Below are 144,179 nucleotides of genomic sequence, written 5' to 3'. Positions count from 1 at the left end.
TTTGTATTCCTCTTTCCAATTAAAAAATGGACAATAATAATTTGCTGGAGTTCAGGCTCAAACTATAAAAACAGACAAACAAGAGAGAGAAGAACTTTAAATTACCCTCAGGATCTCATCCAACTTTAATAACCATCAAATGCTACTTTGTTGCCCTGAGCTGAGACTCCCAGGCAGAGCTGTTCATCTGTGTGCTCAAACAACCTGAGATGTCAACACCTAATGACAATAACGTTGAATAATCATTTAGATATGCTCTGAACCCCTGCAGAAATGTACTTCCTAAACTTTAGATAATAGTGTTTGTAATTCTATAATTGTTTCTCTATCAACAGCAGCAGACACATTCTAGACTACAGTGGAGCAGACATGAATTAATACACAAGCTTTAAGCTGTGGTTAAAAGTCTGTCTCCTGCTCTTCCAGACCATTGTAAAGATTAGATGCAATTTATCATCACACAAAAATGCAATGTACAGAAAGTGCTTTGAAAGTGATATTTGGCTCATTGGATGAATTACTGTGATACTCAAAGCTGTCCAGCTTTTACTTCATTGTTGGCCATTTTTCACCACTTTGGTTCAACGAAAATATCTCAATAACCTTGGGATGGACTGCCATGAAATTGGTACAGCCATGGTACCCAGGAGTTGAAGGGAAGTTGGTATCCTATTCCAACTTGAAACTTTTAAAAATCTGAACAAGTCAAATTCATGTTACTCTTTCCCAGTTAACTTTCACACCCTGTACCTTGATAACAAAAAAACTAAACTCCACCATTTTACATCCTCAAATACTCGTATGGAAAAGTAATTGTATATAGAGTGTGCTCCATTCCCTTCATGTAATAAAAGGCTATGGGGATGCAGTTTGGAGGGCCAACAATCTAAATGGAATCTGGTAGTTCCCCCTTAAACGTTTTCCTCGCAGGCCTTACTCTCCATGGAGCGGCTGATACGGATCAGACAGAATTGAGGATAAAGTTCAGCAATGAGGGAGAATTCTTTTTGTTATACTCTCTCAGTCGCAGTTGATGGCCATTCTCTCATACATGGTTGGCTGCCGTTTACTGGGGCGTATTGCCTCCAATGTCTAATACTATTCACCGATGACAAAGCTGGTATAGTTAATTTGACTCATCACTCACCTTGACTGACAGTATCGCGTCTGTCACATCTGAACCAAATACAGAATGGGTTTGGGATGATTAAGAGACAGGCAGAAATGTACGGCAAAAGCTAAAGGCAAAAGGTTCATGAATCGGGGCGGGTCCCTCTCCTCCCTAGAGTTGTTAGGCTTGTCAGAATCATTCAGGGCTGACTGAACAGGACTACCAGGTTAAAGCCCAGGAGGACCCAGTGGACCAGAGCTCTCTGTATGAAGGGAATGAGTTAGCATTTTTCTCACTTGGAAAGTGAAATGAATGACTTGTAAGAGACACAAAACAACCACAAAGTGATGCATAATAACCACAGGAGACATAATTACTATTTGGCATTAAAGGTGGAGTCAGCGATTCTGGAGAAAGCTTGTTGTCAAAATCACTTTTAGTCAAAATCAGTTGATATTTCCTCACCATCTGCTACCCTACTGTCTGTGCGCTGTAATAAAAAAATCCAGTGTTAATACACACCCTAGTCTCCGTAAACTTGTATGTAAACAAAGGGGGCTCTACGTAGCTAGTAACATATCAGTTTACAGAGCCTAGGCTGTGTATTTACTATGGATCTTTTTCACAGTACGAACAGGTAGTGGATCGTGAGGAGATATTCACCGATTCGCACAAACAGTTTTTTTGAGGACAAGAATTTGAATCACTGACTCCACCTTTAATGTGTTCCACAAACAATGTTACCAGCAATAATGTACAGTTCATCGCTGCAGAAAACAAGGGCTTGAAATGTGATTCAATATTTTACTCATTACAAATGTGCCCCACTCTGACCCCCATACAACAGATTTGAAGTTTGCCTCTGTTCTTGAAGTGGGAAAACATTGAATGCAAGGCTGCCTCCACTTTGCAAGGTAAGGTCACGTTCCCCTGATGTCCAAACGGGGAAGACATTCATTTGTTTTCTGAACTCTAACCCCCTCTATAATACATGCTTAACCTTTCCTCTTCTGGGGAAAAACATAAATCTATCAAAAAAGGGCTTCACATTAGACCATTTCATTTTTCTGTGTGTTCTAATGGACCCCATTTCAAACATAAATGTCACACTCACACAGAAGCACACACAAGCAAATCATAATCATTGATTTGAAAGAAAAAAATCAAATCCGTTATGACATATTGTCAATTTCTTCTGCTTTTTCTTTCACTTGGTGTGTCCGTCAAAAATGGAAACAGAGGCTGGGTTATATCATTGTCCCCTGGTTAGCACTCTGCTCTAGCTCTGAGGCAATGATCCATGACACAAATGATTCATGAGAGCGTGACATGTAATGTTTTATATTGCTGCAATGAAACTTTTATAAATGTCACCCAAAAAGAAAGAGAGAGAAAAAAACGGCAGGATTTCCAGGCAGAGCAGTGCTATTTATAGATGTAGATACTAGAGTGAGGGCTGGGATTGGGTGAACCTGGGCAAATTATTGATAGGAGATTTTGCTGTAATACAAAAGAGCCGCTTTATGTAAAAAGGTATTTCCAAGTAGAAGGATATCAGGAGTCACACGCAGGGTCAAACACCCAATGTAACACATGAGTTGTATCTAATTTAAATAATAAATTCAATTTGTAAAGCACTTTTCAATGTTAAAAAACAATCCCGAAGTGCCAAGTGGAGTTAATATGGACTAAATACAGTATGGCCTGTTTTTTAATGTGAGTGCAGAAAGCTGTTCTGTCACAAGAAAAGATGGTGGTAGGTGGGGGGAAGAGTAGCAGAGGTGTCAGTTCAGCAGAAGCTAGGATGTGGCAAGGTCACCGCGTCAAACATAATGTGTGCGCCCAGTAAACACTCAGGTGCAAACAGACCAATGCTGAAAAATTCATCTTCTATCAGCCATTTTTAACCAGCTGTTGGCACATTAAACCTACCACAAAACGTATTCAACTCATTACTCATAAGGCCACAATATTATTTTTTAACCAAAAAATGATTAATAATGTGACACAAAATACCTCCGACCATAATGATTATGTATTTGCATGTGGTCTCCTTTTCCGAAGTATCAGGCTAGCCCCCTAGTTCACTGGCACTCTACTGTAATGAGACGCACTGTTGACTCTCATATGGTTAAGGTAAACCGTGGCACTTGTTTATGACAACTTATTGTATCTGCATGGCACACCTGTCCTTAATGCCCCAGGTCACAGCAGCACTAGTAATTACAAACCTGATTTTACAAGGAAAGAACATTCCGATTATCTCCACACCGTGTTCGGAGAATGAGGCCCTACTGTCTCCACGATACATTTTTTGTCTATTTCAATATTTCACTCACAACTGAAAAAAGCAGCTTGCTTGTACTGATTAGAGGCAAATAAAAACAAACCTGCCGCCATAATAACTTAATTGGTTGCCTGATCAAAATTACATTGCACATGTTACTAGTTCTGTTTTGCAGTGTGGCGGCTTCCATGCGGCTGGCTTGAGACTAAACCACCAGGCAGGCATTTGAATATTGGGGTCTAATGAAGAAGTTTGATTAAAATCAGCGGGTTATCAGAGTTGTAGCATGGCTAAAAAGTGTCCTACATTCATAAAACTATCATAATAAAGAATTATGAAGAGGCCTCGATCCTCTTAGGTGCAGGCAGTGCTACAGAATGTCAGCAGCAACGACAGACAACACACAAGCCATTACATATTCATACATCAACAACATTTCGAGGAACCTCTGCTCAGCAGGAAACAGAAAATTCAAAGCTCCTGCGTCTCCAAATTTAGTTCTAAAATAAAATCAAGGAGTCTGACAAGGGGAAACATTCTACATCTATAAAAAGGTTTAATTATGCCGGGGTAAAAAATTGTTCAATGTCTGAAAAACCTTTTAAAAGCTCTAATTTACTCCGTTTAGGCCTGCAAACAAAAAGGGTAAATGTTAATATCGGTCACAGGCATTTTCCAATGTGACAATGAGAAAACATTGCGCCAGTCAAGAAGCAAGAAATGAAACACTAATTTACTTGGGGTGGTATGGAATCAATTGATGAAAGGCAGATGTTGACTCTATAAACACTGTGGTCTCACCCACATCAACCAACACCGTTTGAATAATTCAGAGCTGTGGGCCACTGAAACTGATTTGAAATATTAATGAAATAACACAAGTTTCTGAATCCAAGCAATTAACTTGAGTCCTCTCATCTCTCTGGAGTGGCTCACCCATGTGGGAGGGTGAATATAACCACGTGCTACATTTGAGATGTTCAGATGTTAGGAAAAAGAAAGTGAACTGCAAACGAATTGGACTGAGGTGGGGTTTATATTGGAGTTTACTTTAGTTAATTATTACTTTGAAAAAAACATAGATTTCACACTATTGGTGCTGAAAAGAACCTCAGTGGCATTAGTTTTGTACATAGACTTTAGAAGGAAAAGTGTAACCGCTCACCTGTTTACCATTATGAACATGTCTTACCCTTAAATACATCACGTGCCCTTTTTTAATGACAAATTTATTCGCCGGAATTCAACTCACACTGTTTATCCAGTGTTCCTCGAAAAGTGAGATTATGTAACTTTTGCAACACGACGGCCACACATTGCAATTACAGCATAGTACAGAAATTAATCTCCCTTCATTTTCAAAGATTCCAAAATACATCATGTTTATCAGTGAAATTGAAGTAGTACAGAGAGAGGGAAGACAAAAACCAGAAGGGCAGAAGACCTAACTTGTAACCATTACGTCATCACACGCCTCTTGCTGAGTGACACAGGTCAAACATGTGCACTCTGGTGAACTACCATCATCAGTGGACAGGACAACTGAATTGCCAGAGAGTTTGGTAAGTTGAGGATCCAGTTTGCACCACTCACCTGAAAACTAGTGTTGAAGGAAAGCTTGTCAAACACGTTTCTCGTTTTGCTAGTAGAGCCACGGTGAAAGATGTAGTAGTTTGTTGCCTCACTGTCAGTGAATGTTGCATCTGATATTGGTTTATGACAGATCAACAAACAGCTTGTACATTCTGCTCCATATCGCTGTTATTGTTGCTCCGAATTTGACTTCTGACCATCATTTGTCATCCAGGTAAAATGATAAAGGGGAAAGCTCATTTGATCACATAATTTATGAGCGAGAGGCCATGTTTTTTATCCTCTTGAGTATCTGATAAACAAAGGCATTTGGCAGGGATGCAAAAGGTGAAAAAGAACACAATTAAACAGATGGTAAAGCTCTCCAATTTTAATCGACAGGTCTCGACTTTGACACATACGACCGAACCGTTTGACTTCGCGCTGGCAAATTGTCCAATCACTACCCACCATACACAGACAAAAGGCTAAATATAAGAGCATCTCCACTCAAAGTCTCTACTGCGAAAAAAAAATAGCAGCTCACTGGATGTAGAAGGCTTTGTTATCAGATTGCTCTCCAAGAGGAACTTGGCCACAGTTTCACCCAAAGGCTGCACTTTTAACATTTAGCCATGACAAAAGCTCATGATTTGTCAGCCAGGGTGATTTCGGGGAAAAAGAAAGAATATTTTTCTTAATACTTTTCCCCTCTTGCAAACTATGACAGGCATCAGTTAGTGTTGGAGAACTTCTGCCTCGACACGAGGGCCTTTGTAAGCATTTTTCTCTTTGACACAAACTGCCAGTCAAGTAGGGGTCACCTTAAGATCCCTTTAAGAAGCCTCTGGACTCCCCACCGGGCTGCACAGCATCCTGCCCTCCTTGAAATCAGCTCCAAATGTCAACTTGTAGCAGAAAATAGAGATAGTCGGGGAAACTAGACCTTTTTTTCCTGTGGTACACACTACTGAAAATGATTAAAAAGTTAGTGAATCCAGACATCCGGTAATGATTAACTCCTCTGGACATCAGTTGTTTTTTGGTAAGCTGCCTTTTTGCTGAGTCCTGAAAAACCTTGCTTTGGGGGGCAGGCAGTGCCAGTCATTTTACAAGGGCTGATCCTCCTCCTCCTAAGCGGATTGGGGGGGGGGATGTTTTTTGACGTTTTTGCCACGTTCGGTCAGTGATAAGGATGACCCGGTCATCTCACAGCAAGCTTCTATACAACACAGTCTTTTCTACAGAGGAACACACTCTGTCCTTAGCGAATGTCCTATGACAGCAAATTCAGTATGCATTTTCTTTTTTTCTTTTAAATATGTGGCTTTTCTGTGTTGCCGCTATAAAGGCTACTGATAAGAGATGAAAGAAGGAGTTAAGCCTCAGGAAAAGCGTACTGTGAGGCTCCGAGACAAACAATATTTAAGCAAAGAAAGCCAAGGTGAGCTGAGGCATATCTCCAGCCAAACTGACAGTTTCTCTTTTTTTCTCCCTTTTTCTTAGCTTTCATCTACAACAGTTACTAATTTGGAAAGCTCGGCAGCCTACATAGCACTCTGTGTGAGGTGTCACAAATGGAACAAACTGCCAGCCTCGCTCAAATGTTGAGCTGTTCTAAGCAACAATATTGTGAAATCAATTGGTCAAGTAAGTTGTTCTGAGAACAAGTATGTAGAGCAACGGAACACGGGCATAAAAAACTATTTGATGTGGTCTGCATTCAGAAGTCAGAGAGCATGCTTCTTTATACTGAAGATGAGATTTTAATTTGAAAGCAAAGCAGAGGAGACAGAGCCTTTCAATGCTCTGCACTACGTTCTGAGAGGAAGTGGCACTAATAATGGCCTTGAGTTGGGGCGTCTGTCAACTCTGCATTCTCCAAAAAACGAAATTCATTCTTTACAAAAAGGGGGACGTGACTCGTACTCTTTTGAATGTGGCCAGCACTATCTTATCATTTGTTAGATTTTTTTTTCACCAATGAAAGGGTGCCAATTTGTGGAGCCAGGAGAGGAATTTTAAGTTTGGCAGAAATCACATCTGCTTCGGCCACAGCAAACCTCTACAGTCCTGATCTAGACCCCATGAAGGATTGTGATTCACACCATGAAAGCACAATAGAAAAGGAGCATTGATTTAACATATTGTGCAGAGTGGTGTTAAAGGTGCTCTGGGGAACGTTTGTGTTCATTCTTGCACCCCCTTTGGTCAAAAGAGGTAGTGTTTTTACTAGGCCAGCTGTAGTTCCTGCGTGCTACCCATGACAAAGGCATTAGGAAAAACCATATAAAAATAGTATTCTTTGCACCCATGCGGTCTCGTTTGCTGTTAGATGTCATTTATCATCAAAGAAAGGTTAGACTGATTCAGAAATATTTATCGCAAATAAAGCACCTGGGCGAGCGCTTGATATCTTTTTTGCAGGGCCGGACAATAACTTTACTTTAATTTTTCAGTTGAGGGTTTCATAACTGTAGGTTGGGGCTCTGTGCTTAAGACACAACAAACAAAAAAATTAATAAAATTATTAATTAGTTAATAGATTAACAACGTATCAGAAAGAGAAAAATAGACTCCAAATTTAACAGCTGTAACAATAAGCGTGACCTAGAAAATGCATTCATTATGAAATAATGTTCTGTATAAACACTTGCAGCTGTGCCACGTGACTACAGTCAAGTTAACCTGATGAATGAGTAGAATTTCACAGAAAGCCTGTGTCCTTGGTGGGCGCAGCTTGTGTTAGTCTTTGGCCGCGCTGATTGATAGTGGCGGATGCTAATTCCATGGCAAATGATGCTATTATTCAGGGGCTCAAATTAAATTACTTCATCCATTGGATCTGCTTAACATTTTTCCCTGTGGAGAGTTTAGCAACCAGTGTAATCTCCCCTACTTACTTACGAGTCCCGTTTGTCATGCCCAGTCTTTCTGTCTCTCTCCCTCCAAGATGTTTTCATCGCAGTGTTTGAATCATTATGCCCGGACACACTCATGTAAAGACCTGGGGGCTGCCCAGTAATGTCGAAGGCTTCAAAGCAATTCAGTTTTTTTTTGACAAGGACACCTGTGTAACCTTGTAGTCATATCACTCAGCACTTTTAGAGAACGTCACCAAAAAAACAGGGTGAATTTCAAGGGTTTAATGATAGATTTAAGCTTAGTTTTTTTCCCACATTTTGCATCAAATCGATTTGTGAACATAACCCTTTTCTATCAAATATGTCCCATTATTCTTATATTATAACCTACGTAGAGATGTGTAAACATGATGGCAGTTTTACACTTTGATCTGAGGTCTGAATAATTAACAAATTCAATACCACAGCAGTCTTTCTAGTTTAGACAAAGTATAATTTCCATAAGGCTTATCACATAAAACAAGTCTTTAATTGAATGGAGTAATTAGTTTGCATGCATGTAGTGATGATGTAATACTTTCCCTGTACTAGTACATATTGACCACGCTGCTTAACGAGACTGTAAGGGATGCTGACGTTTTTTTTACCAGGGAATACATTTTGCTGACAGGATGGTAGACTATCTGTACCAGGTTTAGCAGTGTTCCTAGTTTCAATAAGGCCCTTCTAGTATGTAACAGCTACTGTCAAATACTGATGTCAATGGATGTATACAGGTACTATAAATATAGTTTTTCTGAGTATCAACATCACTCCAGTGTAAAGCACTTTGATTTGGGCAACACATTCATTAAGTGAACCAAGGGAAACATTGCAAATACATGTTTGAAATGAGGATGAAAAGCAGTGCCCTGCAGAGATGATGATGCATTTCAGAGGACAGGTTCTGAGCCCTTTGATGGCTGATACAGAAAAACACCAGTTAAGGGCCATTACTGCATGAAGCCAATTTTCCAACAAGAGCTTTGACATTGAGATCCCGGCGTGAACTCCCATACAATCCTCCCAGGCTCTGTGATATAGAGATACAACTTAAAAATACAGCAGTTGGAGAAGTCCCCGCATGGCCTCTGGCAGCTGAGTTGAATTTGTGAGGTAAAAATTGCTGAGCAATGTTTGCATTAAAAGGGCTTTACTGCATTAGCCCCCGGAATAGGTTAAAATGCGTTCACAGACAAATGTATCCGTGCCTTGACTGAGAGGATGATCCTCTCTAAATCTGTGGTGGAACATGATATTTAAAAAATAAATAAATAAATAAAAGAGCAGCAACGCAAACTCGCAGCAAGCAAACGGAATAATTCACACAATTGATGCAATACAGCAAGCCAATAAAAAAAAATTATCCTTCTTCAGTGAAAACGAAGATTCAAGTTACTATTGATAGATTTGTACCTTCTTTATCATTTTCTTTCCATGAAGTAATGATCTTTTTTAAACCTTGATGAGTCATTTAGAGCAATGGCAGCAGCACCGGAAAGTAAAAGGTATTTATCAGGGGAAAACTTAAAAAAATAACTCAAACTCAACTTTAAAGCATACATCGATCAGAAAGTAATTAAGTGAAGGAAAAAAAATCATTTGGAACAGAGACTGTCAATAGGGCAAACTCCACCGAGTGGTCTGATGGAACTTTCCAGATAGAGCTAGTAATAAGAGACATATTATGAAAAACTGACGATTAAAGGGGGTATTCAACATCGATGGAAAGACTCCACCATTAAAGCTTAACACTTGCTAGTTAACCGCCTACATCTGTTCACACAAAAGGGAGGCCTTACTTTTGGGTAACTAATAGTCCAAAGTAATGTGTCAATTATAAAGCTGTTCCAGTGTTAGTGTTGTATTATAACAATGGCTCAAAAGACCACAGTATGTGTTATGTGAAAGCAGGCTATGCAGCAGAGAAGTACCTACGCTATGATAAATCTGCACTACATTAACTGCTCAGCACCAAACATTAAGACGGAACACTCGCAGGTGGTGACCAAAAACATCCTCCAAATCAATGCTTATGTTACATGTTTGCTGGGTTGTAAAATAGACAAATAAAGCAATCAAATATTCACAGCGTGTAACGAAAAATATCTATTACTATATAGGTTTAAGATGTAATGTTATGTAATAGATTACATAACTCTGCCCATTTGATAAATACAAATCATGTAAAGTAGATATATATATAGATATATTTATACTATATAAAAAATAATTTAAAATAAAGAAATCAAAATCAAAAATCCCTCATAGCACAGAAACAAAATATTGGTATAGTTATTGAGTTCCATAAAACAAGACGTCTCACCAGTAAAAAACAAAATCACAAACAAAATATAATGAAAAAAAAACCCGGTGACAGGATTTGGCATTAATGTTTGTATTACTGTCACAGTTCCTTTAGCAGTTGTTGCTTCCCAGCAGCTTAATGCTTGAGGGAGTGGCTGCTCATCCACCACCGCTTTAACCTGCGAGGTCTATTTGTGAGACTATCCGAGAGTGATGAACCAGAACGTTTGAATATAGCCACAGAAGAAGCAGCCGTCTTTCGCTTCCAAATGGGAAATCCCAGAGCTAGCGGCCGCCTGTCAGTTCCATCAACGCTGGGGGATAATCCCGGAGAAGAGACGGCATTTTTATTGGCCTGTGTCTCGCTGAAGCGCAAAGACCACCAGTCTAATATGTGAGTGATGCCTCTCTCTCTCTCTCTTGCCTTCTCTCTATTTGAGGCCGTTTCCTTTACTTACAGCTCTCACTTTTTTTCTTCCTTTTTTTTTATCTTGTCTGACCTCAGGTAGACAGAAAAGTGTCATATGAAAAAGAAGTGTCTTATTCCAGGGAGATCTTACAGCTTGCTGCATAGTATTCTTACGCCAGTTTTTCATTTAAAGTATGAACACAACTTAATATCGTCAGTGACAACAAATGCATTACATGGTTTATATCTGACGTTTTCAAACTTAACCCTCAACCTCCTTTATTTTCAAGCATATTCAACTATGGGTTACACACATGCAGGTGGGGGAGGCAACAGAGACAAGAAAATAAAGATGTATTTACTGAAAATACTACTGAATTGTTTGCTGAGAGTCGATATAATACAAACAAATCAGATGCTAAAATGTCTGAAAGTCATAAAACAAGCATGTACAATTTATTTTTCTGGCTTACTATATGTATAACTGCTTTACATTCTGTGTAAGACAACTTAGGCTACCTTAAGAGAGTGTTCTCATACTATGCCTCCACATTGCCTTCTGTGCCAAAAATAAATAAATCTTTCTTCCCGCTTCTGACTGACTGACCACCCACCAGTGTTGAAACAATGCTTGTGAGAGATGAGGTGTGCAGTCAACCTCAAGCCGAAACTGACAAATTGAAGCAAGAGTGTAGTTGGCAACGAGTTAGTGGGCTTTTTATGAAGCTTATTCATGTGAGTTTATCTCTGAAGCAGTACATTGTACAGTGGCAGAGCCGAGCGTATGATTAATTAAGATTAAAAAGACTGTGTTTTGCACAAGAGCAATAGCGGGGAAGCATTTGCAATCCAGCTAAAGAACAACAACACAAAAAGCAACATAACACTTGTCCACACTAATGAGCTCATTTCACATAAAGTGTTGCCATTGATCACAGTTCAATTCCAGTCATTGATATAATAGAATAATAGAGGGAAAGGCAGTGTTCAGTGGGTGTTTAACTCATTCCATTATGTGACAGTGGTTATTAGCCATCTGTGGGCCAGCTACGCCAAACGCTGTTTTGCTTCCTCTTGTACTTTACAATCCTCTAAAAGTCGGTTTCGACACATCAACATGGCTGATTTTCAAATGAGCTGGAAATTGGACTTCTTAATGTTCAACAGCTGGTTCTTTCATTCGCAGCTAATGTTGACTAATTAGGTAGCCAGTTAGCGGCTAAGGCACATGCAGCAAAAGTACCTGGGATGGCAGTGATCTCCACCGCCCACTTCCCAAAACCTCATTACCTCATCTTAACCAGTCGGTAACTGTCAGCAAAGTGTCTGACAGCACTAATAAACACAACAGAACCCCTCAGTGGAGAACATTCTCTCCTCATTCGCTCTGGAAGTTGGAAACTTACAGAAAGACACGAAAAAATTATACAAGAATTAAAATCAAAATTGGAAATCTGTCACTGCATGTTTCATTTCTCCGAGTAAAACGCACAGGCAAAATATCTACCTGCTGTTTATTCTTTCTTGTTTTATTACATTTTATTTCACTCCAGTATATAGTTTGGTTAGTTCAATGGCTTTCATTAAAGCACTTTTAGCTTATAGCTGAGAATTTATACATAAATAGTTATCAAAGGATAAAGGTGGCAATATTCTACATTTATCTAGTAAATGAAAGATCGAAATAAACAAAGAATTGTATTGTCTCTATCTAATGCCTGGCATAAAGTAGCTTATACCTCAATATTTCTTTGCACCATATATTATTAGTTAATACAAATATATTAATGAGCCACATTGGTGACATGTTTGTTATTTCTTTATTCTTAGTTTAATTTTGACTCAATCTCACATGCACCTTCCTGCTGCTGTTTATGCTGCACTAACTCCAGTTTGAGGAACTTTTGTTGAAATCTACGGTGTCCAGCTGTTTCAGGAAATTACTTTTTAAGCATTTCTAATGAATCGAGCTTCACATTTGTGAGCCGTTTTATTAAAGATTCAAGTTTTGAGTCAGAACAAATGTGCTTTGAGCTAAGTGTAACAGACAACTGTGGAAGTCAACAAGTTTAAAAGGCACGGACTCATTTGTTGACAAGTGTGACATTTTTAGCATCTTGTTTCCCTCATTTCGGATTCATTTAAATGATGCGGGTTTCTGCAAGAGTCAACATACTGTATAAAAACCACCACATTTGCAGAAATGCTATTTTACCAACCAAGCAAAAAACAATTTTTTTTTTCCCTGCCATTTCTTCCGTCGCATTCTTAATGGATTTTTAATGGGTGTTTAAGGGGATCCAAAAAAAGGTTGTACTGGTCTTGCTTGAGTCACGGTGAACAGATGGCATTCCAGTTCCGGAGAAAAAGGGGGAGAAATCAAAAGAGTGTATTGATCCAGCAGCTTAATTAAACAAGACTGAGTGTCAGTGCTTGGACTGCATAGGTACTGAACTTCACAGCATCTGGTAAGAACCCTATAGCAGAGACGACACAAAGGCACCAATGCATAAGGAACCAGGAGACAATACAGCCTCTGTAGACAGCCTTTTAAAAAAACATGTGCATCATTGTATATATGGAGAAGAAGAAGACGGAGAAACAAGGTGTAGGACAATACTACCTTCATAAGCTCCCAGAGGATTGTGGGATATCTCTTAACTGCAGTACTATCCTAGGCTGCTATGGTGCTACTTGTTTTTGTGCATGTTTATTTTGTGGCTTGATTTCCTTTTAAAATCTGAAGTCAGCACTGAAAAAATCCTGTCCAACACACTCCGTAAACTGACAAATAGAAATAAAAAAGAGCTGCCATTTTCAACCATGTTTAGGGTCAGCCTTTAACACAAAAAATTCTTATAACGTTGTTGTGAAGTGAAGTCAGTGTTTTAAAAAGAGCGCACACACACCTACACACACCTGAGCAGGCCAATATTGAGCTCTGGGCTCTTCTGCAGAGGGCGGGGGAGGGGGGGGGGCTGTCGGAGAGAGACTGATGGAGGCTGGCAGACAGGCGTTTAGGGAGGAGTCCGTCTGTTCCACGGTGGGGCAGAGCCAGCCACCATCCATCTCCATTACACACATCCACATGCCACTGGGCAGGGAACATCTCCTCTGAGAATGGCCAGAGTGGGGGGGGGGGGGGGTGTGTGGTGAAAGGGGGGTGCATAGGAGAGGGGAGGGAATGTCTGTCTGTCAACCTCCTGTTATTGTCTGCGTCTCCTGGTCCAGCTTATACATGTCGCATGTGTGTGAATGACTTGACAGAGAAAAGAGGAGCCGTCAGAGGCGGGACGTAATTTGAATTCACCCCCTGCTGTGGCATGCTCGCCTGTCCGTCACCTATGTGTATCATATCAACATGTTTTTTTATTGATTTCTTTCCGATACAGTTTTTGACGACACACACTAAGGGGCACTTTACACGGTGAAAACGTGAGTTTTCCCGTTTTTGGTTTAAAAAAAAAAAACCCGTTCAGACACAATTTATCTGACATCTTCACCCGTACACAAAGTTTTCAGAGGAAACGGGCCGAAATCGCTGAAGTAGCAGCCATGCCAAGCCAATAGTCAGCGGTGACACAGCCTAGTAGATAGCTCTTCCGGTACAATTTGATGCATAAAACCTTACTGTAACCGAAAATTAATGCCACTAACGTTCATAAAGCGGTTGGTGTAAGCTTGGGGTTACAAATATTGTAAAAGACAAGCTTTCTGTCCTCTTATTTCACCGCATTGAACTCGGAAAAACAGCAGACTTGCTGATAGTGAAGGGGCTTCGTGAGCGGATATTTTCCTGTTAGGCGTACTTCAAAATAAAAGTCAACTCACGTGTGTCCAGCGAAATGCTATGAATGTTTAGCCAGTGAAATGCTTTTACTGTGAAGCCGTAGCCTTAATGCTCCTTTTGTTGAACAGTAGCCTAACTTAACCGCTGCACGCTGATAGTGTTTTTTTAATGTAGAGCCGTGTCCCTGGCATATAGAAGTGACACACGTTTATTTAGCTAGAAAAACAGGCAGAGCACAACTCTTTCCCTATTTGCTTGTAGGAGCGATTGGTGGTACGATAACAAATGCATCAGCAACAGCACAACGTCCATGAGCACAACGAATACAGCTCGGTGATCCGCCATTGTTGTTGTTGTTTTCCAACTGGCGCACGTGGACCGACAAAGACGGCGCATGCCTATTTATATCCAAACGCAATGCGCATGTGTGAGGGTGGAGCCGTGACGTCAGCGTTATCAGGGGAAATGGGGCCTATCCGAAAAGTCCAATCTCCTAACCTATAAGCCTCCTTTCCTATGCCTTAACCCCTAAACGTCATCGGGGTTAAGGAGAGATGAAAGGTGCTTCCTATCGAACATAGGAAAGGACAGCGCTGTTTCAAATGAATTCGACTCCACTTTTCCTAACCGACGTCATTGCGCGACGGCGAGTATTGCTGACGTGAGTCTAGCATGAAACTACACTATTCTCCGAAAATGGACTACAACAAGCGCTCGTTTGATCCATGCATTCTTTTCATATTGATTTTAATCAGGTTGTCGCCAACAGAGTGAGAATCACTCCCATATCCCAATTCACATGTGGAATAAAAAGAGGCTACACTTATGTTGATGTTGAAATGAACTGCCCCCAGTAACTTCATTAAATGTGAAGTTGGTATTTTCTTTTCTTATGGTGTAAATTATGTGCTACGAAAATAACTATTATGATGTTGGTCTTTTATGAGTTCTTTATTATCTTAATGGGGGAGAGGGGAGGGGGGTATTTTGTTTTAGCCGAGTTAAATCTTCCTCTCTTCTCTTCTCCTCTCCTCTCTTCTGTTTTACCTCTCGTTTGTATTCGTGTAGAGTCGGTAAACTCCGGCGGTGGCCTGTTGCTTTAAATCTTGACGCCGTAAAGGATTATGGGATACCACTATCTACGTTCCTTTAGCAAAGGTTGGTCAGGAGTAACCTATGCTAAAGGAGGGTTAAAGGATGAATCCATGGACATATAAAGAAATGGACACCGTATTGAAACATGGCGCCCATTCATTCCTATGAAAGCTGCTCATAGGCGCAGAGAAGCAACAAGGAAGTATAATCCGGAAATTCCATACGGCCCAAAGCATGACGTAGCATCGACGTAGCTGCATTATGGACCTATCAAGAAAGAGGGCGGCAAGCGTAGCGGACTGGAGGCGGGAGTAGAATCATTCTCGTTCTGTAGCATCTAGCCTGGCGAAAACAAACTGAAAGCCGTTAAAAGCCGTTGGGCTAATAAAACGCTTGAGGTGGCGTTTTGAAATGAGAAAACTTCAGTTTTAATAGTATATGGTCTAAAGATAAGTATGAGCCTATGATTGATATCCAGAAAAATTTTGCAGAGACACAATCTTGTTCGCCGCTTGTACTGTGTGGACAGGGAAATCTGCCTACGGGCCGTATGAAAATAAGCTCCACCCCTCACCATGCAATACTAATGGGTTGGCCACATGTCCATGCTGGTTGCTCGGAGAAGGCACAGTCCTGGGGGCCTGGATGAATCGAGGCTCCTTTCCTATGCATTTTGGTTATTCGGATTCACCTATCTGCCGAGCACTTCCGGGTCATCTCGATAGGAAAGGAAATTTCCTATGCAAAAAAGAGTTTTCGGATAGGCCCCTGGTTTCGGTGTTTACAGGAAACCAAAACCGTTAAGTTTTCCAAAAAATCCTCCCTCGGAGGTGATCTCAAAAATCTGCGGTTCATGCCTGCGTTTGCGTTTGCGTTTGCTGTTTTCCTGTAAATGATATAGTGCAACCGCAGAAATTTTTCTGCGTATGCACCGTTTTGCGTGGCCGTGTAAAGTGCCCCTAACTTTATTTATTTCTACTCCTCACTAGCTTATCCCCGCTCTGGTCCTGGTGACTTCACTGGATACATTGTGAGACTATTTAACTTTCCTCTGACTGACACATAAAAACTTTATGTCATAAAGTCATAAAACCCACCCTTGCTCCATTCAATGCCCTCAGGGGTTTTACTGCTACAGCCTCGCTTGGTCCAGTGTGGTGGCTATGGTTAGCTATTACGTCTTATTTATATATTGTTGTTTTATTACATCAGAATGTCACAGACAAACATCTCATTAGCGCACAAGTAAAACAAGAAGTTGTCAGATCAGTTCACCAGGAAAAAACATGTTCCTTAACATGTCCTCCAAAGAAATTAACAAAATAGTTTGTTTGCAATGAGAAATCCTAGTTATGGTTTGGCCAAGGCGGACGGATGTTTTCATCCCTAAGGCTGAAAAATCCAACATTGACTGTTTTTAGGAGACAAGATGTGACCAGTGCTTTGCTGTGTCAAAGCCACAGGCTTTACGGATATAACCATCCACCCTGACCTCCTCATTAAGACATTTCAGTGCTATAACAATGTCACTTACTTCCACCTTTGCTTCTTACCGAAGAGAGATTATTCCCATTGCCTGAACAAGACATCCTGACCAGGAAAATGTAACAATGGGTCATTTCACGCGTTCAAACTACCAGAGTTCTTGTTTTGCTCATGATGGCAGTGTGTTTCTTAAACATATCACAGTCGATAATGTGAAATATGTGCAAATTAGGTGTCAGTCAGCTCAACTCCACAGTGAGTCAACACATTGTCACAGACAATGTGCAAAGCTATAAATAGTCATTGAGGCGGTAATAAAGGTGTCAAAATAATATCAACTCAAGGTCTATAACATGAAAAAGCTAGTGAAGCTATTATCCTTCATTATAAAAGACTTTAATTAAAAATGTAAATATTCCATCATATTAATGTAATCAAACATATGTCTATAATGCACAGTCCTACCTATGTTTTGCCTGTGTTCCGGTAAGTGTGAGGAACAAAGACATAGCAAAACGCTGTCAGACGGAAGGAAAAAGTGACAAAACCTAAATTGACCACAACGACATGGATCACTGAGCCAGCAGGGAGAAAAACGTACAATCTACCTGCTACAGTTCACCTTTTAAAAAAAAAATCTAAATTTGCCTACAACTATATTAACCTGACTATCTCCTGCCAGTTTGGAGGTACACTTGATGTGTTAAGGGCAATATGATTTGGACGATGTTAATAAGCACGGACATTAATGGCTGAATAGGAATATGGTTGCTGTGGCAACAAGAGCCAGAGGACTTCACTGATGGGGGAATTATCAATCACATTAATCAAGTTTCCCTGAACAAGACTAATTATGGCAAAGCTCTTACGAGTGTTCTCATATCCATACTCACAAAGCGACTGCTGCCGCTGTTGAGGTATCAGAAAATAATACCTTGAACCAAAAAAATTATAATTTGTATGCATGAGTTCATAGAAAATGCTGTAATTTTAATGTTGAGCCACTTCAAAAGGAATATAATTTTAGTCGTTTGGCTGCTAGCATTAGCCTAAACTCTATAATATATAATAGATATAATATGCCCAGCCCATTTAACACAACTTGTTACATTTATATTAACTCACAAAAAAAACGAAAATATGATTTTATTTCTGAGCTCTTCCAGATATTTAAATGAAAAACAATCCATTCTTTGAGTGGAAATAGTGTCACACAAACATAGACAGTCAAAATTAAATTGCCTATTCAAGACGGCAAGTTGCATTGATGTTTGGTTGTTGCATTGATAGGGTTGGCTCTTTCACCATTGAATCGATATATGATGTCACATCCCTCATTTAACGATGAATCTGACGTTAAAGAAGAGATACACACTGTTGGTCACCTTCCTTTTATATTTGCTTGTGTTTGTGGTTTGGGAAAAAAAGGCTACAACAGCTTGAGTCATGACTGGACGATTGCCGTTCCAGAGCAATCCTTTTATGTCTTTCTCAATCCGACCATCTCTTTTTCTCTCCTTTCTTTCTTTCTCCCCTTCACAGATAACCACAGTATGAGAGCTAGATTTCCCCCCAGACACACAGGTGAAGGAAGAGGGTCTGATGTTAAAAATGGAGGCGTGCCAGCTGGTGTGTAATCACTGTTTTGGGCTGCCTCTCGGTCATTAATCAAAGTCAACACGCTCTCTGGCAGGAGATGGGATCCTCCAGCCTCGTTCCATCCCCCACACACACTCACACAGTCTCTCGACCACACAAGGGGGCTGCCCATCATGAGGGGAGATCGGAGACAGGCGCTAATCACACAGCCTACAGTTAAAAAGGCTGCGCACCTGAAGAAGTATTTACTGAAATGAGTTTGATTTTAAAAGCCAGTAAGTATTTTAAAGCACAGAGCTTTGCCAGAGGCCAGACTGTCACTTTAACTCTGCAGTCGTGGAGTGTCACACAGACATGACTTTGTTTGCAAAAGTTGTTTCGATCGATGTATTTGCAATTTAAATACCTCTACCCAAACATCAGTTTTCTGTTTGCACTATTTGTGGGTTTTATCTTTAATCTTGCCCAATGGGCCACTAATAAAGGGGGGGAATAAGATAGGGTTGCACTGAAGGTCAAATTTAGAGTTAATTTGCAATTAATTTGGGTTATCCTATTCTTATTCTTATTCTCCTATGATAGTGGCAACTCTGTCTTTCACAAATTATGTTCACACTCTAATTTGTTTTGCCTGTTACATAATTCTTTTTTTCAAATACAAAAAAAATTATAAAAACATTTCATGAGCTGTGATACAAGAATCTTCAGGGATTTTGAATGTAAAATGAATCCAGGGATAAAGTAAAACATGAACAGCCTCATAAAAAAGCACAACGCAAATGTCAACCAAATACAGTCCAAAATCAGTCCAAAAATAATGACTAATGTAATTTGTGAGACACATGGGCGGTTGTTTCTGGAATCAAGGTATTTAGGATTTTCAGCTGGGGATTATCAACTGGTATTAAGAAGCTCTCTGTGTGTGTTCTTGCTTGTGGTTGTGAGCCTTTTTTTGCGAGTTTTTACATTTTTTGCAAATCTATTTTCTACAGATGAAGATTTAAAGAGACAAACTATTCCACACTGCATTGTATAATAACTTTGCATCCTTTTCCTCTGGCGCTCCACAAGACCCTATTTCCTCCTCAGTCATTTCTGATTCACATCATAATTCACTTCTTATTGAAACCAGAAACTTATCAGCCACTTTAAATCCAGCGCATCTGGGGTTCGGGAACCTGCGACCCCTACAAAAGCTTTGGGATGGAATGCCGCGCAATATAATTCAGTCTGGCTCCCGAGTCATCATTCATGATTTATTTTCATTAGGCAAGGCGCTGCTGTTGTGCAGTTCATTTCTCTCGCAATAAACGCACCCGCCAGCCGAGCAATCCAGCTTCGTAAAACGCCACAAGCATCTTCCTGAGCAGCGGTTGGGAAAAATCCAGCCAACGGGCATCAGTAGTTGTGTTTCGCCACCCCTCTCATCCAACCACCCACCCACCCATTACTTCCAACAGTTGTAAAGTATGAAGTGCATTAGTGTGATAACACCTCTATTACTTTTGACAATATTTGCTGCTCCTCTGGTGGCAACCCGCTGTTTGGTTGTTAGTCACACACACGTATCAACTTTGAACTTGAAGCACAACTTCAAAAGGCGCTCAGATCTGAGCTGAACCGTCAGCCATTAGAGAAGAAACAACATATTAGCCTTGCCGTGTTTGATGGCTCCTTTTTCCAGCTTTGAATGACAGGTGTGAAATTAGACTAAGCTGATCCGGAACGGTTCTCCAAAGATTCAACCTCAGGTCGACCTCAGCATATAGGTTTTATATTTTTTTGCATCCTCGTTTTTTGAAAGTTCTCACTGCTCTCTTTAGAAATCCAGCTCGAACCTCAAACACAGACCTGTATGTCGTTTAGCACAATTTTATAAAGACCAAATTACACAGTTTTAAACCAGAGTATAGAGACATTTTCAGGGTTTTTTATAAATTACTATTATATGTCTATAGAAATATCTTTCACTTTGCAGTATCTTATTGGATACAGCAATGGATACTTCAGGTAGTCACTACATCCGCCCAGTTAATTAGTAAGATTTAGAGATGCTGGTGGATTTTGTTATAGTGTCTGACAGGGACAGGCTAGCTCTTTCCCCCTGTTTCCAGATTTCATGGATCATAACTGATCATTGCTGAATTGCTGAATTGATTTAGTTCTGTATTACTTCTCAATCAATTTGGGAGAATGTGCATGTGTGGAAAACGTTTCATTCATATTTTTAGCCTACATGTTACACATTTAAGGTCTAGGGTCTTGTTCTGACTATAGCCAAGTGCTGCATGTAAGACTCACCACTACCCTGAGGTAAAACTCAATAGTCTGAGAGCATTCCCTATACAACTGTGAAGCTGTGACAGTGCAAGGTGTATATCATGTGGATCAAATGACAGCATATGGCGCATGATGGAAGTCAAACAAACCTGAATATACAGCAGATTCCGAATGACAGCTAAACGGTAAGCAATGTTGTCCTACGTCAAAAAAGAAGCATGCCCACATGTTCTCCTGCCGAGGCTTAACACAGATTTTGGCAACTCAAGTCAGTACAGAGTAGACCCGGGGGAAATGAGCTGGGATGCCAAGGAAGCAGCGCTGCGTTTAAAGAAGTCACTCACAAAACATGGGCACACAGAAGTGACTAAATAAAATCAGTGGCCGATGGGTTTCCAGGGAGAAATACGGATATAATAGACTTACTAGTCAGTATGACACTCACAGCATAAACAACACTGTTTAATGTCAAGCTTTTTCCTTAGAGTTCTGATATCAAACATGCCAAATGTGTTATTGTTAGAATGTGTCGGTATACTGTACAACTTCAACTTCCTCAACCCTTCTCTGTATCGCTGTTTGCAGCTGTGGAGTGCTAAGTTTACTTCCACCGTCCACAAACATGAAAATACCGTAAGGCAGTGTGTGGGGGAGAGTTTGGTCGAGATAATTGTGTTTGCTGCTCGCTGCCTCTAGGGAGCCCGGGGGGGAGCACACCACAGTCAGTGCAGCTATCTGAGCAGCGAAGGGCATTTCGGACATCAAAACAGCTTATTTAGCCTGAGTCTCTCCAGCCTGTTGTTGTCAGGTGGGAAACTAGAGGAGGTACTTTTTATTAGCCCATTATTTAAGCAGTGGCAAACAGGAACCATATGGTGCAGAAGAAATAAAGTTGATTGGCTATGTAGAATTAAAATAACAAATTTACCCTCCATAATTCCTTTATTTTTAAACAACAAATCTCCCGATGAGACCACAATGGAAAAAATGAATAATGTCTGTACTATGAGAAGCCACAGTTAAATCTATTGAGCCTATGGACATTATTCAGTTGGTCATGTTCATTCAGTATCTGGTTGGCTTCTATTAGACCATAAAATACATTTTCCAGTGGACTCAATTTTGCTGTACAATTTCACATGACTTTGTGTAGGCCAATTCAAAAAGCTCCATTCAATGTGGGGATCTACATTAAAATGTCATACTGTAAAGGCACTCTTAAGAATTTCTATGGCTCAGGCAGGGCATTGCTTCTGCAGAAATAGGCTATTTTGCGCCGGAACCCTCTGCATCTGTAGCCAGAGGGGACTTTTGAGAAGTGACAATAGAGTGGCTGGCCAGGGTCATGTGCCATTATAGTATTTTTGAGTGAAATTGCTACATCAATGAGGGCAGGTAGGTTGGAACTGGAGAGGCTTACCAAATGTGCTCCTGTATTCTCTGAAATTCAGGAGAGGGTTTTTTTTTTTCTTTTCTTGCTTCTTCCTACAGCGGTGGAAACAGACAGCGTGTGATTACGCAGCAGGAGAATTGGGAGTGGGAGTGTTGCAGTAACTGGGTTTACAATGGAAAGATCCATTGATTTCTTCCTGTGAATCTCATCTTAGTCTTGTCGGCCCAAGTGGGAGCTCTCTCTGCGCTCAAGTTCAGGACAAAGGCTGCATGCAGCGCTAGCTCGCGAGCAATTCAAAAGATAATGCCGGCAATGTTTTATACATGACTCAAAAAATGCCTTGAAAAGACTGAAGCAAATGCATTGATCCTGCTCACAAGTAGTTTGTGTGTAGCCAAAATGGATAAAGCCAAGTCCTGTGCGCCATTAAGTTCCATTATTGTCCAAAAACTATTGAAAACGTGACAGTAAACTTTATTAAAAGGCATATTAAAAAGAATTTGAAATATTCAGATGATTTAATTACATTAAAAGTTTAGGGACCAGGAATATCATTAGAATTTGCCCTCAAGAGACCTTCAATGTCTGCAGGAAATTACATGAGAAATAATCAAATAGTTGTCTTAAAGCCAGAAAATCAGCAAAGGGATCAGCAATGTCAGAAGGCTTTATCCTTCTTGAAGCATGAAATTATATTCAAAATGTCATGGCAACCTATGCGAAAGTTGTTGAAATTTTCACTCTGGACCAATTGGCCGACTACTTTACTAACAAAATGTCATATTGACCCAAATCATGTGGTGGTTTCAACACTACCGAAACTACAGTACCTTTTGTAAAGGCATTTCAGAAATGTGTTTATGCTTAAAGCAACAAAAAGAAACGTACATCTGTTGTTCCTTCAGTAAAAAGTTTTGAAGATCTCCCTTTCTTTTTTTGAATTTTCCTTATCTCCGTCTCACTGACTAATTTATCCAGTTCCCTGATTATCAGCACTCACTCAAAATCATTCGAGGCCTCACACACACACACACACACTTGCTCCAGTGCTTATCAAGGCAAACCTCCATTAAAGAGGCTTTGAGCTGAGACGCTGGAGCACAACTTTTGAATTGTTTAGTTGCCAGCAGCCTCCTTGGTCTCGCAGGTAAATACCTTGAGTAGATCAAGGGTGAGCCTGACCATGCTTGCTGTCTGTCCAAGTCCTTTGGCAATGTCTATTATCCCGGTTTCATCAGGTCAAAAGTACCGTTGAGATCAAAACAATCTTTGATGTCTAAGATGGTCTTTTGATGTCACGAAAAAATCTGGATGACCGATGGTTAACCAAGCAGGTCTTTAAAACCTGTGAACTTTTTTTTTGCAATTGTCTAGGGACTCTGTGTCTCTTTTTGTAGCTCCTCGTTTTTATGGAAACCTGTCAAGGAGCTGTCATTCCCAATTTTAAAAATGTAACTTCATAAAAAGGACAGCTGAAGGTTGCAGCTTGAGAATCTTGAGGAACTGGTTCAGATATCATCATATATTCGGAAATTTGTGTTTGTGCTTTGAGACAAAATGCATGTCTAAAATGAAAATAAAAATGTTCCTGAGCTTGAACTTTATTGGCAAACACATCATGATCTAAACATTCTCATTCAGATTGAATCAGTAGCATCTCATGGTGAAAGGAAAGGAAACACAATTCGTACTTATTTCGTTCCACAAGGAGACCTTGTTTGTGGGAGACTTTCGATCGTGGCTGCATTTATTTAGTTTAGCCAGCACATGAATTGAAACCATAATGAGCAGCAATTGATATCAGTGCCACTCAGCCTGACTCTGTATCAACATGCTGTAACCTCATTATGACCTTTCCAAATAAATCCACTATCTACTGAGGCTGGCGAAGGTCGAGGATTTTACACAACAGAGGGCCATGTTTTTATTTCATTTCTCAATTACGGGACTGGGTGAGCGCCTGCAAAGGGGACATGATAGCAATGATCAAACGCAAGCAAAGACACATTCAACTTCCCGCGCCCTTTCAACTCATTTGTCCTCTCTTTTACTGTCGGCTATAAAATGTCTAGACTCTATAGCAAGGGTCGTAACGCACAGAGACATATGCATGCTCAAGGAGATAAGGCTAGAGAAATATTAAAAGTTGTTTGAAGAACTTGCACTACATTAAAGAGCTTTCGAAAGCGGCGATTAGCACATTTGAGAATGAAAACAAAGGAAAAATCAACCATCTGCTAAGCCTCTTAATTACTGTTAGCACCTCCTATCAAGCTTTCTGTCATTTCGCTTTTAGTATGCTCACAGCAGGGCCCGATTTAATGGTTGAAATTCAAAGTAATTATTTGAAACAATTACTTCTTACTTCTCAAATAGGTACAGTTCAAGCAGGGGATTTAGCCAGCGTAGATGGCAACTATGGCTAGCAGATTGTATCAGCTGTTGCTAGAGGTAACCGTAGCCCCAGGAGTTGGATAAAAGTGCTGATTTTCCTTAAATGTTTCCAGCGGGCTCATTTTAAAAATTCCAACCCTGCAAAAGTTTCTTAGATATCCATTCAAGATATACAAGATATCACTTTAAAGGACTGGGGCCTAAGCAAAGTTAGCATCCTAACCGAGTGATGATCCATAAAGGTAACTAGTTCAGCTAATTAATCCTCGTATTAGATCTTCGATGAGATATCCAATTTTTCCCTGGATCTTTTGCCGTTTATACTTTCCCTCAGTCAGAGCCAAGTAAAGCAAGTTGTACAAGGAAATACAGTGATCATCAGAACAGAGAGGACGCAGAGAATGACAATGAGGAGAATTCATGCAGCTCCAGGCAAGATATTTCATAATACTGTATATCAAAAGCATGTCATTCATATACTCAGTAGTAGGACATTGACAGTGGCCACAAAGTACTGTCTCACAGGCCCTTATAAAAGTTATACATCACCGTTAAACAAAATTATCGGACTTTGGGCATCTCATGCTACTCTGGTGTTTATTTCTAAATCATTTATTCATATAGCAAATTATAATTCTCTCTCTCTCTTGCTAACCGAAACCAGAGGTCCAAGGCGAACGACAGTAGACATTTTCTGTCATGAATAAACCATTCCATGGCCTCTTTTAACACCACTATTAAGCAATGTACTGTTATAATCCGTGTAGCCAATATGCCCTCGCATACCACTGCGGGAAATGTGTTTTACAGAGTCACCCAAGGGTCAAGTTGAAACACACACACACATTCACACTCCTCTGGGTTTGGTGTCATATCATATACAATTATGTTTCAAATGTGAAACGTTAAAGGGCATAAAAAACACTAATAACTATCTTCAACAATACTGATATTTCCCTTTTGAAAATCAGCAGGGTATCTTTTATTAAAGGTTTCTTTGGGAGCACAGTGGCATTACCCCTGACCAAATTAATGCACAACCACACTTTGCATTCTTTTCATTTTTCAGCATTACACGAAGCAGTCTGAATTAAAAAAAAGCAAAACCCCACAATTGACACCATGAAATGGGCTTATTTATTTTACTCTAACTGGCTTGTGGACATTATTTTTCTGTCAGTTGAATTAAGTAGAAAAACGATTAAACGTTAAAAATAAATGTACAAATATGATATGGTTGTCAGAGTGCTGACATACTATGCTAAATCAATGGATTCTGGATGTGCTTTTATAGTTGCCATTTGGGGACACAAGCAGAGTTTTTGGCAGGCTCTGGAATATCAAATGAAAAGATTTTCCAACACCTATTACACAATGTATCTGAAATGCATGTTTTTACATTTTAAAACAACTCAAACGGAGTTCAAGCGGAATATGTGGCATACACATCGATGAACAGCGCATGCAATACAACTTACAGCAGATCAATGTTGTAAAGCAAGGAAGCAGAAAGTGGTGTGTTTTTTTTGTGCTTCAAATGCTCCAATATCAAAATGTAGAAATAACAAAAAACTGAAATAAGGAAGACAAATACTGCTATCACTCTCTACTTACTGCTCTGTCTTCTGTTTCTCTCTCCTCAGCTCAGTGAGTATCTATCATTTTTGTCTCGCAAGGCTCCTGCCTCTTGTTTTTCACTCTGCAAACTTTTTCTATCGGCTCACTAGATCTGAATGCAACAAGAGATGAGGTTGCAGTGCTACTTATATAAATACACTTTTATACTGTACGTCTTGGGAGATTCATGAAGACGTTGGGCTCAGAAGTGTGCTGAAGTTTATAAACAGATCAAACCCCACAGAAGGGCAGCACATTCAAAAGACTGCCAAGGAATAAAAGCCTTGAGAAGTAGCTCTGTCAGCCAGAGAACCATGCATGTGAGGCGCACGTACGCAATTAAATATTATATATATATTTCTTGTGGCAGCTCGTGCGTCATGTTATACACTGTCAACCAAGCCCATACCACTCCCGCCACATCTCCTTAAAAAAGTCCTTTAGGTGACGTGTGCCCACAGCTGCATCTAGTGATAAAAACCTGCCTTACTCTCCACCTGCATCGGTTGTGCTGGATGCACCCCGTGGGGCAGTATTGTCTATGTTAATTTACACTGGGGGATTATCATAATGCGCCCCGGGTGTCAGTTAACATGTTGCTGTGGATATCGTGCTGTTACGCCGAATTCACTCAGCAGGGAAGCATCCCCGAAAGCTGAATCACACCAGACGGACCAAACTGACTGCGTTTTGTTTATTGACAGAACCAAAGCTGAGAGTACGTGCCAGAAAGTGTGTTCAATCAAAGCAGACTGAAAAAGTAATGACAGAGTCGGACAAGCACCGATCACGCTGAGACACTTGCATCATGTCTATCCTCACATACACACACAAGCCTACGTACAATACACAGTCCTTATACAGCCCCTCCCCCCCCCACCCAGCACACCCCACTGCTGTGCATGTCTCCGAGTGATTAATGGCGGTTCATTGTACCTCATGCTCACCTGCACTCAGCTGTTTGATTGATGGCCGTGTGTGTCTGACAGATGGACAGATGTGGCATGGTAGAGCAAGCCGGCGGGGAGCGACTCGGTCCTGCAGCCATCAGCAGCCACTTCCTACCTATCCAGCACAAAGAGAGAGAGAGAGAGAGAGAGAGAGAGAATGGGGAGGAAAGAGGAATGATTTTTGCCATTTTCAGAGTGTGAATGTCTCAGATTTGGGTTTTTTCTTAAGCTGTAAACTGGTCAAAACAGCAACCGGGTGACATTTGGTGGAAATATCACAGAGAAAACATGAAACAAAAAGTGACAGGTGACCAGGTGTGCGTGCACTCCGAGGGCAGGTCTTTAACTATTAAGCTTTTTGACAGAAATATACTTGCCTTTATGCTTCCTGGTGGCTCGGCTTGATGGATGGATGCAGTGCTTACTGCAACATCCTAGTTTGAAAAAACAGATTCAAGAAGAAGATGAGATCTGATAGAATTTTTTTAGAAAGGCAGGCCTTCAGTTTGTACAGGCCGACAGGCAAATAAATCCATCAAGCAAGGCAGACACTGAGGTCAAAAACCAGTAGAGGCAGCACTGGAGAGTTACAGAAAAGGATGGAAGCTAGATCAACAAATAGACAAACTAGGCAGGATGCTTCCTAGCAACCTAAGCATGTTTAGTATGTTATGTGGAAAGTTGTTGATAGACATTGTTGTCCCTTGTGCCATGCCCATCCAAAGTTGGCAGTCGATAGTTTGGGGTGTGTGTGTGTGTGTGTGTGTGTGTGTGTGTGTGTGTGTGTGTGTGTGTGTGTGTGTGTGTGTGTGTGTGTGTGTGTGTGTGTGTGTGTGTGTGTGTGTGTGTGTGTGTGTGTGTGTGTGTGTGTGTGTGTGTTGAGATGTGTCCAATTCAAAGTAATTTTAGAAAGTGTAAAAAGACTTTAGCAGGGTGATAAGTAGCTCTTTAGACTCTGGATCCACCCTTGTCATTGAATTCACCACTGTACTCAGTTGAAATATAAGCAGAAATATTATAAAAGTCAGGGCCATGCAATTACTTTTGATATCCAACAGATATTCGTAAAATAAAATAAATTGAATGCAGATTAAATAAAGAAAGCATCTAATAGTATTACAATTTCAACCCACTCCTAACATAAGCAGACTTGATATTTATTTTAAACCAGTCTCATAAAGTGGTATATGACACCTTCTTGCTACCATCCATCCATAGCAGTAAAGCTCAGTGTGCTGAATCTGAGCTACAAGACAGAAGCAGAGAGGGGCTGGTGCTGCTGAAGTGAATGCGCTGGTTTTCTGCAGGGGCGGGCAGACACAGCCATAAATCATACGTCTACTAATGGCAGTTCCAAATGAGCCCTCTCATCAGACAAGACAAGTGCCTTGCTTTGTGTGCTACTTCGGGCTCCACTATAACATCTGTGCGCTCTCGGGCAACTGTGCGTGAGATGTGTGTCGCCCTTGTATTCATTAAGAATCGTCTACTGAGCCCTAACGGTTCAATTTGGCGTAATTTAGAGCGTATCTGAAAAGCAAGCTGTGACAAACAATCAAGAGCAGGGTATTTTCAGACAGTCCAACATTTGGGGTTTGTTGTCATTTCTACAAAAAAAAAATCACATTATCAACTTGAAAGTAAAACTTTTAAAAATGTTATTTTATTTTGATTAAAAACTTGTCACGCAGTGTGTTGGCTTTCAAATTAAAAAATGTTTTGATTTAAGAATAAAGCAAAGATATATAGTTCTACAGGTCATTGTAACAGTCGTGTAACTTTCTCATGGGATCTTTGTAAAATATTGATGTCTTAAGACAATAACTAGAGAGAATATATACCGACATGACCATAAAAAATACGTTTTTAAGTGCCCAGTCAGAGAGAGGGTGAGGGCTTTTAAGTGCACACATGCCAAGATGAGGATAATCCAGGGGCTGATGCGACACCTCATACTGTACTCTGCAGCCTGTGAGACCATGACACAATTTGATGTGTAACCCCAATGGGGGTCAGTGTCTCTTTTTTTGCGGGCCAAAACCCCTGAATGTTGGGGCTTTTGTTACACTTGGCAAGCGTATAAAGGAGTTTGAGAGGGGTATGCTGGTGCTGTATGAAGATAGGGGACTGAATGGAGGAGGATGTAATTACTATACCTGTCTATGCAACAATGGCTAACCACCTTTGTCACCCCTCACTCCACTTGAAAAAAGCCAGACAGCAAGTGCTGTTGGACTATGGGAGCACAAAAGCCGCCCTTGCTTTGCGACTCGCAAATCAGTGTCTCGCATTCGATCTCAGACAAGAGAAACGGCATGTCACACAGTCCTCTTTAAGAAGAAGATGTGTGTGTCTGGATGTGAATGTCTACTTTTCCAGCAGCACTAGTAGTTTTTTTACTCTCTATTTAACCCTTGGGTATCCTTAACTTTTACTACGCCTTGGTTACCTTAGAGGACAAAAACGTCCTCTCCCTATAAACTGCCATAAAAACATTATACATTAATATTTTTTTCTACTTTTTTTTTTACAAACCTTTTATCTCACTTGACCTCTTCACATACATATCAAATATTCATTCATTTGTAATTGCTTTTAACCCTTTACATGCAAGTTTATGTGATGACGTGAGCCATTTTTATTTAAAAAAAACACAATAATTGAAAAATTTCTCATATAATAGATGCAAAGTGGATTTTTTTAAGTGGGATAATTAGACTCTAGGATATGTTAATGATTTGCAATAAAACTGCTTTTGATATATGTTTAGTATTTGTGCAGTCACAGATGCAAATAAATACTCCCTCTCATGACCTTAGAGGACAAAAACGTCCTCTCCCTATAAACTGCCATAAAAACATTATACATTAATATTTTTTTCTACTTTTTTTTTACAAACCTTTTATCCCACTTGACCTCTTCACATACATATCAAATATTCATTCATTTGTAATTGCTTTTAACCCTTTACATGCATGCTTATGTGATGACGTGAGCCATTTTTATTTAAAAAAAACACAATAATTGAAAAATTTCTCATATAATAGATGCAAAGTGGATTTTTTTGAGTGGGATAATTAGACTCTAGGATATGTTAATGATTTGCAATAAAACTGCTTTTGATATATGTTTAGTATTTGTGCAGTCACAGATGCAAATAAATACTCCCTCTCATGACCTTAGAGGACAAAAACGTCCTCTCCCTATAAACTGCCATAAAAACATTATACATTAATATTTTTTTCTACTTTTTTTTTTTAAAACCTTTTATCCCACTTGACCTCTTCACATACATATCAAATATTCATTCATTTGTAATTGCTTTTAACCCTTTACATGCATGCTTATGTGATGACGTGAGCCATTTTTATTAAAAAAAAACACAATAATTGAAAAATTTCTCATATAATAGATGCAAAGTGGATTTTTTTGAGTGGGATAATTAGACTCTAGGATATGTTAATGATTTGCAATAAAACTGCTTTTGATATATGTTTAGTATTTGTGCAGTCACAGATGCAAATAAATACTCACACTCATCCTCTCCCTATAAACTGCCCTAAAAACATTATACAGTAATATTTTTTTCTACTTTTTTTTTTAAAACCTTTTATCCCACTTGACCTCTTTACATAAATATCAAATATTCATTCATTGTTAGTTGCTTTTGACCTTTTAATTCCAGTTTCTTTGATGATGTCAACAAAGTAACAAAGTAAACCTGCAGCCACCTGAAAACCCACAAATTGCACATTACAGCTGCACACATATGCATGCGCACAAAGACACACACACATACACACACAGTAATTTCACAACACACACACAGACACAACCCTAAGGTATCCATATGGATCCACACTTTCCATTAATTTCTCATATTTCTTATGTTTAGGCCTGCAACTCTAAAAAATTACAAAATAGTACAAAAATGGTTTTAGGGAGCATATTTGATCCTCAAAAAAAACTGGAGAAAATAAATGATTGAGCTAGATAAGGCTACAAAAGCTATTTTGGTGTCTTAAGTGTTGGATTATTGCCTAATATCATCAAATTTACATGTGTTTGTCATCATGGCTATGGTTTGAAAAAATAAAGTTTAAATTGGGCCATTTTTTCCATACACGTTTGAGTTTGTAAAGTTTGGCTGTGTGTACACAAACACACACACTATATTTTCTCAATACACACATATGCACCTCACACTAGCATCCCTACCAACACACTCACACCATTTAGGTTGAATTTTTTTTTTCTATTGCACTGTGGGGGGCAGGACCGAAAACCTGGAAAATGCTTGTAATTCAACCCTATGCCAAATATAGGGAAATGGCTCAAAATTTTGATGGTGTTGAAAATGATCAATTTTGATGCTTTGTGTCTAGGATGAAAGCATAAAATCATTGAAAAAAATATTTTATGCTGTAATGACAGCAGGATCAAATTGGTGAAAAAAGGCCATTTTGAATGGGAGTCAATAGGGGACAAAAACGTCCTTAGGGAGCTGAGAGGAACAAAAAAGTGTACAGCCTTTATAATAGATGGTACAAAGTTGCTGAGTAGAAATAAACAAAATATTTGAAAAAAAAAAATCCCTGGCCAAAAATATTTCAGCTAACATAAGCACAGCCAAAGTTATACACAAAAAAGAGCGTAAAAAAAGTGCGAAAGGACAAAAACGTCCCCAAGAGCACCAAAGGGTTAAGTACATTGTTGCATAAAAAAAAAAAAAAATTTAAAATGATAGATGACCAAGTAAAGGAAGGAGTGATACGCTGTAGCAGGCATAAAAGTTGCAGACATGCAAACATAAAAATAACTGGGTAATAAAAATCACAACTACTTCAAGGGAGGGACGAATATATAAATTGTCTGGTAAAGGCGAAGATGAGTCATAACCCCTTTAACATCCCATGTTCCCTTTCTCTTTTCCCTATAGACACTTTTAAAATACATTTTATCTCACACTATCTGTATCAGCCTTTTTGCCACACTTAATTTAAGCTACTGAGTGCGGTGCAGTATTGAAATCCTAAATGTTTTTAAAGCTGTACCATTACACCATTACACACTTATACATTCGGAAAGTATATGCATAGCAGTACCAGATGTATTTTATCAAACAGGTTGATAATCAGAGACAACTTTCCATTGCAGCTTTGCTTTTGCCTCCTCAAGCGACATAAAATGAAGTGCTCCCCCTCAAGGTCATTGCTGGTCACTGCAGCCGTAATCTAGTGTCAGTTCATATACAGTATGTTTACATCATTTACTACCCTTCTCCCTCTCTGCTTTATGTTGCATGAGAAGGGCCAGTTGCTACATTCCTCCCACCACCTCTGAACAGCTTGTTTGAAATGATGTCATAAGTCCTCTGGGTTATCATGCATGCAGTGTGAGCAACCTGCCCACTGCAGCCAATTACAGAGGAGAGACACTGTCAATGCAGACAGTGATTAAGCAACATGATAAGAGGGAAGAGTGGAGGGATATGGCCGATGGTGGTGGTGATTATGGGCATGGTAGGGAATGTTGATATGTCGTGTAATATCAGGGATAAAATGAAACAGGACGGTGGAAAATGACATACAATCTTACTGTGGGCTTTGATCTGCTCTACATTGTTCTGTGTTTGAACAAGGGGTGGTGAAAAAAAATCGATTCCTGTAAAAATTGCGATTCCTATCTTTGTAGAATCATCATTTTAATTACACATTATTGCAAGCTGTTCATAAAAAGTTATGACCTGTGACCCCAAGAGTTGAAATTGAATCAAATCGAAGGATAACAAAAGATTCACAGCCCTAGTTTGAGCCTTATATTGGTTAAAAAGCTATAGACAGCCTGAAGTCTTAAAATCCGAGCACTGGAAGGTTGTCAGTCTATGCAGGTGGAATTCAAACAGCACGCCGCCGCTTCACTCACTCCTTGAAGAAGGAGCAGGTGCAGACGCTGTGGCTTGGCAGGTAAAAAATCCACTTGTCTTGTAAACAACAAGAGTGTTGGGCTGCTTCCAGGAACCTCTGTGTTTTTACTAAATTATCAAACCATCAGAGTCTGTTGGAAGCGTACCTGCTGGCAAACATAGAGCGGGGTTTTTCCATTTCCTTATGGTCAAACTGTATCCAGGTTAAATTTTCTAAAGCCTCAGCTTATTCTACTAATGTATTCAGAGTTGATTATTGGTAATACAAAGCCACAGTGTACTGTACATCAAACAAGTGACATTTCAATAAGCTCTTATCATTGAGCCTCTTGCTGACTGCAGCTCTTCCCCCGTAAAATCTATTTTATCGCCGCTTTGACTCATTACATGATTGATTTCTTAATGTACAAGTTTCTCCCACACAAGGAAAGAGAGTGATATAGCACTCTCTGTCCAAATGTACTTCATTTTAAATGCATTTTTTTACAGACCTGATTTAGCTGAATACATATTAAAAGGTGCTGTAAGCGGAATAGTCAGTTTAGCTAACTTCCTGTCACTAACTGCAGTTAGCAGTCCCCTCCCTCGTCCCCAAGTCACCACATTAATGCACTGCGGTCTTCAAACAGCGAGTGATCTAGCATCATCTAAGATAAGTAAGTGTGATAAAACATCAAAACAGATATTGGGAAGGATTTTTACCTGCCCCGCCATTGTAGGCACATACACATTCACCCATCTGTCGCTCTGCGCGTGCACCGGCAGTGAGACGGGTGCCGGTTTGTGGCGTTGTGATTGGATATCAGTTTCGGGATCCCCGATTACATGCAGAGCAGGTGACTGAGAGATCGGCTTTATGAAACGTGCACACTATGAAAATAATCACTGTATGAATAAATAGCTATTTAACACTTATATTAACATAAATAAATCGCTTGCTTCACCTTTAACTTACATTTGAGCATTTGTTATCCATAATTTGGATACTGAGCAGCACAGTAGTCGGACAAATGTTGTTTTCTCTGTACCACTGACATCGAAATTACCCTTAAAAACTGCTGTAATTAATATCTTTATATGAATCATTGGTGAAATTACAATGAAGGTTGCTCATAGTGTTGAACCCACACATACTTATCACTCAACTCTGCAGCTCTCATCAACTCTACGGTGCTTTTTAGACTTTAAAAAACAAAAGAGTCATACATTTCCCTTAGGAGACTGGTGGAGACCAAAACAGAGCTAACCAGGCAACTGTGACAACACCCAAAGAAAAATTAGGATTTTATATAAGTCACAACAGTTCCCTTAGTAGTTTAGTAGGTGTTCTGCTTAGCTTACCTCTATCGCGAGCCAGCAATCCACATCAGGGAAACGGTGGATCATGGGCAAAGTTGAGGTAGAGCAGCAACCACCACAGCTGATTCACCTGTCAATGAAAGAAATAAACAAAACTTCAAAAAAATATCATCTTTAAAATGCATGGCAAATATAAGAAAAAGTGGGGCAAGCACTGATAATTAATGATAAACTAATCTTTTCTCAATGCCTTTCCTTCAGAAGTGCACCATAAACAAAATGTGCCAATATAAACCAAAGTACTCAAATGTTGACTTGAAAAAGGCTGTGAAAGAACCGTATAAATAAGACGTACACCTATAAGAATATAATTGGCAAAAGTACTTGACAGTTTTCGATTCTCTGCATGGAAACATTTCAGTCTGCGGCAACAAAGTGTTGATGGTTGATAAAACAACTTTTCAGAACCAAACTTCCTGTGCAAATTGCTGACTTATATATTTGACACGTTGTGGAGTTTCAAGCAACATCTCTATCTGGCTGTCTTGACTGCAGCTTGTTAGCGTCCTTTCAGCCGATAGGGGATTCAGCGTAGTTGCTCAAGGGCACTTCAGCAGGCAGGAAACTCTCCTCAATAGATACTTGAGTGTGTACTTCTTTATTTCAAGGGTCAGTTTACCCACTGGGCCGACTATTTTGCCATTTTAGCAACTTAAAAAAGTGTCAAGCAAGAACCGTTTTTTTTTTTCTTTCTTCTCCGGCCTTCCACATTTTTAGTGTGACAGCTGCTGACTTGGCACATTGTGCATCAGGCTCTTAAGCACAATCTTAGCTAGGACAGCCAGCGCTGACGTTGCACAGACACAAAGGACACACAGTGGATCTGTGTGGCCCTTTGTGATTGGCCAAAAGATATCAAGTGGAAGGACCAAAGCAAAAAGCAATTTTCACAGAGCTGAGGCGAATATATTGAGGTCAAGTGAACTTCATTTCCCCCCCCCCCCCACATTCACTTTACATGAAGTCTGGTCTCTAACACCTTGATTATGTCTGAACAGCGGCCCCATAACAGCTGGCAGCACTGTCCTGAATACTGATTTCCTGGGCTCTCATGATGTTTTCATGAAGCAGTTATGTTGCATGTGACAGCGGTGGAGACGTCTCAGAGGGAGATGACAGAATACATCTTTCACTCCATTGTTTTGACTAAAATGTGAAAAACGCAGTGAAGAGTTTTGTTTAGCATTAGGCAGTTAGCATTAAGTGTCTTGCCTGAGGACCCTCAGTCAACCCCTGGTTTTTCAAAATAACCCAATAATTGTTCATATTCTGACCAGTAAGAGATCATTTTTGTTAAGTGTTCAGCTATCCTTGAAGAGCACTGAAGAGCCCTCACACCCAAACACATTCAGAGGCAGAGCGACGGAGAGAGAGAGCAAAGGGTAAAATGGGCTTGGATGCATGATTTTACAGGCGCCGCTTCGGGGGGGGTGGGTGTGTGTGTGTGTGTGTGTGTGTGTGTGTGTGTGTGTGTGTGTGTGTGTGTGTGTGTGTGTGTGTGTGTGTGTGTGTGTGTGTGTGTGTGTTTGCGTGCGTGCGTGCGATTCTGCAAAAAGGCATCTCACTCTCTGGCTTTATTGAGCGGGTCCTTTCTGCCTCGGCTGCAATGACCATCAGATCAGCCATCCCTTGCTTCACAGTTTATGAACTTCAAAGCTGCGGCGCTACAAGCCAACAGATGATGGACGGTGGGCGTGTAAAAAGAGAGATAGCAGCAGAGCCCCAGAGCCAAAGCTGTTTAATTTCAAATGAGGGGGGGATGACAAGGCATCCTGCTGCCAGTTGAAAAGTACGGGTGGCGGATTACATAGTGCATAAATCACAGCAATAGCACAATGACGAGCAAGGCCCCGTGATGGTCTCTAAGTGGTAAGTATAGGAGATTCAAGTATACATTTATAGGGAAGAGCAGCAGAGCTTGTTTGCTTTCTTGGATTACTTTTGGCTGGTGAGTTGAAGCAGCCCAAATATGAAGAGAGTGTTATTATTTAGTGGTGGGGGGGGATATAAATTAGATGAAATGGTGAAATTTTTTAGATATTTCCAAGATGGAAATATGCCTAGAAGGGAATATTAAGAGTTTTGCGGAGAAATGCTTCTTGGACCTTTTGCAAAGATGAGGATGAGAAGAAAGTACTGTATATACGAGTTGTTCGTTGTACAGCATGGACTGCAATAAGTGTTTAAAATTAGTTTCCATTCTTATTTCTTATTTACAAAGGTGAAATTACTTGTAAGTGTTGAAGCAGTAACACAAACAGTAACATTTGAAACCTGTCGATTAAGAGATTAGGGGAAAGTTTTTTAATATAACATGATGCATGATGGGAGATTTAAAAAAAAAAACATCAACCCCCCCCGAACCACTACGATAATACAACTGGGCAACTTAAGGGATAAAGACAACAGAAGGCTTTATAAATACAACCAATACACACTTCCGACGATTCAAAGTCAGGCATCTGGACATCAAATATTTTGAATGTGTCTGCTTTTTTTGCTAATTTCAGCCAGACAATTGGAACTGGGGGCCTGTTGCACACGCGTGAAACAGCTTGTGTCGTGTGCGTAATGAATTTAATGAGTTTGGTCTTTGTGGAGAAAGATGACCTTCTGAAATGACAATGCCAGCTGAAAAGACTCTGCACTCCGCTCAAACAAAATAACAGCAAAATGTCGCCTCCGAGGTGCAGCAAGCTGATGATAGGTTTGATGTGCGACTCTCTTTGATTTCTGCTGGGCCTGATTTAAGGAGATATACTCTCTCTCACACACACACACACACACACACACACACACACACACACACACACACACACACACACACACACACACACACACACACACACACACACACACACACACACACACACACACACACACACACACACACACACACACACACACACACACACACACACAACTAGATACACAAGATGACACAACTGCACACAGACACAAACAACCACCCAAGCGCACAGATTGGCTCGTATAAAAATATATACAGTATATATTTAATGCAGAGGAGTTTCCATTATCAGCAATTCACTCCCTGCTCTGAAAAAGCAGAACATCTACAGTATACATCACGCCTGAAATAAAGTGATGCAAGGAGCAAAAGGTCCCCTCATATTCCTCTCAGCGATGCGTGTGTTTGCAGTGCTCATCAACATTATGAGCTCATCTGCACAGCCATATTGCACTTTGGTACATTGGCTGACTGTGCTATTATGTTTTAACAGAGTATTAAATAGCCAACAGATGTTTCGATGTCCAGCAGTGCAATACAAGTCCACTAGAATTATGGCAGCCATCTCAGGCTTATATAAAATGGTCCAGAACTAGTGGTTGACCCCTATTTCCAATAGTGACAGTCGTAATCATAGCTTGGCAAAAATCTGTCAAGTTTTTTTTTAGATTTCATGAGCGCTGTGCATGATGCTGTAGTAAGAGGGATACTCTCTTTAGAAAGAGTATGGATGGTGGCTTTGATTATTCCCTTTCCAAAGCCTAAAATACAAGAGTAAAACGGTGCATGTGCTCTTTTCATCAGTTTGTTCTGCCCTAAAGCAAACTACCTACAGTCGCAACCCATTTTTACTGCCTAGGCCTGGGAAATTAACAACATTGTTTTAAGAGGTTACAGGTAACATGAAAAATAAAAATACATCCATGACATGACATGCCATGACATCCAATGAGCATAATGTTCCCTTAACTCATTAGTCCTTTGTCTTAACGCCTACTTGAGAATACAAACAGGGCAGCATAACTCATAAAGTCATAAAGTGTGATCTTACATTTTTCCAACAAAACTGTGATGCGATTAAAGACACTTTTTTGCAAGCAAATTGTTATGTCATGATTATATCCATTAACATTTTCCTGACAAAATGCACCTTTTTCTCGACAGAAGCGTCTTGTGCACTGAGTTGTACCTGTTTTTCTTCTTCTTCAGGTGATGATCTCGACCCTCTGTGACGGCTCTCCTCACCCACATGTTCTGTAACAACAAAAAGTAGACCTGATCACACTTAACGTCAAATTTTTCTAAGAGTTGATTTCCCTTTTTATGTCCGCCCCACACTGTCTCACAATTGACTTTTGATTTGCTCATTTCACATTTGCCCCTGCTGCACTATAAACTGGGACTTACAATTGGATTGTTCAGACATAATGGCTTTGTGGGGGTTGTCCGCTGGAATGGGTCCCAAAACATCACAATGAGGGGAACACAGGTAACGTATTGATCCGGATGAGAGCAGACTCTACAGATTGCAAAAGTCTATCAAGCTCCAAGCATAGAAGTGCGCCATTCAAGGGAAGGGAGACACTTCAGGAAGCTTTTTGTGCTGAAACATTTATCGATTTGATGTATTCATACAGGCAGTCATTGATTTTAACGAAGCTTCTTAAATTGCACATTGTTGGAATTTGCTATTTTTCTCCTATTCCTCCGCAGGTCTATCGCAAAAAAAAAAAAACTACAGTAGATTAACTTCAGGGAACCATCTGAAGAACATGTTATCAAATCATATCACTTCTGTACCTAAAAGTTGAGGGACTTCAAAGTCACTAAAGTAGCCAAGCTAGCATTACTCCTTTGTTTTGGTTTTGTTAATGTATAATGTATATGTGAGAGTATGTAAGTAAATATGTGTCTGTGTGTGATATAGGCTACTAAATATTTTTGTGTAGACATCATCTCTTTTTAATAGTTCTTAGTTTGCAAACAGACTGCTGGTTGTGCTGATGTGTTTTGATCCATAAATGAATGAATAATGGATTTATTTAATCACAGACTCAATACTTCATCACAACTTTAATTAACTTAAACATCACAACATTATGTGATTTTTCTCAAAACAGAATCGTCGGAAATTAGAGAACTTGGTGATAATATGAAAACTTGAACTTGAAAGGTTACATGTGTTAAAGTAATCCTGAGATTGATAGACAATAGAGCACGAACAAGCTTGAAAGTATTTTGACCTTCGCTGATAGCCTTCTTACAGTACAAGAAGACGAGCTAGTGCGGCGAATGGAAAATGAGCACACTGACTTGGCCTATTGTATCCCTCTGTTACGTGATATGAGCCCCTCCCTGCACGCCTTTTTAAAGTCTAAAAAACTATAAGATTAGAGGATTTGACAGAGCTGAACAGACTATACCTAGATGCAACAAATTGTTCCTTCTGCGGCTCCTCCATTTCTTCTCCTTCTTTTTTTATATATTTTTTTTTCTCTTTACAATCTTGTTTCTGCTGCTGTAAATAAATCCAATTTTTTGAGACCTTGAAGTGTCTGCGAAACCCCGGGAAGCAACAGATGAAGAGGCTTGTCTTTTGATGCATCTTCTCAGATGGCCCCTTCCACCTATTTTAACAATAGACTATATTTAGGCTGCTGTAAATTGCTACACTTGTGGGCACAGATAAGCTTTGCAGTTGAGGATTAAAACATGGAGGGTCACACACACACACACACACACACACACACACACACACACACACACACACACACACACACACACACACACACACACACACACACACACACACACACACACACACACACACACACACACACACACACACACACACACACACACACCGAAGCCGTGACGATATGATTACTGCCGCAGCCACCTGAACCTGAACTTTATTATGTTGTTGAGTGGCAGGAGAGATATATGGTGTAAACTCTATAAAACATACATCTCTCGCGCTGTGCGTCTACTTCACCCCCCTCAGGGATCAATAACTCTTCAGCACCGTCAGTCGTTTTCCCTCTGCCAATCAACGTCAAGAGCTGCAACTAACTTCTCTCGCTTTTTTTTCTCCCCTCCTTTTGATTTGCCTTGCTGTTGCTTTTGATTTTTTTGACAGAAATTCTCGGCCTTCATCTGCTGCTCTCACAGTCAGGCAGACACCACTCGTCCAACGGCCCACTTCCATTCATCATGCATTATAATGATTTGCTATTTCAGCTTGAATTCACTGCTCAACTGGAGTACCATGATTCTAGCTGAACATTTTTAAGCTCTGCATGGCATAGGCATTCACATTTTTGGTTTTCCTCAGGCCTGGTTAAGCAGGGTTCACACTGCTCAATGGAAGTTTAAGACTTTTTAAAGGCCTATTTTACAGAAAAACAAAACTCATCAGTTACTTGGGTTAGGGACAATCTTGCATAAAACAAGAATTCTTTGATCCAGTAAAAAGGTAAAAAGATCTAGCCTACATCTTATCTCAGGTCTTTCAAAATACACAACTAAAAAGCATTGATGGTTTGTTTTTACAGTCAAAAATATTGTTTTAATTCAGTGTCACTATTATCAAGTCTAATTTTGAGAAGCAGCAGGCAGTAAAAGTGATAACAACCACTGTGGTTAAAAAGAAAATAGAATAGAAAACCACTGTAAGCTGTGAGCCATGCTGTGGGCAGGCAGAGCTAGCTTCAAGCAGCTAGCTACTCAATGGAAAGCATTTACAGCTAGCTAAGGAGCCAGATATGTTTCTCAAAAGTTGAAAGAGAACAGAAATTAGAGTTAATATTGGACTTACATTCCTCAGGTGGCCAGAAACACGACCCAAAACGAAGGTTAATGTTGCTCTGTGTCTGCTCCTAGTGTGAATCTATGGCAACTTGTGTTTATTACAAACACTGTACCCCCCCCCCCCCCCTTTTTTTGTGAAGCGAACCTTAAAAGGCGCTATATAAATTCAAATTATTATTATTATAATTATTATTTTATCATGTGGCTCTCTTCCCTTGTTGTGTTTTTCTAAAGTATTTTCAAAATAAAAAAGGTGATGTTTGGGCAGAGACTGTGCATTATAGAGAGTGGGATACGTTTAATCAAAGACCGAAAATACAATCTGAAATAATATATATCGCCTTATAACTTTTGATAGGTAAGTATAAACTTCTCCATATTCAAGGGTTTGAGGCATGATCTGACCTATTTTCAAAATAAAACACCTCATGGTCAGACAGAATATATGATGGGGAAATACAATTTGTAGCAGGCTGAAAATATTGACTGAAATAAAACTGACCAGACAAAGATTGTGCATTATCAAGTGTGGGACACATATTGGGGCATATAAAAGAATACAGTGTGAAATAATATGCGTTTCCCTCATAACTTTTGGTAAAGGAAAGTAGAAACTTCTCCACATTCAACAAGGGCATTAGGCATGATATGAATTATTATTTTCAAAATAAAACACCTGATGATCAGACAGAGACTTTGCATCACAGGCTCTAGCCACCCTGTGTACCCTCGTTCTTGCATCATCAAGGGTCCACATCCAGCATTTTCAATTTCTCACATCCTCTCTCTCGCTCTCATCTCCACTGTCACTCTATCTCTCCTGTGTGCACTTCACTGAGGCAGGAGAACTTAAAAACAACAACAACAACAACAGCAGCAGTGCAGTTGCCTCGCTATGGGACCGACATCAAAGTGTTTTAGGTGTCTGACAGCTCCCTAATGACTTCTCCCGGCTTCCCATATCCTCCTGCCGTCTGTCTGCCATAGCACGTCGTATAACGACCCAGCCCGGCACGGATCAGTCTCTCTCGGTTTGGAACACATTGGTGCATGATTTGAGTGTGTGTGCGTAAAGGTGTGACTGTGTCGAAATCATACTTTGGATTAATCTGGGCCATGTGTGCATGCTCGCACAAAACAGCATTAAACAGCAAGTTGGACGGAAGATGAAAAAGACACGAAAGCCAATAAAGAGCAGCAACAGAAGCCAAAAGATTATCAAACCCACTCAAAATCCATATCTGTGATTTTCAATATTTTTTTCCTGTCAGAAAGAGGCACTCAGAACAACATTTTTGAAAAACTCTCTTTGGTATTGGCCTGCCAATTTCAGTCAAATCCTACCTCTGCTCAGCCTCTTTCTTCAACTTGAATTGACTTGTTTTTCTTTGCTCAGCATTTCACATCTTGAAATCTACAATTGAATCACACCGTCAGACACACACACTTTTAACACCTTGTGACAGAGTTCTTTCACCTCAATTAAAAGCCATCAAACCTTGACCTTTGGGCGACCTTGCTGTCCCACGTAATAAGCTGCTGATTTGGGAATATGATCCAATACTTATATTTGGTGGGCTGAGTCCAGTCCATACTGATGCGCCTTCATGTCTGCTTTAATTAAGCTTGTGACCTGTTGAACCTCGATATTTAATGCAAAAAGTGGGAGTTGAGGGTAAACTTTTTACTTGTAGCTTACTGATTTCCAGACTAAAAATCCTGTACTGATGTAGTAGTAGGGCATCCCATCTGGGTACTTTTCATCATGCTGCATCTGCCCACACGTTTTGGGACATCCTAGATCTTCTTCGACCATATTAAATAGCAGTGAAGGGGTATTGGAACGCAGCCACTGTCTATTCCTCGTGCAACCTCACCCCTTCCTGCCACTCATAGACCAACTTCTTCATCTGTGTCGAGCTTCCTTCACAATCCCGTTACGCTCTCAGTGTGGGGCCCCTTTATCCGCGTTCACACTTCCAGCTTCTGTTTTGCTGAGCCCGGCCAGATAACCGGCAACCTTGCCTTTTGCTCCTTTTTCACCTTTATCTCCTCTGTCTCTTTCCCCCAAATTCCACTCGGCCATTATTTGCACTATTTTTCCTTTCTTCTCTCTATCACTCTATTCCCCCTTCGAACACCTCATTACCCCTTATCTAGTTTTCTTATTCTCTCTCCCATCTCTCATTGCCTCCCTCCCCCGCTAATCTCCCTTTTTTTACTGCCTGCCTCTCTGCATTCTGATCCTTCCATTCTCCTCCTTTTTTATATAATTGTACTGACGTCAATCAAACCTTGCATTGTGTCCCTATCAGGTGCGCTCATTTCAAATGCGGAGAAGGTGTTGTTTGAAAATGGACTGACGACCATGCAGAGATGGCACATTAGGCCATTGTTTTTCGATGAGCACTCACGGCTTGCGACAAGGCTATAGGCTTAGAAAGGATATTATAATGCGACATTGAACTAGGCCCCGCCATTAGCACAGCGCAGAGTGCATTTATAGATAAGGGCACTAGATAAGCGAGGGCTTTCGGCTTCAAGTGCCTTGCAGGGCAGTTTCTTCATTTACATTACCGGTAACTGTATTCGTCCTCGCCAATAGGTGCAAATTGCTTTGGCCGAATCAAGCCCTGAATCTCATGAGCCAGCACTTATAAGCTGTTATAATAGTCACGATATGGGGCACACAAGCAGCTGGTGGTGCCAGTTCTCCATCAAAATCACTGTTAGGTGGAAGAAACAAATGGATTATGTGTCTACAACTTATAATTATTGGGAACATCTGGGAGAACTGGGATCTTTGTGCCGGAAGCTGCAGCTACGACTGGGGATAGGGGCCCCATTGAGGGGTCGAGAAATTCATCTAAGGGGTCTGGCGAGTGTTAATTGGTACGGGAATTCCAGTTATGTGAGGCATTACGTTTGTTTCATATTGGAGAGGCAAACCTAGAACACCCCCGCCTTCCTGTATTGACGACATGCCTTACTCTGTTCATGTGATAACAAAGTAAAGCATCCAAACACAACAGCTGGTCAAACTCCCATCAGCTGCTAGAAGCCACAAGACAAGGCCCAAGGCACCAATAAACAAAAAGAGTAAACGGTGTAGTAAGATTTTTTTGGTCAATCAACACTGAAAATGGGTTCCAACCCTGTGTGGAATAGCATTAGAGTGACAGCGTGAGATGTACCTTTAATCAGTCAATGTGTACGTGTAGCAGCTGCTCTGTCAACGTGAACTCCTCAAGAGAGCTCTGTCACAATCTCCTATAACCTCAACTTCCCCTTCCCTGTTTAGTTACATAATGAGCCATCACAAGGCTGCCATTAAAAAGATGTAATCTTGGTGCTCCTTAGTTAAAACCGGCCTCTGAGCGCAGTATATTTATCTATCCCTCAGCTATGTTTTGTTCCCTTTTATTGTCAATGGGCTTAGGGGTCAGACACAAAGTAAGCCCTGGAAAAAAGCATTCTAAAAGATGCCATTGAGGCCAGAGAAGAACAGCAAAAGGGTCTCTTTAGTGTGGTGTTTTAACTGGAGAATGGATTACTGGCGCTGCATTGCCCTCTGCAGGCGGTGAGGAGTGACTGCATGGAGTGTGGGTGTAAATTTAGGCAACAGCTGATGCTCTGTGTACTACTCCCCATAGGCTCACACACAGTACACAAGCGCACTCAATTACCTATTACCTCTTCCAACTCATTTTAAAGACAGATGCACCAACCGCAAGCCACAACACAACTGCTTCATTACTGGGCTCTTTTGTTTTAGCCCGCAGGGTTTCGTGACGGGCCTTTATTTAAAAAGAACAAAAACATGTTACGCCTAACAATATAATAAAGATACTGCTGGTTATTTTTTCAGATAGCATAACACACAAACCCTCACACAAACAAACAAACAGAGGAGAACAAAGTAGGCTTCAGCACTGGCCTTGTTACCCATTACCCACAATCCCTAGAGTCTATGTAAGCAAGATAAAAGGCACAGGGGGGTTATACCTTTTATAATAGGTCCATGGTTTATCATCATAATGTGGCCTATCTTGCTCTCTCCTTCAGATGTTGGATGTGTGTCTTCTTCACTGTCTACTGCCTATATATATATATATATTGTTGTAATGGCACAGAGAGTGGGAGCCTCCTGCAGGGAGCAGCTTCCTGCAGTGAGCATTGTCGCTGCATTTATAGAGAGACAGTGTGCTGTACGATTGATGAAAACACATCAGCATCCAAACAGCTTTGGGGATATTTTTCGAACACATGCCAGGGAGAAAGTTGGGTCCAGATTTGACTAAATATTGACATTTGTAGGTTTATTCAAAGATGCAGAGTATAGAGCTAAAAATAAAAGTACTTTTGAATGAGCTTTTTATATCTAGGCCTACATAGAAGCAGGTCATGGTGGCCGCAATGGTGTGCTGCCATGTTTCTAAAGTAGCACAGAATGGAAAAACTTATACTATACTTTTAGTGGGTGTCCTGGGGAAATGCACCTCTTGGAAGACGGAGAAAAAGTTCCATTGAATAAATAACTGACTACATCTTCACCTCACCACTTGATATTGTGGAAAGACTTGAGGCACAGGAGGATGATGCCATCTTTAGTAGCCTAACTAGCTTCTTGTCCTTGAAGACCACTGTAGCTTCTGTAATTATTCGAAGGGGAGGGGTTAGCAAAGGAGTGTTGCAATCTAAACACTTCCACCACTTGATGCCACTAAATATTCCGATAATACACACTGCACCTTTAAGTGTGCATTAACCCCAAAAATGTTGCACATTACTAACAAGATCACAACATCCACATACTGACATTTGTTTTATTGCAGTGGGGTTTGATCTCAGCATGCAGACTGTGTGCATTAGGCCACGTGTGTCCTTGAGTGAGACACTGAATTGCCTCTGTGCTGCTTATCTATTATAAGCTGCCCGCGTATCTACTGTGGGAGCTTTCAGTCAAGGTGTGGCACAGAGCGTGTGCAGACACCAGCTTCATTTGGGTGCTTAGGGGGGCTTGAGCGCTGCCGATAGTTTCGCTCCCATGCCTGAATTTCCAATGATAAACTCTATCATAGATCAGATTGTGCAGCGTGAGCGAGCGGTGTTTGTGTCATAAAGTGACCACAAAGTAAAGCCAGAAAAAGTACTCAGATCGTTAACTGAAGTAAAAGTACCAATGCCACTATGTCCTTGATTTTAAACTCCATCTGAGTAAAAGCACAGTATTTTCAGTTTTTGTTATTGTGACAAATACGTCACGTCACAGCGATATTTACCTAACTTGTTATATATACATTTTATTAAGAAATACGGTCAGACTAGGTTAAAGGTAATACAGGACACCCTATTAAAGCATTAGAATTGTTAAATGGGTTTTAACTCACCGTTAGTAACAAAAAACAAGCTTTTAAAATGTGCTAATTTCTCCAATTGTATGCACCTGTCACACTGCAATCTTTGGGAAGTCTCCTCCTGTCACAGTCACTCACATGGCTGTCACATGACAACCACACCAGGATGTTTAGTATATGTCACTAAGGGACTTAATGAGTAAAAATCTAGTATAAACCTATATGAGGAACATTTTAGGACATTCAAAGTGTGTGACGTGGATGTCACCATGGGTCCTTATGGGTTTTAAAGTATCAAAAGTAGGCCTACTTGTTCTGCAGACATTAGTAGATGACATACAGAATACATTTTGCTGTTTAAGCTGGCCGAGTTGCAGCAATAGTTAAAACATGTTTTATTTACAGTAAGGTGGTTAACTCCAAACCATGATGTGGGTAATAAAGAAAATGAAGCAAATAAAAGTTGATTCTGACTTCAGTTCAGTCTCTCACAGATGGAGCTAAATAATTTCTAACTCCTGACGCTAAATCAATTACACTTACACAACTGCAATCAAACCCCAACATTATATAACTTGCATGACTTATTGAATTGAACAAGCTGCGTGTGATTTCCCCTGGCTTACACTTGTTAGACTTGTTAAACATTTTCAGACTAATGATGTAATAAAAGCATATACATCGACACTACTGCTCATTAGGGTTGAAGTAATGTGAGTGCAAAAAAAAGAAAAGAAGTGAGATAATTTAATCTACTTGTCCTTAAATAAAGTTTTTTAAAAAGGGGATATTCCACCTCAGTTGCAGATGAAATTTCAACTCAGTTATTATGTTCAGTGGATGTATTTCATTTTAGTCAATATTTTTCCTGGCAAACAGGACAACTGGACAAAAAATATCTCATCGGAGTTCACTGCCCTATTATTCGCTGCTGGCTATTGCCCCGCGATTTTACACAAACGTGATTCAACCTTTTCCTTGGTCATATAAGAGTTTTATGTTTTGCTGTTTTAAAACAGGCTCAGTGCCTTCTGCCTTGGGTCATTCCTGGGGAGAAAAAATAAAAGCTCCTGTGAACATTAAGTGATGCGTTTTATGTTGTTCTGCAGCAGCAGTTTTATTTGGAATAAAACATTTTAAAAAATGAATAAAAATAAAGGTGCTGTATTGGCTGTGAAAATCTGCCTCCTCCTCCTCCTTTTTTCATACTCAGTGGGAAGCACTTTTAAATTTCATCTCACCTTGTCAAAATAAAAGTACAATGAATAGCCTATATAGGCCTAGGATTCATTGCAGGAATGATATAGTATGACCTATATTGGGATTCAGTAGAACATGTGCTTTATCCTCAAAGGAGAAACATCTTTTTCCACTACCAGACTACAGCATGTACGAGAGAGTACAGACAATCTAGCACCTCCATTACAAGTCAAGTCACAGAGCTAAGCCTCTGATTTTACATACATACATAATAAATTGCCCGGCAATCTGGGAAAAGACCCGGAAGGTTGGTTTTGAAATTCACTGAAATAATCTGATTTCTCAAACCACATGGACAAATAAATATTGCCTGTTGGATGAAAATTAAACAGTTTTAACCCCGCTGTTTTGAAAATAGCTTGTTGTCAACATTTCTCTCATTCACATTTCTCATGTAATGCATATATTGTTTCATTTATCCAATGTTGTTTTTATATTCCATTTACCCTGCAGTCCTGACATGTACGGGCATGTTTGCATAGTCCTAATTGTCCTTTATCTGAATGGAGCGTCCATGGATGGAGGACCCCATATATTGTATAACCCATTGAAAACAACACAACTGACTTACAATGACAGATCAGGTTGAGTTCTGGCATCTGTAAAGGCTATAACACATAACGTCCATGCTCAGCAAACGACATGTATACAATCATCTGCTTTTGTTATGTTATGTTTTCCTTTCATACGTCTGAGAGCCTTTGAAAAGTGAGCGACAACCCTTCAGTGTTTCTTTATGGTCAACAGAATCAACTTGATGTCAAATTGATATGATTCCTGCGCGGCTTACAATGGAGTTTGACAGCAGAACATTTGCATGCGATCAAACTTGGCTCCTGCATTTGCACAACAAAGCTGAGAGACATCCATTGTGCAGGAGAGGGAGGGATAGATACAATTTCTCTTCGATGGACTAAAATAAAATGCAGACTCTTTTTATAGTCCTCCAGCTTTCACAACTTTGGGTCTTTTTTGTTATTCTTTATAATCATACATAGCATGCTCTCTTTAAACATTAATTGGTTGAGAATCTAAAGCAGTTTGAGTTTGTGAGGGTTAAAAGGGTGCAAATTACAACACTTCATCCTAAAATGGCTCCTGGTAATGGACTGGTCGGAAACAGATTGATGATAGTGGTGGTGGACGGATGGTTTTAAAGCAGCTGCTTAAGGGCACCAGCACATCTGCCGTCCCTCAACCCCCTGCAGGGACCCTAGCTTCATTGCATGAGTTTTTTAGCTCCAGCCTCATAACATCACTCATTTAAACGAAGGCCCTGTCTGTGTCCCACAAACAGGCAAAAGCAGTAATGAGACAGCACCATTGTTGCAATCCTGTGTTTGCAAGTGACATGGTCTGTAGAGGCTGCCAACAGATGTTTGACAATGTCTGAATGAGGACACTATAACAATTTTTTTAGAGGGAGGCTGATTGCTGAAGCCCATTGCCAAATTGTCACATTTAAAGGCTACATTTTCTCTTTTTTAGCACCATGGCAGACATTTCTCTCCCCGAATGAAGAAGTACAATGGAAGATGAGGCCTGCCAACTCTCTTTAGCGCTTTGCAAATGTGTATTTTCCATGTCGATGATGGATTGAACTGGCTGGCCATTCCTTTAAAGAATTGCTGTATTTCTCTTTTTTTGTTGTTATTCGTCATTTTGGAGCAGGTGTGGGTTTTTTTCCCCCAGCTCATTTTTTGCATGAAGATGTCAGTCATTTCATTTCACACAGCCTAATTCCAAGATGAGAAATGTTTTCTCCCCCTCGGGCAGTTTCATTTGTATTAGTGACAGATCACCAGCGTATAGTGTGTGATCGGAAACAAAAGAGTTCAGGGGCTCTGTGTGGGGTTTCATTACTGCTTTGGGGCTCATTCAAGGTGGTTCCATGATTCTGACGTGACTGTGATGTTAGGGGGTTTATTTTTGAGCCAAACAAAAAAAAAATCTGTTTTGTAGCTCTGTAATAAGCAGAAATAGGATTTGAGTGCAAGCCCCCCCCCCCCCCACACACACACACACACAAACACAAGCTTATTAAATGATTTGATATTTTCCTCTCTCGTTTTGATTTATTGCCTTGGTGAGCTGTGTGACGAACCTGCTCGCTCAAAAGGTTGTTTGGGTTCAGCTCGCCTGTCACTGTCGATTGATGAAAGCCCAGGTTATAGGCTAGGCTACGGATTGACTATCTCACAGCACAATAGGCTACCATGCTAGAAACAACAGCAGAAGTGGCAAATTGTCAACAGAAGAATTATTTTCTATTTAAAACTTGTCTAGGATAACAAAGCACTATATTAGATGCCCTGTAGAGTTGCTTCACCAACCAAAATCACTGCAAGAAATTGCAAATTATTGTTAAAAAGCTGTTTTAAAATGATTTTGTATATTCTACACTGTTCCTGTACACTTGCTTGTGAATTAACCTCTATTATAAATGTTAAGACCTAAAACATTTCTATTGTAAGCTAGTATAGGTGTATCTGTGGCCAACATTGACTGTATGCATTTGCTTGCCTTTTTTGCAGTTTTAAAGTTCCCAAATCAATGTCTTTGTTTAATTATACCAGTTTTTACAAAGTGTCTAAAGCAGACCGTCCATAATGACAGTGCCAGGCTGTAACTATAATGGTAATCCCCGCACCTGACTAGATAATTGCAGTAACTGTGTAAGAGCCATTAGCAGAACTACTGAATTAACATCAGCAGTGACAAAAAGACACAGGTGCAGGGTGATGCCCAAAAATAACACACTATGAACACAGAAAAACAACACAAATTGAGTCTAATCAGTCAAGAGCATATTCAAAAACATATTTAATGTGCTGTTATAAAATTCGAACAGAGTAGAAAAAATATTTTTTTTAAGACATCTAGCTCATTAAGAATAGAGGGAGATTTGAAATATAATATTGTGGATTTAAAGTGATATTTTGATATTTGCTACACATGTGTTCTGACCCAATACTGGCTGTTCTGATGTAGTGATACATTTTCCTCCCCCCATCATCCCAACAAAAACTTTTCCAACACATTTAGACTTAACTGGGGCAATAGTATCCACGTTGTTGTATTGTTTTGTTCCAGATCTGTATTTGTTTGAGCTATTTTTGGAATTTGTCAGAGGGAAAACAGGTGCTGAAGACCCGAGTCAGAAAAGCTGGTAGAATAACAACAGTGCTGTGCTCGCACCTCAAGAGCAGCTTGATTCCTTCCCCACAAGAGTAAATATCACTTTAAAAACAGCTACACAGTGTAAACAGCGGAATGCGTACACAATCTGTAGCCCTATAGACAAATAAGGACAAATACATTTTTTATATTTTACAATAAACATTAAACAAAAAGACACCGTACTTTAAGATGCTGCTGGGAACAGACAGGTAATGCCCCCCTATTACAGGTTACATGGCCATAAAAACTTTAACAGTATCTAGGTGAAATGTCAAGACATTCATTAATAAAACTGAACCATTGACAATCATGATGTAGTGTAACACTCTTCCGTGTGCAGTACAGCGTAGTGTAGTAAGATGTAACCACTTGTTCTCTTCATTGTACACCACTGTTATAAAAAGGGAAATTTTTCCAACTTAAGATAACGTTTTAAGAACTGGGCTGTGAAAAGACACTTTAACCTAGACCCTTTTGATCTATATTACCGATATCATATTCACCTTTGTTTACACTACAAAAACCAAAGGTGCAAAAATAAAATCTTGTTTTTAATGGCGGCGTGTACACAAATGCATTATTCAGTAACACACACGAACATACATAAAGGTTATAACGGACCAATTTACAATCTTTGTCAATGTAAAAGCATTTCAGTAGGACAAATGGAGTCCGTACCGCATAACACTGATATTAACAGTGAAAAATAAAGTTTCAGTCTACAGTTGTTCAAAGAGTTTTTATGTCGAGTGACAACAGAATCCCGACATAAAGTCAGTTCGGGGGGGTTCAACGATTGACACTTTGAATTGTGTCAAACCCATATGACAGCTTCCAAGGAGGACTTCGATTCCCATGGTGCTCCTGTGCGCGCCGCACTCCCGCGCTCACCTGCATCCACGGACCCACCAGTTGTCTAGCCTGCAGTGTCTCGGTGTTTGGTTGGCTACACACCGTTCGCTTGAGACAGAAAGAGCAAAGAAAGGGGAGAGCCGTGATTGGAGGACCTCTATCAGTAAGGGGAGGGGTTAGAATATGACATCATGAGCGTCGCCGTTAGGCTGCGGCGGCCTGTTCGCAACAGGTGGGAGCGGCTTCTTCTTAGAAAACTCTGCGGAAGGGGGGATGGAAAAACAGGTTTGACTGTGTTAGTGAACTCGAATGCTGATTCAAGCTATATCTATTAATAACCACACAAGCAAAAACATAGTGAAAGATGATAGCCATTGCTGCACAAAGGTGGATGAGAATGTGTAGACTGGGTGAATGCACAGAGACAAGCCTTTGAGTTGATTAGGATGACTGCCACCACGATGGCTCCACACACACACACAGCCCAAACAAACGCCTTGTTGGAGGAGTGAAGAGAAAATGGCCGATGTGTGTCTGGGACGCTAATTAACAGTCAACACACATCTGAAGGCAGACAAGGCAGTTCAGTGTTTTCTGCTGACAAATTCACACCAACGACGCTGCTGCAGTGAAACAAACAAACCCACTAGACTTTCCCCCCTTAAAACTAATGTAGGAAAACGACTGAAACCAATCACACCCAAGAGGAAACAGTGATTCAGTGCCGTGACAGTTAGTTCACACATAGAAGAGATGATTAAGAGAGTGAATGGTTGATTGGGCTGCATCACAAAAGGGAAAGTAAAGTGGTTCACAAAATGAGGGATGAAGAGGGTTAAACCGGACTTCAACGGGCATCTTTACCGGAATGTCTCGAGTCCCCAAGTGGCTCTAGTTTGGGCAGCCTAGAAACTTTGGGTGTGGCCCATCCCACTAAAAAAAGGAAAAATAAAGAAACACTGATGAGAAGAAAAGATCCTTCAAAGAAATTCAGAAAGGATATTCAGACACTCATGTGTCTGTATTGTCTTGTAAAGAACATTTATTATTGAAGAACATTGTCTGTAAAAGAGCAAATATATTGCATTTCCAATAGCTAATTCACAATAAAAGTATCCTGCCTGTAAAGGGATGAAACACTTTTAATGTGGAGCAGCAATAGCAGGAAATGATAACTGACGCAAATAAATCAGTTAAAGGTGGAGTCGGCGATTCTGAAAAATGCTTGTTGTAAACAAAGAGGGCCCACCATAGTTAGCAACATGCCTGTTAGAGAGCTTAGGTTGTGTATTAACACACTCACTTTTTTTCTTTTTCGGCGCACACACAGTACGTACTGGTAGCGGCGGGTGAGGAGATATTCACTGATTTTGACATTAGGTAATGTTAGACTGACCTGGAGCAGGTGGAGGTGTGAGGGGGGGTTAGGTAATGTTAGACTGACCTGGAGCAGGTGGAGGTGTGGGGGGGTTAGGTAATGTTAGACTGACCTGGAGGAGGTGGGGGTGTGGGGGGGGGTTAGGTAATGTTAGACTGACCTGGAGCAGGTGGGGGTGTGGGGGGGGGTTAGGTAATGTTAGACTGACCTGGAGCAGGTGGGGGTGTGGGGGGGGTGGGGGGGTTAGGTAATGTTAGACTGACCTGGAGGAGGTGAGGGTGTGGGGGGGTTAGGTAATGTTAGACTGACCTGGAGCAGGTGGGGGTGTGGGGGGGGGGGTTAGGTAATGTTAGACTGACCTGGAGGAGGTGAGGGTGTGGGGGGGTTAGGTAATGTTAGACTGACCTGGAGCAGGTGGGGGTGTGGGGCTCTCTGTCGGGCCCTCCTCTGTCCTCAGAGGGTCCACTCTGTGCTTCCTCTTCAGATGCAGCTTCCTCGTCTTCTTCTTCTCCTGTGCCACCACTGTGTTATCCAAGACACATTCAAAAATTACAACATTCTCTTAAATACTGCCTGCCTTCCGCAAGCAAAAAGAATCACACTGATAAAAAAAATCATATTAAAAGTGCCTCCTCCCTTCAGCTTTTACCACTTCACTCACCGCTGTCATCTTTTTATCCCTTAATTCATTGTGTAATTATCATCATAATTGAGTAATTAACTTTATCTATCACATATTCTGTTCCCTGAGCTCGGTGCGGGGAAAAAAGGGGGATACATATCAGACGGTTGCTTAATTTGAAGAGATTTCTTTCAATTTTTTTCTCAAATATTTTATGCAGTCTTCTGGCGTTTGTTTAATTATTTGCTCTCTAACTAAAAACTGATTGAATGTCTTGCTTTCAATTCTTTCTACAAGCGCAGACATTTTTTCCCGCCGTATGTTGAAAAGCTGAACTACAAGCATGCTAGGGAAGACTCTTCCAAAATAAATAAATAAAAAAGATGCCGGAGGGCCCTTAACATTCATCATTTTTATCTGCGTTTCCTTTCCACAGCTCCTAAGGAAATATCTTCACAACGCAGCTTTTATAAAACTATTTGCCAAGAGATTGAAATCGTGCGTGCCGTTATCTGATCAACGAGACACACAGCTTGACGGCTAATTCCCAGTCGCCGAAACTGTACACGGTCGTATCGCTCACCTGGAGTGCCGTTCTGCGGGGTTTGTCTGCTGTCGCCTGGCTCTTCATCGTCGATGTCATCCTCCTCTTCCTCCTGATCTGCCTTCACACTATTGGTCCCCGTCTCCTGCAGCCTCTTCCTCTCCTTCTCGTTGTCCTCTTTCTGAAAGGGACACCAAAGGCAATCTGTTCCTGATCTCTAATGGAATAATACTCAAAACACAAACCGTTCCTTTAACAGTGCATGCAGAAATGGACGGACGTCGCTCATCCAGGTTAGCTTAGCTCAAACACTGTTAGTCAAGGGGAGCAGGTCAAAAGATACATTTAACAACATCACTAAACATTCCTGTGTGCTTGTTGGGACTTATTGTTTATTTACCACGTTATGTTGCGCTCTATATTTTTTTACACGTTATGTCATTTTATAATCAAATACGTACTGAAAAGAAACCAGAAACTGCCAATGACGTCTGGTTTCCTTCCGGTACGTATTTGAATCTAAAATGAGATTGTTTACTTATGACGTAAAGTTTATCTTTTGAGCTGCTCCCCTTCACAACCAGTGTTTGAGATAGGCATCTGGATGATTGACATATGCCACTTTCTTCATCAAAAATGCACGCGCAGTTACGAGTTCCTGTGGCCTCTTTTTTTGAGACGGATAGTGACAAAAAAAGCTACAATTTAAATAAAAAATATTGAACTATTCCTTTAAACTTTCTGGAACACACCATACTGCGGCGAGGTCACCCACCTCTGTGATGACGTTGCTGATTGGTTGGAATGGGTTTGGCATGTTTTCATCATCCGGCCCGTCTTCCTGGATGGTCCTGCCTTGGCGCTCTGCCTCTTCCCGCTCCTCCCGATCTCTGCAGACAGAAACAAGACATTAACCTTTTCATCTTAACCACGGTTAATGCTACATTTACCGAAACTGCTCTGAGCTCAGATTAAATTACAGAGTGCTTTGGTACAAGATGGCTTTTTACTACACTTCAGCAGTAGTTTTCCCTTTCAGAATAAAAAGCTATATTTTATGACTTTTGTAGTATTACTGTGGAGCAAGAAAGCAAGGTTACATTCATTTTGTGCAGACAGGGAGCACACTCAGCCATCGCCATCCTTTGGCATTCTGACATTTCCACTAGTCTTTTTGCTTCATTTCCTATTCCACTCTGACTGTCTTCTCTCTCCTTTATCTTCCCCAAACATTATATTACATTTCTTATCTGGCTTATGACTTCTTCTATCTATTGTATCAGGCCAGATGGTAAAAAAAGGGTTGCAGTTGAGGTTTGATTTTTTTTGCCACTTGAGCTTGTATGTTAATTTGAGGCCGATGTTCATTGTTCAGTGGTGTCCTCACCTCTCCTCTCGTATCCGCCTCACTCTCTCCGCTCTGTCCTTCTTGTCTTGCTCCTCCTGGGCACGCTGCTCTGCTGTGTCTTTCTGCACGCGCTCAGTGATGGCCTCGTAGTCTTTGGCGATGTTGTTGAGGAGCCACTTCAGGCCTTTCTTGATGGATTTGTCCACCTTCTTGCCGTAGCCTAGAACGGCAGAGCATGGCTCCTAGGGGGGTAGGAACATACATTGAGAGATAAGACGTTACCATTACCTTAAAGGTACACCATGCAGTTTGAGAGGAGGGGGATTTGTTTACATTTGCAGAGCCAATCTACATGTAATTCTTAGTATTGAATAGTTCTATCATCATTAATCAAAACTAAATCATTTTGAAGAACCTGGTAGACTAGAATATGTTTGTAAACCAAACTGTGGGCCCTGCTGCTGTAAACAACAACAACAGTGAAACAGTAACTTTTTAGGAAGATTTCTTTTTTCTAACTTCAAATAGTGTTCCAGGGATCCGATTTTCCTGTGTGGAAAGTTTGTTTATTCAGTTATGAGAATACATCTTAGAAAATGTTCACATCTCTGACACACCCTAATTACATTGCGCACCTTTGAAAAAACAAATACAATGGCATTTGCGCGTGTGGTTTTTACAAAAACAAGCCCTGCTGTTGGTGTATTTGTGGCTGAAACCAACATTTCTACCAGATGCACTTAATGTCATTCGGCTGCCATGGCACAACAGGTGCACAAACACTTACGATCTGACAGAGACACTTGTTCTCGTTAACAAGCTTCTCTAACGACAGGTTCTCGATGATATCCGCCTCTGCCAGCGCTCCCTCCTGGTCTTGTTTGTTGGCAAGCCTAGAAAGAAGACAGGAATAATGAGATAATGGGGTTGTGGTGGGGGGGAAAAGGCAAAACAAATAAGGGAAAATCTTCAAAATGGCTCCGCTGTGATTCAAGTAGACAAGGGGCAGTTATCAAATTGAATCATTTGCGAGTTTAAGTGTCTGGAAGTCTTATGGAAATGTAACATTGCCCCTAATTATGGATTGTTGATTAGAATATCCGGGGAAGTAATTTCAGCTGTGCGTGCATCAAGCTGTGTTTTGTTTCCGGAATACTGATTAGGCAGACGCTGCACAAATTTCAACAAGAAATTGGACCGCGGCCAAGCAGTTTCTCTAGTATCCACCTCTCCTCCTTTGTGCTTTCTCAGGTCAGTTTGGTTTTTCCATAGTGATTCATACACAACGTTATCTGTGAGAGTATAATTCCCTTAGGGGCATTAGAGCACTCACACCAGCACTGGTTTGCCAGCGATGCGTGGGTGTTGCAGGACCTCGGCCATGGTGTCACGTGTCTCCTGGATCCTCTGCACGTCACTGGAGTCCACCACAAACACCACGCCATGCGACTCTGAGTAGTAGTTCTTCCAGATGCCGCGGATCCTCTTGCCGCCGCCCAGGTCAAAGATGGTCACTTCGAACTTGCCCTGCTTCAGGTCCACCTTGGTGAAGCCCACAGTAGGGGCCACATCCTGGGGATCCTCTGGGATAATGAACAGAAATCGACTATGAGGGGTGGTGAATAAAAATTCATGTTCGATTCATGTAGAAAATGAATATGTATTTTGCTGCCGCTGGTAATGTAGACTTGCCTTTAAATCACATGCATTACAAGCTTCACATTAAAATATACTTAAATGAAGATGAATAAGACTTTAATTGGCTTTCATGACATCATTTGCCACAACGCCTATTATCTCACAGTTGACTGGAGTAGATCCTGAAATCCTCGTTTGAACTGAACCCAGAAATCGATTTTGAATCAAATAGTGACCCCAGGAATCGGAATTGTATCGAATCGTGGGATTCCTCACAACCCTACTGTTTAGACAACTCAATAAGCGCAACTTGCGACAGAATTTTAAAAATGTATAAGCAGTGGTAAAATAAAGAAGACAAACTCTCAAGCATGAAAAAGCATGTAAAATATACATGATCATAAATACTAAACAATAGTGTGACAGTTTATGGCAGAGTAAACAAGGAGGACAACAAGGAGGTTTACAAACTTTCAATTATTATATTATGTATAAGATGACACAAGAAAAAGGGCACACACACTAAAAAGATACATTATTCATAGTTATAGCAAACTCTCTTGACTGACCTCCTTGGATTCCTCGTACCGTGGCGGTCTTGCCTGCGTTATCCAGTCCCACCATTACCAGAGTCACTTTCCTGTTAGGAAACAAAGGAGACCAAATGAATACATGTGTACACACAAGCATCGCTATCAGTGAGGTCCAGAAGTAGAACCACGTCATGCTACCCACCCCCCATGGTTACCTGCAGCCAGGAGAAGCTACATCTGCTGTCATTAGCTCTCATGGAGCATTGGGGGGCCAAGATAAGCCAATAAATGACCTAAATAACCAGCGCAATTAAGAGATTGGCACGGAGAACACAAACAAAACAAGACAACGATTAAGTATGTTTGCTCGAGGCAAGTTAGGCGGACTGATGGTTATTGTGGAATCTGCAAATGGCCTTATCAGCGTTCTTTTCCCAGCAGTAAGATGGGAGGACTTTCACACAAAACCAGTTTTTTAAACCATCAAGATATCTGACAAATGGAAAGTTACCAAATAAGTGGGAACTTTATATAAATGTTATTATGTGTTTTATATTTTACATCTAGTCAAGACTAACCTGTCTAAAATAACATAAGCAGTAGTAAGTTTTACACACAATTGCTCTGAAGATGATATTGGAGAATCTGGATCCACTTTTTTTTATTATGTTCTTCAAAGAAAAGGAAATAGCACCTTAAAAAAATCATTTAGTGGATGTTTATGCTGCAATTATAACAACACTAATTGCTGGTATTTCGTTTTACAATATTATCTCCCTGGCATTAGAAGAAATATGCACAGCAACAAAAGATATAAAGCAAAGGAAACAAATGAATCAACTAAGTAAACAAATGCTTAAAAGAAGAAAAAACTGCCTCGTCTTAAGTACGCAAAAAGCTAAGTTGTACACATGTAAACACAACCTGCCTTCGCCTCGTGCGTGCATACTTAACTTCGACAATTTCGCCGAAAAGACATCAACCGCACTATCCATCTAACGGTCCTCTGGAGCCAACTGGCCCTCATTGGGGCGGCCGATTTCTCGTGAACCCTTCAGAGAGGTGAGAGAATTCCTGCCGCTAACCCACGCTCTAACCCATAACCTTATGTCCTCAAACACCCTCACAGCAGCAGCAGCAGCGAAAAGACAAGACAAGAGAGCCGCTGCTGCACAGGCCCGCCGCGGGGATTAGGTGAGGATTTCTGGGTAAATCCAAAAGGATCAGGTGCCTCGCAGGTACCACGTGAGTTAAGCGCTCTTCCCAGTTATATTTCGCTGCGCCTGCTGCTTCACATTTACAGTCGCAACAAGGAAATACTGGAAGTAATGAATACAGGTTTTAGTTTAGGCATGTTCATGAAGGGAAAGGGAGCTGTATCATAAGTAACCAAAGACAAATGGTGGATGCGATAAAATACTAAAATCATTATTTTCTTTAAATCAATTTATCTAACACTTAACTGTTTGTTCTAGAGAGTCTCAGATAATAGGCAAAGTAAATTTATAATGTAGCCCCTTTCAAATTATTTTACAAAAGACGTGTATAAATAGTAAATAATCCATCCAAATTGCCTAAACCCACAACTTCAAATAATGCAAATATTTGATTTGAAATTTGAAAACAGATCAGCAGAACGTCCTTATAGCATAGAGAAGCTGGAACTGGACAAAACAACTTCGATTAACAAATAAGTTGTAGATGATCTTTCTGTCAGTTAACTCAATGGTTGTATAACTAATCCTTTCAACATCTCTGGTAGTGTTAAATCACCCCATTATCTACCATCTAGCACGTCACTAGCTTGTGATTTGAGCTAAACAAAGGCAGCACTTCATAGTAAACAAATCATCATTACAAAGAAAGATGAACCCTTTGCAATACACTGTCTTATGATCGTGTCCCATGTTTATAGGTGAAGAATCAAATGGACTTCAATCAAATCATGACTAATTCTTGAACATATCCTTAAATAGATCACAGCAGGGAGGATGAAGGGCTTTATTTGGCATCATGTCACCGTAGTATGACCTCACGTACCTTGCGGGCTCTTGCCAGCGTTTCAGCCAGTTGCAGCAGTTCGCCATCAGGCTAAACATAGCAGTCCCGAGTCCGGATGACTGCGATCAAGTAGTCATCCAGCCCGACGATCGTCTCACCCTGTTTACAAAAGCTGATCGACTTTTCACCTGAATAATATGCTACATAGCGAGCTAACATAACATCCACAGCTACTTAAAATAACAACGTATGTGAATTAATTGGCTGTCATCATGAGTTTTCGACACATACGTTACTTTTTAGATAACATCGATTTCCCAGAACTACAACAATCTGAGTAGTCCCGTTACCTGAAGGAGAAGCTAAAGCTAACGGAGCTAGCGATAACGGTACCGCGTCAACTCGTCTCGTTTCCACGCGAATGAGAGCTATTCTTGTCCATAAAATGAAACAGAGTGTTCACGTGTGCCCGAATAAAGCCACGGCGAGTGTTTTCAGTCGGGAAACAAGGAGCTTCTTAGCGTTAGCCGACTCGTAGTTGACCACTTTGTTTACGCCGTCCTCTCCGCTGCTAGGCTGCAGACGTGCTTGCGTCATCCTTCCTTGTTCAGCCAATCAGCGACGTTCCAGGTAGACCGAGGAGATGTTGTGGCAGCGCCCCCTGTGGACAAGAACACAAACTACAGCTGTAATAACAACAGCTGTGACAGTCATATTGACTGGAAAAGCACAAAAACCCCAAGTTGTTATTTGGTCTTCAAAAGATATAATTTAAACGTTAAATGTTAAAGGTTATTTTACTCCTCTTTTATCCTTTAACGTTGATTTACAGCTACCTTCCTTCAATGGCTTTGAGCTAGGACCTAGCCTACTGTCCTACTCAGAGTTAATTGTTTCATGGCACTGAAGCAATTTTTAAAAGACCAATCCTTTCCGCTTCTTTCCATCAAGGTGAAAGTATATTACACATTTGTCTTAAACCTGTTAAGAGTCCACAGGCTGTTACTTTTTCTTCCATCTACTAGACTGAATGTCAAGTGTCGGTTAAGGCAAAGATGGATGCACTTTAATTCCAGGGCTGAGTAATTGTCCCAATTCAAGTGAACAAGCGCTTCACAGGTGAGTCTGCAATCTTCAGACAAGGGGGGCCGAATGAACAATGTGTGTTCAATAGAGTCTGTCAGAGGAGACATTATCTCCTCCTGAGAAAACGGCAGCTTCATTATTGTTAGATCAATCTACCTCGCTCATCATGCCATGGTAATAATCTTTATTCGTTTACCTGCATGGGATCCGGTGTGGGAACTGAAATTAGCTGTAGGCCTATATGAGTTGCCCTTGTCCTTTTGACTCCAATTTTCCAGAGTATTATAGAGGTGCTGAACTCCTGAGTAAAGTGCAAAGCCTTTACTGTAATTCTTTGTAACATTCTCCTTAGCTATGCCATATTACCGCTGCGTGGTTTTTTAATATCACTGTTATGTTAAGTGCGTTTTAATAGGGCCAGCGGTGCAAATCATCTTTTTTTATTATAGATGAATCATTTTTGAATATGTTTTCTCACCTTTAGCCCTCTCTACAAACACCATGACTAACTAATTGGCTGTTGAAGTATCTGAAGTAGTTGTTATATTAATTATCTTTATGGCATGTGGGAATACATGGGTGATCACGGCTTCTTTTGAATTATTCATTTTATTTGCTTGTTTTCCTCTCAGTATAGTAAGTAAACACTTACAACTCTTATGTGAGCTAGTACTGCACTTTTTCAACTTTCAACTGTTTTTAAATTAGTGATTTTTATTTCGTTTACCAGTGAGAATGATTATTTTCTAAAATACAACTAGCTGCATACCTGAAATAATTGTAATTTAAGAGTGCAATAACCTTTTATACTAGGTCCATGGCAATAACCATACGCAATAACGTTCCTACAGCGCCCTCTTCTGTTTGAGATTATTTTAGATAATCTCAAACAGAAGAGGGCGCTGTAGGAATGTTGGTAAAGTCGTCACTGCGCATGTGCAGTTCTCTGCACGGTCGGCATTGTAGCAGCGTTTCGTCAAACCACACTCCGGTCGCTCGTGAAAGCATCTTCGTCACTTTACCGGTAAGTCTCACGCTCACGGTACCACTCTACCGTGTATTTAAATTGAAACGGTTACGGTTCACGCATGCGCTTCCTTTGACATGCGCTTCTTTCAAGTGCATTGGTGCGTTGCCTTTCAGTCTATGCCTACTATCTATGGTCTATGCATTGCACTTCTGGAAGTCACTCGAGCAGGAGCGAGGACTACATTTTCAAAATAAAAGCTTATTACGTTCAGCAGTTGTGCTAGATGCATAGGGCTAGATGTTAATATACATTTACTCGAGTACGGTTCTACTGTATGTGGAATGTCCTTTAATTTACATATAGGCTACAATACACACCTACTACATGCATCAAAAAGTACCTACAATCTGGTATTAAGGGTAACATTTATATTATTTTCAAATGGGCAATTTATGATGACTAGCATTTAGTAATTACATTTTGAATGCAGGGCTTTTACTTATAACAGAGTATTACATCATGGTTTTGCGACTTTTACTTCTATATTGTGTTGGTGTTTACAGTGAGCCTTCTAGGCTACTTGAATGACCCTTCCCAGCTTTAAAGATCTTAAAACAGTGTGTTCCAGAGAGTATCTCTTGACTGTGAATGAATCATTGAGCCGATGTACAAAGTCCAAAGAGCTTCAATCAAAAGGAGGCCTTAAGGTCACAGAGACACTTCTGCATTTAAAATACACACATAATCCCAGCAGTGCCAACATGGAGATCTTTTGATTGCATATTGATAATTGGGATAAGTGTGATGCTTCACTTTGATGGAAGGTGTTACCACTAATGTGTGCAAACTGCAAAGCCTCATTCTCAGACCAGTTAGGCTATATAGGTGCGTTTTACACTTGTAAATGTAGCCATAGGCAGGCCTATTAGATATAACCTCTTCTAGGTAAGACAAATTACTTTTACTGCATTTATTTATATTTTTAGGTCGTATAGTGTATGTTTGCTTAAAACATGAGTAAAACTATCAAAATAGCTCCAATGTTGGATGTTGCTTATGCTCTCCAATGCTGCTCTGTTGCATTCGTAAAAATGGTTGTCTACACCAGCCAGCCAGAATCCACTTTAGCTTTGCGCGTGTCCTGCAACATTCTCCAGTAATTTTGCAAAGTTTTCGCTAAAATGAACAAGGTGATGGAGGAAAATAAGATCAGCAGATGTTGTGTAAAGTTGCTCATTTGTTTTCTCCCTCCTTACATTGTCCTCCAGGTGCCTTTTAATGTCCTTTGTCCACATGACGCGAGTCTTTGTCTACGGCACCCTGAAGAAGGGCCAGCCCAACTACTATCGCATGTTTGACAGCGCCAACGGCAAGGCGGAGTTCCTCTCCTCGGCCCGCACCACCCAGACTTACCCTCTAGTGATCGCCGGCCAACACAACATCCCATTTCTCCTCAACATCCCCGGCAAGGGTCAACGAGTCCACGGGGAGATCTACAAAGTGGATGACCAGATGCTGAAATTCCTGGATGGCTTTGAAGGGGTGCCCACCATGTACCAGCGGACTGTGGTTGAACTTGAGGTAGTAGGGGAGAGGGCAGGGGAGGGAAAGGTGGAGGAGGCGTTTGTGTACAGTACGACCGCGTACCAGCCAGAGTGGCCCTCGCTGACTAACTACGAAAGCTACGACTCGCATGGAGATCACGGGCTGGAGTATGCGACCAGAGAGGCGCGAGACTGATGTTGGCAGCCCGCTGGAGTGAGCAGAGAAGATAATATGATTAGGCATGGGCCGGTATGATATTCTGAAGGTATGAAATGTCTGGGTAAAAAACAAGATTTTTTTCCGCCTCTTAAACATATAGAATATTCTGAACATTAATAAACTTGTATGTTAACATCCTGTGTGTTCTAGTACCTAAGAACAGTATGACGGAGATAGTAGCGGATTTCAAACCATGACAAATTGTGGTATACCTTGAAACCGGTTATCGTCCCATGCCTGAATATGATCCACACAGTCTTCTACCTCTGTACAAATTACCCTCCATATTATCTTGTGGTGCAGGTCCCAAACAATGTACTGTATAAATATATAGAAATATAGCATATAGAAACAATAGAATATATGTGAATAACTAAAAGGGCTTGGTAAGGGTTCTTTGCAGAAATAAAGCTGCATATCAGATTTAGTAACCAGACCTGTCAAACAGCACACACTTAAAATACTCCCTTGAAGTGGAAATTCAAGCCCTCAAGATGTTGTTGGAGATAGACATTGCACTGTACACTAGTTTTTTTTTTAGTGAATTGTTTCAAATGATCTCTCTCTGTCGTTCTGTTTCCATGAAATAAACAGACCAAATCAGTCAAATAAGAGTTGTCTCAGTTGTTTCATATGAACACGATGGTTTTTCGTCTTTATTTCTATTTCGAATATTAAAATCCAGAAAGTCTGGAGGGATACAGAGGAGGAAATATTTGGCAAACCAGTCGGTGAAATCTCTGTTGGCATCGGAAGTAGCAGTTTTTTGTTTTGTTTTTCCTGGTCAGACAAAGTGAAAACACGAAGAAAAAAAAGAACATTTCACAGTGTATCAAAGTACTGTACAAAAAGTCGCCTTACAAAAAAGGAAAGATGTGACGTTTTTCTAGTTCATTATGAATCATTTAAATTCATCTAATTTAACAAAGATTGTCAGACAAACAAGTTAATACTCTCATTCCCCAAGAGTGTGTTCACACGCACACAGTTTTCCGCAAATTCCGGTTTTAGTCTTATTCAAGCATTTTATACACATTTATTCTGTATTTTCGGTTAAAATGTGTGGTTGTACAGGAAGACTTACCAAGGCAACGTTTAAAAATTCAAATATGACACGCACAGTACCAAAAAACTCATGCATCAGTGCCCCAAATACTTTCTGGTTGATCCCATGTGTGTCAGTCTTCAGTTTTGTAAACAGGAAATGTTGTCGGGCGGATTTGAAATGCATGTGAACAGCACTCGATGGCACAGACACAAAGTCAAAGATAAACAGTCGCTAAATGAAAATGCCATTTTGGCACGGGGGAAACATTTTTTTAAAATTACATCGGACACAAGTGGTGCAAAAAGTGTGTGACGAGAGAGAAAGGAGGTTAAGTGGCAGGACCTCTGTAGAGATGTGTGTGTGTAAATCAACCATTCAGAGGTATACATTTGTGTGCAACATGATTCTGTGTCTATATTACAAGTCTTCTTTTTGGTGCTGGGGAAAAAGGCGGATCCATCAATACAGGTCTTTCCTGTTGCTCGGCAGTGTGCGGCTGGCGGAGCAGGTAGCGCTGCGGATCACCTCCATCCACCTGGTAGACGAGAAAAACTATTGAATTACTGCCCCTTTAATATCACGAAAGCCAGTCAAGTTATTATTATCTTATTTATGTTAGGTTTATGTTTTTTCTGAATCACGCACTAATTTTATGTTTATAGTATGTCTTTATGTGCTAAAGTACAGAATCTAATGTTTTTGGAGGTGATAGTAAGATTTAGAAGAAGATTTAAGTTTTAGTGTACATGAGTAACAAAAAAATGTAGGAACAGTATAGTATCATAGCTTTGATTGAAAGTTTTACTACGAGGATATGGAAGGAAGGACACGTTACAGTTGTGTACATGAATATTATATTAAGTGCATATTAACAGATTTCTATTCAACCTATTCCCATCACATATCGGCCAATCAAGTGCCATACCTCTCAAAGGTGTACTCGCTCTCTGATCTGAAGTAGTAGACGTGGGATTTGAAGTGGAGTTTGAAGACGTAGTCCTTGTGGATGTTCTCCGACTCGGACGGGACGGTGACGGAGTAGCCCAGCAGAGGGAGGCTGGCCAAAGGGTACTCATCCTGTGAACACACAAGCAAAAATGTGTCATGTTTTAGCACCTTAATTTAAATGCATTCACAAGAAATATATACCCACGTAAAATATGTCTTACCTGGTGCGACTTGTAGAAGAAAAGGCTGAAGTTGGTGAAGACGACCCAAAGTTTCTGCCAGCCGTTGCTGTTCTTGAACTTCCTGAGCAGGTTCCCCGACAACTGGTTCTGGGAAACACAAAATGGGAGGAGGAAATAGATGAGAACTGAGTTAACAGAGGACACCAGCTGCCAAATAAAGTTTTTAAAAAAGTCACAAATTACATTAGAAAAGACAGGAAAGGATAGCCTGTTTGCTCTGATTACACTCTTGCAAAACCAGGACATAAATTCGTAATTAAATTACTCTTTTAAAATTGGACTTGTTTGTCAGGCGGTTTGCCCAGATGTTAAGGATTATAAGAGTGAAAAGTAAAATGTAGTTCTACACAATTTTTCAAATGCATGTGCATTTCCCTCCATGGGTCAATTCATTCTGTGGCTCTTGCAGTACCGCTCTGCTCCAGCAGGTGTCACCAAAGGACAGGCTGAGTTTTTCTGTAACCAGCAGACCACAGAGAGAGACGTGGACCCCTGAAGTCTGCAGAGGGGCCTCGTCAACTCACTGGCCTCACTAACTGGCCTCTAGCAATGTGAGCGTGGGCAGACAGAAGTGGTCAAATGGAAATAACAAAAATGGAATGTGAGGACAGAGGAAAGAGAAAAATAGGGGGATGAAGATAGAAGTGTAGAAGAGAGAATAAGGGACAAACACAGAGATGAGAGAAGAAAGACAAGGGACATTTGAGCCAGCCAATGGTCCATTGTCTAAACAGGACAAAGACAGGAGACTGGACTCACTGGAGAGGAGAAACAGGGGGAGCAAAAACAGCTGAAGAAGAGAGAAGACGATTAAAAGGGGGGGAACACACAAACACAAGCACAGTGTTATGTTACCTCCACGGCAACGCTAAAGTCCACCATGGACACGCTGGTGTTGCGGTGCCAGCACACATGCACAGTGGTGTTACCACGGTGACCCTGGCGCTCCAGAGACGAGCGAGAGCCGCACAGCTCCTCTTCAGACTCCAGCTCTGCTCCTCCGTCCTCCGACAGCTCTGAAGGGGGGGGGGGGAACATCTTAATAAACTCATTTAAAAAAGAAAATAGTGACCAAAGTCCTCTATGACATAATTATGAATGTCTGGGTGAATTCATTTAAGCATAGGATAAATCATTCCGGATAAAATCATGACAGCATTATTGATCACATAGGAAACATATTAAAAAACAGTTGTGTCTTCACTTCTAAATGGCTTAAGAAAAACCATGGGTCTTCGGACAAAGCACACTTTGCCAGCTTTGGGCCTCCTGCTTTGGCTGTCCTCACCATTTAGCACCACACACACATACTCAATTTGACCCTTTATGCTTTGAAAATGGCTACAGATTGTTCACACAGAACAAACTGCAGATCCAAAACAATGATCAAAGCCATTTCAATAAAGTCTGCACAAAAGAAAGGAGGAAAAAAAATCACCCTTTTGTTGCCACCTGTAAGCCAATACTCTTTAACTGTTCCCAGCCATAAATGCACTATAGCAGGTGAAGTTTAGTTGAGGGATAATGGAAACGCCAAACTGAAGATCAACCGGGCGGAGACTCATAGAATATGTGACAGGCATTTAAAAGATAGAGAATAAAAAAGAAGAGATGAGAAAGAGATGGTGACAGCTGGGTCCTGAACCCCTGCATATATCAGGTGACATTAAAAGAAATATGATGAAAGAAAGACCACCTGGAGCAATTCAGTGAGATTATTCAAGGCGCTGAAAGAAAGGGAGAGAAGGGTTGGTTATAGTATAGAGTTATGTGGGCTGTAGGTTAAAGCTGTTGTGTGGCTGACAAATCCCATGTGGAGACTTTTCCAGAAAGAACTCCTGCTGTGGGACCTTTTTTTATGGCTGGACTTTCTGGTTCCCACAGGGTGGCAGACAGTGCAATGCCTTGTATGATTAAGTGATGTCTGGTAGATAAAGCAGGTTAGAGGAGCAGTTTCTAGGGACTGATGATTTAAATCCTCAAAATCAAATGTATACTAATGAGACAAGTATACATAGTGTGCATGCAGTAAGGCAATACTTACTGTTGTCAGAGAGGCTACTGGTAAGCAGGTCTGTGTTTGTGCTGCTGCTCTGCTCCGCCAGGTCTATGGCCATCCGGATGTCCTCCACCCAGCGCTCCATCTCTGAAGCGCAGCTGGACACAGTCAAGATGTTAATGTAATGGAAGATTGTTTGAGGAAATTGGAGTATGACAAAGTATGAAAAAAATGTATAATTCTAAAATGTCTTTACAAAGTCTGGGTTACACAACACAACCTCTATTTTACAGCCAGATAATTAATTAGTAACTGAAAAGAAAAATAGGTCACGTTGTCCAATTGAATTAGAGCCCAACCAAACTGTGAAAGGAATCCATTTTTGATGCGGTTGACCTGCTTCCATTCATAATGTATGATTTGTGTTTTCATGAGAAATGATTGAATGTCTTTGTGTGTGTGATTTTGCACTGCGTACCTGGCTGCCACCACCACAGACTGCCGCTGCCCGAACAAGGTGAACGAATGAGGCACTCCCCACTCCTCCTCACTCTCTCTGATCTGCAAAAAGAATCCACATACACACTCACACTCCTTAGTGGAAGTCATCCTACATTTGGTCAGGGTAAGGTGCAGTAGATGCATGTAAAAAATACATCTTTAAACCCTATGTGTACAGAGAAATCTGTCACTTACCGTCATGCCATACAGGAGCAGCTGGCCGTGTACTTTAAACTGGTTGGACGGCGTCATACCCCGACTTGTGTAAACCAACGAATCGCTGAACTGAGGAGGACAAGGAGAAGAAAGAAAGAGAGAAAATATATAAGAAGTTAGCGCTTCTTATCGATGATATCAGCTTTACTTTGAAAAGTCACTGGGTCATGTCTTACCAGGAAGAACATCCTCTGCTGGAGGCCCTTCCCTGAGAGCTTGCTGAGGCAACCGAGCCTGATGAATTCCTGCAAACACACCATGAAAAAAAGATGTGTTGCTGAATAAGTTACCGTAAATATTTAAAAGCCAGGAAAGTGTCCTCTCTCGCCTACGACAGAGTGTTAGGGCCAAGTCGAGAAAGAAAATACAATACAATAGCAAGAATAAAGGTGTGTGTGTAATTTTAGAGAAGAGCCTACTTCTCTCATACCGAAGGAAATAAGCATCAAGTTATCATACATCGCTGTTGACTGTGTGTGGGTGACAAGGACGCTGTCACTAGACTGCTCTCGCCACCGTTTTGAAGGTTACTGGTGAAATGTTTTCTTGAATAATGTTTTGTTTTTTTCTTGTGAAATAACGACTTAATTCTTGTAAAATAACAACTTTTTCTCGTAATTCATTCTTTTTTCTGATCGTCAATGTGGCCCTAATACTCTTCATACTTTCACAATAAATAAATGCCAAAGAGTCTCACCCTCCCGGGGATGGCGAGGATGTCGATGCCGGTCAGATCTTTCCTCAGCTCCAGAAGCTTCTGGAAGTTCTCCATCTTCATCATGGCTCCTTGGAGCTGCAGCACCATCTCAGAGATGTCTGCCAGGGCCGCTGGAAGAAGGGGAAAAGGAAGAAGAGATTAAACTTAATTACTGTATGTACAAGGGAGAATAAGTTGGAGGTTTTCATTTAACCTTTATTTATACTAGAGAGATCAATTGAGGGTTGATCCTCATTTACAATGTCGAGTCAAACAAATGCAAAGTAAAACCAACTATACATACACAATATGCAGTGCAAATACACAAGATAAAGATAAAGAGACAAAAACAATTGAACAATGTAGACAATATTTAGACAGCTGCAATTAAAATTAAATGGTTGACAGTACAATATAACCTAATTAAAATGGTAACAGGTAGAGTTTGGCAGATTTAAGATAATATGTCTGAATTTGTTAAAGGATATGAAGGTATTTATTTTAATTTGTTGCTGTAAATTGTTCCAGGAGTCAGGGGGGCTGAAGCTAAAAGCTGTCTTTCCAAGCTCAGACCAGCTTGTGAAACATATGACACAAGCATGTCAGTGGTGTGAGCAGAGCCCCGTACCTCTGCAGTCCCTGAAGTCGTCATGTGTGGGCGGGTAGTGCTTGCACAGTCTCTCCAGGATGAGCTTGTAGTGGAGCAGGCGGTGGAGCGGTCGCAGGAGGAAGATGTTAAAGGGCAGGTAGCAAACCCTCTGCTGCTCAAAGTCTCGGCACAGGGTTTCTGCTTTTCGATTGGACCTGAGGATAGGCAAGGAGGGGAAAACTGATATTCAAAATGCTCCTAAACGCATCATTAGATTTATTTTAAATTGGTCACTTTGGGAGGCAAACATAGCCATGTAGCCTTGGTTCACCCACCGACAGGCCCGCTCCAGTTCTACCAGGCACTCTGAATGTTTCTGCAGATGAACCGTCAACTGCTGCACACGCAAAAAGAAAGAAAAAAGGTTTTAAAATGTTTCATGTTATAAGAAATGAGCCCAAATGAAAATGTATTAATCATAAAGATGTAGTTACCCTCAGACCCTGAATGTTCTTCAGAAGAATATCACCAATTCGTTGGTAGTCTCCTTTAATGTGGGCATTAGACCGACCCTCCCTAAAAAGAGAAAGACATGAGAATTCTGCTTCACATGCAGTAGCGTTTAGTCACCACTAGATGACAGGCAAGAGCTACATTTCTACAGCACATGACTGGAAAATCTTCACTCGATTCCCACAAATCCATTCATTTACCGGCAAGTCATTGTTTGTGTGTGTGTGTGTGTGTGTCTTCTCCTGTCTGTCATTATAGAATTAACCCAGACAAGACTCCCATGAGAGGAAATTAGGACGTTGCATGCGCATATTAGTTCCCATGCGCAGTCACATTAGCCGTTTCATGTGACATAAATTGGAGTCGAGGCACGGCTCAGGTTTATTATTTGCTCAGTTCACACCCAGCTATCTTATTTAATTGCTTCCGCTCAAATAAGAAAATAGGGCATCAAAGGGTACTTTGTTTAATAGGAAGATTATTAGTTTTTTAATTATCATTTCCTATTTGACTAATTTTATCTTTGTAAAAAAATATCAAATCTAATCTTGCATTAAAGAATGAATCACAAAGTTGCATAGCCCCTCATTAGCAGCTATTAGAACCCTGTGGGAGCAGGACCTAGGTTCTGCCTTCACAGATCACATGTGGGATTCAGTCCTGGATCGGATACACTCTACCTCCATGTGCGACCGACATGCTCTTGTGCAATTTAAAGTAGTACATCGTATCCACATATCTAAAACTAAATTAGCTCGTATGTTTCCCGATGTAGACCCGACCTGTGATAGCTGTAAGAGCGCACCGGCATCACTCTTTCACATGTACTGGTTGTGTCCCACCTTGACTGAGTTCTGGACATCAGTTTTTCAAACAATTTCTGAAGTACTTCAGCATCAAATTGAGCCGAACCCTTTCACTGCAATTTTTGGCATTGCTCCCAATTCAGGCTTGCCTAAAGTGAAGCTAAAGGTACTGGCCTTCACCTCTTTACTTGCTCATAGGGCTATCTTACTTAAATGGAAAGATCCTGCTCCTCCTTCCCACTCACATTGGATTAGAGACATTATGTCATGTATGAATCTGGAGAAAATTCGTTGCACTACCCAGGGATCTGAGACTAAATTTCATAAAATATGGCGCCCCTTCCTAGACTATTTTAAGAAACCAACCACAATAGATGAAGAGTAGCTACCCCCTCCCCTCTTTAGTTTGATTCAATTTTATTTCTTTGTTTTTTGTTTCATATTGGTTGTTTGTTTTTGTTTTTGTTTCTTGAAGTGTGTGTTTCTGTTTCGTTTCTGCTATTTTTAACATTATGTATTATTTTTTTGTACTCATTTCTTAATGCAGGATTGTTTGTGATTGGGTGTGAGGGTGGGATATGGGTGGGGTATGTTCGGGGGGGAAAAAAAGGGGAAAAAATTTATAATCCATTGTACTGCAGTTGCTTTGCTACTTTGCGATTTAATAAAAAAAACCTTTGAAAGAAGAATGAATCACAGTGTGTATGTACATTTAAAAGAACATTCTGGTATTGTGTGCCGCTTTAAAGAAGCTCATGTCAGCCATAACTTTCCCTTTCTGTATGAAATGTTTGAACAGCATATACGTGCACTGACCACTGTGCCAGCCGCTGCTCCACTTCTTTGAGGAATCCCTGGTGAAACTTGTGGACCGGCTCGTAGCTGGTGGAGATCAGGTTGAGAACAGAGTCTGGGAAGGCCTCCTCTTTCCCCGCCAGGCCGTCGAAGGACTGAGACAGACAAAGAGGTAAATCAATTACCGTGTGGACAAAATGAAGATATCCGACATTAAAAACTAGACCAAAATCTACCATTATCTCCAGCTACTGTTTTATCGCAATCTTAAAATGGGATTTTCCACTACTCTGATATTTATAGACCAACTGATTCATGAATTAACTTGGAAAATGCAGAACATAGTTTGAAAATACTATAAAAAAACATCCAGATCAATACAATAAACAATACAGATCACTGGTGACATGTAAGAGGAACCACACACTCTGGTAGGATCCCAACAGGAGACCCCTTGAATAGGAGGCCAGAGTGAATGATTTCACTTGGAAGAACAATGGCGTTTGTTTGCAAGATCAGATATCTGTCACACACACACACACACACAGGCCCCAAGCTAGTGCTCCGCCACCTCTTGACACTGAGGTGTTATGTTCCCCCTCTCAGAGTAAATCACACGCGGCTATGACAGCCAGCGCCGACAGGAGGCCATCCAGCTGTTTCACAGAGGGGACCCAGCCAGAGAGAGAGGGAGAGGGAGAGAGAGAGACAGCCAGAAAATATGAGAGAGAGAGAGAGAGAGAGAGAGAGAGAGAGAGAGAGAGAGAGAGAGAGAGAGAGAGAGAGAGAGAGAGAGAGAGAAGTAGGATCTGAGGCCTAAGCATAGGGGGGGCAGCCAAAGAAAATGTTTAAAGAGGTATTTTAAAAAAGCGCCAGCGCACGCCTTCTACCACTTCAAAGCTGCTGGAAAACTACTGTTAAGAAAAACAGCTGAGAGGGCAGAAAAAGGAAGGAGGGTATTGTACTTTTCAGAGGTCAACTTGGCTATATTAGGTGATGGGGGGTCTTCAGAAGCAGGTGCTTTCTACTACAGGGGCCTCAGACCTACGCTAGCCCACAATGGTGGTCTCTCCTCATCAACAGGCTGTAAAGTTGTGCATAAACAGCAGAGACAAAGTCCGACCCGAATTATGCTGCACTTTCTTTCATCCCAGAATTTTAAGAAAGGGGCGAGGTTTTTTTCCCCCTGTTGTGTTGATTTGAGTGGTTTTTCTTGTAACCTCAAGAGCCCGGAGGTTGTAGTCTGTGTTGTCTGAAAGAGCAAACAAAATGAAAGTCTGCCAGCTTACCAAAGGAAGTGAATAACAACACATGTGATGCTTTAAAACAACACAAGTTACTTGGAAGCTGCGTATACATCCGTCATCTTTCCTGCACGAGAAAAATGCTCATGCAGGCTCAGATGTTGGAGCTTTGCGGTCACATTTGTGCCAAAATAAAAGCATATAAAAGCCCTCTTTCGGGATGGGGATAAAGAAAATTGGAAACGGAGTGCTCTAGAGAAAACTAAAGTAATATTAAAGTCACATGGCAGAAAAAAAGGTTGTCAAACTCGTGATTCTTTATCTCCTTTTGCCAGTCTTTTGGCATCCCAAAAGGCCAAACTGAGCTCAGCTTTGCCAGCACATTCAGGCTATAAAAACACCAAACGCACACCACCCATGATTCAGGCACCAACTCTGACTCACTGTGCAAATACAAGCTTTTAAAAACAGACCAAAGTCAGCTCCCTGTCCGTAAAATTCTGATTTAGATATAAAAGTATTTTTTTGATTCTCTATTACTGTACCAGTGCTTTAAGGAGACCCGGCCTGGTTTGCTATGCAGAGCTGTCTGTACGTCAGGGAATGTGTTTACACTTGGTGCGCAGACCAGCTTCTGGTCTTAACACAGATGGCTTAATAAAATCTCTCTCTCTCTCTCTCTCTCTCTGTACTAGACTGCTGTTTTTTTCAATACATAATATGTGGAGAAATGTGCCTCCTCTTTACCTCTGTGATGACCTGCAGGTCTTTGAGGTAGGTCCGCTCCGTGGTCAACAGCTCCTTGGCTATGAAGTAGGCCTTGTCTGTGGGAAACTTCTGGACAGAAATAAGAGGGAAAAGATCGATCCATCCATTTTGGTTCTTTTAAGTGATGCTTTAACTATAAGATGTCAAAGGGAGATTAAAACACAGATTTTAATTCCTGGTTCGTATGCTCACCTTTCTCCTTGCTTCCTCCTCGTCCTCATTGCGGATGCAGCCTGCGTCATTGAGCAGCGGGCTGGTGAGGGGAGACAGCAGGCGCATTTCAGGACTCTGACCAAGACCAGGGCCACCGTTGTCATGGACAGAGCCGTTACCGTTGACGACCACTTGGGGACTTTCTGCCGGAGACTCATCTGAAGCAGGACTTTCTGCAGTTGGGAGGAGAGGAGATAATGATAGGGGGATAGGGATAGAAAAAAAGAGTGAGATAATGGAGAAGATGGAGTTCAAATATATTCTACATGTATGATAAAATAAAATCCATTTCTACTACCGTGATGAAATTCACTGCCATCCGTCTTATCATTTAAGTCTTTATTGACATTTTCATTCCTCCCCTCAAATTTCTCAGTGGAGGTAAAGGCCTCACCCCTGTATTTAGAAGTTCAAGCCAGGTTTTTATATAATTCCCATATGATTGCTCAAACTGCATGGCGATGAATTTCAAAGGTTAGACCGATGCTACACGATCAATCTTAACAAACTATGGGTCAGGAGGACCTAAAATGAGCAGTTGTCACGCTTGGGCAGGTAGTCACAGGAAGAAAACAAATGCTACGAGCGCTCAACTCTGAAGGAGGCTACATCTACTCTATTTCTCTAGTTAGATCCTCGTCTGAGATGTGGTTAAAAAAGTATAGTGAAAAAAGGATGAAAAGATGGAAGATAATAACAATTTATGTTAGGTAGATGATAGTAAGGAGCTAAGGACCATCACTTTATATGCAAGACTAAACAAAAGCATATCAGTGCATTGAAAGGGTAATAAAGAGCCATACATGTTAAAAAAGCTGCAAGTGGCATTTAACAAGGTTCTATAATCATTGTAATACAAGGTTTTTTATTAAAAAATATGCCGGCAACTACCTTTCATTATTGGCAAAATGATTGATCTATTATCAAAATAGTTGATTTAGTCGACTAATTGATCAATCGTTTCCGCCCTAGTCAAAAAACTATGATGGTTGCATTATGACAGTTCTGATTACTGTATTAGCTTTTACAATTGACCCTAACAATGCACTATGGATATGATCTTTTATAGATATGTGAGAGTCTTGCAATTTGTTATGATGCCTTAAGTCATCTCATTTTTAACAGGAGTCTGGTCTGATTGCAGTTGAATTCAACTTCTGGCAACTCTTTTGGGAAAATATCATCATTTCGGACAGAAGAATAAAAAGGCTACGGTCACTACAGCTAGAGTCACTACAGAGGGTTTACTACATGGTACTAAGTCGTGACTGTATACTTGCCCCAGCTGAAATTTTTCCAAAGAGTCCACTGTTACTGTACACCAAACTGGATCATGGGTAAAACCAAGGCAACCACTGCCTGAGTGCAGATCTGTGAGGGGTGCTATAAAAGAACTTACCACCACACAGGATAACACAACAAACTACGACGACAACACAAAAACAAAAAACACAAGTGCTAACAGGAGCTAGAAAAATATGGAACACAGACGGATTCACGTGTGCACATGCGCAAACAACAAACTAAATGAAGAACCGCTACTCTACAGTCTAGCTACCACAACACAAAACATAGGGCCGGGGTGACAATACAAGCAGGGTGTTTGGGTGGGTGGGGGTGGGGCAGGTTTAGTTCAACATCAGTTCTCTCTACAGTAAAATTCTGGAGTCCCTTTTCTTTGAACGTACAAGGTCGTTTTTTTTATTGACACTAGTGCACACAATCACTTACAGTGTTAAAAAGAGAGATGATAGGGTAAAGAAAAAACCATAAAGAAAAAAATAAGAAAAAAAACCCAGTTGGTTTTTGTGATGGAAATAAAAGGACAGGTGTGCAGGGAATACAAAGTATTACAAGAGTGACAAAGAAAACCAGTGAGTCAGTGCACATTTAAGCCATACAGTCAGCATATGGAATTCAATTTCAATGCCTTTCTTTTGCAAAGGAGTAAAAAGACTTCTTGGCAGCTCTCCAGCTCGACTGACAACATTTATTCTGATTGCATGCTTTAGAGATGCTGCAAAGTCTGACGGCAAGCTTTAAGCTCAATCAGAAAAATGTAAAGAATAGTCAGAAAGACAGTTTATTCCCCTCAAAAGAAGTTAGTAGAAAGTGTGTTATGTAAACAGAAAGAGAAGCCCAGATGCGATGCAAAAATGCCACTGTATACCATTTTGATGGTATGAAAAGAAAATAGTTTGACATTTTGGGAAATATGCTTGATTGGTTTCTTGGTTGGAATTAGATGAGAAGATTAAAAACAAACATGTCTGTTTGGTACACAAATATGAAGCCGGTTTTTGTACAGATTCAATACGGCAGCTGTTTCCCCTTTTCAAATATGTGTAGGCTGTAGCTTCATATTTACTATACAGACTAAAATGTAGTGTCAATCTTGTAATCTAATCTTTTTTTAATAAATTCCCAAAATGTCGCACAATTCGCTTAAAGCCGCCTGATATCAGATCACCACATCGCAGAAGAAACTACAATAATTTTAACCTTTTGTTTTAAAGTTAGTCCAGCATAATTTGGCTCTGATTAACTCTCATTTAAAATACAATTAACAATATGAATACAAAATCGGAACCCATCAGTCCGTTATTGTTATGTACAGTGCATTAAAAATTGACAAAAAGCCTCAATGGAAGTGACCTGCCACAGGCAGTGAAACTGAAAACAAGGACGACTCGACTCCAGTATTCCTGTTTGTTTGTGTGTGTGTCCATCTCCTGACATTGCTCAGACTTTCACACCCTACCCAGAAAAAACACCACGTCTATCAAAATAATTTTTTTTGCACTTACATTTTCATTAAGCTTAACTTTACTTCACCCTCTCACTCTCTATTGAAGACATAAAGAACACTGGAGTTGAGTCAGCCATGTTTTTTTCCCTGGGGCAGGAACGCAAATGGTTTTGAGATGTCTGAGAACTACAGGGTGCAGTAAGTTCAGAAATCAGGCATGAAATTTGTAACAGCTTGTGTGAAGTAAGGGGAAACCTACACGTCTCTAGAGCTGGTATGTTTGTTGTTAGTCTGCACCAAAAGCTTCTCAAACATTTCAAACTGTTTGTCGAGCGCCGTGAGCTAGGACAGAGCAAGAATGACAGAGCGGCAGGGACTGTGCTTGCCTGGTTAAACATGCACTCTGAGCAAAAGAAAACATGCCGAAAAACAACAGTGCATTTACAAAGCATGAAGCGTGAACATTTGTTTTAGAAGAGAAGCTGTGGTGGCTCTGAGGGAATAAAAAGGGTGGTTTGGCTTTAAAAGATGAGCACACATAAGATCCTGATGAAAATGTGTCCATTTACGTAGGTACAGAAGAACGATTTCAATTATCCAATTGAATTCAATCCAACAAAAAGTCTGCATTTCCCAAACCATTGCTTTCAGTAAATGCAGACTCTGCTGGTGTGTTTTCAGGCGGAGCACCGAAGTTTATCCCAAATTCAGTGTTGCAGTGAAAACAGAAAAACAACAACAAAGTGTGAGTTGCAGTGAGCAGACAGCAAATGACAGTGGTGTGGATAGAGGGGCCGGCACACCGATAAACAGCATTGGAACAGAAGAGAGACAAGCGTCCAAAGAAAGTTAATAACAGTGAACTACATTTGTGTTTGTTTATGGTTGTGGTTGTATGCCAGGGGCCAAGCCGAGAAAAGCAAAGCAGACAGTCATGGATGGACAATGCCTTGTTCTGTGTGCAGAACCGTGGAAGAAACAAAAAAAAGTGATAAAAGGAAAGAAAGTCTGAAAAAAACAACAGAAGTAGCATAAGCGCGTACAATGCATCTTCAGTAGAGATGTAGAAACATGCGGAGCTTCAGTTATTATCAAAAATACAGATATAAAAAAGGTTAGGGTCACGGTCATAATCCACCACTAACATTTCAATTGATGAAAATCTATTCCTCCGCCATTGTTAAATACAAAAGAGAATGGCTACAAAAAGGCTCTACCACAAAACATCCAAATTACAGTGCAAGTTGCCGACGACAGACGAGACGGAAACCAAGTGTAAAAGTGCTCCAAAGAGAGGACATCAGCTCGGCCAAAGCAGAATGAGAAAGGCAGACCAGTCGTCAACTACAGCACAGCTTACACATGTATCACATCATTATGTTTAACTAGAACTAGGTACAATCGAGTCTCTACCATTAATATTCAATCAAATATACTGTACAAATAAAAAGGGGAATATATCTCAGTTAGTCAATCCATATTATCCTCGTGGTTTGACACAGTCCAAAACAACCACAGACACGCTCTGAGTCAACCTGTATAAAGTATCTGACATAAAACAGCTTTTAAATGACCAAAAATGTCCCATTAAAGTCCCTTAGTGAACTATCATCTCAAAGCCCTGCTATTGCACAAGACGACAGTCAAATATTTATAAAAGTTTGATTTAGAGGAAACCGCTACATTAGGTTGCTAAAAACCGTAGAAACCCTATTACAGCAAACAGGTCTATTAAGGTGTAATGACCAGGAAAAGGCAGCGGGTCCTGGTCAACTCAACGAGCAAGCAAAATCAATGCCGCCTTAAAAATCGGTTACTCTCTCGCTTCGACACCTTAATATCTTGACAACAAGCAAAACTTCATTTACAAAAGTGAGCAAATGCAAATGCTATAATGTTTTTGAAGAAAAACAAGGAAGATTTGCAGAAATGATCTTCCCCAAAAGAGCTACAATTCTACACGTGAAGGTGTTCTTTAGATGTCTATCTATCTGAACATATACATCAACACTGAATATACAATTTCTTTAAGTCATGGCACGTTGTGAGGAGGATTTCTCTTGTAACATTACCCTACGCTGATTCCTTCACATTTCACATAGATATGTGTAAAGTTAGACTGACACCATCCACCGATGCAAAACTGGGGATTAGAAAACATTGGATGTAGACTTGATTCGTCTAACACAGGAGCAGTTCTTTCTACCCAGTTTAAAAACCTAAAAAATATGTCAAAAATGTCCGTTTCATACTACAAAAATATGTTAAAAAATGAGTTTGATATATATGGAGTTTCAAAGGTAAGCTAGGGTATACAGGTGGATTAGATCAAGAGCTGTACTTCTTTTATTTCAATAATCAACAAGCAGCTGGTCGATTCAATTCCCACAATGTCTAAGAAGACAAAACCTGCATCGCACATCTACATATTGAGATGCTATCATTCTTATATTAATTGTGCAGACTTATTACGCCTAGCTACTTGCATATCTTAACCCTTTAACAGCTGAAAACGCGGCCCCCTATGTCCTCCTCATTAAATCGGTAACACCCTTCCTCCTCCTCACCCTCACCCTCACCCTCCCCCTTCCCCTCCCCTAGCTGGAGACTCCCGAAGGAGCACTTGGTCATGGGGGACGAAGAGCCTACGCCGTTGGAATTGACCGAATTCATGGAGCTTACAGCGGCCGGGTTTCCGTACATTAACGGATGGCTGTACGCGCTGCTGCCAGTGTCTGACTCTGTGTCGCTACCGGTGTCGTCGGAGCCGCTGCTTGTGGACCCGTCTATCATCTGGACCGGTTTCTGGTTTAAGTTGTTGTGGTTGTTACGGGTTGCGTTGTTAGGGTTACCAGAGGGAGGCTTTCCCTGACGACCGAACAACCGCTGTACGGTGTTGGACCGCGCCTGACCTGGTGCCCCTAGGTTCCCCGTGTGATTATTACCGTTAGTTATAATCATCCTGCGCTCGGTCGGGGCAGAGCACGGGGCTTGTTGCATGTGCTGCAGCCCCGAGCGTTGAGTGTCGTGCAGGTGGTGTACGGGCGTGGACGTGAGCTGGCTGAGAATGAACGGGTCGGTATCGGAGCGGTTCCTCATGTTGTTGTTGTTGTTGTAGGGTTTGGCGAAGTGAGGCGGCGTGCGGTTGGAAGTGATGGGCGAGTAGCTACCGTAGTGGGTTAGCGGGTGGGGCTGCTGTGGTGGTGGCGGCTGGTGGACGGTGGCAGGCTCCACTGGGAAAACGCCCGGAAGTTTACCGAAATGAAGCCCGCCCTCGTCCCAGTGCGCGTGCTGCTGCTGACCGTGACCGTTTGTCATCTCGGCGTGACTGACGGAGTTGGTGCGGTGGTGGAAACTGCTGATGACGGGGCTAGAACACTGGCTACGTGTACCGGTCCCTAGCGGTCGCCCTACGCCCGCCGCGGCACGCTTCTCTCGTCCTTGAAAGATCTCGCCCAACAGCGTGCTGTGGAGCGGGAGGCGGCCGTGATACGAACCCCCTCCGTTGGATAACATTTCGTCATCAGTTAGCTCGTGACTCACGTTGAACCTACCTGGAGACTGATCTACGGCACTTCTGTTACCCAGCATACCTTGCTGCTGATGCTGCTGCTGCATTAGCCCCTGGTGATTGGTGTGGTAGAACCCATTTACAGCCCCGAATAGACCCCCGGTGGCTTGCCCCCCATTGCGACTGCTACCCCCGTGCTTACTGCTATACACACAATTAGGCTCATCCGCATTGCTGTCATTTGCATTGCCGCGGCCCCTGGGGGCCCTGTTGCTCTTTGACACATCACATTCACTGTCTATGTCGCTGCAGTCTATGTAAGGGATAGAGGAGCTGCTGCCTTTGTTTGCCCTGGAAGATGGACCTGGGTTGAGGAAGTGAGCGTCCGGCGCCGATCCTCCTCCGTTGCCGTGGTGATTCTGTCGGGGCTGGGTGGGGTCCGAGCCGGGCGCCGTAGCTGTATCGTGGAAGCCGTTTGTGGAGGATGTGCCCACTGTCGGTACCTCTGAACCATTGACCACAGCTTGATGGCCCTGTCTGGCTGAATCAGGCTGGTCTGCTACTGGCACAGACATGGCACTCTGACGAACATGAGAAAAGGGTAGTACAGATAGAAGATAGAAGAAAATTAGTGATGAGAAAAAGGAGAAGGAGAAGCGGAGAAGCTTTTTAAACTCTTACCTAACAGGGTTGGTAATACTGAATTACTGGCTTGGAATAAATTGGCTTTTTTACAAGGGAACAGCTTAGATAAAGCACACATTCAAATTCACTCGCTCCCTGGAGCTGCCCGGGACAAAAACAGCTTTGTACTTTTGTCCAACAGAGCAGCTCCATAGAGATATTGTGAAGTCATAAAAACAAGACACGAGGAGACTGTAAATGTGTACAACAAGTAAAGCTACAAAGAAAAGATAAAAGAAATAGAAAACTAAAGCAAAACAAAAAACAAGTGTATGGGTGTGCGAAGGTCAGTATATGTTGGTGTCAAAGTGTGTATCACCTCTTTTGGCACTTGCAATCTGAAGGAAGACGTCTGAGGTGACATGGACAGAACTTTACTGTGCTTCCTGGAAAGAAAGAAAAGAGCGGACAGATGAGTTGCGACCATTTGCAATCAGGACCTTCTGTCTGCAATGATGGCTGTTTGCATTGTTGGGAGTAATTACACACAAATGAAGGAGATTTACCTTTCAAATGGAACTTTTTTAACCTCTGTGTCTTTCACATAATCTATGATCTGCTTCTGGGTTCGACCGCTGCAAGTACAAAGAGACAAAAGAGCAAACAATGTCAAACAAATTCAAGAAAAATGCAATTGAATCCTTCCCTTTTTTTCCTGTGCTGTCCTTACCTGAAGCGGAATGAGGAGCCTCTGGTGAACAGGATGGGCTTGGGTTTGGGCTTGGGCTCCTCAAAGAGCCTGAAGAAAGCGTGATACTCCACGCAGATCTTCCAGAAGATCTTACAGCAATCTCTGCTGGCCATGGCAAACTCCAGTGTGTCATGGTGGGCATTCTGCTGGAATGAGACACACATGCCGATTTAAGTATGGATGGAGGGATAAGTGGATATATAAGTACAGACAAGATGAATAGAAGCATTAGGGAGAGTATGAAAGGACAAGTCATATGGACTTACTGCGGGGTCTCCTCTCAGTTTGATTAGGAACCTCTTGCGTTTGAAGCTGAGTTTGCGAACCTTGGACCAGTTGAAGGCGTTAATCCTTGTGTACCCCTGCAGAAAGGGAGAAGATATAACAAGAAGATGATTAATATTGTTGAAAAAAACTCCATATCTTGCCAGGGAAAATCTTGGCACACCTTCTTCAACCACCGATTCCCTTAAATTCAAGGACTCAACATGGCATAGTTTGAGAAAAAGATCAATGTTAATTACTGCTACTTCCTACTCCTATCTACATCTTATCCCATTTTGAATTAATAACAAACTAAACTGCAATCACACACCACCATTAAGTAAGTGCACTGTCCCCTTAGCTAAGAGGTTGCCAAGTTTTAAAATGAGGCTAATCAGTGAAAGTGTCTTTGCTGTGATCCGAGCAGATACAAAGGAGGTTAATGATTATAACTCTCAACCTAAACATTTGTAGTCAAGGATAAAAAAAGAAGAACACTCCTTGGAAAAAGATGACGTATTGTCCTCCCTCCGTAGGAAAATATTTCATGAATTTGCATTCCATGCCTCAAAACTTAGATATGCAGGAAAGTACTCACATTCCAGGAAAACAGATTTTAATTTTTTATGTACAGTGACAGTATGTTGTTGAATCCTATGTGTGATGGGTTTTACCTGGAAGACCAGCACCCCAGTGTGTGCTACAGCCAGGCTGAGCTTAGTACCCTCTCGGTCCTTGGCTGGGTGCAAACGAACGCCGTACATTTCCAGCCGCCGGGCTATTTCCAACAGCTGGTAGTCTGACTCTGCAGGGGTGTGCCCGCTGTGAAGGAGAATGATTGAACAATGCATTAATATCACATCAATCTTCAACTCTTTCTCAAGCTAAAGCAAGTTATGTTAGGTGGCAAGAAGCATACAGAGTTTTTATTTGTTTTCCTGTATGATTTTTTGACATCAATATGCCTGACCATGTGCTTATGTGTCTTTGTTTGCACCGTTCAGTACCAGATGTTAGACACGACCCACTCCGGGTTACCATTTCAGATTTATTGTGTGAAGTGCAGAAACAATAAACAGCCTTTAAAAATACACCACAGGATCAGATGGTCACACAATCTACGCTGTGGGCGGAAAAGAAATCTGCCACGAAAGAAGTTTGTTTCCTCGCAAAAATCTGAAAATAGCTTCCTGTTTCCTGTATAAGCCACTGAATTAGCCACTTCCTTCCTGCGTTGGTTGAGAGATTGGAGTGGGTGGTGGTACAAAGTGTGACCATGATAAATAACCAGCATGTCAGCAGTTTGGTTTTGCAGCTTTCTATCTGTGGTTAGGGATAAGGTTTTTAGGGGGAAATTACATGCAGAGAACAAGGAAAAGCTTCATTGCATGTATTTGCATTGTGCGGTGCGGGAAGCGCAGCTATAATGTAAATGAGGAGTAAGGTGTGTTTGTGTGTGAATGTGTGATCCCAGGGGCACAGAGGGAGGGCCAAGCGGCATGTTTGGAGATAGCCACCTCTGCCGGTGGAGAGATTAGAAGATTAGAAATGTGTGTGTGTGTGTGTGTGTGTGTGAGCATGCGCGCGGAAACAGTAGTGTTATATAGATACACATCTTTGCAGTAGAGAGACCTATGGGTTGGGTGTAATTGTGTGATGTGTGTGTTTGTGGGCACTCGTTTGAACACACAGATAAATATCTGTGAGTGTAAGGCGTGCTGTGGAAGAATGTGTTTCTTCTGACACCCAAAAACTGATCTGCCATCAGACTAAAGCGGGGCTCAGTGTTGTTTGCCAAGCACGGATAAGCTGGACCAGCTATTCCCAGGTAAACAGTGCTGCCCCTGTGACTCTTGCATATTTGAATGTTTGGACTTCACATACTGTAGTTTGACACAAGCAAGTTGTTTCAACATGTATCTGCTGAAAGATGGGAAAGGTTTGTCTGTTCACATTTGAAATGTAAAGTATTTATAAAAGTACTGATTTGTATTCACAGCAAAATTGTTAAATGTACATTATATATTTTTTTTACATGTTTACATGTACACACCCAAACATGTTAAAACATGTTTGGGTGTGGTTTCTTTACATTTAAACGCTCACCTAATTGGCACAGCAGAGATAAAAACATGTCTTTAATGAACCCTGTATTGATTTCTTGAGGCAGTATAATGGTATAACACTATTAGAGCTGAAGCTGTGAGCCAGACAATCTTTTTATGTAATAAAATAGGTGATTATTGTCTTTTTATTAACAAATATGCCCAGAATTTTTTTTGGAACTATTTTAGATATTGGACTGTTGAGTGAAAACTGCCTGCTCACGTTGTTATCTTCTTAACGCTGAATGTGTGTCCATGTTAGCCTAAAGATAACATAGCGTAAATGCCTGTGTGGACATGCATGTGATAGTGAACTCACACATGGCTGCGGTGGCATTCGGTGATCTTATCCCTGATGGCGTCCTGGTCGGGCAGGTACTTATTGTGGAGGAGATGCTGCCAGCTCTGGGTCTCGTCAAAGTCTCCTATCTCGGCTGAGGGAGGGAGAGAAAGAGAGGAAGAGAGAAAGAGAGGGGGATTTCATTTATTTGGAGTGAAAACATACATTGTTTTTAACTATGATGTATTCCCCTGTCTCTATCCTAGTTAATTTCTTATGTATGCTCCCTCTCAGTCCCTTCTGCTGTAGAACCAGAGGAAGTGTGTTGACGCGTTTCTCCCCATCTGTCCAATAACAGCAACAATAAAAAATAATAAAAAGAAATCACAATGTGCCACGCAGGTGCACACACAGGCAGAGCAGTCTGGAGGTTACCACGGCAACCAAGTCATATTCCTTGGCATGCTGCATAGTAGCCCGCTGCTCAATGCTAGAATGGATTTAAATCCATGAATCTTACATCCTCAACAACAACACCCAACGCAATGAGCACAGGTAGAAATCCCAATTTGAATTTTAGCAAATAGACAATTCTGCTGCTTACCAATACAGCTATTTGGAAGAAATATGAAAAATATACAGAGGGGGAGCTGGTGTATTTGTGGATGTGTCAGTAGACATGTTTTTCCTGCATACTTAAAGACTGATCTGACGTGAGAAGAAATGCCTAAACAACTTAAAATAAGCCCATTCATAATCTTTCATGCTTGATTAAATTGAGTGATAGATTTATTATAGTGCTTTTAATAAGGTGAACAAGACATGAATCACCTTGTGCTGCAGTTGTTTTGACGTTAATCTGACATGATTCTAGAATTTTCATGCCAAATGTACGGGTGCGTTGAACTTACACTGAATGATGTGGGAGACCATGAGGGCGGCGCTGGTGTCGTTACAGATGAGGCGACCGCAGGCCAAGTCGCGCTTAATCTGCAGCGCAAACAGGTACCTGGAGGGAGGGAAAACAGAGGGAATAAAAGACTACAACACGGACAGGAATAGAAGTCGGTGACGGAGGAGAGAAAAGAGGAGGTGAGGAGGTTAATGCCTGCTTTAAAAACTCAAGAGGAATGCCTTTACCATCAAACTGCTGGCCTCTTACGCACACGCACACACACACACACACTACTGACTAAAAGCCAAGCCCGTATTTTTAGAAAACACCCTTTCTCTGTCAATCATTACACAGTTGGCTACTTACAATGTGATTTGGGCATCATAAGTATAGCGCACACACAGGCACGTACAAACCATGATTCTGCTCATTCCAGCACCAAATCATGCACATGTTGGTCATGACACTGTGTTTCAATCCATTGACAGCAGCATAACGTAGACAGCAAACCTCAGAACAGTTTATCATCCCGGAGACAAACAAAACACACACACACACACACACACACGATAAATGTTGTATTTCTTGATAATCTATTCCATATTTTAGCATTGAAATGAAGCCAATTGGAGAACTAAATAAAATCAAAATTCACCAGAAGTAAATCTGAATTGTTTGTGCTTTTTAAACACTTCATTAGGATAAATACTGGTGGACTGGGCTGCCAGAGGAACACATTCAGAGTGCATCCATCTGTTTTTTTGTGAGTGAGAAATAAATGGTCTTTTAATAGGAGTCAACCTCTGTATGGCTGCATGACTATCTCTCTAATAGAGGTATTGAGGCTTTGGTGAGGTTCCATATCTATTATTACCTGGCGTCATTTAACTATTCGAGAATCTTGACTGAAAAACATTATTAAACCCTTATTATTATCCCTCTTATTGAGAATGTAACTTTGCTAAGTTCACAGTTAAACAGAAAAGTTGGCCTTCGTAGAAATGTCCCCACCATCTTTTCATGTAAAGTAAGTTGGTCCCTCTCTTACCACAATACCAATCAAAGGAAACAGTGACAACAGAGGATATAAAAGACTTTGACATGCCCACTTCCTGCCTAATGCTGGAGTCAGCTGGCTCACTCCGATACAATATGAGATCAGAAACTGGAGAAAGGGCCCAACAACGTCAGTGGAAAATCACATAACATGTGCCAAACTGGCGATGTGATGTTCTCATAGGAGAATTAAAGTTGCAGTGAGTCCCTTAAGAGTTCAGTCTTTGGTTGATTCTGCAACATCCGTGGCCATTGCGGCTGACGGCGAGTGAAGTTTAACGCGACAGCAAACACTGGTTGAGCAGCTACTTTGTTAGCAGCAAAGGAGGAACTGGTGTGTTCGCTTACAGTGCGGCCCACAGCTACAGTAGCTAGGACGGTGTCATGATGGGCAAGTTTCAATTTAAGGAAAAACATGAACAAACTTAAATGAGTAAAACCACTAAATGCATTTTCTGACATTTATCTAGGTTGGGTAAAGGAAATGTTGTTATGTGCTGCTGGCAAGTACAAAAAAAAGCTGACATGGTAATAAGTCATTTGCAGGCCCTATAACCATTTTCCATCATACTTTGAATACTTTGGACAGTATGACCATGAAACGGGTATTCATTTGGATTTCATGAGGCATTAAAAAAAGTATTAAAAAAAGTCATAAATTGAAAATGAGGGAACCTGCAAGGGAATGGCGAAACCCTGCCACTTACAATGAAAACTACTATATGGAGAGGGACATACAGGCTTTAAATACACTGAGTGGCTTTTACTGAAAAAATGCTGACTGTTAAAATAAAAAAGCAGTTTGATGTATCACTACTAATCATGAGGATTATAAAGTCTTTATTCAATCACGAGAAATCCTCTCTCCCCAGATGAGAGGCACTACGCTCGCTTCCTGTCTTGGTCACAAGTAAATACAGCTGGGCAGTTAAGAGGGAACCACACAGCACCATGGGAAAATGTGGAAGGTCAAATCATACTTGTGTTTATGTTTTGGTTATGGTTGATGCAGAACGGCGCTGTAGCTGTAGCTCAAACTGTGATCGGCCTCGACAGACTAAACTAAACACAACAGAGCAGACAAGATGGTTCCTGATAATTCCCAACTTACTTCTCCAGATACAGCTGGGTGTCTGGCGTGATTGTAAAATATGTTTTTCCACAGTAACAAGCACAAGTCTTTTTAACAGTAAGACATCTTGTTTCCCAAACTATGGCTCAATACCCCAAAATTGGTCAGAGCATTAATCACCTTGCAGCTGCTTTTTGAACAAAATGTTTTCATCAGCCTGGATCCCAGATGACACTGTAAAGCGTTTGTCTTTGTGCCCCAGAGAGGGAAAAGGAAAAAAAGCCTTGTTTGATGTCATGTGGATATTTAAATGTGTTACAAATGCTGCAGTAAGTGGTTTCAGCAAGGACAATAAAAAAAGCACCAAACAGGATGGCCTCTGCTTTCTGTTCAGACACACAGCTGTGAAAAAATCCTCTTGAAGGTCTGAAAACATTCCGGGCCAGACTGAAAAAAAAGAAGCAAAAACAGCGTGTATAGGTGGAGAGGTGTGGCACAGAGAACTTACCGAGTCAGCTCCTCCAAGAGCTGTGTGTGGTCAGGGGGGAAGAACTTAACCACAAAGCGAAGGATGGTGTTTTTAGGCCCTGGAGGAAGAAAATTAGGGATATGGTTAAGAAGGGAGAGGCGGGATGAGAGAGCTTGAGATGCATTTTACCACCCCACTGTTATTTATTCTCATATTACTCCAACTGCTTCATCGGGGTGTGATCCTTCCGGCAAGGACCAAAATACAACGTTTTTCAGCACTTATTATTGGAGGCAGAATCTTATAATAGCAACACACAACACACGGTGCGTTCGAGGGTTTGAAAGAAGAGACAGCATTTTCTGAGATACTTACGTCTGATTTGTTTCATCGTCGGCTTCAGCAGATCCAGCCACAACTAATGGAGGACAGAGCACAGCGCTATTATAGTTACTCTATATCAAAAATCTTCTACTTTCTTAAAAATACAAATGGTAAACAAAATAGAATACTAAAATCCTTTGTTTTGGTATATTTTGGCCGGGGTTAAACCTTTGTATAATAAAACATGTCAAATCCTTCATTCAGAACAATTCAGGGTAGCATTTTATATTACAGGTACCATATTTCCGATTAATTTTCTATAAGTGTCCAATAAATAACTTTGTAATGTTGTACTAATTAGACGGAATGTAGGACTTTTTCGGAATTAAAAGTTGTAATTAAACATACCATAATATAAATTCAGCAGACATCCATTAATGGAAACATTTGCTGAATGGCATTACATATTTGCATTTACAGCTGACTTCAATTGTGCCAGTAGTATATTCATTTATTACACATATAAAATTCACACTAGCTGTCATGAACAATTTAAGAAACTCTCATTCATCTACTTGCTGTAGAGATGCATGTATGTGTGTGTGGCTCTGTTTCTTCCTGTGCGTGAGTGCTAACAATAATGTCATTATTGTGTCAACTTTAAAACATATGTTCCACTGATCTGCTTCGAAGCAACTGTTCGTAAGCCTGAGGCAGTGAAATGCACATTGAGCGTCTGTGTTTGAGCACAAGCAAGTATTTGTATGTGCATACTGATTTATTGTTCGTGGCTTTTTCAACACTTCTACGTTGGCAGCTAGAGCAGCAGTAGAGACAACAGCATCTGCAAACTACTGGCACAACTCTGGAACGTGCAGCAAATTATTACAACCAGCTGCTCTTTCATGGAATAGGTGGAAAAACTGAGTCCAGGTGGATTGTTTAAATCCACATAGATGAAAGGTGAATGGAAAACTGGGAGTTTGGGGAGCGTACATGTGTGTAAAATGTGGATCCATTTGATTAAAACTTCAGTTGAAAAAAACTTTGATTACAGATACATTCTAAATGTGTAGGTCACAAGAGGAATATTCAGTTAAATATGTCACTTTTGGGTTGTAGTTTAAGGCAAAAGGTTGTGATTAATTTATTATATATTATTTGAATATTTGAAATAAAGACACAATGCTTTTTCTAGCTGAAGCTACTTTGAGGTAGCTCAGTGGCGAAGTGGGTAGGGAGTGGCGAAGTGGGTAGGGAGTGGCGAAGTGGGTAGGGAGTTCGACTCTGGTGTGCAGGGTCGGAGGTTCGATCCCCCGTCTCCCCGCCACATGTCGAAGTGTCCCTGGGCAAGACACTGAACCCCGAATTGCTCCCGATAGTTAGCTTAGTTAGCTTAGCCTACCCTGCGTGGTAGCTGCTGCTATCGGTGTATGAATGTGTGTGTGACTGGGTGAATGTGTACAAAAACAATGTAAAGCGCTTAGGGTCTGTGATAAACGGAGATATAGCGCTATACAAGTCCATTTACCATTTTTTACCATTGAAAATGGCCGCACTCATTTCTGGTGCTTAAATTGTCTGTATGCGACTGTGCAAGTGCGACTGTCTCTCACCGTCATCTTGCGATGGTCCTGGTACTCCAGTCCGAAGTAGTCTCCCTCTGTTAGGTTGAGATGCACACAGACCAGGTCGAACAGCACTTTGCCGACTGAGCGTTGCTGTAAGAAAAAGAGGGGGAAGAAAATAAGTTAAAATCAAATAAAAAAGGAAACTGGAGCAGAGGATGTGAGAAAAGCTCATAAGGGGAGTGCTGGTTATGGCATTGATCTTGAAGCGATCTAAACCTAATGATTCTACCTTTGTTTAGCACTGCAACATTTTGAAAACCTGAAAATCCTACCTCGTGGATGCTGTTTCTCTAACGAGCCAGTATCCACACTTAACAAGCCCATGACCTGTGACCTTTATGTGAGGTCCAGGCTTAACGTGTGGGTCTAATGAATTGCCCGAAGCAGAGGCTCAGCTTGAAGTGTTTGGGGGGAAATAACAAGTACGATGCCTCAGGAAAAGTGTGTGTTCTTCTCTGTCTAATGATGTAGCTACACCTGATGCAGAGTTAACCCTGCGTTGTTAGCGTGTGTGCCGATGATTCGTCATTCAGCAGCAGGAAAACTACAACCGGGATTTCCAAAATAGACGCAGACCTGGAACCAAAACCCTGAAATTAGCCCTGAATTATGTTCTCGGAGGCGGTTCAGGCTAAATGTCAGCCTCCAGAGTTACAGCGTAGCATTATACATGCAGCGAGACTGATGAGGCATGGATTCAAGTTAATGTGTAGTTATACAGTATGAAGGCGAGCATTCCTTCCTTTGACAGGCACACACAGGCAGAAAACACAGAATATGACTTGAGATTCAAAACTCACAAAATCAAATAAAACCATACAGTTACTATGAACTTTATTATAATAGGGAAATAAAACTAATTCAGCCTTACTCAAGAGCAGTCGAAGTCTACTGTACACTGGCTTGCACTTTTGGCATTTTCTATCAACTTTTAGACTGTTTTTTTTATCTACTAAAGAATACAACAAGATGTGAAAAATAGTGAGGGAGAGCAAAGAAGGCATAGAGTGGTGAGAAGAAAAATTAGGAGGAGAGGAATCAGAGCAGTGAAATCCAAGGTGTGAGCTAAGTCTGTCACCATCTGGCTACCATGTGTGTGTGTGTATCCATCTGTGTGGTCAGCCTGTCTGGTCTGTACGTACGGACGGACGGACGCACACACACAAACTATCCCTCAAGCTACCCAAGCCTGAAAGCAAAAATGGTAGCTGACCACAACATTTCAGGTGGACACATTCTGTTGTCAGGTGATGAAGACACACACACACACACAGACAGGATGTCAGTCTGTGTGTGTGTGTGTGTGCATGCATGCGCGTGTGTTTGTGTGATGATGGACAGACTGGCGAACCCTACTGACAGATGCCACGGTCATGTGCAAAGCTGAAGCTTGGACAGAATCCAGTTCTGAGTAATAAGTGGTAATCTTGGTTTAAAGGAGGTAGAGTGAGGACAGGAGTAAGTGTGAGGGAATCAGTGATCAGCACGGTTTAAGTGACGAAGACAAAGTGACGTCTCTGTCCCTCATTTGCTGTTTGATTTTACATTTTTCTTGACTATGCACACATTGAATTAGCTACATTACAACTTGCATGGAAACTCCCTTAGACAAAAGTCCAAATTCAACAACACAGGGTCCAACTTTTCTGCAAGAAACAGTGTTGGGCTTGGACGAGAGACACAGGAGCTAATTAGTCATGTGACCCAAAAAACACATGCTGACACACACAGAGGAAGATGGTGGAGTTTTGTGTTACGGGTTTAGTTACAGAACTAAAATAAAAGTTTGGATTGGAAACGAAAGGGCGAGAAAGTAGTGAAACCCTTAGGTAAAAGGGGTGCAGAAGTTCAGGTTGGACAAGATGAACTCTTTTAGACTGGAGACACATTTTTCAGGTATGTTTCGAGGCAAAAGCAATTTCCTTCAATACCAGCAGACCCCTTCTCCAATAGCAACAGTAAGCCCGTGTGCACGCAATGGGGAGATATCCCATATCACATTCAGTTAATGTAAGACACTGGAATGCAGAGGGGAATGTCATTGAGGGAATGGTGGTGAATCCTTTTTTAAATATTAATAGCAGTTACAATAACACAGGTGTCACAAGAGCACCTGATGCGTCACTTTGCATCAGTGTGCAAAAGATTAAGCACATACACACATAAAGTTGTTTGCTCCATTGCACCTGACAGCTTGTACTCTAAAGTTACAATGTTTTGTCATAACAACAAGCTAGATGGAAACTCAAAACCTATATTTAATGTGGAACTGTGTGAACTTATGTGGCCTCACACTTCAAAGATGAATGTGAACAGAAAAAGCTCAAACGTTTAAACCCGTATAATCTCAGAGAAGAAGATACATGTGGCTTTGTGGAAAATTCCCCCAAAAATCAAGAGTTTTGCGGGTTTTTGTCGTTTTAAGTTTTCGCTGGACTGCTTCTGCGTGGAGACAGGAAACGAGAGAGAAGTGGGATGATGTGAAACATAAACAAGAGACTCTCTCATCCTGTTTTAGGCCGAGGGACCAAGCACGGACTAAGAGCTACTGTGAATAAGTCACTTAAAACATGAAGCCAACCTCGGTGGATCTCCGGCAGCGTCTTTCACTCCCCCAGGTATAGGTTCCTGCCCTCTCAGATAATACCTTTTAGTTCCTAATCCCCCCTCGCCAGGAGAGTAAGTCCACTTCATGGCACGCAACGGTCACGTCTTAAGTTAGATAGCTAAGGAAAATATGTCCTTTCTTGTCTACTTTTCGACAGCACCCCTTACTGGAGATTAATTGTAGTATTGGAGATGAAAAATTAAGACTTGGAAAAAATCGTCTGTCTGAGATTTTAAGTATTAAAACATGACGCTTATGTGGCAAACCATCTAAAATTGTAATAGGTACAAGTATGTAAGAGGCTTCAACTTCACCTTAGGTTAATAGGGTGAAGTTATCTTTATTAATAAAACTAACACACACACTAAACAGTGGAGCAAATGCTGCTTACTAAATAAAAGTGGTACTTAAAATGGAACAGTCTGCTCTCATGATATGCTCCCATCTTGGCAACAGTCTCAGTGGAGGAAATTGTCACCCAGCCAAGGGTCAAACACTATATAAATATACATTATATATATATATATAATGTATATATAGGTTTTGCACTTACTGGTAAACGAACAGGGAAAGTTATGGATCTTAATTACGGAGCACGTCGGGGCAAATCTCTTCTACAAGTTCATAGTTTGAGGGATTAAAGGGCCTAAAAATAAGTGGTGTGCATGCGAGTTGAAATTCTCCAGCTGAGCAGAGCAGACTGCGGCCTGCGGAGGTCCCAGGACTGCGGTCCTTTCAGTTCAAATCACAATAACTTCATTCAGCAGTTACCATCAATGAGCCTTTTCTTAGTGGGCCAAAAACACACACTCAGACGCGTCGCACACTGTTCGAGAGTTTGGAGCCTGATTCTCTTATCCAGCAGATGTACTTGCAGGGCTCTCTCTGTTGCATATTATGCATACACTGAAACAGTCATTGGCATGTGTACTCGCATGCAGACGCTCAATTAAGACTTTCATCTTGCCACTCTGGACAGTAAAAAAAGCCACCTGCAAAAAGGCCAAGGTCATGTCCTCAAAATGCAGAGTCCGGTTTCACACACACAGCTGTCCTTCTGGGCCTCACACCGACATGGCTCTTGTCTTTTAAAGATAATTAGAGGGCAGGAAGGTCTAGCAGTGAGCCTCAACAACCCCACCGTCCATCAGTCAACTGTGCTGGAATCTGGCTGTGAGCCTGGCAACCATCACCCAATCACGCGAGCCAAAAGGACAAGCCCTAAGAACAGAAGTCATCAAAATAGCTCCAGACATGGGAAAGGGGAAAAGAAACTAGCACTCCTCTGATTGCACTTCGTCTTTTCAGTGTGTCCTCCTCGCAACAACTCAGTTGCAAAACTCTGTAAGATGCTGATGTTTGTGAAGCAAAATAAACAGTAAGTGAAATAAACAAACCCAAAACAAAAAAGGGTTTCCAGTAAAACATTGAAGCTGCCCCGCAGCTCAGCTGTGGAAACTGCTTCCTCTTTCCGTTTACTTTTCATCAAATGACTCACGCTCCATGCAGCAAACTAAACTCATGATACAAAAGGGTATTTTAGGGGGTTGTGTGCAACTTGCAACCAAAATTAAATGGTCAGTGGGCTGGGTTGAGTGTTTCTGTTCTGTGTTACTGGCAGTAAACAAAGCTGGAGTTGTCAGTGAAAAGAAAAGAAAAGCCCACAAGCTGCTCTACAGATAAGGTGCTGAAAATGTGGTGATTTGGACTTAACACAATGAAACAAATCTCTCAGCAATTTTGCCATTTCTCGGTTGTTGTTTTTTTTCATTGCTGGACTGGCTCCCTCCCTTGTGTGTCTGTGTCCAGACTTAGTTCAGACTTCGTGGCTCTTTGCCTATCGGAGACGCTTGCCAGTGGGCTGTCAGCATGCCTGTCTACTCATAAGACTGTCCCTATGCCAGACCCCACCCTTCACTGTGTAACCCAGCAAAACTATCAGCCTGCACAGACCCCCCCCCCCCCCCCCACCACACACACACACACACACACACACACACACACACACACACACACACACACACACACACACACACACACACACACACACACACACACACACACACACACACACACACACACACACACACACACACACACACACACACACACACACACACACACACACACGCACGCACGCACGCACACACACACACACGCACACGCACGCACGCACGCACGCCTCTCTCCTGCTACAGCGTTAGTGCTTGGCTGAACTGGGATGTGCTTTATCAAAGTAATTGCTCTCTTCTTTTTTACTATCCTGTCCCTTTTTGCCCCTGGAGGCCTATAGCTAAGAAAACCTCCATATATTTCACTTCAAACTCTCTCTTAAGTCTTTATTCTCCACTTTTGTTACTCTGTCTGTGCCAAAAGCGCCCTTTATGTTACACACAAAGACTTAATGAAAATGCATCAATTATAGGATGAAACCCCAGGCAAGTTAGTAGTTAGTATAACAGTCACACCAGTAGTCTTATGTGGGTCCATACAATCTGTATATCACCCTCCAATTCTCTGCTCAGTTTTCCAAGTCCACATTGACATATTTTTCCCATAAATTATTTGGTTTATCTTCTGATATTTTTCTAAGCTCTCCCTTTTTTACTCCGAATCGTGCCTTGCCCTGAAACTCAAGGCCAAGCAAAATATTCTCACCATCTGTCATGGCGTGCCGAACATTTACAGAGAGTCCCAGAAGCAACATTGATGCAAATGACCTGTGAAACCCCCAAATCAGTGCATACAACATTTACAGTTATCCTCGTATACCTTAAAGGTAGGACAGATTACATCTGGCTTTTTTATTAAAGTTTTGAAACAATGCCACTGCTTTGGTCTGGTTTGATCTGGTCCACTGGAAAAAATGTAAATGAAATGAAAACAAAAAGGCATTTTACTGCACTGTGCAGAATTGTGATTATTTATTTTTTAAATAACGTTTCACTCACACCCACACACACACACACACACACACACACACACACACACACACACACACACACACACACACACACACACACACACACACACACACACACACACACACACACACACACACACACACACACACACACACACACACACACACACACACACACACACACACACACACACACACACACACACACACACACACACACACACACACACACACGCAGGAAACAATAGCATAAAGGCTTGAGGCAAATTGGCACGAAGTAAAAAGGGATGTTTGAAAGGTCTGTGGAGTCTTGCACTCTGACTAATGTCAACAGGGATAGAAACCAGATGGGTGAGACTGGTGATAAGAACTCTCCACAGGGGGGGAAGACGGGGGAAGAAAAAAAAACACCTCTAAGCTGTTCAGTTTCTTCTTTCAGTCCCCCCGCTATGGATTCCAACAGGAATCTTTTCAGCACGGCTCTTTTTGTCAGACAGAGGACGGAAAAAGGTGTTGTCTTTAGCATTAACGGATGTTTTAACGGCCACTAACAGATTCCGAAAAATTACCTAGAAAAATAGAAATCCATCTATTTGTAACTGTATTACCACAAAACAAACAGTGGAAACCTCAATGAGACAAAGGAGAGGCTGAAAATAATGGAGATGGTTACGCCCTGATGAGAGCACAAGGGAATCACCTGAACCCTTAACTAAACTGCTGTCTGGCTGTGAGTGTACGTAGGAAACAGTAATTTGAACTGTTTTGATGGTTAACCTTATTGCGAAGCTCCGAAGGTTTCATACAAGATAGTATGATGTGTCCTGCTGATTCACTGCAGGTCAATGGGATAAAAATCAACAGAAAAGACGCAGCGTGAGTTACAGCCGCGTAGCAGCGTGACTTGACGACAGAAATCTTTCTTAGGAAAGAAAGGGCAAGCTGAGTCTTTTATCTACTTCATTTGTCAGTGTGCATGCTATTTTTGGGAGGTTTGTTCCCCAAGGCTCAAAATAATGAGTCTCTGCCATGTTTAATAGCCTATACAGTCACACACAGGGCTATTTTCTGAAAGGGGCCGAGTCTGGTAGTCAATAAACGCTGGTTTAGTAGTGTCATGTTAAAGTAATTGTCAGAGGGCAAGTTCTGCAGCGTTCGACTTGATGGTACTGCTGTTTTTTTTGTTTGTTTTTTGTCACGCTGCCTAAAGCACATCTTGTTGAATGAGGAGACAAATCACAAAGACCCTGAACGCTGTTGTTCTTCGTCCCCCCACTGTGAACTGTATAATGGTTACCCGCAACTATTCAAGCTTATTTTTCAGAAAGAAAATGACAAAGAGTTTTTCTCCTACAGCCTACATGTCCTTGCATATAAAGCATGTTGAATGATGCACTTGAAGTACCACGCCTCCTCAAAACAACACCAAAGGGGATATTCACAAAGCCTGTCGCAAATTACCAGCAGCATTACTACTTTCATTACTACAATTTAATGTGATTCCATTCATATTTTTGACCTAAAAACAGTCTCACTTTATTCAATATCACCCTGGTATGAGGCTGAAGAATGCCCCTGAACAACTTCCCCTCAAGGAAAAAGAGTAAAAAAAAAGAAAAATAGCAGTGAACAGCAGGACAGCTGGGAGAGGCTTCCTCCCTCCTCGACAGTCCACCAATCACAAGCTCTTGCTGGGATTAAGTTAAACGGCTTAACCTACTGCTGGCACGATATCACAAACAGTTCCTCCTCACTGTTAGAAGGGAAAGGACTTAGATTCCACACACATATGCCAAACTGGACTGTTGAATTAACAGCATGTGGGCAAAATACCTGCAAGCATCGTAGGCAGCTACAGCAAGGCACTGTGGGAAATCAAAACTGGCAACACCATGATGGGGGATGATGAAAAATGCCTACAGGCTGCCGTGAGGAAAACAACGGTGTGGGTCTAAGTGTGTGTGGGTGTGTGTGTGTGTGTGTGTGTGTGTGTATGTGCGTTGATGTTCAGCCTCACGGCACACTCGAGGCACAAAATTAAATCAAGCAGATCGCGTATCATTAAAAAGAAATTGGTGTCTCGCGCAGAATGGTGGCAAGTACGTTTGTACTACGCCTCGTGCCATAATGAGGTCTTTAAATCTCGCAACAGGACAGCTTTGTTTCTTCCAAAAAACCTGGAGCAATGTCGAGAAATAGGATGTTAAAATGCAAACCAAACGGCACAAGCTTTTATCTGAAGTGTCTTACACTACCATAGTATACTTTAAGCATGGGGGGCTGCAACAAGATGCCTATCCATGCTTTAGCTTTGAGTGCAGGTTTCTAATATGCCAAAGATCTATTACTTTTAGTCATGGAGGCAGTTAAGGTACTTTTAAAACACTTAGGGTCCGTTTGGAACAATTATGCCAATAAAAGCACTCATTTTCAGTGTTAAAACTCAGTCAAATCTGAATACACAGACATATTAAACATAATTTTAGATTTTGTGTGACTTACATTTTCACAGAAGAATCTCTGGTAGACATTACTTAAAATAACTCCAGCATTTGCCTGAGAATCATAGTGTTTTTAAGATTCCTAAAAGTAATCCAGTAATAGATGTCCGTGCATCAATGGGTAGACAAGAATTGCTAATAGGGAATACGGCAGACTTTACAACTTTATAAATGTTGTGGATATTCATCTGAAGGGCTTTTAGTTCCTCACCCCATTTAACCTCACTGCAACAAAAAAAGGGGCCATGAAAAGCAAGTCACAGATGCCTTAGCTTGGCATGTGTTTATGTTTGCTCAGGCCGTCACTGAAACAGACGATTTACGAGCAAAAATAGGGTGTGGAGACATGACTGTATAATTAAACCAGGCCTGCAGTAAACACATAGAATATGCACAAGCAGGGAATAGCACAGACAAAAATTGTGGATATTGTATCAGTGACATTATAGCATGTCAATCAACGCACACTGACTATGAGAAAAAAGAAAAAAAGATTTCGATCTTTGTAGCCACTCAAATTCCAATGAAATGCTCCCAAACAGCACTGATGATTTAATAGACAACAGCAAGCTCATTTAAACCATTCGGGAGTGAGTAAATAAATCAAAGCCAGCAGAATGGTCACAGTGATTTATTAGGGGAATGCAACACTAGAAAATTCCAAAATAAGGGCTGTAAAGGAACAGTCCATTCATAGGTTTGCAGTGAATAATGTTGTTGGAATGTAAGAGAGGAAAAACAACGAAAGGTGTAGAAAGGTGAAAAACCAAAAACAACTTCCTCCTCCCTAAAATCACATCGTAGGCTACATCCTCTGCTAGCTTCACCAGAGAAACACGCGGCTAGAGACTCAGGAGGGAGACACAGCAGGGGGGAGCATGCCACTGAATTCCACCTTCTGGAAAATGTCCAAGGAAAGAGATTAAGAAGCAGTACTACTTCTTCACCTATTGAAATGAGGAATAACCACACGTGGCGTGCTCCCACACAACAACATCCAAAGGGCTTTAGGAGTGATGTTACAGGGGCCGGGGTTTCCAGATGTGTGACAGAGATTGAGCCAGACAGCTCTACAGCAGCCTTAGAAAAGTTTATTAATGAGTCATGGTGAACACTTATCAAGGGGGGAAAATCTCATTTGGGATGCGGAGGGCTTACACTTGGGGGTTTTAAGCTGCTCGCTATACTCTTAGCATGCTGCCCACTACTACTAATGCATTTCTTTTTCTCATCTAAAGCACTCGTTCCTAACGCTAAGAACAACACGCTCTCATGCTGCTTAATTCCTGGACACATTTCACTCCCCACGCCCAACTGCAGTTAGACAGTAATGCAACTCAAAAAAAGAAAAACTGCCTGAATTGCTCTAATTCCAGTCTCTAAACTGTGTGGGGATCATTTAAAAAGCTGTAAGTCCTCCAACGCAAGCTACCTTTTATCACCTTCGCCAAGGGAACACCCTGATACAAGCAAACTGCTCTCCTCCATCATCGGGCACAGATGTACAGCAGCATAGACGGCTGGAAAGATGATGCCACAAAGCCCCTAATAGCTCTATACATAAAGACCTGTCCAACTCAGGCCAGAGAGAGAATGATACGTGGCTAATTTTAGCCTAGCCCACGGTTACCTTTTGAATGACACTCTTCCCCCTTCACTGCCTAGATTTCTAGTTTCCAGGTGAAAGAAAGAAGTCAAGCCCCATAATGCAGTGGGAGTGATCTGATTAGGGGAAAAACAAATTGTGCAGCCTAGAGGGAACTCTTGCTTCCAACACCGACATGTTTCACAAATAACCTCGACCACCTGAGCCAGATCCGTTTTTTTCCAGGTACAAATTAGTTTTGGCTTTCTTCCAGTGTGTGTAGGAGTGATGATAAAGCTGTCGGCACTTTGGCTATAGCGGCTGATGCTAATTTCCCATTGTGTTTTCAAACAACAACACTGAGGTATCGCCTTGCCGAACTGGAGTAGATGTTGTGATGAAAAAGCAGGGCGATATACTGTATTAATATAGCAAGATAAGATTCAAAGTACCACAGCTGCTTTCAACAACAGGAAATAACTATTTTCCCATCTGTAAGATTGGAATGATGAGACAAACTTTTTTTTAAATAAGACAATTTTTTAAAGGCTACTGCAGGTTCCTTCAAACGTAATAATTTCACGCACTCAAACAACTCATTTTGTTGTTGTGGTTTTGTGTAGCACAGTGAAACAGAGGTACACTGATTAGCCTAAATGGGTCCCAGTACGTCCACAGTTGGCTTGACCTTACTTGGTACCCCATTCACTGCAATAACAAAATGAAAAGCCAGTCTGCAGCCAAGCAGTGCTGACAGTGTTCTGCTCATTCATAGGCTACCGGCGTGCTGCAAGAAAGCTTCTGTGGGAGACGGATGTGTGTCTGTATGCATATTTGTATACTGCAATCTCCTGCTTTCTCTATCGCAGCGAGAGCAATGCCACATCTCTTTTTTTGTCCCCCACAGCTGGGCCATAGTCATTTTGTTCCCACCCCCATCCTGCTGCCTTTCACACACAACAAAAATGTATCTTTCAGTACTTGTCTCTCCATCAGCAATAGTGAAGTCCTTCTTTCACTGAGCAATAATATCTGTCTCCCTCGCCCATTTCCTCCTTCCTAGCTCGGAGGCAGCGCTGTCTGTGGCCCGTCTTTGAACTCAGCACGGCTAAACGCTTCCACGTGGCTCCACGTGCACACACCCACCTTCACAGCAAAGCAACACAACTCATGTCTCTGTTGAAACAGCGTGACAGCAGCAGTGCAGCACATAGAGTCTTCAAGACTTACTCTAACGCATTACATATGGAAGCAATCCCTAACAAGGGATTTCTTTTTTACTTTAACAGTATGATACTCTTTCTTCAATTGCTCCACAGGAAGGTCAAACGTTGGGGTCAGCGACGGAAGGAAAAAGACGGAGGAGAGTAGAAGAAGCTGAGAGGAAAGCAGTCCACAGTCACAAGTCCTACTCTCTGAGGTCTGCGACCACAGGAATCAAGACAGTGAATGCCAATCATTACATAATAAAGCACAGTTCCCTTCTGTACTCAAGCTTCCACATGTTTCTCAAACCTGGGCTTGGGACACCACATTGGGCCCAGTGCTGAAGGGAGGATGATGCATCACCCCCTGTGTATTTAAATGATTAAAAAATAACAATGAATTATTTATTCACGTTCGTTCCTCATTCCAATCTGTGAAAGAATCGCGAAGGAGAGCGGATATGACTGTACATCTGCAAATCTCATCAAATATTTATTTTAATAGAGCAGCAATTAACTGCTCTTAAAGAGTCTCTCTCTGGCACTGCAGGGCAGGTAGTAGCGTGCACACGATCACTCAGTGTACAGTATATACATCCATTGCACATTGGCCTATAAACTCAAATATCCATGTAACACGGTTTAATGTGGCCCTCGAGAGTCCGTGTAAACAGCATCAATATGGGTTTAGTGTGTTAGGGAACTGGACTGAGTAGGGACTGGGGGGATTTCAACACACACACACACACACACACACACACACACACACACACACACACACACACACACACACACACACACACACACACACACACACACACACACACACACACACACACACACACACACACACACACACACACACACACACACACACACACACACACACACACACACACACAGGAGGATGATGAATGGGGCCTTCCAATGATGCTGTTAGTTCTGTAAGCGTTCCAAGGAAGCAGAAAGGAGGAGATTACTGGGGATGGATGGACGGCGAGAGAGTGAGAGAGGAGAAGAAGAGAGGAGAATGACAGTGAGTCATAAACCTGCAGAGAACACAAAGCCGGTGTTAGAGCCTCACCCTGAAAAATGACTACATTTTACTGATGCTTATAACCATCATCTTGGCTCTGCCCACACGTCCAAACCACTGCAGCCTAAGTGCCAGGACTCCTGCCAACTTCAAAAGAGACCAAAGAAGGAACGCAATAATGATGGTTCTCTCTTTTCTCTGCTTCAGGGTACAACACTGCAGTGGAGGACATACAAACTGTCTAGCTGACTCTTGTAAAAAGAAAAAGGAGTATGTTTTTGTAGGTTTCAAAATAACCCTGGACAAAATGTGTAACCGTCTGGTTCCGTGCATACTAATTCTCTAATGGGAGGCCGCATTAGAACTCATTTCCTTTACTCTTGTCGGGGCCAAACAGCCGAGGCCTTAGAGGTGAAAGCACGCAACAATGAGACAGTCATATACCACAAATCTGCCTGAAAGCATTTGAAAAACATGATGCCAACACCCTGCCCTTAAAATGATACATAGATGCATTTCAGATCAAGAGAAACAAAAATGAAATTTCCAATTAAAGAAGAAACTCCATAGCTTTATCTCCCGTTCTCATTCCTTTCATATCTGCTTCCTCCATGTATCATTCACTCCCAAGGTGGCCAACAGCACAAAGGCCCATCCTTTTCCTAGTCGGCGCTAAGCAGCGAGCGTGTGTATGTGTGTGTGTGTGTGTGTGTGTGTGTGTGTGTGTGTGTGTGTGTGTGTGTGTGTGTGTGTGTGTGTGTGTGTGTGTGTGTGTGTGTGTGTGTGTGTGTGTGTGTGTGTGTGTGTGTGTGTGTGTGTGTGTGTGGTTGTGCATAATGTGGCTGGGGACTTGTAGCTCGTTTATCATAGGCCTCGGGGGGGAGAGCCGCTGCTAGTCCATCAAATGATCTTGTCTATCATTGTAATCCTCCTAACCCTCCCTCCCCCTGTAGTCCCGTATCTTCTCCCTCGGCTTTCTTTTAGACAAAAGCAAAATTAAAATGCACAGACACACACACAAGGTCATGACGCACGCAGATCACAAAGCCGCAATCCGATCAAGCAACAAAAAAGCCCCCAGTGATCTTAGTGAAAACGGAAGCTCTCTCACTAACTGTCCAGTCTCTCCTGCTATCAGACTGTATTTAAAGCTGCTGACGTCCACTGAGAAGGTCCATATTGATGTGGAGATATTGGATTGATCTTGCAGGGATTAAGGTCAAGTAAGTGTGCTAGATAAGACAGTGCAAGAAAAATATTGACCGATACAATACCATCGATTGGTGGATGAAAAGAAAAGAAAAATGTATTTTAAAGAGATGACATGCGATGCAAGAGTGAAAGCTCAGTTAAGGCACATACGGCTCCATATGTGCATGGGCTTATAAAGCACCATAAGCATTATGTATTCATCATCTGCACCAATAAGATTTCTAAGTGAGGGCAGGTCCATAGGGGTCAGGCAGACTTGATTAAGCTCAACCGCTCTCAAGGGAATCAGCAGGACCTTGTCATCCTAATGTGGTTCGAGTCACTACTGAAAGTTGAACTATTGTATTTGCCATGTCGGGCATACTACAAGCAGCATGTTGTAGTAGTAGAGAAGAAGACAAATCATGGCTAAATGTTCAAACCACGGTATGTTACAAAAACTCATAGGAATGCAGGATCAAAACACAGCTTGTTTTTGTCCTTGCCATAGAACAAAACATGTCATTTTAAACTCAATATCACATTTTGTTTTGCTCTTCCTTCCTGGCCTCTGTCTGTCAGAAAAGATCAGGTTTCTTTTGTTCTGGTGCAGGTCCACTTAAAAAGATAGGTCTCATGATATTCTATATATGTGCCATTGTAAGCAAAACCCCTAAAAATAAGAGCAGTGTGTTAGTCCGTCTCTCAGTGCTTTCCTACTTCCCTATCATATCTGTAGAACTCTGGAGTAAATTGTATAGCGGTATTCGCTGGGGATTATTTTCTATGGATGATACACATTTGGTGGTCTAGTGAGAAGCTTACAGTTAAATCATTGTTTGAATGCTACTCCTTCCATTCTGAAACAGGTATAGGTCCCAGTAAAGTCGTGCAGTCGCTTTTTATTTATTTTTATTCATTCCCGCCAGAAAAAACAAGATGGTTCCCTATTAAAGAATTCCCTTCAAATCGCAGTGTGACCTTTAGATAAACTGAGATAATGTGGGGCAGGAAGCTTTACTTGGGAGGACAAATCACGCAAAAAAAAGTTACTCTCTGACGTACAAGTAGGCACGGCAGCTTCAACAGATTAAAACAAATCAGATCTGGAAAGGATGCCAAATAGGAGTCAAAAGTTTAAACGTTGTGTCCATCTGTGTATGCTTGCTTGCATTTGTTTGTTGGAAGAAAAAGGGAGGAATATCATGTATCTGGGCTACTTGTGCACAAACAGTACAGTACACTAAAAAGCAAATGCAGGCTCTATGAATTATTTCACAGACACTGAATTTCGCACAGGTGGAACCAACTCAAATGAGTAACGTGCATGCAAATACACATACAAAGAGAACATCCACTACCTTTAATAATTTACCAGGTGGGAGAGAGCCACCATCATATGCTGCTTCCATTGCACATTAATAATGAAGGCTCAGAGTGTGTATGTGCGTAAGTGTGTTGCCATAGCGTCACTAATTCAACGTGTGCACATGTTTAATTAACGTCATGTATAATCCAACAATGTCAATTTCAGGTTACAATAAATCATATGCAAAAAATATTAGCTGTCAATTAGGAAGCTAGTAGAAAGAGAAACTAAACAGCCTATCTTTTTGTCCTTTTTTGTGAGAGGAAAAAGCTGCATTAGATTTGATTTAGTTGTAAGGCTCAGTGCCTCTAAAACCCAGAAGAGACCCGCTAAACACTGCAAGATTTCCTTTTTGATCTAATAGATTCCACATTACCCCTCATGGGAATGGGGCTAGTACAGTCCATTCATGAGTCCGCATTTCAAAACTAAAAGCCTGGAGGCTTGGGCTGATATTATAAACACAAGAACAATATCATAACACAGAATTTGGACCATGAAAAATCAGAGCCTTCAAAGTTCACCACCTGGATACAAGAGATGCAACTTTATTGAAGACCAAAGTTGAACCAGAATGTTTTTCATTCACAAACTGAATTGTATTGGTCCATGCTGTTTATGAAGAGAAGCTTTGCAATGCTTTATTCTCTGTGGGGAACCAATTGACATAACAAGCCTCTTCTATGCGATGGTATCATCATACCAGACGAGACTGCAACAGGAAAACAAAGGGTCAAATCCAATGTGAACAGCTACATGCCCTTAGGGATGCACGGTACTGGAACAATACAGACCTGATTAAGTGGATTGTGTTTGTTTGTGGCCCCCTTAAACACTGTAATACTTTTCTGCTTTGCTCTACAAATGTGCTACAATGGGCCAACATTTATGCTTAAAGCTTGTGCTGAAACCCCTCCCTACCTGCATGTGCATTCTTACGTTTAACAAAAAGGACAAGTAAGGCTTAAACACAATGTTTTAATTGCACAAAAATGCTTTCCTGAGCCCCAAAATAAGTTCAAACATGCACCATCTACAATACGAAGCTAAAGTAAACGTAAGAAGAGTACCACAAAACCTGAGAGTTAATAAAAAGCCTTCTGGAGATGCATTGCTTCTGTTCAGCAACCCACCATGGCTGAGGTTTTAAGATAACAGGCCTGGTTAATGAGTAACCCCTTCCACTTCACCTCCCGATCGAGTGCCCACGTTAGCGTAAGCTGCTGCGAGCTTATCTACCAATTCACACGTTGGGCAACACCCACTGCACAAATACACTGGGAGGCATTATAACAGGGAAAAGATGGATGAGGTGAATCAAGCCCAAAAAGACAATGCCATCTCCTTTCTTTCACTGATGGTTTGATAAACACAGAAAACAACTATCATTGATTTGGATGATTCACTACATTCCTCTTTGGAATTGTTCTTCCGTATCCACTTCTCTCTTCACCATTATTCCCAGTCAAGTCCTCTTATGAAAACCGCCAAACAATCTCAACCTATTAGTATTTTGTGGTCACGCAGCGTTGTGCTCTGCTGTGGTCTGAATAGAGAAGTCTAAAGATGTTCCACAGAGATAGGACATTTAATTTGTACCTGTGCGCGTGTGTGTGTGTGTGTGTGTGTGTGTGTGTGTGTGTGTGTGTGCAAGATTGAGGATAGAAAAAAGACAGGGTGGTGGGAGTAAAACATGCTGCTGTCTGCTGCTGCTTCTGCGTTGTGGAGAACCACAAGCACGGTGTTGTAACATCAGTTTGAGATGACAGTAATTTATGTTTTGGGGGGAAATGCAAAAAAAATAAAAAAGCCCCCCCCACACACACACACACACAGATCCTCAGGCACGGACACACTAACAACCGCATACATTCTTGGCATTTTCGCAAGAGCCAATTACGGCTCCCCGAACTGGCAGCTCTGGATGTTTTACAAGCCAGCTGAGACAGTGACTCGCTGGAATCTTTCTTAATTATCATCACAAAAACTCCCCAAATCCTAAGCCGATAATACAGAGGAGGCCATGCATGCAAGCAGAGGCTCTGTGAGCTTGTGGGCGGACATTAATTGAGAAATTCCAGACTCCTCCCACTCAGAGATGACATACCAAAGCGCCACAGCGGCGATGTCATTAAAGCTGCTTTCTGTGCAGCCTCTCAGAGGACCCCTTTCTCTAAACAGCAATAGGAAGCCAGACTCGCTTACATGCAAGCGCACGCTCCACACTGTGGCTCACACACAAAATCACAATGATTCAAAACACATGCAAATACTTTAGATGCCTGACCAGGGAGAATACTGGCTACAACGTTCAAACAACATACAGTTAGGAAGGTTTGTGACAGAGTAAATGAGAAAACGGGAGCAGCAACATAATGATGGGAGGACAGATTGAGACTAGAAATGGAAATAAAGTAAGAAGAGTGACAGGGAGAGGACGAGCTATTATAAGCATACAATTTTAGCACCAGCTGCCTTGGTGGGAGACCTGTCAGCGGTAAATCAGCGCCCAGAAAAAGCAGAGACTGGGATACAGCGAGAGAATAACTGACAGTGAGCGATTGAAAAGCTGCTGTGTGTGTGTGTGTGTGTGTGTGTCCACGAGGCAGGATCATTCAGAGGTATGTAGGTGTGGTGTGCTCAGACAGGAAACTGTCGCCTATCCCACTTCCTGTGTATCAGCGGGAAAAGCGGAGACACGAGATAAGCCTCAAGGTAAATGGAATATATTGAGCCCTCCTCTTCCTCGCAGCGAGTGGACGGAATGTGAACATAACAGAGGGGGAAAAATCCATGAATGTCCCCAATGATAAGACACATTTGCTGAGTTTGAATGCACCTCTTTTGCCATATGACGGATGGGGACAGGTTTAAGCAGAACATATAGTATGTGTTCACCATGCAAATCTCTCAAAGAGAACTTGAGGGGAAAAACACAAGGGGTTAAGACCAAGTGTGATAACTTATCTGGCTTGTAAGGACTGCAGAAATGCCACCTCTAGGCTAGTTGATGTCTGCAATCGCTGGACAACACATAAGCAGAATCCGACACACACGTTACTCACCGATATCTGGAAGACTTCCTGTGTGTCATCGAGCATTTGGACCCTGATGGAGACTAGGCGTCCCGGGGGCTGGACAGGAGGACGCAGGCCAGGCTCCAGGGTGGACACTCCAAAACTCTCCGGAGCGCCAAGCCTCTGTCCGGCTGTAGACGGCCTGTCTGCTGGCTCCACCATGGCGACAGACGCTACGGTTACGGTTGGGGCTCACACCGAGCTGCTCGCAACAGGCACCTCTGTTAACGTCTGGAGGAGAAAAAGGAAAGTATAGCTTTAGGGAGTTTTTTTTCACTCTCAAAGTGTAGGGTTGAAGTTTGTGTCTTTTTTAATGGGATTCGAGTCAGAAAAAGCCGACAATTTTCTGGGGTATTTTTGGCTACTTTAAACACACAGTACTTGTCATATGTTACACCAGAAGGATCAGGCATTTCCGCCCAACAACTAAGCTTCTCCATATTTTGAATCGTAATAGTACACTTAATATAGTAGTAGTAGACACAATTCTGTGTGTTGGTGAATTCATAAGCACATTCTTTTTCTATTTTTTCCATAGGATAAGTCGCATTCTGAGGGAGAACAGGCCAAATGAGATGCACCATTAACCCTCGCTCAGAACATGAAGGTCTTAAATGTGGAGAAAAACAAGTTGTTTGTCTGCCTCAGAGGGAAACTTTGTGCTTAATTAGTTCAAGAAATGTCTGAAGACTCTCTCTCGGGGTCTAGGTTAAATTGGCCCTTGCACAATTAAAAAAAAACACCAGACATTTAGTCAGTGAGTTTTTCAGCGTTCGTTTTATTTACACTGGTTAGGACGATTAAAGGAGCATTTCTAACCACAGACACTAGAACAAGCCCGACCCCGTACAGCATGACAGCTGAACGTAAAAGACAGACATGTCTCACACTTTTGCCAGACGTGCACTTAATCCAGCTGCAGCACATGTATGTATGTATGTATGCAGGTGGGATTTACTCGATAGTTTCCTACCGAGCAAACACTGAGCTCTGTCTAAGACCAGTTCAGACTTGAATCAAAAGCCTCACAAGTAGGGCAGATGAGATACGGTCTGAGAATACACAAAGAGACACTCACTGGACCCCCCTCCTCCTTTCCCCTTCTTTCAAACACACACAAACTTTTCAGCGCCCCCCTCCACCTCCATCCCCAATCCCAGCCCTTGATAAACCTCAACCTCAGACAATACATATGCTCTCAGACGGTTGATGACATCACAGGCGAGGAATGTTTTGGAAGACAGTCACACACAAACACAGTGGATTTTTATGTGCCTCTGAGTGCACGGGGTCGAGTATGGTACAATGAAAATCAAACATCCCTTTTTTTCCTGTGCTTTCTCCGAGGTGCTGTAAAACGCATTTCGTCTCGCCCGGAGCCATTACATCACTATTACATGTCGTCGATAAATCAAAAAGCCATTAGGGACCTTTAGAGCTATGTATTGATTAGCAGGTCGTTACAACTTTCTTTGTAGTCACTGGTTCAAAACCCCCCTCCTGTCCTGTCTTCTCCTCAGCAGCCAACACTTTTTGTTTAAGAAAAAACACACTGCAAAGTTAGAGCAAGGCCTCAATCCACATTGATCAACTTTTTTCTACTAGGCAGCAACACCGTGCCTCTGCATAAACAGACAGGTGTAAATATTTAGGGACAAAGGGTTGTGTGGTGCTGCAGACATTGAACAGGGATGACCCTCCATCAAACCCTACGTGATAGCTGTATAAGCATCCTTCAGCAAACCTTTCCACCACGTCAAAAATACACAGTATGTCATCGGGTTGATTGGGCTGTCCGATTCCAACGCCTCCCTGCCAAATCTGGAGAATAAAACTGCTGTATAATTTGCAGTCTTTTTTTTTGGTCAACTGTCCTATAATCCAGTGAGTGCTGGTCACTGTTCTCTGCTAAAGCTTAGATACGAGGTGCAGTGTTACTATGGTGAAGCATCTGTGCACCTTCAGAGCAGAAAGAAGAAATAATCGAATCAAGAAATCAATCTGCAACGACTAAGATAACTAATTTGATTATCCAATGCAAGCGGTTTGCTGCTTTGCGCTGTATTATATCATTAAGTGAACCAATTTTTTGATTTTGGACTGTGACTCAGACAAAAAAAAGCTAGTTAAAAAAGTAGCATGGGAAGATTTGATTATTTTCCAGCTATTTTAATCAGCGAATCAAAAAATAACCATAATAATTGTTAGTTTCAGCCCTACTGCAGAGCCTTAAGTCTTCCAAAGGCCAGAGAAAAGGCCAACGCAGAGGCCCCGGACATGGCACACAGCCAGTGAATGCCTAAGAGCTCCAGGGAAGCTGCTCTTTAGCTGACCTCTGACCTCAGTGTGAAAGTTGCCTTCTTCCTGCACCAATTACAGAATACATATACAGTACATACAGAAACACATTAGCAATAATGTGTAGCCTATTTGTAATTCAACTCGAAAGAAAACTTTTTATTTTGTTCTTCTTTCACCTAATCGAGCATTTTCTTTAAAAAATGTGAGCACAATTGTTGTACTAATCCCTCCACCTGCACACACACAAACTCTCTGACAAAAGATGAAACTTGAAACTGGAGACGAGCCAAGGAAGTGACCAGACAATAAAAAGAGACCTGACATTCAGGTTACTCATTACACCTGTGGGAACGCTTGGTTGTTCTTGTGTGCTACTCCCCCCCCCCCTCCAAATGCACTGAAATGAACGCATAGCTCAGTTGCTAATTAGCATTCCGGTATTGGCCTGCTTCAGAGAGGGCCGAGACTGAAATACAAAATATTTCCACAACTTTATTCCTTAACACTCACTCAATAAGGATCACCTCTTTGTCTCTCCTTACAAAAAAAACAACAGTCAACTTCGGGGGCCAGTTTAAAGCTCTACCTAATCGTTCGCTAACAAGCAGGTGTCAATTACCCTGATAAACATCAGGGGGTCACATTCTGCAGAGACGGCGGGCCAGGTTTGTTGCACAAACTCATCAACAGGTTACATTTATGGGCAGTTTTTTAAGCTCCAAACACACAAGAGCAGCTGTACTCAGGGAGTACTTTTCCACAGGTAAACATGAAAAGGAAACCAAAAAGGCCCTTCCCTAGAGCTGCAATGGCATCAAAACACCACACAGCAACTTCCACAACTCTTTTAATGAGGTTGCCCTCATTTATAAAATCAGAAATGTGCACTGGATTGATTGAAGAACTTTGAGTATAACACTTTCGGTGTTAATTATTGTGTTATTTTGGATCAATTTCAAGAAGTTTCATCATCTCCTTAGCAGGGGCTGGGGATTATAAACAGGGTTGGTGGAGCAAGAGAGGAATACAGAGTGAGCTGGAAACACAGGCACAAAGGAAGCCACTGTGGGAGCTTCCAGCAATCGGGGGCTTTAACTCGGAGGGACGGAGGCAGGCCTCTCGACCAGCCTTTGAACTGGTGTTAGCTGAAAGATTCCCAGGAGTTGGCGAGAGGGAAGCCAGGCTATGGGAATCGGATGTGAGTGTGTGTCTGTGTGTGTGAATCTACAGGGATGGCTTAATGGTTCACTGGCATTAAGCACTCACAAATCTGCTTTCAATCCCTTTGTTGTCAAGAATTAATAATCAAGACGTTTCATAGTTAAGTGAAAACAATCTGTTTTGTAATCTAGGTTAAAGTATTCACATGGAGGTTGCATAATAGCCAGCATTTGCCAGCTATAAAACAGGTCTAAAAAATCGACACTTTGATAGACTGGTTTTCAATAGCAACATGAGATAAAATCATGTTTGCACAGAAGAAAAAAAGTGCCAAGATTACAGATTCAAGTCATGTTACATACGGAAAGGTTGCTTTAAAAGAGGATGAAAGGTACCAAGCTGAAACTAACGAAAAAGGGATATGATGGGCATACTGTGTGACATTTGACTGTTATGATTTGTTTTGGTAGCAGAGATTAAGCACTGTTACTTACTGTTTTTGTTTTCTTTCAAATCTATTGAACATTGTCTCGATCTATAGTCTAGTCTAGTGAAAATAAAACACAAGAAAGCAGAGGGGTATCTTCAGGAATATGTGGATCGTGTGGATTAATGATTTACCAAAAAGGAAAATGTTGTCAGATCAAGAATGAAAGTCAATCACAAAGGCAGTATACCCATTGCCTGATTGTGTTACTCATTGCCATTTTTACAAACAAGAAGATCAGTGTTAAATACTGACTGTACAGTCTTGTCTGAGCTGAAAAATGACACCCAGAGGCGTCCAATTTACAGCCTTACAAGCGCAGGTTGAGGGCAATATAAAGGCCACAACGCAGCAGGTTTACACCTCCTTGGCAGATCAATGGCTTGCGCTTGGTACCAGGTTTTATCAAGGTGACACCATGCACCCGCCAAGCCATTAAGCTGCTCCACTGCCCTCAGGAGACTTCCTATTGTGAGATTGTGCGTGTGTGTGTGTGTGTGTGTGTGTGAGAGAGAGGGAAGGAAAGAGCATAACACCAATTCTCATGGCATTGTGGGTGTGATATTGATCTTGAAAGTGATTGGGCGACGTATAATGATTAGATTTCTACCGGAGCACCCATGAAAGCACTAGCCAAATGTATTGTAGACAATGCCCATGGTGTGTTCTGCTTCCTCAATGACCCTGCACTCTGACCTCACCAGAAAAAGGCGGCTGCAAAAAAGGAGCCTGTGTCCCTCCCCTTGTGAGATCAATAAAGAAAGGGGATTTGTTTGGCAGCTGATGTTGTCACCTCATGGGTGCCATATGTACATTCTCCAGGGAGGGGGGGACAACATCAAGGACCTAGGGAGGAGCGATATAGTGCATTCAACATGCATGCACACAGAAGCTTTTGTCGAAGTGAAATAAAACAGACACACCCCTTTATAAAGCACAATTAAAGGTGCACACACACATTAGAGAACAGTTGGCATGAGTGCAAGGCAAACCTACAGGATGTAGGTTAGCAGAGTAATCCTTTAGGCCAGGCAGGGTAAAGATGTCAGTAGGCTAAGACAACCCCTATAACCCTCAAGAGAAAGGGGTTGGACACAGTGTGTGTTCAATATTAATGTGCATGAGGGGACGTTTTGTCTCGCCTATTGTAAGGTTATGTCAATGGGAAGGCAGCAGGGGGATAATGGTTACAACAACAAAAATCCACTAAAGCATCACTTTAAGTAGGCTACATGCCTACATAAAACTAGACGCAGCACAAAATATTAACTATTAGACAAAGGTTGTAGTAGGCGGTGTGTAAATGTTTGAGGATATCCTTGTCTATCATTAAGCTTAGGCTACAGTAAGAAGAAGCTCTGCTGGACCTCCTAAAGCTCTCAGCCGATTAGGAAAATGAACAGGCTGGTTGCAGTCGCAAATACTTAAGATATCCGGCTCATCAATCATGAGGCACTGTTGCCTTAAGAAGCATAAGCCACAAACTGGAAAACATATGCATTAAAAGACAGTCAAACAATAAATATGCACTAGTTATAAAGGGAGACGCAGCAGAGGCTACGTGTAACCTCGCTCCATAATCCGGATAGCATGATTTCCTTACCCCCTCTCTTTCTTCAGGATCCACAGATTGTCCGTCTGTAAAGAGCGTTTTCTTTTTATTACCACCGCGGTTGGTAAATCCCACAGTGCTGCGCTGAGGCCGGGTTCGGATCGATAAATCCTGTCCACCTCGTAGCTGAACCGCTCCCTCTCCACTCAGGTGGGACGTGGTTTCTGTGTGGTAGCCATTGGGACAAATGTGTATGGGGGAGAACCGTGCGTGGAGCTTTCTACTGGAACAATACAGATCAGGACACCGCCTCCAGCACGGGCTCCCCGGCACTAGTGATAGGCGGAGGGAAAGTGCGAGCATACAGCCAGTGCAGATAAACAGCGCCACCCCATGGGGGTTTGGGGAATTGACTGTGTGGAGGCTGGATTGAAGGATTTATAGATCTATTTGTCTATGAACTATAGGCCTACATTAAACAGTAGCCTATAATATGAGTAAGATAAATGGCCATCGATCATTTGCTTTAATAAACAAAGCTTTTTAATTGAATGCAATGAGTTGTATTCCCTTTATCTAGAACTAACGTTATTGTAAAGGATCAGAACAACAAAAGGTTTCAATCTTCTTGATTTTTGTTGTCTGTAAGATACGCTGGATACATATAGGCCTACTGAGATACATTGAAGTTAACAATTAGTCTACTTGAAGTTGGCTAAATATTAAGTAGGCTATTTCCATAGAAGGCTACTTTTATTTCTACTTTACTACTGGTAGGCTACGTTTGAACCCCTAACATTTATTTTGGAGCTTCAATTTACTTTGTATAGGCCTATTGATACTGTACATGCACAACTAAAAAGGAAAATGTTACCATGTCAATATATGGAGCTTTGTATTAAAGTAGAAAAAAGAACTTGGCCAGTACGGGGATCGAACCCGCGACCTTGGCGTTATTAGCACCACGCTCTAACCAGCTGAGCTAACCGGCCATGTTTTCCCGCTTTGAAAAAATCATTTATCAAGACAAAATATAGCTACTTGAGCTAACAGCCAAGAGAGTGTAACTACTTACGCTACACTATACAAAAATAACTTTTAAAATGTATTTTCTTGCCATAGCAATGTCCGTTCATAGAGAGAGAGAGAGAGAGAGAGAGAGAGAGAGAGAGAGAGAGAGAGAGAGAGAGAGAGAGAGAGAGAGAGAGAGAGAGAGAGAGACTGCTAACTTTGAATTATTAGCACCATGCTCCCTATGCCATGCTCTCCCACCAACAAACCTAACCGGCCACGAGATCTCCAGCTAGAAACATTAATTTGCTGAATATGGCTGTATTATTTTTTCGGTTAAAGCATCCGTATCCTAGATTGCTTTTGACAACACCTTTAAGTCCGTGTTACACAACTTACGTTACCTTTAAGGCATTTTGTGCACAATGTACAAATAGAAGAAATTGCAGTAAATGCACGTTTCTCTCTCTCTCTCACACACACACACACACCGACTAAAATGGCAGCGTTGGCTTATGATTACTGATATAATTGAACATGTAGGCCTATAGATGTGAAAATATATATATATATCACCGTGATTATCACATGATTCTTTAATATGAATAGCGCATATTCCAAAAAAACAACATCTTATCAATTCAAGTCGAGTCAGCTTTATTGTCAATATCTGCAATATGTGCCAGACAAACAGTCAGAGGAATCGAAAATACATGTCTTCCCAACCAAATAAGTACAAAAGGATAAAACGAGATAAGAAGGTAATAAGTTAGTAATATAGCCTACAATAAATCCTAAATGTTGCAAAAAATACCAAACGGTATAGAAAAGTAAACAATTTAAATGTGCAATATGAAAAACATTATTTACTATATGTGAATTGCACATGTTCAAAGTCCAGAGTTCTCGAGGGCAGAGGGTAAGGGGTTTCAAACATGGTTTCAAAGTCCAAAGTTCTTGGAGGCAGAGGGGAGAGAGTTGAGCTTCCTGACAGCCTGGTGGAGCCAGCTTGGAGGCTCCCGTGCGGTCTCCCACATGGCAGGAGGCTGAAGAGGCTGTGTGAGGGGTGGCTGGGATCCCCCACAATGCTGGTTGCTTTGTGGGAGAGGCGGGTACCGTATGTACAGGAGCGAAGGGGAGTGGGACACAGATGATGATTGATTAGCTCCGCCCACCTACCTTCTTCCGCTCAAATAAAATTTTCCCTTCAGTAGTCAGTCTGGGGCTGCGGTGTATTCATGTGTTCGAGCTCAGGAAAATGTCTTTCCGTCCAATCAGCGAACAGAGCGAGTGGCTGAGAACGATGACGTCAAAGTCGCGCGCCAGTTTCAGTTGAATGCTGCGTTCCTTTATAGTCGGAACTCGGAAATTTCTGACTTGGTAGTTCCGAGTTCCGACCTGTCTGTGTTCCAGTGCATCTGCTCGGGAAAGTATGGACGCCTACAACCTTTCTCATCCAAATAAATAAACGTTAGGCTCTAGCAAGTTACCGTTGCCAGCTACCGGTAGATCCATAGACTACAATATGTAGTCAGAAGCCGGCTCATGACATATGTCACGACCAAACGTTATGCGATTGGTTGGCTGATCCAGAGTGGCACTGGGCAGATCCAATAGTTTTAAACTTCAACAGACACCCGCCTCCAAGTGAGTGAACGTTTGCCAATAGGGCAGTTCCAGACCTTGTGTACAAATTAAATGAAGTACGATGGTCTGGTTGGACCAGGCTAGATTGATTATGCAGTTGAACAAAATAAGAAGGTGTGTACACAATGTAACAAATTCAGTTTAGAAAGTCAAATACTGATCCAACATTACAAAACATGTAAAAAAAGGTATATATATAAAGTGAAGACCCAAGAAAAAAATTAGACATATTCTCGTGTCGCAGTCAATTTTACAATGTCGGACTGAAACCGTCACATTTAGGGTTAGCAGTTGGAGATATTGGGGGACGAGATCAGCAAATAAAGCCGGTGAAATAACTAAAGGAAGTCCCCCGCTCGGAATATTGCATTAACTCTTTTTTAAATTAAAGATTCACAATGGCGTTTGCGGTTTTTAACGTGGTCATGCATGACATTTAGCCTACGTGATAAGGGCATACAGTTGTTTATATTTACTTAACAACCAGTCCATTTTACCTGCAAAAAGAAATGTAGTTGAGGCTGATCACTAGCGAGCAGAAGTGACTGGCGCCCACAAAGTCACAGCAGAGGACGTTGACCCCGCCAGACGCCCGCAGCCCCGGCCGCTGCTCGCTCGCCCAGCGCAACAGCAGAGAGAGAGACCTCATCGTCATCTTCCTCATGTTCTGGAAGGGATGCAGGAGGACGTATGGAACATCTTCAGTCAGGTTCAGACCGCTGACGTAAAACCCAGCTAGAAAAGACAGCGGTCAGTGAAGCAAAAGTCCGTGAAGGATGAAAGAAAGCATGAAAAAGCCTCTGCTGTTAAAGGTACAGTGGTGTATTACTAGTGTATTTTGGCATCACTTAGTGGTGAAAGTTTTAGATTGCAAGGAACTTTTCAAGTGATTATACCCTCGTTAGAACATACTTGTGAATGCTATATTATATTTCTACCTGTTCTAAAAAATGGCAATTCCCTTTACACACTGCACCCTTTAATTAACAAATCTGTCAAATTAAACCTACCTGCAGTTGCAAAAATACTAACGTGCAAGTTCATTTTTGGCCACTTTTTTATTTTCTTAAAGTTAATAAAAATATCTATAATGTTATGCTGTAATATTGCTACTTTTATTTAAGAAAGGGATTTGAATACTTATAATTGTGTACCTGGTCTTCCTCGGTGCTTCTGCTCCTCCAGGTAGGCTATCACTTTCTTAGGGTCTGGGCTGTCGGCATACCTGAGAAAAGACAGTGTAAAGATTAATTTGTAATTGAGCCCAGCAGCCGGAACGTTTCAAATGCGTGTGTCCATCTGGCAATGGCTCTTGTGGCCTCACCAGGGGAAAATGTCAGTCCAATTGTTATAATTTAAGTAAATATTATTATAACTTTTATAATTATTATTGCTGCAATGATCAAGGGACAAAAACCTTGCTTTTTAATGTTCTTATACTTGTATAATTAGGATGTAACAATTAAGGATGTTGATTTCGATTTTACCAGTAAGGTATTCCCTTCCACAGCTCGGGGTGCTGCAGCACCATCTGCTGGTCATCATATGAAACTACAAGCTGCTGACATCTGGACCAACAGGAGCGCAAAGTGGGAGTTTCCTGCATAGAAACACATGCAAACAAGTATTACATATCTGAAAAACTAGACATGCCAATGGAATGACTGTAAATAGAGAAAAATGCTCAGAAAAATTTCCAAAAGCCTAAAAAGACATATTCAAATGTCTTGTTTTGTCCAAACGACAGCTCAAAGATTACATTTCGCCATCATTTGAAACAGAAAAACAACACATTTTAGAGGTTTTAACCAGCAAATGTTTGATCAATGATAAATTGATTGATTAGTTTATAACAATCCACCGTCTCTCCTTTAGTTACCTGCGAGGAGCAGAGTTTGTTGCCGAAAAACGTGATAATGAACTCCACAAGATGGACGTGATCTATGTCGGTCAGCGACTCAAAATGTGAGCAAGAGATGATTACGATCTCTTTGGGATGAGCGTCCAACCAGGCAGCAAGTTCATACAGAGCCTCCTGCGCGCGCGCACGCACACACACACACACACACACACACAAAGTCTTATTTTGGATTCAGTATCTTCTTAGTAACTGCTGGGCTATTCCCTGTTTCTATGGTTCAATGTAAATCCTGTGTGTGTATCTGTGTGTGTGTGTTTACCTTGACAGTCGTCAGTGTGTAGATCCCGTGGGCGAACAGTAACTCGCCGACTCCAGTTGGCTTCCTGGCGATCCGCAGATCCAAGAAACGAATACCAAGATCACACTGATCGCTGAGGACTGATTGCTGTCCACACACAGAGAAGAGAAAGAGGATGTGTATTCATCAGCCTAGATGGTTAAATGGGTAACAATTAACTGCAATTGGTAAAAACTCCAGTGTAAGTTGATAGACAATTAATCAAGTAATTTTATAACAGATTTACCATTTAGTAATTATTTAACTGCTTCTAGGCTACCAAATGTACATATATTTGCTGTTTTTAAAGCCTAATATGACAGAAAACTGAATTTGAATTCAATGACTTCTAAGATTTATTTAAGAAACCCTCCCTACCTGTGTGGTGGCCCAGCGGGAGATGCAGGGTCGAGTCCAGCAGGGAAACAGCCTGTCAATCACCCTGAGGAGGCAGGGCTCTGACCTCAGGACGGGAGAGGACACATCCAGACAGAAAGACATGCTGTCATGGCTCCCTGTGACAAAGTATTCAGATCCTTCACTATAGTAAAACTACCAAACTGTAAAAATACTCTGGTACAACTAACATTCCTGCAAGGAAAAAGCTTAAGTAAAAGTGTATAATCAGGAAAATGTAGGCCTACTTGTAGTATTAAAAGTAAAGTACTCAATGCAGAAAACCTGACTATTTACATTATTATTGCTCAACATTAATGTTTAAGAAGAATTTGTATCTGGATCAGGTGGATTTAGTAGCTATATGACTGAAATATATTTTCTTTTCTTTAATAGATTAATCTATTTTCTATCCATATAAATGAGAAAATTATTGTTAGTTTTTTTTAAACTAATTAAAAGGAAAGTCAGAAAATCCTTGCATTTCAGAATCTTGAACCATGTAATCTTGTGCACATTTGCAAAAACACTAAACAAAGATTGTAAGCCTACAGTTGGAGGGGCAGTCAGATAATCTCTATCCATGTAGCCTACATTTGGCCATTGTATGCACACAAATAAAGATAGGAACCATACAGAAGCTATATCTAGGTTTCTGGTTTGATTTGAGCCGATTTTCCCATAAAGAGCCCAGATTACTGGCCCTTGTGACCCACCGGGTATCGCGAGGTTCCACAGTGGGATATCCAGCAGCTCTGCGGGAAGACGGGACATCCAGTTCGGGTTCCGTCCGAGCTGCTGCCGCTCCTCCAGCGCCATCTTCTTCACCTGAAAAATGTATTTAGCTGTTCCATATACAACCAAACTGTTTCCATTAGAAAGTTTGTCATGCTCCTTTTCCTTGTTTTACAATTCATACAACGTTTGTTTCATGGACGGTTTGTTTCCAAAGTCTTCCGGATAGTACAAACAAGCTGACACTTCCTGTAAGGACCTTCAAAATAAAACCGGATAACTAAAGACACGGCAGTATTATTTTCAAAATAAAACCTACACAGTTATAATAATCTACTGCTGCAATTAAATATATATATATATATATGTGGGCTAAATTGTAGCTCTCACATTTAATATTAAGGCGAGACACTTCAGGTGAATGGGGTGACATTTTTTACTTATAAATACCATGCTTACAATGACCAATTACTATGACCAATTGATTAGGCTAATGTCATAAACAAAAATGTAGGCTAATTCTTGTATTACGATTTTTCAGAAATGTTTGAATAATTATACAATATTACTTATCTGACTACTTACATGTGTAAATCTCTTTAAAAAACAAAAGTCTAGATGTTGGATAAAGCCAGAGTTAAGTTATCTTTATTTAAAGAACATATTAGTGTCCTACAGAACAGATTTTCTATACAGCCTTTTGTATTTTATAAATCAAAAGATTACTATGTAGAGGTCTTACATTTTTTTTGGTATGTTTAAAAAAAACTTAAATCATAAAATAAACAACATACAGTATTATGAACCAATCCCACTGTAATAACCTTCAGAATAGTTCTAAGAATGATCATGAAAAGTTTAGATGATGTAACTGCATTTCAAGTTGATAGTTTTGGTTAGTATAAAATGACAAATGTTGAGATAATGACCATTAAAAATGGTTGTATAGGAGAAATATACAGACGCAAACGGACAAGGTTTAGTCAAATAAACACAATGTACATTTCGGACCTTTTTATTCATACAAGTATGAAAGAAGACATGTTATGGATGCAAAATAGATACAAATCAGTTTTTGCCAGCCATGTGTCGCCTTAGTTAACACATTATTTAGTATTAGCTTACTTTAAAGTTTAAGTTTAGCTGTTATTCTATTTTTAGAAATAATATAAATAATAACTCCATTTATATAGTAGCTTTCGAAACAAGTTAGAGTGCTTTACAGTAAACGATTTAAATAAAAGTCAACAAGAACCACAACATGTGCAAGATCTGAATGAAAGTACAATAAATATCATTGGTTTGCAAAAAGCCAAACAATATAGATATAGTAATTTTCTGTATGTTTTTGTATTGTGAATTATTACTTCTGAAACTAAAATATATCATTCTTGAATTGTCAAATGGAATTTTTGAATAACAGTGCACTTCTTATTTTTCACTGCCGATCTAATTTAAGCATTTAAAGAGTTTTAAAGACAAATAATTAAATCTTAAATATTTTTGTATTTCATTGACAGGTTATTTTCTGTGGTTTCTGAATATAGCCTGTAATCAAAGCCAAAACCTTCCTCCAGTAATAACAATGTCGCAATTTGTAAAATACAACTGAAACTGAAGCTGCATTTTTGTGCAATTACTACTTTAAGTTGCTGCTGTGTGTCTTGGGGAAAAACATGTGACATTCAGATGACTTATTTAGTTCAAATGAAGTAATATAATTGCAAAATAGAAACATGTTCCCATTTGATGTATCTAGGAAGATTAAAGGAATACAGCAAATTATCAAAAACTCCCAATCATGCTGGAGAACTGTTTTAACTCTTTTGCTTAACTCTTAGCTTGTGATGTTACAATGAATCCTCAAACACTTTAACATATTTGCTTCCATATAAGACATAGATACATAACTTAATGTAACTTCATGTTTCAAGTTCTACATACTAAGAATTTCAAAAGGTAAAAGTTAGGACAATGGCTGAATCAACATTTTGACCAATTTGTTTTTTATGTTATCTGTATGACATAATTAGTTGCCATAACTTTGTTTAATATTTAATATTCCTAGTATGTAAAACTCAAAATTTGAAGTATTTATATAAGATGCATTTTCATTACATATGATTGATAAGTTATCTCAAATTTAGAAATTTTTCCTTGAAACTTTAAAGTTTTAGTTGGCCTCAAAACTCGAAAATCTAGTTAAGACAGTTGAAATGGAGTTTTGCTAACTTTTTTATTTCTACAGTGTAGGGGCCCCTCTCCTCCACGTGATGTCCTTCTCCATTACTGCTGCAGCTCAATTAGATTACACCACCTGTACAAAACGCTATACTAAGAAAAGCAGGAAAGATGGAAAAGCCAAACAGTGTGGGGCCTTGTATAACATTTAAGCCAACATGATGGAGCAGAAAATCTAATTTACAGTTAAAGGTCGACAAGTCCTTACGGTGGCGCTGAGCGTTCATAAAAAAAGTTTCACAGCCAGAGCCGGCCCAAGCCTTCAGGGGGCCCTAAGCGAAATATGATTAGGGGGCCCCTCTCCAATGTTAGCGCTGCTATAACTATAGATCTTTGCTAAATATTATTCACACACCCAGTGTTTTCCGCTAGTGCAGGGGTGGCCAACCAGTCAGAGACAAAGAGCCACATTTTTTACTGTGTTACTGCAAAGAGCCACATCGTACACACGGGTACACACGGGTACACACAGTGGCGATTCCAGGAAATTTTGACTGGGGGTGGCCAAGGTGGGCCACAGAGTTAGAGTGGGGTGGCCATCGCACCCCTGAATGAATAGCATGTGATATGCTGTACAACCAATTCAAAGATGATTTATAATCCCAAATGCCCAAATCATGTTAGTATCCATTGTAATGTTTGTCAGAAAACTAAACCCCTGAAGGGGGGTCTGGGGGCATCCCCCCCAGAAGATTTTTTTGTGTTTTTAACATGTAATCTAAGCATTCTGGTGCATTCTGGCGAAGATAATAAAGGAAAAAGTCAATATTTATTTCAGCTCAGGGGAATAGTAAAATTAGCAAGACAACATAACTTGCTAGCAGCCAGATGCCTAACAACTGCACAGAGGGACGGATGACCACTAGCTTTTGACCAAATATCTTGCTAAAAAAATAAACCTTTATTTATGAAAGTCTGCCCTTGCTAAGAACATGTTACACTCGCTAACTACAAACTTTAATTTTTTTATTCAGATTTCAAAAATCTGCTGGGACACGTGCCTATACACATGCATGGGTGGCACACATGTCACAAGTACACTTATGCTGTTTTCAAGACCTTTGCTGACCAGAGACCAGTTCTAGTGGCCACAGTCCTACCATTAATTTAGTAATTGAAAATTGGGGGGGGGGGGGGGGGGGCGTTTTTATTTTCGCGGGGAGCTTGCACATGCATGCACAAGCATTATTTATTAAAAAAAAACAAAAAAACAGGGGGCCCCACACTAGGACTTGAAACGGGCCCCCAGATCGTTAAGGCCGCCCCTGTGATAATGACAGGACTGGACTCCTACAGTACTAAAGACGACAGGGCAGTCATTTTCAACAATGAACATTGTGTGCACTGCCTCACACACAAACTCTCAGTTCAACCAAGTCCACAAACAAAAATCTAACAATTTAAAATAGCGTTTTTCTCTTACTATGCATGTTGCTTTGTGGGACTTACTTTTAGCATGGAGAGAGCTGAAGTGGCGCCGAAGATTTGAAGCCTTGAAATGCGCAAATGACACCTGGCATATAAGGCAGAATGGCCTGCCATAACGTTCAACAAAAAATATGAACTCTCCCACTCTGTTTCAGAGCGAACTTGACACAAATAGTTTACTCACGGAAAACCTCCCTCCAAGCTGGGCGGGCAGTTTTATGTTGCGTCCGCACCAAACGTTTGCGAACGTTATGTTGCGTCCTCAATTAAACATTTGCGAACAGGCATACACATAGGGCCTACACATTAATAAAATTAAAAATTAAATAATAGACAACATGTAAAACGAACGTAAGAGCCGCATGAAACGTTTGCGAACATGCACACACATAGGCCCACACAAAAAAAAAGTAAAAAAATAAAAATTAAAATTATAATCACATAATTTGATATGAACTGAAGAGCCGCATGAAGCTGGGCAAAGAGCCGCATGCGGCTCGCGAGCCGCGGGTTGGCCACCCCTGCGCTAGTGCCTCCACTGTGCAGCTGTGCGAAAATGTTAGACAGCTGAAATTCCGACCCTTCTAGGGGGGAGATTTTTTTAACCTTTTTAAAGTGAAATGCATGAATCTGGTGCACTTTGAGAGAAAAATTAAGAGGCTAAATCTGAGAAATTTTGTGTGAACAAATAATTTGGATACACTGGGTCAGATGAATTAGAAGCTATTGAAGGACACATGGATTTTCCATACAAATATTAATATAAAATTAAATATTATGGAGGGTCCTCTGGGTTGGGCTTGGAGCTCTTTTTCTTTTACGGGACATATTTCTCTGTAATATAATGAATGCATTTAAATTCAGTGAGAGGAACGAAGCAGAAGAACTCTGTTGTCCAGCTACTGTATCTTTTTTTCCACAGACGAGGCTGAAATAGGCTATAGACTATACACAGTGCATGGGCAACTGAGGGCAGCCCCATTTCCAATTGTTTTTAAATAAACTCAATACACACTGTGCATGGATGTGAACGTGACATGATCAGATAATTTCGGATTACCTCCCAGATGAACTGATTACATTTTTAGGCTATTAATTATCTTTTGCATAATATGATGTTAATATCAAACACAGGGGGCCCCCCTGGCGGTCGGGGGCCCTAAGCGACCGTTTAGTTCGCTTATGCCTCGGGCCGGCTCTGTTCACAGCTAATGTAGCCGTTAGCACACTCAGGATCTCGTAATTACGAGATAAGGATCTCGGTTCCGGTGTCTTGCCAAACTCATAGTGTGTGTCTGTGTTTGTGTGCATACGAGGTGCCTACGTTAGCCATAGGCAAACATAGGCAATTGCCTTGGTTTCCGGATTACAATAGGCCACATAATCAATACAATTATTTTAAATATTTTTTTACTGTTAATTCATTAATCAGCGATTAGGGAAGTGAGGGACACACTTTCGGCTTTACGCCCGTGATCAGCTGCCGACTGGGCTTTTCTCCGACCAGTCCCAGTGACTGCATGTTTGCGCAAAGTTGACATAGCTACTACTCATTGTTATGCCCTCCTTGTAGAAAGTTCTTATGTGTCTGTATGAGTCAAGGATCACACCGAGTTTAAACGACTGCATTTAATCAAAGCATTCAATAAAACTGTGCTCCGATACAGTAACAAACAGGAGGTAAAAGCTAGGTAAAAGTGAACTAGCCCAACGGGCATTCTGATTGGATGATGCAACACGCTCCGGTGGCTCATAATGAACAAACTGCAATCATTTAACCAAATGCCAATGTAGCCCTTAGCACACTCAGGATCTCGTAATTACGAGAAAAGATCTAACGGCTACATTAGCTGTGAAAAAAAAATTATTTGGTGAATGCTCAGCGCTACTGTAAGTCCTTACTAGCGACTCAGCTTTAAGTATCATGTAAATGTTGACTGCATCACCATACTTGCCAACCCTCCCGATTATCCCGGGAGACTCCCGATATTCACTATCCTCTCACGTTTTCCTCCCGTGGTAAACAAACTCCCGCAATTCTCCAGATTTCGGACAATATTTCACACATTTCTCCCTTTCTCGCCACTTTCGTTATCACAACAACCTGTTCTGCGGAAAAGGACTACAAAAAATATCCGGGGCGGCAAACGTTTCCATGGTAAAAGCGGGCTCCACCAATTACAGACGTCTCTCTGACACTCTAGGATTATGGGTAATGTACTTCTTATACCCGAGCTCGCGAAAAAATGTAAAGGCACAAACAGGAGACCAAAAAAAATAATGAACTTACATGTTACACCTACCTTTGAATCCAATGTAGGCTTCTTGCGTGATTCTTGCTGTTTGAGTTTATACCTTCTTAGTTAAATTAAATTATTGGAAGTAGCTTTAGATAAAAGTGTCAGCGATGTAGGCTAATCTAATGAAATTAAGTAGGGGAGAACGGGGTAATGTGAGACACTTTTTACATTTGCTTCCCTCAAAGGGAGCTAAAATGATTTATCAGTCAAATTTACGCATTTCCCATTACTTCAGGATGTTTCCTAGAAAAGGGCATTAGAAGAATTTATTCATGACAAAGGGCAGCGAAAATATGATTGTTTTAAAAAAAGTTGCCCTACAGCTGGGGTAAACTGAGACAGACCAGAGAAATCAAGGGGTAAACTGATCCACTTACTTTTTCCACTATGAAACTACCATAACAACAAATGTTGTAAGTTAAAATCCTGACAGCTAGCTTGAAAACCAAATATTCCAAAACTAATGTCGGACGAGTAACAGAATCGTGGGGTTTGGTCAATTAAGAAAAACATTTTCTAAACACTTGAAAGTAACTGATCAAATACACCATATAATTCATATTCAATAATTAACATTCAAATGACAGAGAGAACCAGTTAGATTAAAACACAGTCTGGGGGTCAGAGCAAAGAACAATCAGAACCAGCTAGAACAGCCTGGGACTCAGAACACAGGACTAGACCCAGCTGTCATTTTCCATCTTTTGAGTCTTTGACTTAATATTATTTCTGCATTTGTTTTATTGGGATCATTCATTGAATAAAGACATATTACTTAGAGTCTATTGGTGTTAAAGGTCACTCTCCTGTCCCCCACATAACTACGTGGTAAACCATGCCCTTGCTGACACCCCTTCAACCATCAACCCCCACCTCTAGCCCACATTGTCTTTTGTCTTATTCAAACTAGTTTCCTTGCTACCTCAAATATAATGGATTCATTAAAAGAGGGCACAGACACTGTCTCACTTTACCCCACAGCATTTGTCTCACTTTATCCCACTTGTTATGATAGCCCGGGATGACCCAAACGCAGACAGAAACCCATGTAGTCAGTTTAGAACAATGTTTTTTTTCAGGCAGGCTGGCAGGACGGCTGAATGGCGTGGCGAGCAGAGGCTAGTGGATATCCGGAACCAGCAGGCAGGCGAGTAGGCAAGGTGAACAGCGGAGGCAACTGGCATGGAAGAAAAGAGGAGCAGAGTTACAACTAACTCCAACTGAGACTAGAAAAAAAACAACAAACATAGATAATCCTGATCTCGGGTAATTTACCGCTCTGGTACGTAGTATACTCTGGCGCCGAATGACTGGAGTCACAGGCTTAAGTAGAGAGGTCTGATTAGCTAACGATCCACACCTGGAGCAGTCTGCCCCGGAGTGCCGCCATGCCCACATGCCAACAGGGAGACAGACACATGGAATAACAAGAAGGAGAGACAGACAAGGGAAAACATACAACACATACAGAGGAGAAGGAGAGACTGCCGAGCTGTGAGTCATGACACCACTGCCACAATTTGAGAAAAAACTACCTCTCTCAGAAAATCAGGCTAATCTTCAGTTATCATCATCACATGGTTTCATATGTTGGTAGTTCATCAACATGTATGATAGAAGTTTTTCTACCTGAATCAATTTGCTTTGGCACAACAATCGATTAAGTTGACAGCAAGAAAATGTACTTTTACGTGCAAAAAAGAAATTTTTGTGAAAAAAACATCCTTACAACATCACCATGAGGTCCTCTCTTTCATGGCCAAGGGGAAATGAGAGGGGTTTGAAAACATATATTTCACATGACCAAAAATGTGTTCCATTGCCTAGATACAAGGGGTGTCTCACATCACCCGATGGCTCACATTCCCCCGTTTTCCCCTATTTAATAGCCTATAAAATTGACGTTTTAGTGTACTTCATTTTTTGTTATTTTATTATTTTAAAGTCACCAGAATGCACAAAACAATGTCTCTAAAGCTTGAATTTTTCAGGGGGGGGGGGGGGGGGGGGGCAGACTCCCTGCCTTGGTTTTAAATTGTCCCTATTTTCGAGGTTCCAAGGTTGGCAAGTATGTGCATCACACACTGAGTCTCATTAGAGTCACACATGGACAGATTATTTCAGTCGAACATTTCAGCAGCAAAATAAGTTTAAGGACCAACAAGTGGCCGCTGTTTAGCCTTTACATGGAAAGCTATTTCTCTGAAACAGTTTAAAAAGAAAATAAGTTTAAATCACAGCTGACTGAATTAGGTCTCGCAAGAACTCAACTTTACGATGTAGCATTTATTGTAAATTGCATTACCCTTTTAATCTTCATTAGATGTTCTCATTAGGATGTAGGGATAATAATCCGCTTGTAAACACTCCATTGAAACATACAACCTACAATCACAGCTTGGTTCACCATGTAAATACTCCTGTGTCCAAATATTTATCATTGTTCACTAAATTATGTTTAATCAAATCAATGTGGTTGCATTTTCCCTCAGTATAATTTCTGTGACATTAGCACAGCTCAGATAGCTCTGCTACCGGTGAATGTAAACGCGATCACTTCCACAGAATGTTTGACATCCGTTAGAAACTAACACCGAAACGAGCTAAAGACAATGTAAGATGCAAAAATGCCCTTCATTTTGGTTGCAAAAAGATAAGATAATAACGATAAGTTATCTCCAACAGCATTAAAAGCGTCATAATAACTTTAATATCTCCTAAGTTTTACATTTTTAGAGTGTACACACTGCAGAAAACCCCCACTGATTTATTCCTAATCATAGCACATTGGATAAACATGGTCGATGCCATTAGACTTAAAATAATTAAATCGTGAATTAACGCTGGGAGAGAAGCTGCAGTTGGCAGAATGACAGCAGCTTTGAAATCACCATTTTTAGATGTTTCTTCATAGACAAGAGCCTGATGCTTCATTATTTACCTTTTAAAATATCTACCAAGGTCCACTTACTCACCTTATTCCACATCACATGGCCTTCATCTGAAGTAGGAGTTTGCTTAATTGTAGATGTTCTTTACACTCAACAGACTTCAAGGAAAACTGTGTGAACTGTATGAAAGCCTGGAAACGAGTGTGTAAGTGGCGTTTTTTTCATGTACTTAAAAAAATGCAGCATCAAGGTCATCCTTTTGAGCAAACGTGAATGGAAGTAATGGAAAGTATTAACATCTACAATTCCATAATAACTGAGCATGCTCCTTCAGCTAATGAAGATCATGTGAGGCAGGTTGAAAGCTTGAAAACAAGCAGTTACAGTAAGTGGACCTTGATTAATGTGATTTTGTGTTGAGGTGTTTGCATTAATTTTCTTGTTTTAAGTTATTTCCATCATATTTTGTGGCCTTTTGAGAGAACAAATGTGATTTGTTGAATTTTTTTGTTATTTTCTGGGCAATTTTGCCTTCATAAGAGACATTATGGTTAGAAGCATATAGAAAACAGGATAAGAGAAGGTGCAACAAAGTCCACAAGCTGGAGTCCAATCGACAAGTTGCTCTCATGAACGGTAACTCAGCTAACAATGCTCTCCAAGTGTGATTATTTCTTATATTAGACTTTGTCATGAGAATTTAACACAGGCCGAAATCACAACCTTGTTAACTTATTAGCGGCTCCCTGTATTGTACAGTCAAAAGTTTAATCCATATCATCATTTCAAGAGTGCATTGCATGGTGGTATTATTAGCAAATAGAAATTGAAAAAATAGAAAAAAAAAATAGAAAAAGAGTGCAGAAATACAACATTTACCTCCAAAGAGAATACTGTGCATCCTTGTCTTTCATATACACAAATCTACTTATAAAATGTTTATTTATTTCATGTTAAAGTTTTCCAACCACAACCTAAAATTTAAGATCAATCCGTCAATAAATAAGGAAACTACAGAGCTTCTAAATACCTGAATGGTGATATATACCTTATATATATATTTTTTTTTACAAGTAATTGTCTTGAATGCAAAAGATAATTTACTGTAAATTGATATTCGACTAACGCCTTTAAATGAACACAGTTACCATGTAATGTAGAGGACTCGGCTAATAAAGGTTTATTTTGAGCTAGGAATGTCATTGAATTAAATGCTTGCCTTTTATTGCATGTAAACAGTGATTGTCACGGACAGGAATTACACAAGATAGAACTTTTTTTTCACTTGGAGTAAAAGCTTCTTACCGAATATTTATATTTTAACAAGACTATTTTGGCCTAACACATACTGTCTCTTGATTTTGTACCTTAACATTTGGAAAAACTGAAATGATATTGACCTTTTACTGCTTGGGAAGATATATCTATTTTTTGTTGGTCCCCGGAAAGGTACCAGTCTTAAATTTAACACTTAGGGCACATTAATGTATATTGTATCTTGGACATAAATGGACTCCTATGCTATACCCTTCTTTCTACAGTGTTGAGCAGTTAAATAAGAACACTCTTAAATAAAATGGCGTAAAAGTAGGGCAACATGCACCCAGTATGGAATAATGTATGATGTATGGAAGCTCAAGAGGACACAATGTAATCATATTGTCTTGTGATATCGAGAAATGTTTTTTTTTTTCTGATCTTGAGATAAGTGTCGTTGAGTTGTCACTTTGACATAATTACTTTGTGCGTGACATGTTTGATTACAGCTCAAAATATACTTCTTCCTTCTTATTAAATTAAATTAAATTAAATGCATGTTGCAGTAATTATAGTTAGTACACCTTTGTCTTTGACTGTGTATGCATTTATTTTAGTGTGTTTTTCCAGGCATCCACCTGCATGCCTACACACTGTGTGTGCATGATCAGGAGGTTTTAATGAGATTTTTGGACTTTATAGCAGTCTAAATTTAGTATGGCCGGCCCACTCTGGTCACACCACTGCCTCCACCTTCGTGCCCCAGCATGGGTCACACTTTGCTCTATTTTTAAAAGGCAGATGGACTAGAGCGCTCGGCAGACAACTCTGGTCTCAGTCTGTAACAGGTTCCTCATCCCACTGCACTGACAGGTAAGACTTCCTCCTTAATTCAAAACCATCTTAACTGTTCTCTTGACCAAATGTCTCATGGCTTTCTTCCCCTTCTTCATTTGTAATATAGTTTCACAGATATTTAATGATTTTATTCTTGCTTCAAACCTTTCAAATATCCATTTCCATGTATCATTTAATTCCTCATGATTATCTGAATATAATCCAGGTTTCTGGGAAATTAAGAAGATTATTTTAAGTATTTTTTTTAAACATGAAAGTCTCTTTTCTCTTTGAGTGGTATTTTATTTTTCAGGTTGAAAAATGCCAGCTTAATATCTTAACAGATTTGTTAAATTACATTAAATTATTTAAGTCCGCTTAATTGATGGAATGTAGTGGTACTCATTTAAAAGAGGTAAAAGGTTTATATATGGATGACACACTGTGCATGGTCATGGAGGCATGATATAATTCATTTGACCATGTGATCCTGAGATGGTACAGTACGTGGAAAAAGTCAGCTCCCAAATACAACTGATTCATTCTGTTCATAATTTGGGATTTTTTTCTCATAATCTTTTTGTTTTTTGTGCTTGTTAATGTTTTATCCCTCAAAAAATTCGACTCAGTGAGGAGATTTCCATCAAGATGGCCGACCCCTACGACTGTACTGAGTGTGTTGAGACCTTGTACGGGAAAAAGTACATCCTAAAGGAAGAAAACCCGTACTGTGTAAATTGTTACGAGAATCTTTTCTCCAACACCTGTGAAGTGTGCCAACTGATCATTTGCTGCACCAGCAAGGTAAACGTTTTTGTACTTTCGGTGAATGTCAACAGGTTGCTCTTTCACCTTCTACAGCCATTTTTCCCTTGCATGATGGCTGATAACCTGTTTACAACCTTTTGTCACCCAAGGCCAAACACACTTTGAATAGCCTATCCATCAGCATGACCACTTGCTTACAAATGCTACCTCAAGCTTACTGTGCTTGTTTTTGACCTTATGTAGCTATTGTACATTAAAATACAATACATTTTCAACAGGAAAGTGTCAGTGTTATAATCATATTTAGCCATGTCGTTAGCCATGTCGTTCGATCAAAACTGAAAATCTCAACAAGTATTTGCTTTAGCAGCGATTGCTATAAAACCAGACCCAGACATTCATGTTCCGCTCAGGATGGTTATCAACCAGTTTCTTTATCATCAGGTCAAAATTCCCTTTGGTTTAACTAACAATATTCCCATCAACCTCAGCTGTACTTTGCTTTTAATGCTAATAAATTGTTAGTTAAAATATAAAGTTAAAATAAGCATTTTCGGAAAGGGAACAGTAGATTTGAGAGTACTGTGTTTTTCACTCGTTCCTTGACCAAATGTTGTCTTAACAGAAACAATTATTTATTTCATATAAATAATACTCTTTCTTACTTTCCTACTTTACTTTCCTTGAACGGAACTTTAAATACAGGTATATGTCGGAAAGGGAATTTTAGTTATTAGAAATGGCTGTTTTGACTCATAGGACAGTACGTATTTATTTTTCTGGAGATGATTGTTGAGAGGCCACATCTAAATAATACTTACTTTTTATGGAAACTTAAATACAGTATATCTGTTAGTTGGTGGTAATGTTATTGGTAAAGTAGAGTTGAATATCTGCACATGGTGTAAGGTTAACTGGAAAGTTGTATTGATATTTTAATGTTGCAGTTGTTGAAATGTTTCCATACACCAGATCCGGCAAATGCAGTAACTTTACTTTCTTCTTCTTCCATTGACTCTGCAGGATCTGTCATACAAGGACCGCCACTGGCACAGCGATTGCTTCCACTGTGCCATGTGCAGCCGATCTTTAGTGGATCGGCCTTTTGCCACCAAGGACGAATCGCTGATGTGCATCGAGTGCTACAGCAACGAGTACTCCGCCAAGTGCCATGCATGTCTGAAGACCATCATGCCAGGTCAGGAGGACGGCAGAGAAAAAGTGTTAAGATTGGGAGATACATTAACAAAGACATTAAGATGCATTTATTTTTGCAATCACAGTGATTTTTGTGTTTCAAATTTTATCATTTTAGTAAAACAGATTAGATTAGAAGACTTGAAATACGTACACTTCAGTTATATGATCAACAAATTTCACAAACATTTAAGGTGTCCAAGACTGTCAAATACAGTCCACTGTTGGACTGCTGTACAAGTGGCCGAAGACGGTTGTGTTATCTTTGCATCTTAGTGTAAAAAGTGATATTTCTGAGTCAAAGCTATCACGTCACCTGTGTACAGAACTTACCTAATGTCAGCATATTGCCATGCGAGACATTAACATAAAAGATCTCTCTGCCTCCTCCACTCAACAGGCTCTAAAAAGATGGAGCATAAAGGCAACAGTTGGCACGAGAACTGTTTCACTTGCAACCGTTGCCAGCAGCCCATCGGCACCAAGAGCTTCGTCCAGAAGGACCTCAACAACTACTGCCTGTCTTGCTATGAGAAGCAGTTTGCCCTGCCCTGCTTCCACTGCAAGAAGGTAAACCACAAAACTTTGAAGATGATTATTTTCCGATACACTTACAAGAAGTTTGGGATTGCATTTGCAGTCATCTAAAGCTGTTACCAATTTGCTTTCTTGCCTGTAAAACAGATAATTGTTCTGCTAAATGCTTGAGAGTGCAGTCAATGCATCCTCCAGATAATGTCAAGATCGATATTCTGCTTAAGAGGCGTTAAAGTTCACCATTAACCATGATATTTCCTGTAGATATCCCCTGGGTGGCATGGCTTTAAACTTAATGCGCAAATATTCAATATTAGACATGAGTTTTTTAGATTAAGTTATTTGACTGAGAGTTTTGGCCTGGACATGTAGATTTATGCTCATGACGAAGTTATGAAAAGTCAAGAATGCTCATTCAGTATGTTTCTGGTATGTCGCAGCTCTGGGGAAGCAAATAGGTGGTGAAGCTGGCAGCCGTTTTGATGGTAATAAAATTCAGAATTCATACAATATACATAGTATTCAAAACCATTTCTTTCAGCCCATCACCACTGGAGGAGTGAACTACCGTGACCAGCCCTGGCACAAGGAATGCTTTGTCTGCATTGGGTGCAAGCAGCAGTTGGCAGGCCAGCGATTCACCTCGCGGGACGACTTTGCCTACTGCCTTGACTGCTTCTGCAACCTGTTTGCCAAGAAATGTGCCTACTGCACCACCCCGATCAGCGGTAAAGCTTAACATACACCTATGCACCTACTGAGTTTGAAAGTTAAATGTTAACATAGATCCTTTTGTCAATTACAGCAACATAGAAAGTTCATAGTTAAGTAATAACCAGTAAATTCAGCTTGGTGCCAGTGAAATCACAACATTTCACTAGCCCATTAATTTACTGCCATTATCTCTGATTTGCAGACGTATCACTGAGATTATTGAATAAATCATGTCCACTTCTCAAGATTAGGAAAGTGTGTGCATGCTAGCCTGATTCCAAACATCTGAAATGTTGCCAAAATCTCTGGTTTATTCATCAAAGAAATTGATACATGTGTACATTCAATTGTACAAAAATAGTTCACGCCTATAGGTTTGACTTCCTCAATGTGCGTCAAGCTCTGAAAACACAGAATACTAAGTTTCCCACAGTGCAACTGGGCAGTGTCTTTCATGTATTTCCAACTTCACATTCTCAGTTTTAAATATAGTTGGTGTTATAAATATGTCCTGTGTGAGCTGATTTATTTGGCCCTAGGGTTATTTTCTTAGACTTGCTCCTGCAGAGTTTCAGATGCAGTTCTCCAACAGAGACGTGGATCTTAACAAAAGTATACATTTTACCTTTTACATGGACTGAACCTTTCCCAGATCACATGCCTCTCTCTGCAACCCATGCATCCAATAACCTTCAATTACAGGATGATTGCATTACAGAGATCATGAGACGGTTGAGGGACAGCAGGCTCAATTTGTTTTAATATGTAGGTTGCTTATGGCTCCTGTTTTTTTTGTTACTTGTGTCTCAGGCCTCGGGGGAAGCAAGTACATCTCGTTTGAACAGCGCCAGTGGCACAATGACTGTTTCAACTGCAAACGTTGCTCCGTGTCCATGGTCGGCCGAGGATTCCTGACATGCAAAGACGAAATCCTCTGCCCCGACTGTGGCAAAGACTTCTGAGCGATCTACAAGTCCACAGAAAAGTTATTCTCCTAACCTGAGCTTTGTTTCAAAATATATCAGCTTCTCACACTTTAACCTCTTTCCTGCTTCTGAGGTGTTTCTTGCACACGTTGATGATACAAAGGAGTTGAAGCCTTCATCCCAAAATGTATTTTTTTCTGGGGGGAAAAACTGTTTATTCAAAATGCTCTCATGTAGGAATGAAACTCTTAAAATAACTTCTCAAGATATTTTACAGTATATTCAGAAAATGTTTAGTTGTTTTAATGAATCAGACTGTGATGGTAATTGTTATTAACATAGTTAATATAATACTACTGATATTGTTTATTCCAATGATATGAATTCTGTTTAATAAAATCTTCATCTTGCAAATACATTTTTTCTTTTGGATTTGACGAATGCTGATTGGCAACTTGTCATGAAAAACAACATATCTACAATAAGTTGGAGCTGCTTCACTTCAGTTGATACTTATAGCCAAAATTAAATGTGCATTTAAAGTTTAAACCAACATGAATAGTAAAAAGTCCTCGCTAATGGTTTTAATAATGGTTCATTTATTAAGAATTATGGGAAATATAAACATTAACTGGCGGCCATATTGCAGTTACAAGTCTTCCTACATTTGACACATAGATAAATACACTCACTGTATATACCATAAAGTCTGCAGTTGTAACTATGAATACGTCATCAATAAAGGATTTTATATATCAACCTAATTTTTGGTCTCTAAGTCATCTCTACCAATGACTATGTTGTTAGACTTCTGTATAATGACAAACTATGTCGTTTTCACAAGAAAAAATAAATTTAATTAACAGTGTAAATTTTTTTTTACAAGCAATGTTTTTATAATAAATACATTGATTTTATTGCTTATAAATGGCGTTGTTACTCATGGAAAATGTTATTGTCAGAAGTGGGATTCGAACCCACGCCTCCAGGGGAGACTGCGACCTGAACGCAGCGCCTTAGACCGCTCGGCCATCCTGACTACTTCTATCTAACCAACAGTTTGTTGATTATATATACATACAAGCACGGTGGTAATTGTGGTATATATATATTTTTTTCTGTACTGAAAAACACACGGGGAGGAGATCGTGTGGGCACAATATACTGCAGGTGGGTATTTATAAATATTTTAGGGCTGTCAAAATTAACGCGTTAACGCAGGGTGATTAATTTCTGAAATTAACGCAATAATTTTAACGCATTTAACGCATGTGCAGAATGATCCGCCCCGTGCATCCCCACCCGCTCTACACTACAGTCACTCTAACGTTGCGGCTGACCCAGGATCAGTAGCTGCGCGCGGCCAAACATAACAGCACGCTGTTTTAAACTAGGCCTACTAACCACCACGGACCTATAACTAAGCTGGGGAACAATAGACTGGATAAGGGGAAAAGAAGGAAGGAGAAAAAAAAGGAAAAAGGAGAGAAAAAAAGGAAAAAGAGGGCGTCCACCCTCAACTACAGGGTTGGTGGTTCGATCCCCCGTCCCCCCGACACATGTCCAAATGTTCCAAGACACTGAAGCCTAAACTGCTCCCGATAGTTGGTTTGCACCATGGATTGTATACAAAAGGTTTGCACCCTGCATACCTACCACACCATAATTCAATTGGTCTGTCTCTTTACTATGTCTTTGGGCAAATATAGGCTATACAATGGCATTTATTTTGTGAATGTATAGGTTGTGCATTCTTGAATACAACTTGATTACAGTCCGCGGTGTGTGTGTGTGTACGCGCGACCACGTCGTAGGGGACTGTTCATTTGTACCAGGCAGCCGAGGTTATGTTGATGTCTACTCACACACACCTCTGAAAACTACAGACGTTTGTGTCCTCGCGGGCTCTGAACAGAGCGGACAATGTTTCTCCTCCTGTTGCTCCCGACATCAACTGTCACCTGTGGCAGTTGATTTTATATACTATCTATGCCCCCGACACAGACGTGACCGTTAGCAGTTTAAAACACGGCATGGGCAAGCGTGCTGTTATGTTTGGCAGTGCGCAGCTACTGATCCTGAGTCAGCCACAACGTTAGAGTGACTGTAGTGCAGAGCCGGTGGGATGCACGGGGCGGATCATTCTGCACATGCGTTAACTGCGATAAAAAAAAATAACACACACACACGGCGTATAAAGAGGGGGTCACAACCGCGATATCTTGGTGCGATGACAACAACCTCCATCTCAACTTCAGCAAAAATACGGAGGTGATTGTGGACTAAAGAATCGTCAGGGAGAAAAACACGCTGAACTCCACAAATATTGCTATTACGTCTGCATTTGGTTCCACTAACATTTTAGTGCCCCGTGTGAGGCTCGAACTCACGACCTTCAGATTATACGGACAACCCTCCCCAGCAACTAACTGTTTCAGCTGCTGACGGTACCGCAAGGACCAAACTCCACACATATTGCTATTGTTTCAGGATTTGGATCCATTAACATTTTAGAAGCAATACATGTAGCATAACACATGCCCCGTGTGAGGCTCGAACTCACGACCTTCAGATTATGAGACTGACGCGCTGCCTACTGCGCCAACGAGGCCCACAGAGCAAAAAATAAATGGCATTTTTTCACAAACCATTACATTTATACACTGGGGTATTTCACTGTTTTATCTCCCATTGCTTTAACGATAGAGAAGGTCAGGGATAGTTTCACATCGGTTGATATCGATAAATGTCACGATACACGTCAAAACCATATTTCTTTGAAATGAAAAGTCTTCTTTTCCGCATGGTTTGAACTAACTTCCTCAACACAGCTCTAACATCACCGTTAAGTTTGCTGACGACGCCACCATCGGCCTGATCACCAACGGCAACTTGGCGGCGTATAAAGAGGGGGTCACAACCGCGACATCTTGGTGCGATGACAACAACCTCCATCTCAACGTCAGCAAAAATACGGAGGTGATTGTGGACTAAAGAATCATGGAGGGACTTTGTGTTGGTTTACCCTCTAATCTTTCATTTATCCATAGTGTGCCAATTCTAACACAAATTTGAAAAGCCTGTTGCATTGGCCGGGAATCGAACCCGGGCCTCCCGCGTGGCAGGCGAGAATTCTACCACTGAACCACCAATGCTCACATGACCTAGTCACATGACCACGTGAACACGTCCCAGACCAATGAGGCTCACAGACATCTGAAAATATGGTTTTTCACAAGTGCTTGCTTGTCTAGCAAACACCAATTCGGGCAGCATAAATCATCGCGTGAGGCTCCAACTCTAGACGTTCACGTTACGAGACTGACGCATCAACTAGGCCCAGAAAAACTGAAAAACAAAGGTTTTCCCCAACTCAATACATTTCTATGTTGGACTTTCTCACTTTTTGCCCTCTGTTCCCTTATTCATTTTTCTATCTACACCGTAAGTAGTGTGGGGAAAACAGCTGGCTGGAGAATTCTGAAGAAAAAACTAAGTAGTTGTTTGGCAAAAAAGGCTGAACTGAAAAGTTCAGCATGGTTTGAAACTTCAAGATTGTGATGCCACGCTTTGCTGCTGCGTCGCATTTAATTGGCCTAGATCCTGAACTTCCTCAATACAGCTCCAACATCACCGTTAAGTTTGCTGATGACGCCACCATCGGCCTGATCACCAACGGCAACTTGGCGGCGTATAGAGAGGAGGTCAGAACTGCAACATCTTGGTGCAATGACAACCACCTCCATCTCTACGTCAGCAAAAATACGGAGGTGATGGTGGACTAAAGAATCGTCAGGGAGAAGGACACGCACCCATCAACATCAACGGAAACACGGTGGAGAGAGTCAGCAGCTTCAGGTTCCTCTGCGTTCACATCAATGTGGACCTGACCTGGACTGGCCACACAAACATCATCACTTAAGCAGCAAGCATCTGCGCCTGAGACACCACCGCCCCAGCAACAAACTGTTCCAACTGCTGTTCTCTGTCAGACGGAACCGCACGCACCTAACTCCACAAATATTGCGATTTTTTCAGCATTTGGATCCACTAACATGTAGCATAAATCATGCCCCGTGTGAGGCTCGAACTCACGACCTTCAGATTATGAGACTGACGCGCTGCCTACTGCGCCAACGAGGCCCACAGAGCAAAAAATAAATGGCATTTTTTCACAAACCATTACATTTATACACTGGGGTATTTCACTGTTTTATCTCCCATTGCTTTAACGATAGAGAAGGTCAGGGATAGTTTCACATCGGTTGATATCGATAAATGTCACGATACACGTCAAAACCATATTTCTTTGAAATGAAAAGTCTTCTTTTCCGCATGGTTTGAACTAACTTCCTCAACACAGCTCTAACATCACCGTTAAGTTTGCTGACGACGCCACCATCGGCCTGATCACCAACGGCAACTTGGCGGCGTATAAAGAGGGGGTCACAACCGCGACATCTTGGTGCGATGACAACAACCTCCATCTCAACGTCAGCAAAAATACGGAGGTGATTGTGGACTAAAGAATCATGGAGGGACTTTCTGTTGGTTTACCCTCTAATCTTTCATTTATCCATAGTGTGCCAATTCTAACACAAATTTGAAAAGCCTGTTGCATTGGCCGGGAATCGAACCCGGGCCTCCCGCGTGGCAGGCGAGAATTCTACCACTGAACCACCAATGCTCACATGACCTAGTCACATGACCACGTGAACACGTCCTAGACCAATGAGGCTCACAGACATCTGAAAATATGGTTTTTCACGAGTGCTTGCTTGTCTAGCAAACACCAATTCGGGCAGCATAAATCATCGCGTGAGGCTCCAACTCTAGACGTTCACGTTACGAGACTGACGCATCAACTAGGCCCAGAAAAACTGAAAAACAAAGGTTTTCCCCAACTCAATACATTTCTATGTTGGACTTTCTCACTTTTTGCCCTCTGTTCCCTTATTCATTTTTCTATCTACACCGTAAGTAGTGTGGGGAAAACAGCTGGCTGGAGAATTCTGAAGAAAAAACTAAGTAGTTGTTTGGCAAATAAGGCTGAACTGAAAAGTTCAGCATGGTTTGAAACTTCAAGATTGTGATGCCACGCTTTGCTGCTGCGTCGCATTTAATTGGCCTAGATCCTGAACTTCCTCAATACAGCTCCAACATCACCGTTAAGTTTGCTGACGACGCCACCATCGGCCTGATCACCAACGGCAACTTGGCGGCGTATAGAGAGGAGGTCAGAACTGCAACATCTTGGTGCAATGACAACCACCTCCATCTCTACGTCAGCAAAAATACGGAGGTGATGGTGGACTAAAGAATCGTCAGGGAGAAGGACACGCACCCATCAACATCAACGGAAACACGGTGGAGAGAGTCAGCAGCTTCAGGTTCCTCTGCGTTCACATCAATGTGGACCTGACCTGGACTGGCCACACAAACATCATCACTTAAGCAACAAGCATCTGCGCCTGAGACACCACCGCCCCAGCAACAAACTGTTCCAACTGCTGTTCTCTGTCAGACGGAACCGCACGCACCTAACTCCACAAATATTGCGATTTTTTCAGCATTTGGATCCACTAACATGTAGCATAAATCATGCCCCGTGTGAGGCTCGAACTCACGACCTTCAGATTATGAGACTGACGCGCTGCCTACTGCGCCAACGAGGCCCACAGAGCAAAAAATAAATGGCATTTTTTCACAAACCATTACATTTATACACTGGGGTATTTCACTGTTTTATCTCCCATTGCTTTAACGATAGAGAAGGTCAGGGATAGTTTCACATCGGTTGATATCGATAAATGTCACGATACACGTCAAAACCATATTTCTTTGAAATGAAAAGTCTTCTTTTCCGCATGGTTTGAACTAACTTCCTCAACACAGCTCTAACATCACCGTTAAGTTTGCTGACGACGCCACCATCGGCCTGATCACCAACGGCAACTTGGCGGCGTATAAAGAGGGGGTCACAACCGCGACATCTTGGTGCGATGACAACAACCTCCATCACAACGTCAGCAAAAATACGGAGGTGATTGTGGACTAAAGAATCGTCAGGGAAAAAATACGCTGAACTCCACAAATATTGCTATTACGTCTTCATTTGGATCCACTAACATTTTAGTGCCCCGTGTGAGGCTCGAACTCACAACCTTCAGATTATGAGAACAACCCTCCCCAGCAACTAACGGTTCCAGCTGTTGACGGTAACGCAAGGACCAAACTCCAACATGACCGTCAGGGACAATACATGGAGGGACTTTGTGTTGGTTTACCCTCTAATCTTTAATTTATCCATAGTGTGCCAATTCTAACACAAATTTGAAAAGCCTGTTGCATTGGCCGGGAATCGAACCCGGGCCTCCCGCGTGGCAGGCGAGAATTCTACCACTGAACCACCAATGCTCACATGACCTGGACACATGACCACGTGAACGCGTCCCAGACCAATGAGGCTCACAGACATCTGAAAATATGGTTTTTCACAAGCGCTTGATTGTCTAGCAAACACCAATTCGGGCAGCATAAATCATCGCGTGAGGCTCCAACTCTAGACGTTCACGTTACGAGACTGACGCATCAACTAGGCCCAGAAAAACTGAAAAACAAAGGTTTTCCCCAACTCAATACATTTCTATGTTGGACTTTCTCACTTTTTGCCCTCTGTTCCCTTATTCATTTTTCTATCTACACCGTAAGTAGTGTGGGGAAAACAGCTGGCTGGAGAACTCTGAAGAAAAACAAAGTAGTTGTTTGGCAAATAAGGCTGAACTGAAAAGTCTTCATTTCCGCATGGTTGAAACTTCAAGATTGTGATGCCACGCTTTGCTGCTGGGTCGTCGCACTTAACTTAATTCTTTGTTGTAATGTTATCTTACCTGTCCAACAGGAGGAACGCCACATCTGCGTTGCTTGGTAGCTTCAAAACAGAGCGAAGCACCCTCCAGGGTGGGACTTTCACACCGCCGCAAAATCGGAGCTAGTTCCAGGCTAGTTCGGATCTAGACCCAGTTTTTTGGTTTCACACCGCCAGAGAGCCGGCTCCGGCCTATAAAAACCGGTTCAACCCCAACCCCAGGATTGAGCTGGGCTAGAAGTGAGAACTGCCTGCGCCAGCGGCCGGGGAGGGATTATCCTGACCAACCAGACCAACTCAAACCTCATGCCCGCCATATTTAAAAACACCGCTTCTACGAGACGTAAACATAACATAATTACCGAACGTAGCGATCAAATTGACCGGCTAAAATACGCTGTATGGGTCCTGTTTGCAAAGCAAGAGCTAACACTTGTAAAAATAAGACGTATTCGCTGCTGTTGTTGTGCTTAAAGCTAGCGCTAGGATTAGCGTTAGCCACGAGAGCAGCGGCGTCGGGCAACATACAAACACATTTACAGTGACGTCATGACGTTGCTCTCTTGCCGGCTCCATGGCTGGCTCTGGTCGGTGTGAAACCAACCGGTTCATAACTGGTATAAGGCTGTAACCAGTTTTGAACTGGACCCAGCACCAGCCCGGAACTGGCTCTTGGTTCTTTTTGGTGTGAAAGGCCTACATTCATGACTCAAAGGCACCGCCGATGTTTACTCTAATTTTCGTCTTTCCCTCATTGGCATTAAGTGATCAGATTTTTTAAAACACAGAAAAGTTGACTACCGCTTGTCTAATTTAACCGAGAAGGATATTTTAATGGTACATACATGAATGCTTGGCCTTTATATCGAGGGGATCTGCTGGCTCAGTTATTCCCTGGGGGGCATTTGGCTGACATAGTTTTGGTCCACTGGTCCCCTGGGAGAGAAGGGTAATTACAATCATTACAGAGTTGTTATGAACATTCATATCTGTTATTTTGGCCTGATCTGTAGTATAGAGTTATCCTTTCAAAGCACCAAATGAGGGATTATCTCTTGGATATATTTGAGGAATAAATGCCAAGGTGCAATGAAGCTGTACTAGAGGCATGTGGTGACTTAACACCTTACACTACGCTTCCACGGAAAACACAACAAAGTGGTGAAGAAATGGTTAACGGACAAACACATAAGTGTTTTACATTGGCCCAGCCATAGTCCTGACTTGAATCCAATTGAGAATCTGTGGAGGGAGCTAAAGATCAGGGTGATGGCAGTGAGACCCTCCAAACTGAAAGAGTTGAAGCTCATTGTTAAAGATGAATGGGCAAAAATATTAGAGCAATTATAGGAAGTGTTTAAATGCTATAATAGCCCATAAGGGATTTTTCTATTGATTATTGGGAAGGGTATGAATAATATGGGACATGCCACTTTTTGTTCAAATGTAAACAAAAGCTGACTTTACATACATGCATTTTCAGCACATTTTTGGAGTTACTTTGACATTTCTGCATATTTAGCACTATTTTGAGATTAAATAGACATTCATGCATTGTCAGCACATTTTTGCAATACAAATTACTTGAATTAATTTTCAGCACATTTTTGCAATTACTTTGACATTTACGCATATTTAGCAACATTTTGAGATTAAATACACATTTATGCATTGTCAGCACATGTTTGCAGTTATAATGACTATTGCAGTTACTTTGACAAGAACTATTTAGAGGTAACATTGACATTTATGCATGGTCAGCACTATTTTGAGTTTACATTGACATTCATGCATTGTCAGCACAGTTAGCAGTTAAAATGACTTTAATGCATTTTCAGCACATTTTTGCAGTAACTTAAACATTTCTGCATTTTCAGCAAATTTTGGCAGTTACTTTAACATGTATATTCAGCACTGTTATTCAGCTCCTTTAACGTTTACGCATTTCTAGCACTATTTTGCAGCTCCCAGGGTTTTTCCTGCATTCAAAAAATGTTGGCGCCCCCCAAAGGAATTTTAGCGCCCCCCAAAGGAAAATCCTCAGCGCCAAAGTGTGTTTTTTTTTATAGATAAATAAATAAAAATCTACTTAAAACGGCTCCAAATGTGTTTCCATTTCCGCGCCATTCCAGTCATATTACTTGCAATCTCAGTTGTAAAAAAAAAAAAAAATCACTTCATTTGACATGTTCAACAACAAAATTTTGGCTTTATATCCATGAGTTATTTTTAATTTCGTCCAGCGAAGTTTCCTGCGAGTCCGTGATCGCCATAGTAACGGCAGCGTCGGACAGTGAGTGACAGGCTGACTACAGGGAACTCAGACCATGACTCAGACCCACAGAACTTTCGGATTCCGTCAGATTACTGTTAGGCCTACATCAGGTTTGAGGTAAATTTCCAATAAAAAACTTTCGGCGTGTATAAATATAGCCTATGGTAGAAATCAGGTCGGGGATAGGCCTAATCGTTATTAAACTATCATTGTTCCGCACGCCGGGACATGCAGGCTTGTAAATGCAGCAAACCCTTCTGCTATGCGCTCCGCTCGGCCCCTCCCTCACCTGATTTAGTTTAGCTATCGGCTGGTCCAGAGAGTAGGAGGGAAATGTTGCGCATTGCTGGGTGTTTTGAAAAACTTCTAGATGACGAGAATAAAAGGTAAAACTAATTGTGTTGTCTGAAAACACTTCAGACTCACAACAAACCAAAATAATGTGCAAGATTTGTCACGCGCGGACACGCGAGTAACGTGACATACGCGACCACGAGAGAGAGAGAAAGAAAAGCCATATACGACCTCATCTGCACCTTTTAACATCCCGACCAATTTGTTTATTCACTTTAAGTCGAGTCATAATGGTCTATGACCAAGCAATCAATAAATAAAAAACACAGGAAGGCAACTGCCTATACAGCCAGCTCCATGAGACATAAATAAATCATGCCCTTACATTCAATGCTAGCAAAAGCCGTGCCCTATCAACACCATTTACAACTGGTTATTTTTATTTTGACATATTTTTATTAAATTATTAAAAATATGTTTCACTTATTTAGCCTATTTCTATTCTCCCTGTTTTCAGTTCAATTAGGCCTTTGTTTAAAGTCCAAAGTCATGCTGTTATTAGAAAAAAAACCTTGTTAAAAGTAAAATAAATGCATAATGTTCTTAAATCAATGATTAACTGTCTTTAATAATCGTGATAACACAATGTGATTACTCAAAATAATCATGATTATGATTTTTTCATAATCGAGCAGCCCTACCTTCTTCCATGGTTTAGATCAATTAGAAACAATTAAAGTATTAAATAGGTAGGCCTAGTCATTATTAGTATTTTGACTTCATA

At 41.1% G+C, this 144,179-nt stretch overlaps 5 protein-coding genes across 10 annotated transcripts; 2 read left to right on the top strand and 3 right to left on the bottom strand.

Moving 5' to 3' along the window:
* Window positions 1-50,487: 50,487 nt before the first annotated feature.
* arl13b (ADP-ribosylation factor-like 13b) lies at window positions 50,488-60,309 on the bottom strand. 4 transcript variants are annotated; one of them, XM_080052763.1, is made up of 10 exons: window positions 59,789-60,309; window positions 57,785-57,855; window positions 56,911-57,160; window positions 56,365-56,470; window positions 55,617-55,819; window positions 55,005-55,119; window positions 54,269-54,410; window positions 53,469-53,585; window positions 52,550-52,618; window positions 50,488-51,944 (listed from the first exon to the last, which is right to left on the bottom strand). In XM_080052763.1, exons 1-10 carry the CDS (start codon window positions 59,845-59,847, stop codon window positions 51,862-51,864), a joined length of 1,215 nt encoding a protein of 404 aa, XP_079908889.1. In that variant the 5' UTR covers window positions 59,848-60,309; the 3' UTR covers window positions 50,488-51,861. The 4 variants fall into 4 exon arrangements, with proteins under 4 accessions (XP_079908889.1, XP_079908890.1, XP_079908891.1 ...); XM_080052764.1 differs by having other exon boundaries at window positions 50,488-51,793; XM_080052765.1 differs by lacking the exon at window positions 52,550-52,618.
* A 1,484-nt stretch (window positions 60,310-61,793) lies between these two features.
* Window positions 61,794-64,067, top strand: LOC307270037 (gamma-glutamylaminecyclotransferase B-like). The gene is made up of 2 exons (XM_080053167.1): window positions 61,794-61,859; window positions 63,074-64,067. Exon 2 carries the CDS (start codon window positions 63,084-63,086, stop codon window positions 63,543-63,545), a length of 462 nt encoding a protein of 153 aa, XP_079909293.1. The 5' UTR covers window positions 61,794-61,859; window positions 63,074-63,083; the 3' UTR covers window positions 63,546-64,067.
* Window positions 64,068-64,209: 142 nt separating this feature from the next.
* LOC307270103 (FERM, ARHGEF and pleckstrin domain-containing protein 1-like) lies at window positions 64,210-113,146 on the bottom strand. Of its 3 annotated transcripts, none has more exons than XM_080053263.1 (28): window positions 112,927-113,146; window positions 107,363-107,605; window positions 89,865-89,969; window positions 88,300-88,342; window positions 87,964-88,042; window positions 85,344-85,441; window positions 84,472-84,586; window positions 82,722-82,869; window positions 82,050-82,145; window positions 81,763-81,929; window positions 81,599-81,667; window positions 81,412-81,478; window positions 80,773-80,989; window positions 74,128-74,321; window positions 73,915-74,004; window positions 71,945-72,078; window positions 70,304-70,385; window positions 70,145-70,206; window positions 69,849-70,024; window positions 69,221-69,351; window positions 68,700-68,768; window positions 68,503-68,592; window positions 68,285-68,367; window positions 67,852-67,964; window positions 66,663-66,823; window positions 65,787-65,894; window positions 65,543-65,694; window positions 64,210-65,152 (listed from the first exon to the last, which is right to left on the bottom strand). In XM_080053263.1, exons 2-28 carry the CDS (start codon window positions 107,534-107,536, stop codon window positions 65,077-65,079), a joined length of 3,099 nt encoding a protein of 1,032 aa, XP_079909389.1. In that variant the 5' UTR covers window positions 107,537-107,605; window positions 112,927-113,146; the 3' UTR covers window positions 64,210-65,076. The 3 variants fall into 3 exon arrangements, with proteins under 3 accessions (XP_079909389.1, XP_079909390.1, XP_079909391.1); XM_080053264.1 differs by having other exon boundaries at window positions 73,915-74,001; XM_080053265.1 differs by having other exon boundaries at window positions 81,763-81,926.
* Window positions 113,147-114,585: 1,439 nt separating this feature from the next.
* On the bottom strand, window positions 114,586-119,072 carry LOC307270010 (PI-PLC X domain-containing protein 1). The gene is made up of 7 exons (XM_080053135.1): window positions 118,844-119,072; window positions 118,110-118,246; window positions 117,714-117,839; window positions 117,413-117,568; window positions 117,021-117,133; window positions 116,688-116,758; window positions 114,586-116,268 (listed from the first exon to the last, which is right to left on the bottom strand). Exons 1-7 carry the CDS (start codon window positions 118,944-118,946, stop codon window positions 116,027-116,029), a joined length of 948 nt encoding a protein of 315 aa, XP_079909261.1. The 5' UTR covers window positions 118,947-119,072; the 3' UTR covers window positions 114,586-116,026.
* An 11,392-nt stretch (window positions 119,073-130,464) lies between these two features.
* Window positions 130,465-133,994, top strand: LOC307270114 (four and a half LIM domains protein 2-like; the record flags this gene model as incomplete). The annotated part of the gene is made up of 5 exons (XM_080053277.1): window positions 130,465-130,620; window positions 131,608-131,782; window positions 132,182-132,351; window positions 132,860-133,046; window positions 133,843-133,994. The coding sequence occupies 5 exons, from the start codon at window positions 130,465-130,467 to the stop codon at window positions 133,992-133,994; spliced, it is 840 nt and encodes a 279-aa protein (XP_079909403.1).
* Between the last annotated feature and the right edge of the window lie 10,185 nt (window positions 133,995-144,179).

Source organism: Ammodytes marinus (assembly GCF_949987685.1).
Source record: "Ammodytes marinus genome assembly, chromosome: 24".
Classification (NCBI taxonomy): Eukaryota; Metazoa; Chordata; class Actinopteri; order Uranoscopiformes; family Ammodytidae; genus Ammodytes; species Ammodytes marinus.
The sequence above is the reverse complement of the archived record's forward strand: the minus strand, read 5'-3'. Positions and strand labels throughout refer to the sequence as shown.

Excerpts from the sequence above, each read along its gene's own strand:
- LOC307270010 (XM_080053135.1), bottom strand. The coding sequence starts at position 118,946 with ATGGCGCTGGAGGAGCGGCAGCAGCTCGGACGGAACCCGAACTGGATG. Across the intron at positions 117,840-118,109 it reads CCCGCTGGGCCACCACACAG|CAATCAGTCCTCAGCGATCA; the intron begins GTAGGGAGGGTT and ends GTGTGTGGACAG. Across the intron at positions 117,569-117,713 it reads ACACACTGACGACTGTCAAG|GAGGCTCTGTATGAACTTGC; the intron begins GTAAACACACAC and ends GCGCGCGCGCAG.
- arl13b (XM_080052763.1), bottom strand. The coding sequence starts at position 59,847 with ATGTTTAGCCTGATGGCGAACTGCTGCAACTGGCTGAAACGCTGGCAA. Across the intron at positions 57,161-57,784 it reads GGTACGAGGAATCCAAGGAG|AGGATCCCCAGGATGTGGCC; the intron begins GTCAGTCAAGAG and ends TCATTATCCCAG. Across the intron at positions 52,619-53,468 it reads CACACCCCCACCTGCTCCAG|TGGGATGGGCCACACCCAAA; the intron begins GTCAGTCTAACA and ends TCCTTTTTTTAG.
- LOC307270103 (XM_080053263.1), bottom strand. The coding sequence starts at position 107,536 with ATGGTGGAGCCAGCAGACAGGCCGTCTACAGCCGGACAGAGGCTTGGC. Across the intron at positions 82,870-84,471 it reads GAATGCCACCGCAGCCATGT|CGGGCACACCCCTGCAGAGT; the intron begins GTGAGTTCACTA and ends TCTCCTTCACAG. Across the intron at positions 70,386-71,944 it reads GAGCAGCGGCTGGCACAGTG|GGAGGGTCGGTCTAATGCCC; the intron begins GTCAGTGCACGT and ends TTCTCTTTTTAG.
- LOC307270037 (XM_080053167.1), top strand. The coding sequence starts at position 63,084 with ATGTCCTTTGTCCACATGACGCGAGTCTTTGTCTACGGCACCCTGAAG.